At 41.6% G+C, this 144179-nt stretch overlaps 2 protein-coding genes across 11 annotated transcripts; one reads left to right on the forward strand and one right to left on the reverse strand.

Moving 5' to 3' along the window:
* Nucleotides 1–16189: 16189 nt before the first annotated feature.
* GPR12 (G protein-coupled receptor 12) lies at nucleotides 16190–18530 on the forward strand. Of its 6 annotated transcripts, none has more exons than XM_065675863.1 (3): nucleotides 16190–16345; nucleotides 16645–16683; nucleotides 16888–18530. In XM_065675863.1, exon 3 carries the CDS (start codon nucleotides 16900–16902, stop codon nucleotides 17902–17904), a length of 1005 nt encoding a protein of 334 aa, XP_065531935.1. In that variant the 5' UTR covers nucleotides 16190–16345; nucleotides 16645–16683; nucleotides 16888–16899; the 3' UTR covers nucleotides 17905–18530. The 6 variants fall into 6 exon arrangements, with proteins under 6 accessions (XP_065531935.1, XP_065531932.1, XP_065531933.1 ...); XM_065675860.1 differs by having other exon boundaries at nucleotides 16190–16316; XM_065675861.1 differs by lacking the exon at nucleotides 16645–16683.
* Nucleotides 18531–46615: 28085 nt separating this feature from the next.
* WASF3 (WASP family member 3) lies at nucleotides 46616–112717 on the reverse strand. Of its 5 annotated transcripts, none has more exons than XM_065678491.1 (11): nucleotides 112682–112717; nucleotides 89270–89362; nucleotides 88485–88555; nucleotides 70797–70939; nucleotides 63594–63728; nucleotides 61529–61682; nucleotides 60627–60744; nucleotides 52997–53163; nucleotides 51859–52122; nucleotides 49857–50230; nucleotides 46616–49191 (listed from the first exon to the last, which is right to left on the reverse strand). In XM_065678491.1, exons 4-11 carry the CDS (start codon nucleotides 70927–70929, stop codon nucleotides 49034–49036), a joined length of 1503 nt encoding a protein of 500 aa, XP_065534563.1. In that variant the 5' UTR covers nucleotides 70930–70939; nucleotides 88485–88555; nucleotides 89270–89362; nucleotides 112682–112717; the 3' UTR covers nucleotides 46616–49033. The 5 variants fall into 5 exon arrangements, with proteins under 5 accessions (XP_065534563.1, XP_065534558.1, XP_065534559.1 ...); XM_065678486.1 differs by lacking the exon at nucleotides 52997–53163 and adding an exon at nucleotides 54946–55121; XM_065678487.1 differs by lacking the exons at nucleotides 52997–53163; nucleotides 112682–112717 and adding exons at nucleotides 54946–55121; nucleotides 105427–105529.
* Between the last annotated feature and the right edge of the window lie 31462 nt (nucleotides 112718–144179).

Genomic DNA, 144179 nt, shown 5'->3' on the forward strand with positions numbered 1-144179 from the left:
TTCCATACAGTCTCTACACCAAAAAAAAAAGAAGAGATACCATATAAACTTTGGAAAGTTTTCTGGAGTACCTCCCCCAGTCTAACACATATTTTGATTATGTATCTTCCCATCTTTGTTGCAAGGTGCTATGAGGTCACCATGATCCATTCAAGCTGGTTGTGTTTTACAACATTCCCTGATGGAAATGGCAATCCAGAATGCAGATTCCCTTTGAAGTCCACAGTCAAGAACAAAACCTCTGTAACATATTTAGCAAGTCTCAAGTCCCTTTTGCTCTGGCCTATTATACTGGGAGTTTTCACAGGGATGGTTGTAAAACAGATTGCTGAATATTTTTTTTAGGTGCATTAACACAATTTAAGGGCCTGTCCTTTCTTTAGAAGTCTCAGTAAAATACATAACATTACACTTTGGTTTTTAAATAAGCCTGTAAAAATCTTTCCTATATATATATATGGGATACTTCCCATATTCTGTATGCAAAAACCTTTCTAAAATCAGATTGTAGAAAGCATATCTTCGGTAAAAGAAAAGTACAAGGAAGTCTTAACTGGACAGAGATCGAAGCACTCCTTTTTCCATAAGATAAATCATAGAATCATAGAATAATTAGGGTTGGAAAGGACCTTAAGATCATCTAGTTCCAACCACCCCGCCGTGGACAGCGTCATCTCACAGTAAACCATACCATCAGAGGCTTCGTCCAACCTGGCTTTGAACACTGCCAGGGATGGAGCACTCACAACCTCCCTGGGCAACCCATTCCAGTGCCTCACCACCCTAACAATAAACAATTTCTTCCTTATATCCAATTTAAACTTCCCCTGTTTAAGTTTTACCCCGTTACCCCTTGTCCTGTCACTACAGTCCCTGATGAAGAGTCCCTCCCCAGCATCCCTATAGGCCCCCTTCAGATACTGGAAGGCTGCTATGAGGTCTCCACGCAGCCTTCTCTTCTCCAGGCTGAACAGCCCCAACGTTCTCAGCCTGTCTTCATACGGGAGGTGCTCAAGTCCCCTGATCATCCTCGTGGCCCTCCTCTGGACTTGCTCCAACAGTTCCATGTCCTTTTTATGTTGAGGACACCAGAACTGCACACAATACTCCAGGTGAGGTCCCACAAGAGCAGAGTAGAGGGGCAGGATCATCTCCTTCGACCTGCTGGTCACGCTCCTTTTGATGCAGCCCAGGATACGGTTGGCTTTCTGGGCTGCAAGCACATACTGAAGCCGGCTCATGTTCAGTTTCTCATCAACCAACACCCCCAAGTCCTTCTCCGCAGGGCTGCTCTGAATCTCTCCTCTGCCCAACCTGTAGCTGTGCCTGGGATTGCTCCAACCCAGGTGTAGGACCTTGCACTTGCCATGGTTAAACTTCATAATGTTGGCATCAGCCCACCTCACAAGCATGTCAAGGTCCCTCTGGATGGCATCCCTTCCCTCCAGCGTATCAACCGGACCACACAGCTTGGTGTCATTGGCAAACTTGCTGAGGGTGCACTCAATCCCACTGTCCACGTCAGCAACACAGATGTTGAACAAGACCGGTCCCAACACCGATCCCTGAGGGACACCACTCGTTACTGGTCTCCAGCCGGACATTGAGCCATTGATCACAACTCTTTGTGTGTGGCCATCCAGCCAGTTCTTTATGCACCAAGTGGTCCATTCATCAAATTGATGTCTCTCCAATTTAGAGAGAAGGATGTCGTATGGGACAGTGTCGAACGCTTTGCACAAGTCCAGGTAGATGACATCAGCTGCTCTACCCCTGTCCGTCAGTCCCGTAGCCCCATCATAGAAGGCCACCAAATTGGTCAGGCAGGATTTCCCTTTAGTGAAGCCATGCTGGCTGTCACCAAGCACCTTGTTGTTTTCCATGTGCCTTAGCATGCCTTCCAGGAGAATCTGCTTCACGATTTTGCCAGGCACAGAGGTGAGACTGACTGGTCTGTAATTTCCAGGGTCATCCATTTTCCCCTTCTTGAAAATGGGGGTTATATTTCCCTTTTTCCAGTCATCTGAAATTTCACCCGACTGCCATGATTTTTCAAATATGATGACCAGTGGCTTAGCAACTTCATTCGCCAGCTCCTTCCAGACCTGCGGATGGATTCCATCAGGTCCCATGGACTTCTGCACGTTCAGGTTTTTAAGACGGTCTCAAACCAGATCCTCTCCTACAGTGGGCCCAAGGTCTTAATTCTCACAGTCCCTGTGTCCACCTTCCAAGACTTGGTTGATGTGGTCAGAGCCTTTGCCAGTGAAGACCGAGGCAAAGAAGTCATTCAGAACCTCAGCCTTCTCCAAATCCTGTGTAGCCAGTTCTCCCGAGAGCTTCCTCAGGGGGCCTACATTGTACCGAGTCTGTTTTTTTATTCGCTACATACCTGTAGAATCCCTTCCTGTTATCCCTAACGTCCCTAGCCAAGTTTAATTCTAACTGGGCCTTAGCCTTCCTAACCTGGTCCCTAGCTTCCCAGACAACATCCCTGTACTCTTCCCAGGGCGTCTGTCCTTGCTTCTACCTTTCACAAGCCTCTTTTTAAAAAAATAATTATATTCATATAACTTCTATTATGATTCATTAATATCTCCTAATTAACAACCTTGTGGCACCTTCCTGAGGCATGGTAATGCTGTTGTGTCCACTTTAGAGAGGAGGAGCCAAAACACCGAAAGGCTAAGGTTCGCCTCATTAGACTTTAAATCACTTTGTCTAAAAGAATATCCTGGGCTCCATTCACTCTGAAGAGAAAGAGAAGCAAGGACATCCAAAAGGTGACTGGTCCTTCCTAAAATAAGTAAATTGAAATTATTCTCAGGGATTATCTAATCCTAAACTAGATAAAGAGAGAAGCTGGATGGCTAGAGAATACAAGGCACTAACTTTGCTCCCAGGTGGGGTCTCATGAGAATGGAGTAGAGGGAGAAAATTATCTTGTATTTCTCAAATGCCAAGCCCACATTTTAACTACTGAGTAACCTAAAATAATGGGAAAGACACTAAAATAAATGTTTGCTAAAAATCTTTTTCAATGGACTAATTCAATAAGGAAATTATGAAATTAGTTTAATCTATTGTTAATTCTATAACACAGCTGTTAGAGATGCAGACCAAAGTGGCTTCTTTGAAAGTATTTTATAGGTACAATGACATGTGAGAATATTATTGCATATAAAAATGGTAAAACTAGTGACAAAGTTGAATACTAGAAACAACTATTCAAACATGCATGCAGCAAGTCACCAAACAGACAGGTCATGCAGCTCTTGAATCCACCAGAATAGAAAATGAAAAGGTAAGGTCAAAAAGCCTGGATTTTTTGATAAAAATGTACTAATCGACTCATAATGTGGATTTAAGGAATCATCTGCTTTGTTTGTGAAACAAAATTTTTCTTATTTTCCTTTACTTTGCTTCTATTTCTTTAAAATATTCCCCTGTCACAAATGTTTCCTGAAGCTCCTACATGGAATATGGCAGCTTTTAAGTAACACAAAGGCAGAAGAAAGTGAGCTTGCATCCCAAGAGAAAGGAGAGAATGAAGCTACAAGTGCATAGTTGGGTTTTAAGTGTATTAGAGTCATCCGAGAAAATTCCTATCAGTTTTGTTAGTTATACTGTAATTTTTCCATAACATTTTTTTCCAGAAGAAATGAAGTGTGATACCATGAACTATGTTCAAAACCAACTGCTATAGCTGATTTCAGTGGAGTCATTTGGAGGGCAGAGCTAGTGCAGTACTGCTAACTGAAAACAGGTGTTTAGAACAGACAGAAATGGGATGGCCAAACCATAGGTCTATACAAACTAGCATTAAATGCATTCCACATTTTGGAAAACAAGTTGCAGCCAAAGTGGTTTGGGTTTAACATAGTGAGCAGGTTTCTGTATTTCACTCTTGCAACAGTTCGACAACACCCAAGGTAAGCAATCATGAATTTCAGATAGAGTTCTGGTTTCTGCAGGACTTGTTTTTGTATGCTGTGGTATAGCTGAGAAATCTGTGAGGAACATTCTTTTCTTTTCCAAACCTGGCTGGTTTTCAACATTTGTAAACTCAGATTGACTCATTTCTAATTAGCAAGCTCATATATATCTACTAACTCAAAGAGGAACTGAAATGCTTTAAAATAAATGTATTCCAAACATTGTTTAACTCTGGCAACCATAGTTTATATACTGCACAGGCAGTGAAATGTCAAAGCACTGAAAAACAGACCAAAGAAGGCATTGTGCAGAATTGATACACAACTACACCACAGCAGCTACTGAGCAAAATATAGCAGAGTGATCCTATGGTTTACAGGAGTAGTTCCAGGCAGCTTCTCAATACACTGTCCACACAATCTCTTGCACTTGTTTTTACAAGATGGGAAGCTGTGCAAGGATATTTAGGTCAAATAAATAATATATATCTCATAAATAGTACAAGTCAGTGGGTGTGTCCTTGGAGGTTTCTCTTTAATGGACAATAGGGATGCTGGGGAGGGACTCTTTGTCAGGGACTGTAGTGACAGGATAAGGGGTAATGGGTTAAAACTTAAACAGGGGAAGTTCAGATTGGATATAAGGAGGAAATCCTTTCCTGTTAGGGTGGTGAGACACTGGAATGGGCTGCCCAGGGAGGTTGTGAGTGCCCCATCCCTGGCAGTGTTCAAGGCCAGGTTGGATGAAGCCTTGAGTGGGACAGTTTAGTGTGAGGTTTCCCTGCCTATGGCAGGGGGGTTGGAACTAGATGATCTTGAGGTCCTTTACAACCCTAACTGTTCTGTGATTCTGTGAATATTTGTATCCTGAATATAGATGCAAGTGTGTTTTAGCCATTTATGTCAAGATGTGCTGGTTTTGGCTGTTGTAAAATTGATTTTCTTCGTAGTAGCTGGTATGGGGGTGTGTTCTGGATATGTGCTGGAAACTGCTGATAATTCAGGGATGTTTTAGTTGTTGCTGAGCAGTGCACACAGAGCCAAGGCCTTTTCTGCTCCTCACACCACCCCTCCAGTGGGTGGGCTGCAGGTACAAAAGGAGTTGGGAGGGGACATAGCCAGGACAGCTGATCCCAGCTGACCAAAGGGATATTCCAATGCTTTATGACATCATGCTCAACATATAAGCTAGAGGGAAAGTTGACCGGAGGGACACCACTTGGGGACTGGGTGGGCACCTGTCATTTGGTGGTGAGTACCTGTTTTTCCTCTGCATCACTCGTCTTTCTTGGGTTTTATTTCTCTCTCCCTTCTTTGTTATTTTCCTTTTGATTATAATAATAATAATTGTTGTTGTTATTATTAGCAGTATTAGTATTGTTTCAATTATTAAACTGTTCTTATCTCAACCCACAAGTTTTATCACTTTTACCCTTCCAATTCTTTCCCTCCCATCCTGCTGGGGGGAGCGAGCAAGTGGCTGTGTTGTGCTTAGTTGCCACTGGGGTTAAACCATGACACACGAATATTAATGAATTGTATCATGTTCCTGTTATTTTCTCTACATATCCAGAAGGATGCACTTAGCAAAACAAACAAACAAAAACACTGGAAAAATAAAAATTAGGGGAACACATTCCAGGCATAAATGAAAATATCCTGGGTCAGTTACTGGTTGTTAGATCTCCTCTCATAAGCAGGACTCTTACTCACTCTTGTCTAGTTACTTAGTGGTGCAGAATTTTCTTCTTTCACTAGCCACAGATCCAAATTCATCCCGAAACAAGGACTAAACTTAAGACCAGGTTCATCACTTAAAGAAGAACACTCAAAAAGCATGGCAATCAAAATGCAGACAGAGAGGTGGAACCATCCTGAGTACAATGACTGCACATTCCAGCTCCCGTTGTATATTTATTTATGGCTTCATTACATCATATTAATTTTTTTTACATTCCTATTCACTGTCAGCCACCTACTATCAGGGATGATCACGTGTTCTCTAACTTACTGCTGCTCACAACTTGTCCTGCTAAGCACACAAGGGAATAATACAAAAACAGGCTGGTCTCAAGCTGACAATAAATATCCACAGAATTGCTCAAAAACATCTAGGAGGAAGAAGTACTTAAGCTTGAATGCCTACAGTTCATGGCTTTGAGCATTTCTGCTACAGGACTGTTACAGTTGCAAGGACATAAGCAAAGGTACATTTACTTTTTCTCATACAATAGACTCCATATGGGAATTCAGAAACTTCTCATGTTGCAGTAGGTCAGCACTGTACTTCGTCTGACTATTTAGCTCTCTTCTGTCCTGTTTTGTGTGCTATAAACCATCGCTGTGCCACAGAAGTTTTGAAAAAGAAAAATGGAAAGAAGAAATGTATCAGTCATTGCATTCACAAAGGAGGATGGAGGATTATTACAGCTTCTGTTCAGGCCATCTTTAGGGTGGTTATTGGCACATATAGCAGCTTTCCTGGGATGAGCTGAAACCTAACAGGTTGCAGCAGCCTTTGTAGCAAGACTGCTAAAAGCAGAGCTAGAGGAAGTGACAAAGATACACAAAGCAAGGCTGGGTTCTGCAGTGCTGTGAACAAGTTCATTACAGTATGTTAAGCTATCTCTCAGTATGGGCTAATTTTACACAAAAGCACTAGAACAGCATTACTCTAGATTCAGAAGTGGTGCTTTCCCCTGGGAAAGCTCCCAGGAGAGCCATTTCCGATGGCTTTTGTCCCACCCCCTTCCCTCTCAACCCAGGGAAGGAGTGCTATATTTCCACCTCTGCCAGAGAGAGAAAAATGAGAGGAAAATCATTCTACTGGGCTTGAAATCCCCAAATGCTCTTAGTGGTTGTGATTTTCCCAGTGAGCAATTTATAACAGAATGAGCAGATAAAATTACACTGCAAGCCATCAAACTGAAGGATAGAACCTTCATCATAATCAAGCATCATTCTCACAACCGTTTCATCTCTGAATATTCATCTTGAATATTCACTCTTAAAGCAAGGGACAGAGAATGCTAAAGGACTCTACATTCACACTGTATGCAAGAACTCTGTCTATGCTTATTGTGATGAAAAACACTGTATGTATTTACTGGGCACGTATTTACTGTTCCATCAGGATAAGCCAAGGCCGCTCAGTATTCTCAGTGACATGTGTACAGCAGCTGTACAGTTGTGCTGTTTACACAATTGCTGCATCAGCCCTGAGTTCCCTACCAGAACTGTGGGATAATTAAATATCAGTCAGACACTGAACCCAAAAATGTAGAAGTGACATTGAGCAGTTACAGATTTACAGTCGTGTAAATGAAATCATGATGAACCACCAGCTCTGCTCATCACCCTTTTCCTCCTGAACCTGAATCCTTCTCCCTAGTGCTATTTTATTCACATGGCTGCTGTGAGTAACGACCTCTCTTATAAATCTTCACAGGTTCAGATACTTAATCACACATCTCCTGCATCCATGACCAGGGTAGCAGCCTTACAGACTTGACTTTTTAAGGCCAGCTTTCAATTACCAGCTCTATGAGTGCATATTTTACCATTCCTCTTTCCTTCACAGTTTCTAAATGTCAGATGTATAAAGCATTTGACATTTAGGGATATGCCAGCATTATAACAACTCCCCCAAGTTATGACCATGCACTAATTTTCAGACAACACATGCTAATAAGCACATAATTTTCAAGCCTTAATTTCAACCCTAATATAGATAATTTTAAATTATCAATTTAAAGCATTTTAAAATTTAAATGAGAACTGTTGCTAGTATAAAAATAACAAACTGTAAGTATGATCACTGAAACAAAAATATGAGTGAGCATCTAATTAGCATGTGTGCATATAAATGACACAGTAAGAACTGACACTGGTTACAAATAATTGGTTTGTGACTAGATATGTTCTCTGTGAACTTCAGAAATCTGTGACTCAAAATAACTCTCATTACAGAGACTGGCCATCTTAGCCAAAAATATTCCTATAGATGAATAAGCCATGAAAATTAATCACTTTTAAGGCCACAGAAAGAGGTTGTTCTGGGTCACTGCCCAGATAGTAAAATGTTGGAAGCCTGTGATCTAGTTTATTATTCATCATAGCCTATAGTTAGTCCTACAGACATTAAAAATAATTTTCTGTCTCTTCCTGAAACAGAAATTGCTCTTGAGACCTCTGTGGCTCATGAAGCTTGAATGCAGAGTCCAATAATTTGATTAATACTTGTCTGTAAAATAGCAAATTTATTAATAAATTGTTTATTAGTATTTGAGATGGGCATCCCAAAACAAAACACATCTACAAACCTAGCTCTTGAAACTTCAGTATTGCTGCAATCACATGGAAATCCAGAAGTTAATCATTATCAGTATGATTTACAGTACAATTATTCTGAAATGCTTGAGCCCAGCAGTTCTTCAGCAAACCTCAGTAGATGCTTTGATAGTGCAGGAAGGCCAAAGTTAATGTGTAAAAGAGAAGGGCAGAAATTAGCATATAAACCAAAATCAAATCATATGACTATTAAAAAATGTGCTCATAACAGGCTTGCTCCCAGAGGCATGAAAAGACAAATGAATGCCAAATAGTATATGCAATAATTTCCTCATATAAATTAAAATTTCACTGACATTTAACACATAAAAATATGTTAACTAGGGAGATAAAAGTTTACTGTCTTTACTTCTAAGTACAGGGCACACATTAAGCAAACTTCATTATGAATACATCTCTTATCACAGCATTTCTTGGCCTGTGTTAAAGGTATTATGTGAAGATTTCTCCATGATTTTGAACAAGCCCCAAATTATTTCCTTCTCAACCCCAGAAAGTTATTATCAGTACTTTATGTTTTTTATCACTTGGAACAATAGCAAAAAATATTTTTAAGCACCAAAAGAAACCTAGCAACGTTTACTTCTTTACCATGCTAAAAAATCAATGCAGTATTGCCCATTACAAAGTCTTATTGATTTTTATTATGTTGCTTTCAATATTTAACTTTGGTGAAATTTATACAGTTTATACATTTGTTGCCTAGAGAGCTATTGGAATCTCCATCTCTGGAGATACTCAAACTGGACATGGCCCTGGGTAACCAGCTGTATCAGGGGACCTGCTTCCTGCTAGGGTTTAGTCTACAGCACTTCTCAGTACTACATGTAACATTTCCTGAAGGGTTTTTGAGGAGAAAATCAGCTTCTTGCATTTGAAGCTTGCAAGGCAAGGATCAGTGGAGGTTTATTAATAGAGGATTAAAATGTTGAAAGCACTGCTCTAGGAAAGTGACCTCTGCAAGCAGCATTCTGGAATGATACCAGCTGGAGAAGGCTGCATCTGTTGAGCTTGGATAGAATTATGCTACAATAATGAGAGACTAGGCAAGACCTATCATCATGCAGGTGGTCAAGAAAGGCAGTATCATAATCTAAAGGGCATAGATCGAGTCTGAATGCGGGGAAACAAACAGGTCTGAGTTGGAGAACAATCTCTGAAAAACAGGTAGGATGGTGATTAGTGTCCAAGTCAGGAAGTAACTAGGAAAGCGAAGAAAGGAGTGGAGACTAGCATTGTCAATCTAGGGCAGATTTAAATGTGCTCCCTTTCAACAAAGTGGACTGAAAATCTTCTGCTCCTGTCCAGAATTCTTTCCTTCACTCATGCAACCCCTAATAAATATATACACATGTATGTATATATATATATATTTCCATCTTTTCAAGATGACAGGTGGAACAAAGCACAAATTTTAACTTGTGTTTGTCATCATGTCTTGACAGAAAACTTAAAACCAGTTCTGCTATTGCTGTTCTATAAGCATGGTCATATATGGCACCCAGAGCTGGTATGGCAGTAAAATTATTAACATTTAAGATTTGAGAGGTCTGGCTAAGAAGTTTATTCTATCTAAAAGAACATTCCTTTCATGTAAAAGCTAACAGTGATTATTTCTAACTCTCTGCATCATTAACTATGATCACTGTTAATAAAGCTTCTGCATGAGGAGTGCATCATGTTGGACAACCCCTCACCCAACCTCTGCACATTGCTAACATTTTCCATGGCATGCGCTGAAGTACATTTCACCTGGATAATTTTTTAGATGACATTTGTGAGTTTACAGTTTCAGGGATGCCATGCTTTCTTTTGCGACTTGATCAGCACAGGGGTTTGTTAAGACACTGGAAGCATTGCCTGCAACAGTTGCTAGTTCCTGCATTCAAATGTGGCAACATTATCTTTAAGCATTGTTACCACAGTTTCCACCAAGGTACAAGCATAAACATTTAAATCACCCTCTGTATGTCACGGCAATATAGCGCTTGCCCTTCTGTCAGAGAAGTTGATTGTCTCATCTATTATAACTGAACACACTTTTCAGAAATGTTCTCGTAAATATTCCCCATGCTCTTAAGAGCCATGATGCCCATTAACTCATTTAAAATAACTAGAATTACCAACATACCTCAAATCATTTTCAACTGTGGGTTATTACTCTGGCGGCAAGCAGAGCAAGCCAATACAGCTGCAAGCCATCCTCTCCACTTCAACACAGTCAGGATAACGGTGTATAGTACAAACTTTTCCCAGGATAACACACACCTTTTAGTATTTTTGTTATGCTTGTCTGGTATGCTAAGAACCCCATGAAATGAGCACACCGCTCATGTCCTCTGTGGTCTTTTGAAGAACTTCAAGTACTTTGTGGTGGCCTAAAGGAGCTCAGTGCCTCTTGTATTCGTCTTACTTTTTGTTCCCAATAAGCAAATGAAGACTGTCAGGAAAGCACTTTTTGTGGATGTAATAGCCAAAAGCTGCACACGAAAGTAGAAACAAAGTGCATTGTCCTCAGCTCCAGAAAAATCCAGCCATGATAAGTCATCCAAAAACAGAAGAGAAAAGGTTATTTAAAGTACATATGCAGAAGAAGTAAATCAGTAGGTTGTGTTAAAGGAAGCAGGAAAGAGTCACAGTAGCTACCAAAAAAAGCATGAGATGTACATGCAGGGAAACAGATTATTGTGAAAACACTGAATATTGAGCTGTTTATCAGACAGGAAAGAAAGGAGCCCACTAGCAGAAGACAACCCAGAGTAGCCTTGGATGCTGAGAGCATTTGGCACCCAAGGGAAAAGGTTTCCAGATACTCTTTTCTGTTAAATTCAAGAGCCATGCAAAACTCTTGTGAAAATACACTGTAATCCAGTCATCTCTTGATCTTCTTTTAAACTCACTGGAGAGAGTAACTTCTATAAATCCTTCACCAAGAGATATTTTCTAAGGTAATCAGTATAATTTCTGTGGTTTTTTTTTTTCCACTTTGTCTCTCATTTCTCAGTAGCTTTTTAAAACAGGCTGACCTGAGCTGCACTCAGCTTTCAAACACTGATCTCGTTAGTTCCCTATCCAGAAACAATATTACCTCCCTGTGTCTGTTAATGATTCTTCTTATATCACAGCAGCCCTCTCTGTCACAGCTCTGCACAGGGAACTTGTATACAACCAACTACCTCCTGTGCAATGTTTTCTAGTGCTTGAATCCCCATGATGTAGTTACAACTACATCACCTCTTCTTAGATACAGTTATGCATTTAGCTAAATGTATTAAAAAGCAAGTTGTCTGACCAAGCTGTGCGCCCCAAAGCCTCCCTTTCAGTGCACTGCCTTTCTCTTCACATCCCACTATATCCATCTTTGTAACATGTCCATTCTTTTTCAGTGGTCCTGTAGGTTATTGAGTAATTGTGAGGCTGGCACAGGCTCTGCTGGAAGCTAGTGCTGCAAGAGGTTGTAGCAAAACAGGTATTAACCCCCTGCACAAGTATTTTAATGAAAATTGGTACTTGTGTTATAATGACATGTGATAAGACAAGTGCCTTTCAAAAATCTGTTGCATCTGCGGAGGAACAAAATATATCTTCCCATTGTAATAACATCATGTCTGTGTGACAAGACTTATTTTCTATTATACTGATATAGATTGGGAAGTGTTCTTTTATTCTCCATTTTCTTTCTTTCCTTCCAAAATGGACAAAGGACTGATTTAAGATAAGGGAATAAACCCAAAGGCATAACCCTACCTTTAGTTATACTCAGAACTATTTTCAGCTTGCTTAGCAGTTCAGAAAATATAAGTGAAGGCTTCAACACTCGGTTCACCAGTGGCAGGTAAAATGTGCTGTGCCGTGCTCAGGGTGTTCCATTTCGAAGATTCTGAAAGGTCAGTAATAACTGCACAATTTTGTGCATGGGCAGAGTTTGGCTCATTACATGGTCTGAGTGTCTAAATGACACTCATGTAACACTGAAGAGTAAATCGAAGTGAAGCTAGCTCCGTGTCAAAATAACAAGAAATGGCAAAGAGGAATTAAAAAGAAGTGACAAGCAGAGTTACAGAACCTCAAGTCACTTCTCACTTTGCAGGAGAGTATCCTTAAGGCAATTAAAGGCAAGCCCAAGCTAGGGAGAGAGCATTCATAAAGAAGATGGGTGCACATTTGAAAGCAAAACTTGCCCATATTTATATTGCTATCTGAAATGTTTGATGCTCAGCGAAAGAGGAATTGCAGAGAAAAGCTCAGGAACACAGTAGCTGAGCTGTAAGTACTTTAATACTGCCTCAGTGTGACAGAAAAAAACATTATAACAACTCTTTATACATACGCCTATGGAATACTATATGTTACCTTGCTGCTTTACTGGATGTTTGTTTTTCAACAAATTTTGTGCTTAATAAGTTAATTGTTCAAAGCTTTAATGTGTTTCTGATATTTAAAATTCCTATTTCATACCACTGGGGAACTTAAAGATTTTAAATCTCCTGAAAGAAAATTCTAACTAAAACAATTTCTAAAATGCACGCAGGCTGCTGTCATATATTTGGGCTCTTCACACTTCCTTTATAGAGCTCACCATTACTACATGCATGAGTTGTTACTAGAATATGAACTTTACTAATTTTATTTTTTTTTTAAGATACTATGAGACTGTGTATGGGGAAAAATCTGAAGGAAAAATAACTCCAGGTAAGAGTGTACTGAGGACCGTCACTTGACCAGGTGCTCCTTGAGGGTGGTTTTGGCTGCTATATGGATTAAAATCTAGGAGCCTATAAAAAGGGATTAAGAATGATGGGTTTTAGGAAGGAATAAGAGAAGTCTGTTGGATTTGCTGAAGGAAGGCCTGATAGCTGGTAAGGCTCCTGGTGAAGAGCATACCAATGTTACTTTGGGATAACATTTTCATCTTTGAATGGTGCTGTCTGGTTTCTATGGACAGCTCTATACTCCCTCATTGCATTCCAAAGCCTGATGCTCATACTGTTCAGATCAGGAAGTCACTGGACCAGGTGAGGTTTTTCATCTCTCGGCTGTATGAGCAGGCTTCCCATCCACGGTACACAGGATCCTGGAAACAGACTTGCCTCTCAGGAGGACATGGCTGGGGCACTGCCCTGAAGGAGCAGTTTCCATATACTGCCAGTCACAGCTACCCAAAGTGAAGAAGTGCATGTGCCTGAACTCATCCAGACTTCCTGGACATGACAGACCACAGACTGCCTAAAGAGTAACTTCCAAAGTATGCCCTGAGATAGATAACAGCAGTACACCTCATGGCTGATGCCTCATGATATTGCAGTATTATGCAAAGTTGTATTGTGTTACCCAAGATAGGCAGGAGTGCCTCTGTGCATCACCATGCAGTCACAGTATCAGGCAGGGATCCTAGCTCCAGCCCAAAAGCCAGCACAGTCTGACCTCTGTTTCCTGTTCCAGCACCAAGCTGTTCTGCGTTAGCTAGGTTAGCAAACATCTGTAATCAGCACGCCCAAGAGCAACAGACAAGAATCAGTAGCAAGGCAGTGGTGCAAGAGCTCTTTAATGACAACCCATCACTAGTTTTTGCATCTGTTAATCTTTACAATGCCTAAAAAGAGATTTTCCTCAAAATTACAACTGTTCTGTAGTGCTACAGGGTGAAATCCATGCCTGTGCCATCTGCCCTAATGACGACAGTCCCCTATCTCACTAAAAAGAGACAAAGTGGCAATACAGTATACAAGCATTAGCTTGTTTATAACGTGCTGTAATTGGAATGGAAATCATCCGCAAATTAACTAAGTGAATAAACACAGCTCTCCAAAGTTATAAATTAAAATATTTAATTGAAATGCTGGTCTTCTCCATTTGTGAAACAAATGTTAAAACAGGATGAAGCGAAGCTTTTACATTTTTAATGCCACCATTCTAAATGCAAGAATGCCAGTGCTGAAACACACCAAATATACTCACTATAGAGCAGAAGAAAGCTTTTGTTACACTATCACACATAAGGAATCAGTGGATAAATCAGGAAGACACCGATCAGCAGCAAGGTAATATCCATTTTTAATCCATGTTATAAAGCAGATGGGTCACAAGAAATATGAATGAATCATTGGGAATCGCCCAGCGAGGTATCACAACGGCTGAGGTAGACCTGAATGGAGGATGTACACATGCTGATCCTGTTACTCAGCAAGGGAGAAGGAATACTTCTCTTCAGATTCCAGTCACTCACCAGGGCCAGATTCTCCAAAATGATTTAGATACATGGTGGTGTAAACGAGGACAAAGCACGTTTTCTTAAAATGGCCTAGGCTCTTCTAAAGACCAACCCATCCCCCTATTCTGTTGTGTCCTAAAGGACACGCTTCTCTCCACTGACATGTAGTGGACCCCGGGAGACTATCTTGTGCATGCAAACATGATCTGGTGTCTGAAGCTCTTCGGTGTTCCTCTGACCCAGTTGCTTCTTTGCAAGTTCAGCCTCTAACACACTCAAGTCCCATTGGGTTGCCTGCACTATCCAATATGTAACAGCTCTGCAAATCTGGCCATGTGTCCCTAACGTCACCTTCTGAAGACAGCAGGCATCCCCATGCCCAGGCTTCCTCACCAGGCTCTCTGCATGCTGGTAGGTGCTACCTGCTCTAGACCTTGTACTGTGCATCCCTCCTTTAAATCTCTTACACTTATATTGTCATTTTCATATGAACCACAGCATCACAGAACGGTTGAGGCTTTCAGGTGCCTCTGGAGATGGTCTGGTCCATTCTGGTTCTCAAAGCATGGTCAGTCAGGAACATGCCATCAGGTTTTGAGTATCCCCCAGTTTCCTCAGCTGCTCCTCATAGGACCTGCTCTCCAGACCCTTCACCAGCTTTGTTGCCCTTTTCTGGACCCGCTCCAGCACCTTTATGCCCCTCTTGTAGTGAGGGGCCCAGAACTGAGCACAGGATCCAAGGTGCAGCCTCACCAGTGTTGAGTACAAGGGGACGATCACTGCCCTGGCCCTCCTGGCCACACTATGTCTGATACAGGGCAGGATGCCATTTGCCTCCTTGGCTGCCTGGGCACAAGCTGGCTCATGTTGAGCGGCTCTCAGTCAGCACCCTCAGGTCCTTTTCCACTGAGCAGCCACTATTCCCCAAGTCTGTAGCATTCATAGGGTTGTTTCTTTCACGTGCCTACTAAGAGTGCAAAGACTACGATAGCCTTATAGTGTTCAGAGCCACTTGATTTCACCTCCATGTACTCAGAACACCTAACAAGTGACTTATGAGGAAAAGAGGCTCAGGGGGGACCTTATTGCTCTTACAACTGCCTGTAATGAGGACGGAGTGAGAAGGTGGCCGGACTCCTCTCCCAAGTAACAAGAGATAGGACAGGAGGCAATGGCTTCAAGCTGCAGCAGGGGAGCTCCAGATAGGATATTAGGAAAAACGTGTTCATTGAAAGGGTGATCAGGTATGGAACAGGCTGCCCAGGGCAGCGGTGGAATCCCCGTCCCTGGAAGCGTTCAAAACCCGTGCAGATGAATCCCTTAGTGACATGCTTTAGTGGTGGTCTTGGCACTGCTGGGGGTCGACGCTCTTAAAGGTCCTTTCCAAGCTAAATGATGCCATGATCGTAACTTCTGCGGGCAGCGCGGACGGTACAAGCCCCCCTCCGCCTCAGGGCGGTCGCGGCGGTACCTCGGGGGTAGGGCGGGGGGGGGGGGGGAGAGGGGCGGGGAAGAGCGGGGGGAGGCGCTCGCCCCCCCCTCCCCGCTCCTCTCTCCACCCGGTCTTCCCCCCCCCGCAACCCCGCGCACGCGGCTCGGCGGGAAGCACCTGCGCAGGCGCGCGCGCAGGGGCGGGGGGCGCGCACCTGCGCTGCGCCCTCGGCCTCGCGCCGCGCCGTGCGGGCGGCGGGTCGCGCTGCCGCCTCGGAGGGACCGCGGCAGCCCTCTGTTGTTGTTGTTCTTCCTCCTCCTCCCTCCTTCTTCCTCCTCCTCTTCCTCCTCCTTCATTCCTTCCTCCGACCCGCCGGGGGAGAGCCCAGGTGACCGCCGCCGGGGGGTGTGTGCTGGGGTATGTGGTGGTGTGTGTGTGTGTGTGTGTGTGGGTTTCGCGTAGAGTTTGTAAGTTCTCCCCGTCGTCAGCCCGGGCGGGGTTTCCTCACAGGGGGTCGGTGAAGGATGTATCCCCCCCCCCCCCCCGACCCCGACCGCTCCCTCCGTGACTGAAAGAACCCCACTTAGAAATGGTGGCTGCTGAATAACGGGGTTTACAGCGCCCCGCAGCCGGTCCCCACCCCAAATTGCAGCGCTTGGGCGGGGGTTTGCTGTTCTATGGGCTCCTTCCCATGGCTGTGCCTTCTGTCTATGCAGGTGAAGGGAATTGCCGTTAGGAGCGCTCAGCCTGTGTGTGTGAGTCCTTTTAGCGGATAATCTCGGGCAGTTTAAAATACCCCTCTCTGTTTTGTTTGTTTTCTATTGTCACGTTTATGTAACAAGTGCCTGCCTGCACATTTAGGCTGGTGGTGTTGTTTGTCTAGGGCATTGCATGCTCTGGGGGTGCTGTGTCCGGTGCTGTGTCTGAACATTAAAAACCATGTCTTTCTGTTGGAGAAGACAGGGGTTAAAATGAATGAAGATCTGAAGGTTAATTTGAGCTGGCTGCCTCAGGATCATGTAGAAGCCAGCTCTACCGAGAATGCCTCAGCCACAGGCTCCTCCCTGGTTCCTGTCGTAGACCCAGAGCCAGAGCTTCTGGTAAACCCCTGGGACATTGTCTTGTGTACTTCAGGGACCCTTATCTCCTGCGAAAATGCCGTTGTGGTTCTTATAATTTTCCATAACCCCAGTCTTCGTGCCCCCATGTTCCTCCTGATAGGCAGCCTGGCGCTGGCAGATCTCTTAGCAGGCATTGGACTGATCATCAATTTCGTTTTTGCATACCTTCTGCAATCAGAAGCTACAAAACTGGTTACGATTGGACTGATCGTTGCCTCTTTCTCAGCATCTGTTGGTAGCTTGCTGGCTATTACTGTTGACCGTTATCTCTCATTGTATTACGCTTTGACTTACAATTCGGAGAGGACTGTCACTTTTACCTATGTCATGCTTATATTGCTCTGGGGAGCATCTATCTGTGTTGGACTGCTGCCTGTAATGGGATGGAACTGCCTCAGAGATGAATCCACCTGCAGTGTTATCAGACCACTCACTAAAAATAATGCAGCTGTTCTTTCGGTCTCTTTCTTGCTTATGTTTGCCCTCATGCTGCAGCTCTACATTCAGATCTGTAAAATCGTGATGCGCCATGCCCATCAGATTGCCTTGCAACACCATTTCCTGGCCACTTCCCACTATGTGACCACCCGAAAAGGAGTGTCTACTTTGGCCATTATTTTGGGGACTTTTGCTGCTTGCTGGATGCCTTTTACGCTCTATTCTTTAATAGCAGATTACACCTACCCTTCTATATACACCTATGCCACCCTCCTGCCAGCTACCTACAATTCCATCATCAATCCTGTAATATATGCTTTTAGAAACCAGGAGATACAGAAAGCACTTTGGCTCATCTGTTGTGGCTGTATTCCTTCTAACCTGTCTCAGAGAGCAAGATCACCCAGTGATGTCTGATTGGCAGCTAGGAGGACGCTCCTTAACGTGTTACTTTCCAGGCATTCTCGCGATGCTGTCGTTGGTTTAGGTGTATTCATTAAATGGTGTGTGATGGGTTCATATCAAAACCACAGGATGCACTGACCTTTTTATAAACAGAAAACCCCAGTGACCAAAATGAATCGAATGGTTTAAGGAAGATTTCCAAAATCAAAATCATCAGTGTTCTCACAGATTTATAATGTTGCTCAGGGTCTTTTTGTTATCTTACCCAGAATTTGTCATGTTTGCCATGATTTTATGTTCAGTTTGTTAATTAAAGGTAGATTGAAACAGCATACCTCCTTTGAAATTTTTGTGTGGTTAGGTTTAGTCATACTACATGTTACAGCCTATTGTCAGCGTATTTTTCCCCCTCTAATTCTTTTTAAAACAGGAGAAAAAAAAAAGAAACCCCAAGTCCTGTTATCACATTTGTGTATTATCAAAATACTCTTCAAAATAATGGCCAATTGTACTGATTCATATGGTATTTATTGTCATAATCTCAGTGCAACAAATTTGCTCTGAGGAACTAACTGTATAGCTTTTTCTTTTACATCTTTGTGTGAATTAGTTTGATAATTGTTTTAAAGGGTTACCTGTTATCTCCTGAGTTCTGCTGGGTGTTAAAACAGAAGCTATGCTTTGCTTTCCCTTTCAAAAGTCAGTCTTATATTTTCACTTGGGTAGGCAACATTAGAGCTCATACGATTAATTTTAAAAGGAATTTAGGGGGGATCTTCTAAATTTATGAAACAATATGGTCTCTCCTCAGACAAGTTTGTATGTTTAGAAGCAAATAAGAAAATATCTAATAAAGCAACCCACAAATTCTTGCAGTGCGTATTTAGCATCTACCCTAAATGGTTCCCGTTAAGTTTATCAAGTCAAAACTATTGCTATGTGTTTTCATTGTTCTTCTATGTAATTTAAAATACTGGTATTTATAAATTCTCAGTGCATATCTGGTTCATAACTGTGTGCAACCAGAACTGCCATGCTAAACTTTTTTCTCCTTTTCTGTTAGTTTCATCCATTACAGATTGTAATTCTTCACACTGTACATAATGTCAGTTCATTTCATCGTAGGATGATAGTTCTGGTTTAAAAAGCAGAACTTCCACTCATGAATGGTTAAATTTCAAACCACTTCTAACCTTTTTTTACTGAAGCCACATTAGAATGCGCCAGAAACAATATTTTATTTTCTGATTTGAAAACTTAATTGTCAGAGAGAAAAATCTTCCTGACAGATGTTTTTGTGAAGCTCCAAGTGTACCCTAGTGTCAGTCAGTGCATGGGAGTTCATAGTGCCATTTCCACTAGTGCTGATGGGAGCTCAATGTGTTAATACCCTGCCATCAGCAGGAGGTTATATTCTTTCAAATGTCAAAGTCAGCATACTGTATTGTTGCTTCAGTATCTTCCATTACAGTTTAGATAAAACCAACAAACTCAAGTGTAAAAATAGCAATATTTACAGTTTGATGAAAAAATATACCTGTATAGTATAGATAGTAGAAACAACTGTGTTGCTGGTCTGGACTTTTCCAAATGAAATCTGTCCTTTTCACATGGGCATTTGGATGACTGTAGCTTTTTGTGGCAAAGTTTCTGTGATGTTAAGAACCATATGCTATACACAAAGCTGAATCTCAAATGTGAATGAGTTGTCTGTGAACAAGGCTCTGTAGAGGTTTTTATGAGCAATAATTAATTTTAGTTGCAATGCTGGGCTCAAATTCCATTATTTACTTGGTTGAACCTTCATGATATTTGGTTCTTACTTTGTAATCTGATTAGTTTAATAATTGCATGGCATGGTCCAGTAGAGCTGTGAACTTGCAGCTCCCTTGTCTTCACTGTGATTTACAGATGCTCAGCACAGTTAGGCTGTGACCCCTGTTCAGTGTAGGATATTGATGTTCTTTATCTATTTCTGACTGCTAATGAAATTCTAGTGATTGCTTTTTGGCACAAATTTTTTGTATAAGAAACAGCCACTTCATAAATAATCCATGCTATGTATGCAGGCAATTTTGCAAGTATGCAAAGTGTTGAAAACAAGTGGCAGTAAAAAAGTCATGAGCTGAATATTATAGAGAAGCTGAATAATATAGAGAAGCTGAATAATGTAGAGTGGTACTTTTAAAGGCAAAAAAATAAGTTAGTCATGCACAGTTTAGCCCCCCTCATCCTTTTTCCCCCCCAGTTGTTCTTCTGTATCATATCACTAAGAAGTGCAATGAAGATGAGCAGCTACAACTGTGGCCAAAATTCAGTCCTGAGGGCAACTGTTGTTTTGCTTATGCAGACCTGCCCTCATCCTTTGTATAAACTCACAAGCACCAGTATTTTTCTTTCCAAAATATATGAGGGGTGGGAAAGCCAGGAAAAAAAAAAAAACAACAACCCAGCACAGAGGGAGATAATGTCATCCACTTTTCTCATGCTGGTTCACCTAGTGTCCTTGTCATCTTCCTCACTCCACAGGCTGCTCAGATCCATAGAGGCTTTCCAGAGCACTGAGGGAGCCGACCTTTTCCTTGTGCCAGAGCAGAGATATTTGTAATTGGAAGCTCCTCCCCTGAGGAGCAGCATGAGTCAAATGGAGGAAAGAAGGATTAATTATAGAAGTCCCACAAAGCTAACTCATAGGGATGTGATTTGCCCTCATTTAAGGAGTAGCACATAGTTACCTTTCACCATATGATTATGCCTCCCATATGCCTCCCAAGCTACTGCTGAGACCACCAGCAAGGATGTTGTCTCTTCCAGAAATACATTCTTAAATTGAAACTGTGCAGCACAGGCCAAAAAAGCCTACTGGAAGTCAGTGACATAGGTTTGCCTGTGTCAGACCAAACTTTAACCTGGCTTGCAGTGCTGCACAGAGGTTGCATAACACACCTGTGAATGAGCTCTTGGGAGTACAATGCTGCCTACCTCACTTGCGTAAAATAAATGCCTGACAGACAGCTGCTTTTCAGACCCTGCAGAATTAAGCAATTCTCTGCTATCACTTCAGAATTACAGTGTAGGCGCTGGCTCTGTATGATGAGGTGCCACTGTCCATCCAAGATCCCTCTGAAACTGGCAGAAATCCAGCTTACAGGAATCTGTCTGTTGTCCCATCAACCGACACCTGTGCTTAAGATCAGGGGTGTTAGAAACACCCTTCTATGTACAGTGAAGTATCTTTCATATCAATGGCAAAAGACTTCTTAGTGTTATTTCAAGAACTGAAGTTATTTTTTATTTATTAACAAACTTGACTCAAAGTTACTAACAGGTTGTATCTTGATGGGCAAAATTTACTGTATTCATGTATTCACTCTCAAAGCTGGGGGGAGGATTTTTTTTTTTTCTTAACCATTTCTCCTAACAGCAAGACTTCAGCAATAAGGGGAAATATGTTTTTAGCACAAGAGCAATAAAATCCTCCATGTTGCGTAAACTGCTGAGTAAGCTCTGAGCAATAGAGAGGAAGCAATATGTTATTTAGACAAAAAACAGTAGCTTCCATAAAGACTTTTAAGTAAGCAGAAGTCTTCCTTTGTTAAGCGGTTGCTATCAGACTGCTGTGGGACGTTATTTCTGGTTGGTTTGTGTTACAGTTATTGTTCCTGAATAGAATTACTCAGCAATAACCTTTTACCTTTTTTCCACAAATTTCCCAAATTTGTGCTGTTTGCAGGAGAGAATTCTGTCCTGCAGTAGGGGTATTTCTTTTTTGCATGGTTTATCATTTAGTTGCACAGCATTCTATGCATAAATTCATTGTGTTCAGGATTTCCAGTTGTAATTTAACACTGAAAATACTCTCCACCAAACAGAAACCTAGAATACCAGAATTTATCATGCACATCAAGATGGATATGATAAATGGTGCTAGCCCATTCTTAGGGAAGCTTGGCTTTTAAAAGAATGAGATTATGGTATCATTGAAGAAAACCCCTACAAATACCCAAGGTATTTGGAAGCAAGCTGAAAGGCCTGCTGTCATGCTTATCTTCTGCCATGGATGCTCAGTGACATAAGCAGCTGCATCCATTCTTTGTTTACAAGGGCCAGCCTTAAGGCATCTTGGAGTCACTAAACCCCCTCCACAGACAGCAGTGAACTTTGGCTTTGACCAGCAGCCGTTCTGTCCCCAAAGAGTTATTTTTTCTGTTACCTCATTTTCTTAGGGATTGTTTAGCTTTTAAAAATAAGATACTTGTGGATTAATTTCTCAAAAAGAGATAAGCAATCTGCTGTGTGACTGGAAGGTGGGATAAAACAGCATTGCTGCAAATCAAGCCTTTTGAAACATAGATACACGTTCATTACTTTTTTAAAAAATGGCTTCTATAACATTCAGAATCACATTTTTAAGATGTTTGCCCTGACTTTCATAGACAGCAAGTGTGTATGGTGTGGGGTTTGTGCATACAATAAAGAAAGAAAAGTAAGAATTGGACAGAGTGGCCAGTATTAAAAGAACCCAGCAGCTGTTCTGTCAGTTTGTCTGAGATACTGAATGGTTCTTAGACCTTGAAACAGAAAGCAGCTCTGGCAGCTCGTCAGGAAATCCTGGATACCCGCAAATCAGTGTAAAAGCTCTGTAGCAAAAATAGGAGGACTAGTGTGATTGCTAGTGCAAAACAAGTAGATGTAACAGCTCTGTTGTGAGTAGAACTAAGAGCAGTATACCTGCACAGTAGCTGTAGACAGATCAAGTCCTGGCTGTATAGGAATAGCACCAGAAATGGGTGAACAGCGTTTCTTTCCATTGTACTTTTCAGGAAGACACTGTGAGATAGACTCTCAATGGATATGGATGCAGTGTTGTAAGAATTCAAGAATATTTTAAAGTGCTACTGGCCAGCTTCAAGAAAAGGCATTATGGTGGTGTACTTCTTGAGGGGCATCAAGAGTGCAGCTTGATCTGTGAAAGAAGTAATTAAGTATGATGTTAAATATCTGCATGTAGACTCATTACATCTCTTTGGCAGAAAGCTTGAGGATCATTTTGAGGTTTTATTGGGCTGCTTTCCTGGAGCACCTGATTCTAGAACAAGAGGTTGCTCCAGTGCATACACTAAATGCAGTAAATAATCTGTGCTTCCTTACGTGTTTATCAAAAGGAACAAATAGTTATTTGCAGTCGGGATTGTTGTTTGCAGCTAGACAACATCTTTGAATAATACCGCAGGGAACCACTTTATGAAAAGAGTTTGATAACTTTAGTGACAAACTTGGAAAACCAGATTTCCATGTACTTAGTGTGTTGCACACTTAGCCTACTGCACATTAGCAAGAAACCCTGTAACGTGATTGGTATTAGGCATCAGGGCTAGTGGAAAGCATGTGAAATTTGGTGCTTAACTAAATAAAAGGCCAGTGTAGATAACAATGCATTGCTGTCATTGAGAAGCACAATTTAAAATTATATTAACATTTTCTGATTATTGGTTTTATGGAATTTTTTACTTTTTTTTTTTTTTTTTGGCATTATATAAAGTAGGAGTTTATCCTAGCTTTCAGTGCCACATTTACTTTGGCTGAGTGGTAGTCCAGAGATGTGCGATGGCGGAAAAACAAATCTCCTCATCTCTACTTATAGAGAGGGGACTAAAAGGAAGGGGCATGATTTATATGTCATGAATAAACAATAGTACAAATAAGATAAATTAGGCAGGCATATCTCCCCCATCTGTCAGTAAAAGAATGATGAGACTCCCAGTAAACTTGAAAGGTCTCATCTCTGGAAGTACTTTTTCGATACAAAAGGAAATTGCCCCATAAAACTGGGTGTTACTTCTTCAGGCCAAGAATTTGCAATTTCTTTTAATGGATGAACTGGAAGGCTATCTACTTTCATATTAGGTGGGTGCTGAAAGACAAGAGGATGGAACTCTTCATAGCTTGGTAACTCAGCCAGGTACTCGGTGCTTGAGCTTGGATGGGGAGGATGCTTGAATAATTCATCCTCTATGGAAAGGTTATTTTGAACTGTCCGTTTTGAACCTTATCCGATGTACACAGAGCATCTGAGAGGGGCCCTGGGGCTGCCATTGTCCTGGGGTGTAGTGCAGCAGCCCCATGTCCTTGAGGCTGGCAGTGTTGCTGTTCCTGGTGAATGGTGTCCAGAGAATAGAGAGGAGGAAATATGATCAGAAGTGAGATGAAAACATGACCTCATATGTTTTATTCAGATTAGTAAGGGCTTTTAATAGAGTACTCTATTTGTCTTGTTAGCACAGTCTTACCTGGCTCCACCTGAAATTAGTAGTAAGGTTTTGGGGAAAAATGTTGGAAGTATAAAAGTAGAACCAACAGATTACAGTAAGTCATTGTGTATTTCTGTTTCTTTTGAGGAGCAGATGAGTCTGTAACTTTGCAGTAACTGTTTCTTTGAAAACAATATGTCTTTGCACTAAAAGGAAACATTAAAAAAATCCACACTGCTGTTTATTCACAAAATTCTTGTGATCTTATATACTCGACAAGAAGAAGAAACAGTTGTTTGTGGAAGAATTTGTGGAAGAGAAGGGAAAATCCCAAACCTGAATGTAGGTTCGATGAAATCATTTTGCAATTAACTACTACATCGCTGCTGTGATGCAGACTAATTCAGTGCCATTGAAAGGATAAGGGGAGATTTTCCAGTGGAGGTTCTTTGTGAATGGGTTGAGAGAGTAAAACTTTTTTTAAAAGAAAGGTTGGTTAAACTTGCCATCCCAAACTCTTTGAATTGTCTTTAAGGAAATTGTCCTCACCTCTCAAACCTTGTGTTTTACACTCTCAAGCCATTTGGTCCTAATCACGTGATCTACCATGATGTCTGAGTACAGGCTTAGTCCCAGTTTCCCAAAGAAAAAGCAAGTCAATGCTGACTGCACATGCTGAAGATTGCATCCTGCAAGGATTTACCTTATAAAATGGAGGGGCCTTCCACTTTTAAGAAATAGATGCCAACAAAATAGATTGGGTGTTTTTTGTAGGAAGTATGAACTAATTCTTAAAAGGAAATACCTATGTACCTTAAAGAATTAGAGTATTTTGGTATGCTATTAGTTAAGTATTATGAGCTTTTATACTTAAATAGCATAATTACATATGTAAATATATATACACATAATAGTTTAATTTACTTTTTATACGTATGACATACTAGATAGGTACTTCAGTGTTGTCATGGTCAAAGTGTAACCTCTTCATGGAGGCAGTTTCATATGAATAAAGAAAAACATTGCCAAACTTGTATGAATGTTGCAAGCACTGAAAGATTCAGTGATAGGTCTTGATATTTCAACAAAGACAACCCAGAGGTGTTGGAAGGGAGGAGAGTTCTTATGTCTTCAATTTGGACAGCTCCCACTGCGGGCGTTGGGTTTACAGGAATGTGTTAAATGGCCGTGTATGGGATGGAATACAAGAAGGATATTGATTGCTAACATGAGCCTCTATAGAGGCAGTCATATGTTCCTGCACACGCAGTTGGCTGTTCTCTCAGTCTGTCTTTTGATAGGTGCTTTGATAACAGGACTGCACAGATCATGGATCTGATCAGCAGTCCATGCAGTCATGTGAGAGTGCACATTTTGCACTGGCTCTTGCTAAGATAGGGAATATTACAGTACCTAAAACTTCTTATACATTTGGTTTTGAAGGGTACATATGCTTCAGGAGCATTCTAGGAAAAAGGGACTAGGACATGTAAGGTTTAGGACCAAGGTGTGGAGCTCTTAATACTCCACACCTTGATTAATACTTAATACTCCACAAATTGATTAATTATGATCCGCATAGAATTTTCCTCTTACTTCAGTGTTTGCTAAGATTAAATCCATCAAAATAAACAGGAACTCAGCTTCTGCTGCTTTCCAGGAAGAGATGCTTTATAGAATGCAAATGAAAGCAGCATGGCGTGGCTCTTCAAAAATTGAGATACCCACATCCTGAAAGGGATGTACTGTTGCGTCCTCACAGAGCTTGGGGAGTTTTGCCCCATCCATGGATTTGTTTTGTGCTGCACTTTGGGTGATCTCTGATGGTGTACCCCCTCAATATATGAGCAAAACTCAGCGTACCTTACGGTGCCCCTCCCCCAGAGGGCTCATAACAAAAGAGCTTTTTTACAGTGTTGATAGCAGGGTCAAAGTATACTTGGTTTGGAAGCGAGCTCTGCTCTCAAGAGAGAGCTTTCTGAAAGCATGATAGAAAATAGCGAGCCTTCTTCAGTGACATTCCACCTAAATTTGGGCTCCTTTCTTTTGTTTTCTTCTGTCAGTGTAAGCAGAGACTTCCCTTCATCTAGGAGGAGGACAATAGCTCATTGCTTGGAGCTAGCGCACTCCACCATGCAGCATTTTACGCAACAGCTATCCCAGAGCAGAGTGGCTGAATGTACAGTAGTCTGCTCCTGAGCTCAGGCTGGTCCCACAGGTTAAAATGCTTAGCAGGAAAATGCAGTTTTCCAGAATGTGGAAACAGTGTATGTGATTTGCCAAAAGTGTGGAATAGATATTGCAGCTGAAGAGGAAGGTGATTTGCCTAGATTATATATACAGCAAAATAGTCAGGCGATCTCTAGGGTTACTTGCCTATGCTCAAATTTATTTACTGTTGGAGCCAATAGCAGACCCATGTATGTATGGAGGAGGAAAAGAATATGGGCTTTTCTGCTGAGCCACAGCCAGAGCCCACCAAAGGAAGTAGGTATTCTTATTTTTGTCATTCTTTCTATAAAGAGCCACAATAGATCTCTAACCATCTTGTATGTCAACATCTTTTTACTCTCTGGGGCTAAAATCTACAGTCATGTCATTTTTTGTTTGGTCTTAGCTTTACCATTACAGCCTACAAAAGTTGATTGTAAATGTGTTTACAAATAAAAAGAAATTTCATGGGATAAAATGTTATAACTGTGCCTCTGAAATAAAGCTGTAAAACCGTATTTAACTTCAGGCCATAAAATTTGAAATAGCCTGGGCTAATAGAACCACTTGTAACTTACTAACTAGACCCCTACATTTTTTATTGCCAAATGCAATTAAAAATAACCTGTGGTTTACCACACTCATCTCATGAACTTCTCAGAGAACTTTTCCTAGGAGGCATTGTACGATTCGTGTAAACTGATACTACTGACTGCAGTGTGGTTCCATGCTGGATTCTAGCAGCTTTAGCAAAAGCAGCTGCATGGGGGCTAGTTCTCATGCTACACGCCTTGGTAGGAGCCCAATGGCTTTAAACCAGTCATTTAAATTCTGCATGTTGCGCTTTTCAGATGAGAACCAGTTACTGGTTTAGTATATAAAGGCCTGTGGTTATTTCTTATACTAATTTAGGGTTGTTTTGTTTTATCTTTTTTATTTAACTGTGGTTGAAGTTTTAACCATAGCTTGACAGTATATGAAGTAATTTTAAAAGGAAGTGAAACATATTTGCCTCAGTTTCCCTTAAGCTTAAAGCTTTGAATTGCAACTACAGAGCTTCTTGTTGTCTACAAGATAGTCATTTAATGCACTTTATTTAAAAAAAGGCACAAATTATTTTGTTTATAAAATGTTACAATTGCACTATGCTGTAAGGATCAGTTACTAAATATAAACTGTACAGTTTTGTAGTCAACATTGTAAGTGTTTAGTCATAAATGATTGAAACAATTACATGTTTCAGTTAAATGTTAATTTTATATGTGGTATATGTAACCATAAATAAATCTTCCTTTCTAAAAAAAAATAATAAAAAAGTCTGTTTCATTTTATTGAATTTCGCATCATATTTCAAATACCAAAACAATATTCTTTCTAAAAATGTGAAGTTAAATATGTTCCAGTACAAAGAGGTGGCAGATGACAGTAACTTGGGGGATTAAATTCAGATGTGCAAACTTCAGTTGAACTTCTGTAGATCCCCTGCATCCACTAACACTGCAGGAGGAAATACCAAGCACTACAGCTGTACATGAAGTTTGAAAGAAGAGTTAACAGGGATTCTAGAATGTAGAGTTGTAAATGAAAGCTGGGGTGCCTTCCCAAGGCTACTGTTCTTATCCTTTCTTAGCCACCTTTTAGTTCAGTGACACTTCTCTTCTGACCCACTGCCATTTGTTATCATTGTATATGCTCGGTTTTGTGGAATAAATTTACTACAGATGCACAAGATAGTCTGCATTGGGTCTTGCTAAATGGATGTAAATACCTAATATTTGAGTTACTGATCATTAACTGGGGGAGGTCAGATTTGAAAGAAACTGTGTTAACCTGGATTTATTTTTTATTAGAAGTTTGGTCCTGATCCTCCGGTTAAGTAACTCAATGTCAGATGCATGGTCAGAGTTCTGTTCTTCCAATTGACTGTTACAGACAGGCAAAAAAAAAAAAAAAAAAAATGCTGGATTGTATCATTGTCCACTTTTTTCAATTTATATTTTAATTCTTCTGAATGGTTTTCTTGAATACCCAACTTATTTTCCAGGCATATGAGCTGATGGAATGAGCTACATCTCAGACTGTAAACCTGACTATTACATACCACAGCCACTGAAAATATGAGTTCTGAAAAAAGTTGACCAGTGCCTGACAGATACCCAGGTAAGTAAGGGAGAGTGAAGGCTGAAGTCCTGCAGCTCACGTGTATCCTGGAGGAAACCTTAGCAATGGTTACTTCTGCCAGACCCAGCAGAGGTCCTTCCCACCTCTCACATCAGACACTCGGTCACCAGCTACTTTATCTGGAGAAGAAGGTTTGTGTCTGCATTTTCCCAGTTTGTCCCTCTGCAGTTAAACTACAGCCAAAAGGACTACAGCATAATGGTAATCGGGATGTATTTGATAAGTGACTTCTGTTTAACTAAACATGAACTACAGTTACACAGTATAGACCCTTAGGAGCTATCAGTCATGCAGTCTACCAAACTGGAAAATGAATAAAACTTGAATGGGGAAAAACTAGAGAGAGAGAGGAAAATAAATGTTTCACCTAATGGAGAAGCCAATATTGAAATCATATAGCCAGGGCTGTTTGGGAATCTCTTTGTATTTAATTGTTGAAGCCTAAATTAGGACAATAAACTGAACCTGTTCTGGCTGTATGATTCATGTTTAACCCACTTCTGCGGTAAGGAAGACCAGGAATGAGCTGGGAACAGCAGGGATGGATGGTTCAAGCATCTTGGTGTTGCTGTGTTGGTGCCCCTTCCACACCTGACAATGTCAGCACCAGCCTGACGTCTTCTGATAAGTCTCATGGAAATACCATTAAGAGGGCAAAATGGCTGACCAGATCAATAAATAGAATAATAAAAAGCTGTGAAAACTTAATGGTACTCAGCCAGAACTAAAGGAATTCCTATTAAAATTATAGAATGGTTAGGGTAGGAAAGTCTTGGCCACAGTGTTCCAGGTGCACATGCCTGCTCTTACGTTCTTCTCTTGAGTCTCTGAAGGTCACATCAGAGATGAGCTGCTGGGTGAGGTGGACATTTGGACACAGTGCAGCAGTGTATCGTACCTTCTTACTAAGTTCTTATAAATCATCCTATTTATAGCAGGGTGTCAAAAAGTGTCTACAACCTTATGTCTTACACCATGAATCTTTGACATCTATGCAAAGTGTGAGGCCTGTGCAGTTATGTTATTTTACGTACATCACTGAAAACTGTATAGGAAATACAATCAGTCCTGCATGAGTGAGAAAGTTCCGTTTGTAGGTACTCAGGCTTTGGAAAAAAACCCCACAAATTCTTGTATACCTTTTAAAGTTATTTTGAATATCGAATCATAGAATAGTTAGGGTTGGAAAGGACCTTAAGATCATCTAGCTCCAACCCCCCTGCCGTGGGCAAGGACACCTCACACTAAACCATCCCACCCAAGGCTTCATCCAACCTGGCCTTGAACACTGCCAGGGATAAGATCATATGGACCCACATATATTTTCTAGCAGCTCAAATCTAATTTGGTTGGTTGGTTGGTTTGGGGGATTTTAATTGAAATGTCATCCTCATAACAGGAATGCTCCCCTGGGTTGTTAATCTTTGCATTTCTCTGACTTGGATGTGAGCTGAGCAAACCCAGTGCTGTACAGCATGTTACAACCAGCACTTATTACAGCAAATCAGCTCTTCCCTCAGTATCTCCCACCTGTGGATTTTATTGGGATTTTGTTCTTTCATACTTGCCAGAGTGTTTCATGCCGTTATTTTGTGCTGACTGTAAAGGTGGTGCCCTTTCAATGCAGCGCAGTCTTTAATTGACAACAAAAGGTATTTTAATGTACCATACACTGTTGTCCTACCAGGGGCTTAGCAGAGCTGGTTTCATTTTCACTTTTTATCATGATGGATGGGGTTTAAATGTGCTTGACAGGGAGCCTATACACATTTGTTTTTAAGATGCATTGAGCTTGCCATCATCATCATTTTGAGCTGTCGAACTCCAAAGCATCCCCATATGATTTCCAGAACAAGGATCATCACAACGCAAATCATTCAGCTTACAAGCGAAATGCAGAGGATGTGGCAAGCTAAGGTGGGAGAGAGCCTGTATAACCCCAGTTTCAGGTGTTAGGTCTAATGGGGAGCCAGAGGATTACAAAATCTCAAACTAACCTCAGGATTCCCTTCACTCCCGTGGATAACCTTACTGTTTCACCTTTGCAAGAGGGGTGACAAAAAGGGGGCTGGTGTTCAGGAAGCCTCCCTGTTTCCCCCTTCTCTTACATGCCATGCATTGCTGTAGCCTCCAGTTCCTGTTTTGCTTTTACCAAGAGGAGAAGGCCTTTCTCAGTGGCTCTACTGGCAGTACAGTGCAAAGGCATCCATGGAAATTACTGTTAGCCAAACCGTGCATCTCCAAAGGTATCGGGCAGGAGAAAGAAGCACTCACTACTTGCCAGTTTAACCCAGCAGAAAAAGACTTCCTGACGTCCCAGCAGATCAGATAGACCCAGTGCTCTTGAGAGAAGCAAGGGCAAGCTTCCACTGCTCCCACTGACCAAGAGGCAGGGACTATTGGAGTGAGAAGCTGGTCCCTGCACAGCCTGCACACTCTCCCTTAGCTCTCTTAACTCTGTAGAGATGGTCAAGTTCACTGCCTGGCAAGGCAGCGTGTGCTGAGCCAGGGCTGTGCAGCAGCAGCTCATCAATCCCTTGACGCTTTGACTCATTCTGCAGCCTAGTTTCGTGTTGAAATGGACTCCAGGATTTACTGTCAATGCTGGCTTCCCAATCCCTTCAGATAGCTGTGAGAACTAATAAAGCAGATCTGGGTTTTGTCGGTGGTTTTTAATTAAGCATCCTATTTTATGGTCCCTAGATTTCTCTGTGCTGAGATTGGTTTTGATTTGGGGTTTTTTTCCCTCCTTCTAGGATGAAGTCACAGGAAAATGTCATGCTTGGTCCATTTCATCCATCATGCTCTTTCTGGACAGTGTTTGTTTGTCTTCTATCCAGCCACAGCTTGTGCACAGCCTTTACACAAACACGGTCAGCCTTGCCAATAGCTGCATCTGGTCTTAGATCTGCAAACCCTTGTGTCTGCCATCACAGGGTAGTACAGGCTGGCTCAGTTTCAGCAGCTGCATGTCAGCTCTGGGTCTGCTCTCACAAGCTGCCCACTTCCCCAGGAGCAGCAGGAACCCTCCTCAAATAGCAACAGAACCCTGCAGAGCATTTGCTAAACTTGGCCATTTCTGCTGTCAGAGGGGAGAACAAGAGAGCGTTCCTGGGGTGCTGGTTGCTGCTGCTGGGGTCACCACATCCTTGGGGCCTGAGTGGCACACAGCAACAGGCACTGGTCAGGGAGGCTAATTTTTTTGTGATACCAGGTTGTGAGGAGGTGCAGGAATAGACATTTACCTGTCCAGGATGTGGTTGCTGCTCAGACATCCTTGCTGCACCTCCTAGAGGGAAGAGCCACCAGGCTTAGCTGGGTGTGTGTCATAAGCCAGACTTGTCCCATGGATGTGCAGCTAGGCTGTGTTGGTAGGAGTATGTACACAGCAGACCTGCAGCTGCTTTCTCGATTCCATGCATATCACTTCAGTGTGTTCTTTGCATTTACACTTCATTTGTCTTACCGAGAAATGGTGTATTCTTCTTCAGTGATGAGATAAAGCATTCGTCAAAGCCTGGTAGTTTCCCTTATTCTCTTTAGTGTTTTTCTGCTTCTACTTGATTCTATTAGAGGCTGTTTTAATGAGCACTCATTAAACGCACACATCTCTCTCCAGAGATCTAAGCAGTGGAATTTCCATCATTTCCGCTGCTTCACAAAATGATGCAGTGCTTTGTTTCAGTCAAGTTGAAAAGAGAACAAAATGCTGCTCTCTGTCCTTTTCAGTCATCTCGCCCTCAGCAGTCATTTGCAAAAAGACTGTTGCTTTTTCCTCTGCTTAGAAGTTATTTTTTTTTTTACACCATTTAAATGACAGCTTAATCATATGATAAAGGACTTCCCCAGGCACAGGTCTTTCCCATGTGTCAAAATATCAGAAGATTCCATATTAAACATCAGACACAGCTGTGCTGCAGCCGTCGGTGAAGTTTCCCCTGTGAATAGCTTCCGTGATGCTGTATCACTGTACAAAGCGCTTCCATTTGGAAGGCTGTTCTTGAGACAAAAGCCAGCAGGGCTGTCACACAGCAGCAATAATCCTGAACAGCAGCCAAGTGCCTGTAAAGGTGCCCGTATATGGGGAAAGGTAGGACCATGTGTAGAATAATTCAAGCCATTTATGATAACGTAGTGTTGTTTTCAAAGCTACAGAAGCTTTGGCAAGCACATGTGAAGTGCTTCACAGCAGATGGCAACATAAGAGGTCATATCAAGCATGCAGCACATACAAATATGTGCTTTTCTTCCTTCTTGCTTCTCCCCAAGTGCTTGCTGTAAGGATGCAGCAGATAGATGGATGGATAAGACTAGTGCTCTCTGTCACTGTGCATTTGTGGGGTTAATGCCTAAAATAAATTATTACAGTGATTTTAACATCTACCTTTAAGCTTTGAACAATTCCTACTCCTGCAATAAACCCCTTTTTAAGTTCCATCGTATTAACTGTATGTCTCCCTCTCAGTAGCTTATATCATCTGTAAGAGCACACCACCACATAGCAGCTGTAAAGCTTTACATAAAATTACCATGTTGTCAAGCTTACAAAGTAAAACAGGCTGGCTCAGCATTCTAGTGTTGCAGAAGCAAACAGCAGTTTAAAACAGTCAGTAACTTGAAAGGCTTCCAGTAATAGAAGAAAGGTATGGATGCTTCATGGATCCTGTGCAGCTTTGGGCACTGTGCGCCACCTCCTCTTGCCGCTGTAGACATGGCTCCAGTCTGAACCAGTGACAGTGCAAGAGGAGACAGCAACTGGGAGTTCCCAGTTAGTGGATCAGGTTGAAGGTGTATAAGAAGCTGAAGGTTTACTTGACCCACTAAAGGTTACAAAAAGCCTCGTCTCCAAGAGAGTTTTACCAGATGCTTGCTAATGCAGGTGAAGAATGGCTTCATTTTTTCCTGGGGAAGACAGAGCCCAGGAGATTCTTGCAGCCAGCATCCATCGGTTCAACTGCAGCAAAAGTACTGTTTATTTCCTGCAGAAAGGTCACAGGCCATTTGCAGCTTTTTAAGTCAAAACCAATCCTTACAACTCCAGCTAAAAGCCACCCAGCAGCTGTGTGAGGCACTGTGATTGTCCCTGGGTTCCAGCAGTGTGAGGACCAAAGCTAGAAACAAAATCCTGCCCAGGAGAGTTTGCAGGTTTGTTTCTGATGGTAAAACCAGAGCGAATGTGTAAGTAGAAGAGCAGGACTGTACTTTGTGCCTGCAGACCGTGGCTAGGATATGGTGTTTCAGAAATAAATGGGGCAATGAGCTGGTGCATTATTATGTGAGAGCTTGTCCTCTTTCCAGTGAACATTGTGAAAGAATCCAGGAAGCAAGGCGAAAACCTCTGCATACCTCTTCTTTCCTTCTGGCTCCCATTAGGAGAAAGAGGTCTGAGGGGCTGGTAAGGTGTGGAGAGGACACTGGAGATGACTGCGAGACAAGAAACTGTGAAGCCAACCCGGCAGCCTGCAGGAAAAGGTTTGAATCTTATGCCTGAGCTTTGAGCTGGAGGGAGGCAGTGAGAGGAGAGCACAGCCCTGGAGGTACCAGTAGCCCAAGACAACATCTTACCAGTGTATGGAATTAGATTTAGCAGATGAGATGAATAGAGAGGAACTGATGGGAAGCTTTGACATTTGTATAAGATGTACAGCCATCTGTGCTTTATCCTACAAAGGCTTTATAATAGCCAAATTGTGATGAATATGACCAAACTGCACAACAAATCAACATTACCTTGTGCTGCGCTTTGATGGTAAGGGCTTTGTTTTGTTAACACCCCCCATGTGGGAAGGTAACAGTGTAGGTAAGTCAGAGGTGGTTCCACCACAGCCTGTGAGGGGACAGTGGGAAGCTCGCCTCATTCAGCCTGGTGATGAGATAGCTTTGTGGGGACCTAACAGTGCCTGCAGGGAGGTTATCGAGGTAATGCGTCCAGCATCTCCATGGTGGTGCATGATGAGACAGCAGGCATAAGTGAAACAAGTGAGGTTGAGGGTGGGTATAAGGAGAAACTATTTCCCCATCAGGGTTGTCAGGCAAAGCACAGGTTGCCTGGAAAGGTTGTGCAGTCTCTCTTGGAGGTTTTCAAGACTCCACTGGATAAAGCTCTGAGCAACCTGGTCGGACCCTGCTCCGAGCCAGAGGTTGGACTAGAGACCTCCTTCCAACCTGAATTACCCTCTGGTCCTCATGGAGAATGAGGCACACCTGTGGGTGTCGAGCATCTTACCCATCGCTCCATGAAAGGCAGACTGAGGTGAAAAACAAGAGGGGGGTTGGTTTTGGTTGGGGGTCAGTTGCTTGGTTGTTTTTCCAGAGTTTGATCCAAGCTGTCCCACAGTGTCCTAGTAATCTCGAGTCAGAGACCCATGCTGTGGTGCCAAAGGCTTAGACCTTGGCAGAGCAGAAACTCGTAACAAGGAGGCTTAGTACTGGTGTTCCCACAGGTGGTGTCTATGCAACCAAATGAAGTACAGCTTACACATGCCTGGCTGAGCTGCGTGCACACTGGCAGGGTGTAGCCTGCCTGCCTTTGTGTAGCATGAAGTCTCGCATGAGCTGATTCACCCTGCCAAGAAACCGATCTTAGGATGCACCAGAGCATGTTCTCACTTGAAAGACAAAGAAACTGAAAGGAACTGAAGGAAGATTTGTCTTTACGAGTACAGCTCCCAGGACAGCAGGGCTTTTCCTCAGCTCTACAGCAGCAATGGAAAGGAATTACAGAAACTGTATTACTAAAATTATCTTAGGTGCACACATATTCCTGCAAGAATTAGGGATGTATTAAAACCAGAGCGGCGAGGAACAGCGCTATCTCAGCTGGAAGACTTGCCTGCTGGTGGGAGACAGACACTGCATGTGGAGCTCTCTTGAGGAGAAGCCAAGCACCAGGGGCTCCTGCTAGCAGCTCCTGGCAGAGGTGCCCTGACCAAAGCCTGGGGGGCTTTGCTGGACAAACTGCGGTGCCACCTCCCTTCTTGCCCCGGTTTTCTCTTCTCCTCCCCATCCTGGCAGGTATCTTCTTCACCCTTGTATCTGCGTCCTCTCTGCCTCCTGCTAAAGTAGTTCAGGAATCAGCAGGGAATGGGTTTTGGCCTCCTTGTCATTACATTTAATTAGAGTACACCCTCATCGGCTTTCCTTTTGCTCTCCTGCCTGGCAGAGTCATTTGCATTTCACAGGTGATCCTCAGGTCTTGTTGAACAACATCTGTGTCATGAGCAGCAGGGGAGTTGGGCTGACCGGCTTGGCAGCGGCAGCTGAGGCACAGCCAGAGCCAGCAGAAGGAAGAACAGACCTGGAAGGTCTACAGGATAGCTAAAAGTCAGTGAAAAAGGGAAAATGCTGAACCTCTGCAGGGCCTGGGCTATCCAAGTCAGTGCAGACACAGCGAGCATCACGCTCAGAACAAACCGAAGCCCTGAACCCTTCTCCAACATAGAGTGACAAGAAACGCCACTCACACCATCTACACCCTTTGCTCCTAGGTATGCATGAGCTTGAAATACCTCACAATGGAGAGCATGGTTCTTGAATCCCCCTTTTGAACAGGCAGTGGTGAGGCAGCGCTTCAGCTTCCACACTCCTTCGTCCCCGAGCTTTGGCAGTGCTGCTGCTAGAGCCATAACTCACACTGGGTCCCTTGCTCAGTCACTGTTTTGGCTTTGTTGCATATCTGCATCAATATCATAACGCATCATCTGCTTTCAGAGCCCAGATAGCTTTGCAGTGCCATGCCCCTTAGCAGTGAGCTAATAACACAGCAGCTGTTAGGTGCTCAGATGATCACAAGCACTTCCATAATGTATGAAATAAATCAGGTTTTTCAGGAACAGTTATGTTCTCAGTGGATGCTGAATGCCAAGAGCTTTTCAGGTCTCTGCTATAATAGTACGGATTATGTTGTACCATTTCAGACTGTTCTTGAATTCACTTCTATCCACACCTATTCTTAAGCCACGCTTCCATGGCTGAAAGCTCTAACCATCCATGGTTACAAGTGACATTTCCAACTTCTGATGCACGCAAACTATTTCTTCAAGTCCACTCTTAAACTGATCCCAAATGATTAGAATTACCAGTGGCCAGGAAGAATCAGCACATCCCCATGGATGTGTCAAACACACCCTTTGCAGCAGGCGTGCGCGTATGGTCACCTGGGTTCTGGTCAGAGAAACTGGGCATTCACTAGGAATGACTGAAAATGAAGCACAGCACATACAGAGACATCAGATCCTCAAAGAGACTCGTCGCCGAGGATGTAATCTAGGAACGGAACGATGAAAACAAGGCTGGCTGCTGCATTTTGGTGCCACCTGCTCACATGGGGGGGTTTAGTGGAGTTCACTTCAAGAAACTGCAGTCATCTGGCAGAGCCGAAATGCAAATACGAATTACAATGTCAGCCCTGGAGTTTGTTTTGGCTGGAGATGTACCGCGATGGGAAGTTACGGTAATCGTACAGCGTGCAGACTGCCGGTGCCTCGACGGAATTCTCTCTGGATAAAATGAAGTCAATTGCCTTGAAAGAAATAATCCATTGAAATAACTAATTAAATGGGCTGAGTCTTAAAAGAAAAGTGCTGTCAGAATCTGCTCTCTTTTGTGTAAAACATCAGCCTGTTTAATGGGATTTGCAGTATCTAAAGAGTTCTTCCATATTTTATTTGCCTACCTAGGGCACAACCAAAGAAATCAAGTGACAGCCCCACGATGGCATGAGAAATAAGGAATACACGGTAGATGAAGGCTTTAAATGCTGCAGCAGACACAGTTTTACAGAAGTAGCCTGCCTGGACATGTATCTGCTGCGCACACAGAGGCTGCATTGCAGACGGTCATTAACCAAGCTGGCTCAGCCGTAGCAGCGCTCTGGGGCTCCGTTTCAAGGCATGGAAATGGTTTGTCTGGGAGGCACAGACACCCCTGCCCATTTCCCTCACACTTCACCTGCCTTCTCCAAACCACGCTTGCCCCACTTGCTTGTGTGAGTTGCCCTTCAGGTGACTGTTCGTACCAGGTTTCTCTGGTTTTGGTACCAATGATCCCAGCTCCATTCATTCAAACTCCCCAGGCCCCTCCATTCCCCCTAGAGCCTCCTTACCTGGCTGTTCCCCATCCCTTCTCGGGCAGCTAACCCTAATCCCATCATATCATGCACCTATTTTCCTTCAACTCCCACATTTTGTCATCCTCCTCCTCCTACTTCCGTCCTCTCACACCTGCTGGTCCTTCCTGCTCTTTGCAAGTATAGCAGGTTCAAACAGACCTAACTGGGTTCTGCGAAGCTGATTAAAACCAGAGAAGGAAAATGTGATGTAAAGAGTCCAAAGAAAGTTAATCTTGGACTAACGGCTGTGTTCATCACACAGAAGTGAGAGCATCAGGGAGCAGGAGCAGAAACAACACCACAGCTTGGACTTGCAGAAGCTGTAGAGATCCAGCTGGGAAGCATCAATACTCCGGCGCATCATGTTCACCGAGCTCTGCTACTGTGAATCACCATGAACTGCACAGCATAAGGTTTTATGTATCAACTGTGGGCACTCAGTCAATTTCAGTTGTATTTCCTGTTGTGACAAGCCTTTGGAAAGAGGCATTGTGCTGATGGAAATGTTTTCTTTCTTCATCACCTTTCCCATTTATTCAAGATCAAAGCAAGTTGTGGAAAAACAGAGCCTGTAGAACAGAACGGCTGAAGCAGATTGTTACTGCTGCTGTCAGCTCGGAGGAAAGAACACCACAATCCAGTGCCATCAATGCCTTCCCAACACGGTGCAGATGGATGTTGGGGTTACCCCATGGGCAGACCCAGACCAGAAGCAGGCTGGACTGGGGACCGCACCATGGGCTGTAGGAACACTCTGGCAGCATGGTCTTTGCTGAGGTGCTGGGTTTAATCTGGATCCACTCCCTACTTGGTATCATCACAGCATTACACTGAGAACAGTTTGGTCAATGTCATATCTCTCTGCTCATGGGTGGGCTTTGAATTAAGAAAGACCCACAGCTCCTGTTCAGGCAACGCAGCTGCCCATCAACCCCTTGGATTTTGGGTAAGCTGCAGGGATCCCCTTCCTTTCTGTGCTTACACCCCACCTGCATTGCCAGCTTCCTGCCAGAACCTCGAACACCAGTAACACAGTTCTCATTTTGAAAGAACCAAAAACCCACCTGAACACTGCAGCTCTATGGACTTCATTAACACAGGATGAAATGATCCTTTTTATGCTATTAGGACTATTGTCTTGTAATCTCTTGGTGCAGTTTAGACGTTACAGAGTTTCAGATCTAATATTCCACGCAGAGGATGATATAAAAGCCACTATTGATTTCCACTCCCTGTAAGCAGGCTTCATCTCTATGTAAATTAAAGATTCTATAATATATTTCACAATATAGATTAGTTGTCATTCAAGCATTGATTTGTTCTCATACCAACAGGCTGACTTACTGGCAAGTTCCAGACATTTACTCACCTAATGAAATCTGGTGGGGCCTCTGCACAGTGACACCTGCATCGACAGACACACCATCAAACACCCCAAGGAAAATTTGGGATGGGTTTCTTCTGAGAGGAGTGGTATAAAGCATCACTCGCTGTCATTGTCCCAGGGGAAGGACTGTCCCCTTTCATTTCACCAGCGGAGCGCAGGGGAAGATGCCAACATCTTCCATCTGCCAACCATTCACATCCTTCAAACCCTGGGAGAAGTCCAGGAGACAGAAGGAGGGAAAGGGAAGGTGAATCAGCAGCAGGCTCCCCCTAAACATGAGGAACCCTGTGACGGTGACTGAGCACTGGCACAGGCACCCAGCCCTGGGTGGCCCTGCAGGGGGCTGGACCAGTTGGCTTCCAGAACTTCCCACCCCAACCCCTCAGTGAGTGTGTGAGCTGAGAGCTTAAACCATCCAACACAGAGCTGCTGCAGTCCAGCCCCCGCTCCCCACCTCCCCAGAGGCCTCCACTTCATCCGTGCAAAGTCACATCACCCCACAACTAGGGCAGGCTCAGAGGACGTGTGAGGACACTCACAGGCAGAAGCTCAGCAGCGGCGCAGCAGCTTCCTCAGTGTCGGATCTTGTCCATTCACTGCTTTTAGCTTCTTGGCAGGTTTCCATTGCAGAGCATCTCCGCCTTGTTCCCGCTTCACCAGGGACAAGGGGACCGTCCGCCTCCAGCAGTCACCACAGCTGCACGTGCACAGGGGTCCTGCTGTGCACCGGCTTCACTGCAGCCCCGCTCATAGAGAGGGACCAACAGCTGACAGAGCTGCAGAGAGCACTTCACAGGGTCTTTGTCCTCCTGGAGCTACCAGATCAGCAGAGCGGAGCTCACATTAGATGATGCCCTATTATCATCTAATAATAGCTGGGTTTCTCTTATTGCAGAATAGAATCTGCGCAGGGCACTCCGTGGAAAATGAGCTCCTCGGGGGGAAAGAAAGATGTTGCTTGACGATGATGATCAGCAGTTTTTAAAGACACCGAGGTACATAGGAGTACCTGCTCTGTGGATGTGTAGTCAAATAAAGGCATCGCGAGTTTGGGGAATAGCAAAGTGCATGAATCTCTGTATCTTGAACTTCGCCTCTTGTCTGGGTTCTCATACAGCTGTTTTAATTAGAATAAAATCTTATGATTGCCCTATTTGTCCACTGGAGGTCAGTGTCTTGCTACACAAACACAGTCCCTCCTACCTGGCAGGGTCAGAACTCTTACAGCAACACCGCATTTTCCTGTCAGCCTTGTATTGTACCCAGCTTCGGGTAGAAGGTGAAGACAGAAGCCTAGCAAGGTCCTTTGCTGCCAGAGGAAGCCCTCTCCTCGCATGTGCCTTCACAGTCAAGCTAACGTTTTAATAAGGTGACACAGAAAAACGAAGTAACCTCCAGTTCATTGTTTCCCCAGCTATTAGGCAGACCTGACCAGGGCAAAAGCCACTGGGGCCCTCCTGCAGTTCCCCTGCCACTGCTGCAGCTCTGTAGGAGCCAAACACCCAGCTCTCCACCCAGGTAAAGCGGCATCTACCTGGGCAGGGAGTAAACGTGCTCAAGCACCCTCACGCTTCCTGCGCCATCTGGCCTCGTATTCCCATCAAGCACTACAGCGTAGCTGCCAGCCCATGGCTCTGTACTATCTGGTTACTCCTGCTTGGCTCGTTCGCAGGCTGAGCTCCCAGGAAGGCGCCTGTTTGTGCTGCTGCATAGGCTGCGTAGGAGATGCTGCACCACACTGCTTCCAGGCATCCCCTCATTAGCGCTGCTCCTCCAGCAGCAGCCAGCTCCATGCCAGACACTCAGCGCACCAGACGCGGGTGTTTGCCTCCCCCAGGCCGAGCTACACATGATGCTGTAGGATGACAGCAGTAGTGGACAGGAGTGTGGTGGGGAAGGCAAACGGCCATGAAACAGAGCTGTGGGGCAGTCACACATCGCTCAGTTTAGGCACTGCCTGCACCAGTATCTCAGCTTGGATCAGAAGCAGATCTGCTCATTCCCACCAGCCATGCTTTAGCTCCCATCACAGAGCAGTGAACGGATCGGATTCCTTCCAGGCACAGCCAAGTGCAAGCCCCGCTCCCCCTGCAGCAACAGGCAGTTGAGCTCACACAGAGCACAGCTCTTGAAACCTGGCAGTGCTGACCAGCACAGCGTCGCTCCCTTTGAGGCCCACTTCTGAGTACCATGGGCATGGTCTGAACAACCAGTCGACATTGTGGCTGTTTAGGATGCAGTAGAGCACCCGTCATCTGTGAAAGTCAAGGCAATTCTAGTGGAAAGAAAGGCACACTGCCAGGGATGCTCCTTGCCTTCATCTCTCCAGTTTGGGCACCAAACAGAAAACATGAGGTACTAAGTCTGATGAGTCCCATGCCGTGTATCTCAAGACCTGAAACTTTCAAGTTCTATGTTATTTCGTTTACCTTCTGTGCTAATAAACTCATGGTATCTTCAAGTTCCATCCTGCCAATACCATTGATGTTCTTCAAAGGAAACTGCTCCTTCAATCCCACTACCTCTCCATTCCATCCCACATAGGCCTCCTGTGCCAATAATTTTTCCCACATCTTTTCTGTGGCAGTAAGAGCCCTGTTGCCATTCGAACAGATGGGTGAGGATAAATGGTTGTTGCCCAAAACCCACCGAGAAGCAATACGCTGCAGCAGGCTGGTAACCACAGCAATTGTGCAAAGCTCACACCTGGAGGGCTTAAAATAGAGCTGCAGTTTAGAAAGATGCTTTACCCCCATACTCCTTAAATAACCCACCCTGAATATTCATGTTTGGCTTTCTGAGCAGAAAACATTCCCAGCTCACCAGACGCCTTTAATAATTCCTGTACTCATGAATTTTAAAGGAGACCTATTTACTATTTTAATGTCAACTTCAGTCTATCCATCCTGATCAGGTATCGAGGCCAGCACTGCCAGTGCTGCTTGTACTCTCATGTCTCATCTGATCAGCAAAGGAAATCAAAGCTGGAGCAGGCAGATGGCTGAATCGAAGAGAAAGGTCATTACATACTGCAGCTGGTAAGGTGAAGAGATAGGGAAGGTGATCTACAGGGAGAAGGTTTAAACTTAGCCTCAACATTCAGAGTGTATGGAGATAAAAAGTAACATCAATTACTCACCAAAACATCTCCCATTGTTTAGCACAGGCCTTTCTCTTCTTCCCCATCTCTGTCCTAAAAATCCCAGTTTTCCTGCCTCCCATTTAAGGGACAGAAGAATACCACAGATCTGTGGTGTTATCCCCACTTCAGTGAGGCATCCAGTACTTAAATGCTTTTTCTCTGGTAATACAGTACAAAAGAAGCCACGTTAGAGTGAGACAACCCCTGTGTCTCTCATCTCAAGTAAATCCTAGTTGTTAGCCGCTGCCTCACAATTTGGTGTATTTTAACTAGGTTTGAAAATCCCTAAAGTGAGGATTTACGATGTCTTTTGGCAAAGTAGGAGGTCAATCCATCACGCCATATAAATAATTCATATACATTCTAGAAACACAGCAAAGAATATAGGTCAGGAGGGGCACCACAGGAGAGGGATGGAGCATCCTTCACTTCAAGCATGTGGTAGGCCTAAATTCTGCTTCCTTCTGCTGACAGACTGAGTCAACTTAGGAAGTGAAGATGCTCTCACAGAATTCAAAAAGCAAAGGGTGGTTTGACAGTCACTGGGGGTTGAAGAGAACACAAAGGGTTCTGAATTGAATGAATTTAGAGGATTAGTGGGTCTCAGATAATGATCGGTCTGATGGAAGTCAGTTGGGCACACAGCACCCAACTTGCTCATCTTACAGCATCAATGATGCATCACAATGGTGGTTTTCAGTAGTTACAGCAAATCAGTGACTGGTTACTGAGGAGCAATGAGCCAGCAGAACACAGAGTAAATTCGAAACACCCCTAGGCACCACTGGCATGTGAATAATCAAGATCCAGATGTATGTCAGTATCTCAATACACACATCACAACCCAGGGCTGCACACTGCATACCCCGAGGTTCTCTTGTCACAGGCGAATTAAACATTTCGATGAACCTATAGAAGATTTCTTCACAGCAATCCCAAAGGTTCACCAACTGCTGTAAGCAAGATTTGTAACCCTTTGTTAGAGCAAAACGTGCCATAAACAGAAATCGAGCAGAAATAAACTTAGGGGGAAACTTCAGAAGTCTAGAAAGCATTACTTGGGTCATCATGGAGAATATGGAACGCACACAAAGAAAAACCTTCTTCCTCAAATACAGAAATACTATTTACCACGTAATGGCAACCAGAGGCAGCTTAGTCAGCTGTGTGAAGACACCCTAAGCAAAAGAGTTGTAGGAAGTACACTAAATTTGGAAGGAAACCAAACAGAACAGGAAAAGAAACCAATGCAGGTGGAGCTGAAAACATCACAAAACCAGATGTCACCAAATGAGTTGTTTAGGATCAAAGAATGACAGAGGTATTATTAGCAAGAGCAGGTTTAATATGATTTTAGACAGGTATGAATTAATAGAATTCAATGGCAAGGTTCACTCTATTACTTATTACATGGATGAAGCATGCAAAAGAAAATCAAAATGGTTGATAGAGAGCCCAAAGGTACAAAGGGTGAGGGAAACCCTCCCGTTGAGTCACAAGGTTCAGAACAGACCCCCTTGCTTTCTGAACCCCTGACAGAGCCTAGATGCAGCTGAATCTAGCCTTAGTCTTGGACTTGGACAATGGTTTGTGTCTAATGGACAATAAAAGAAATTTGAGCTAGAATCAAGCCCTGTGGCAGCAGGGAATGGGAAGGTCCTTGGCTGGCAACACAAACTCTACCTATCAGTAACCAGAAGGAAGAGATTCGAGAGAGCAGGATGCACAGGGACAGGCTGCAGGTGATAACACTGGGCCAACTGCCTTCAGGACAGCAAAGGCATTTCTGCAATGGCTGGGGAAAACATCCAGTTGTGAAGGGTGACCAGCAGTGGTCACAAGGCCATTCGGCAAGTCAGAGAAAGGCACCTGATTAGGGACTGGAAAGTTAAGCTCGCTTGAGAAGTAAAACATTCACCGCAGGATTACCCAGAAACCTGAACAAGGAACTCATAGAATCATAGAATCATAGAATAGTTAGGGTTGGAAAGGACCTCAAGATCATCTAGTTCCAACCCCCCTGCCATGGGCAGGGACACCTCACACTAAACCATCCCACCCATCAGCACTGGCAGGTATCAGGAGAACCTGATTTTCAAGAACAGATTGAACAGAAGTTAGGTGAGCTCCACCATCCCCTCCAGTACTGTTGGTAGGACTCCTGGTTTAAAGGTGCTGTCAAGGACAGATAGGACAGACTGCCCAGTATTAACTGGCATTATGGTACCTGCCGGATTCCCAGCCCTCTCCTCCTCTGACCTACACTGCATTGGCAACGTGAGCGATTACTGAACAGGGTAGATAGTTTTCATGGGGTAGGACAGCGTGTGAGTGACTTGCAAAGGCAACACATCTAAGGCAAGCTGCTGAGGCACTTCAGAAACAGCTGCCCTCAGCCCTAATCTCCAAAGCTCTCTGCATATGTCCCCTCATCACAAGAAAAGGAAGTACTCCCTGCTCTGGCTAATCAGATAAGAATTTCTGTCTGCAGCAGTAAGAATTAAGCTCTGAAGAGACTACTATATTTAGCTAAGATTTCTTAGGGCCTACTCTTTCTTACGTAGCTGAAGAAGAGCCCAGTCCAGCACACGTGTAGCAGCGCACACCTACGTCACCCACAGATGAGAACACATTTCTCCAGGGAAAGCTACAGGCATTTAACAGCACATGAAAAAAACATTCTTTGCTTCTACTTAGCAGTAGAGAAAGCAAAACATGAAATTCCTTCTCCCTGTTTTGTAGTTAAAGGACATCTTCTCAGTGTTCTCATTCTTTCTCTTCATCTCTTTAAAGATGACTGTCAACTGGACATCCCCAATCCCTTCAGTTCCCATACTTCCTTTACGTCCAAGGGAACTGGGAAGGGTGTTCGGTGACAAGCTCAGTGACTATTCTGTGTCAGACACCAGGGGCCTGAGGGATACTAGCAGGGACCACAACTTTCATTCCCTTGTGTAACACTGAGCACACCGACAATGTGTAAGCATCTGAATATGGAGCTGCTTCAATATGATGACAATCCTTGGGGTACGTACAAGTGCGTGTATGTACACATTCATATCAGGAATGCCTTAAAATCAGAATTAACCATTCAGACTGGCTCCCCCCACAGGACAAGGACCTTTCCCAGAGCAGACTATAGCAGGGTGGATTTCTGTTTATTTGGCCTTTCAGGAAGAACAGAACCGGAAAGTCACCTTAAAAAACCCATCACTGCCAAAGCCATCTCTGGATAAGCTGTCCCAATATTTACTTTATTCTGCTGCTAGGAAATAGCACCTCAGCTCAAGACTGAACTCATACAACTTCAGCTTCCAGCCACAAGATTCTAATGAGATTTTCATTATCAGCAGGTTTATACCCAGTACAGTTCTACAGTGAGATTTTAAACATGTTTAGATCTTACACGTTTGCTGTATCCTCAGGAATGTTGTTTCAAGTGGAAGGGAACACCTCTTCATTATTAAAACAATGCCCAGCGCAGCTCATCTTAGTGAAGAGGAAACCGAAGTACCCAAAAACCCAACTGACGGCAGTTCAGCTACATGGAATGATTTCTTAGCACACAAAAAGACAACCATAAAAGCTGCAGAGGCATTACACTAAGCAGCCGACAGTCCTAACTCCAACCCCAACTGATAAATGGGCAGTTATAAAGGCTTTACTAAGGCAGCCTTTGAATCAAAATCGCAAACTCGTATGTTCAGTTTCTATCTGGAATTGGGATCTTTGCTCTCAATTATTTGCAGTAAGTTCAAAGCAAAGATGGAAAATCTCAGCAGAGGGACTGGAATTTCCAGCTGAACAGAATAAAGATGAATTTATTTTCCCAGGAAATAACGAAGTCTAAGATGCATCAATAAATTGTTCAATCTACGATTAGCCTACTATAGTATATAATTGGTTTATGTAAGCTCCTCCCAGTATGATGAAAAACCTCTCCTGTTCCATACCAGCTTTTAACCTGACTACAACTAAAAAGATTAAAGATATTTTTCTAGTAGGCAGATATGGGTTTGCACTTTACAATATTGCGTTTAGTGTCATTGACCTAAAAAGACTCTTCCTTATTCAAAGAAGCGGGGAAGGGGACTTGCTAATGTAACTCATACATTCTGCGCTGCTCCTTCTGGAAGCAAAGCTGCTGCTTAATGCATTTCACTGAAAAATGATAAAAAATAAAGCTCCCTGCAGGGAAATTACACCAGCCAAGAACTTTAACTTGGAGCTTCAATGGAGGCTGCAAAAGAACAAAGTAGTATCCATGTTAGGAGCAGCAGTACCTTAAAGGAGTATGGTTTTGTAGACTCCAGACCAAGAAAACCATGTTCCTGGGATCACAGATAGCTTTTGGAAGCCTTACATTTTCATTTCTGTTATTTATTGATTAGGGATAAAGATTAACAGCAAAATCTTACTAATCCAAGGAAAGACAAACAGGCTCAAAAGTGAGATTTTATTCACATTTGTTACTTATTCACAACTCAAAGTATGATAAAACCTATAAAACCAGCCTAGAATAATGTTAGTTTACATCACTAAATTCAATTCACGTTTTATTAATAAAATACTGAAAGGAAAATGACAACATTGCAGGTTCAGAAAGACAGGTTGGCTACCACGACTGAAAACCCTATACTATTTTTACTGGTCACAAATGGGTGCTTGTTTAATGCTTATTATTTAAAATTAACACAAGTTACAAAATTTCAGTCACACCCAACTTCTGTGCTCATAAAATATACCTTCTGTCATATCAAATTCCAGTCGACTGGAAAGAATTTCCTGCTGAGCTATTTCATTTCAGCATGTATTAAAAGAATACCTCGAGTATTCGCCCTCCATACACAACCATGTAGCACTGCAGTCCCAGGTGCACTTTGAGCCTTCCTGGCGGAAGAACTATCTCACCAGTCACTGTGCAAGCACACCATAAGAAGAACAAATCATCTCTCACACAGTGGTGAGAACCATCACCAGGATACAGCCTCACTTCTATCCTCTGTGGTGCATCTACAGACCTCAGACTCCAGGACACAAAATAAAGCAGCTTTCAGCTCTGGATTTTAAGGCAAAGACAAACCCACCTCCATCTAAAAGGGAGATGAGTACCTTGAGCTGCCACCAATTACCAAGAGCTGTAGTTACTCACCATTATGCAGAGATTGGTCATACTTTCCGTGATAGGTTTTAACACCAACATTGCGGCAGCATGTAAACCACCCTACCACAAAGACAACCACCACTGATTGAAAAGTCATACGCAGATTAAACAGCAATGCAGTAGCCAATAGTTTGCATGCAAACATTGTGTTGGACTGTTACAATCTCAGGACTAAAACTGTTAATTGTGTAAACAGAGGTTAGATAACGATCTTCTGTTTCTCTTTTTATTTTACATCCTTTTTGTTAACGACAGATGGGGCCTCACAGAAGAAAGGAGCTTTACCAAATGGTAGACCTGGAATGACACAGACTTCAGTTACAAAGATTAAAACTAATCTGGTAAGGAAAGAACTCTTCCCCTGCTATGAGTTTTTAAAAGCCTCATTAGGCAAAGCAGCCGCCTGACTCTCAGTCCTGAAGAGGAAAACCAAAACAACATTTTAATACTGCACTGCAGAAAACAAGAAAAGGAATTCCTAAAGAATACAGAGACAGCCACAGCAGACCGTATGGCAGCAACTGTTCCTAGGAAAGGGGAAAAGGGTGTGTATATATATGGCATAGTACCTAAACAGCCATTAAAACTGCTTTAACTGCCAATGTTTTATCAATGAGAGGTACTGGGAAAGAAATACATTCAAAAGAAATAGTTGTTGAGTAAACATGCTACAGGAAACAGAAAAGGATCTGTCATGACTATACATGTAGAAATCATCTACAACAAAACTTATTTACAAGCACTTCTACCTACAGACATAAAGACCGAGTTTAATACTTGTGAAATGTATCTGATTGCTAGATCTGGACTGTTCCGATCTTTAGGAATAGCTGAGTAATATTTTACACTGCAATAACCATATGGTTTCAGTCGGGTCTATCCTCAAGTCTTTGCATCTTGGTTGATCTGTAGCATAAAGCTGAAAACTTCCATTTGTAACAGGGACATACAGCTGCTACCTGAGACCCCCCCCCCCAGCACGCTACCCAGCAAGCAGCCAGGAACCTAGAGCTGGCATTGTTACTAGCTTAGCCAGTCTGCTCACAAAGTATTAATTTTGGATCAAGTGGATTTGTTCTTCAAAGCATAGATTTCATCATCTGCTACATTTTTCATGATAAAAAGAAACATTATATAAAATTCTGTATGCAAAAAACCCTAAGCCCAGTATGATTAAAAATAGACTAAGGTGGGCATAATTAGTAACTAATAAAAAAGCTAAGAGTCATATTTATGGAACTCAACATTTAGTCATATAGTAAACTGCCCTCAAAGCCTAACAGCCAGACCAATTCACAAGTATCTACAGTTGCTTACATAATTAAAAGAATAAAATGTGAAGTCAAAAAAATAGATTTTATCCCTTCAAGATCAGGAAATAAAATAAAATGCTGGTTCTGTAACAGTGCAACAACTGCAGCGTATTTCGCACGCAGCACATCATTTGCTACATTTAGTGGCACTTAAGTATTATGCGGTAAATACTGAAAGTAAGACAAGTTTCTGATCTGCATAAGCATAATCACATCATTATCACCAGAGTTGCTAAGCTACAGCATTCTGAATAATACCAACTCAATTTTAGCACTTCGATCACTAGCCTTAATAGATGTCAATGTCCTGCTTTACATCTTGCTAAGAAAGCAATCACTGAAGCCAAGTATTTAATGAACTTGCTACGAGGCTTGGGCCAGGTTCAGTCTGACCAGTCGTTCTCATCAAACTCTGAATCATCATCAGAATCACTGTATTCCACAGCAATGCGTCTCGAAAGGATGGTTGCCACATCATTTCCAACAGGCTCGCGCTTTGCTTCTTGCTCACGTTGCTCCTGCACCTTTTTCAGCTGAATTCCTGTAGAGACAATTATTCTCAAAGTTTTCTCCACAAGAGAGTTTAAATTTCCTATTGTTATTGGTGAGGCTTTTGTATTCTAACAATACAGTCACGAAGAAGGGGAAAAAGAGAAGCCATTTACTTACAGCCTCCCTGAGCCAGGAAGAGAGACAAAAAGGGAGATTGGAATCCATTCTCAGAGACTGAATACTTATAGACTTCTAAAACTTCTATGTTAAAACTAAATATTCAAGACTCTACAGGTTCTTTTGATCTGAAGTTATTAATAACTGTATCCTGAAATACCATTATACCTACAGCTGCATATTGTAAGCCCAGTCAGGAGCAGCCACTAGTCACTGGTTAAAAATCACTGGGCTGGTGTTGGATAACCCTGTTCTTCTGAAAAATCCATGAAGATCTAATGGCTATTTTACATAATGAACACAGGTTCCATTTGATCATGCCCACAGAAGCCCTAGAACGTATTTGATAAAGCTGTACATCTTTAGGCATTAGGAAGAGATCCAAAGTCAGGGCTGACAAGTATTAGTGTGTGGTACCTGAGGTTACCTAGTCTCTCAGTGACATTCTGCCCAGCTGGGAACAGAAGCCATGAACTCAGTTCACTGGAAAACAGTGCTTTCATTGAAATAAAGAACTAAAAGTCAGTGTCCACTTACCCATTCGAATGGCAGCAAGAAGGTCACTCCGTGCATCACTTATTGGTGGCTGCGTGGGTTCATGACGTTTTGCCTCCATAGCTGGAGGAGCATGCATTGGGGAGGAAGAGAGGGACGAACCTGTAACAGGGGGGCCTGGAGGGGGAGGAGGTGGGCCGGGAGGAGGAGGAGCAGTGACAATAAGCCCACTAGAAGGAGGAGGATGAGTCGCTGCATATGCAGAGCCAGTCACCGGTCCAGAATGGGAAGGTGGCACAGGAAGTTGAAGGGGACTAACAAATGCAGTTTGTGCGGAAGGAATCATAGGAGGAGGAGGAGGAGGAGGGGGAGGACCTGTAGGATTGTAATAATCCACCATCTGAGCTGGAAGCATCCTATGTAAAACAAAACAAAAACATTTAATGAATTAAAAGTTGGGACTTACAGAATGATCACCCCTTAAACTGCTCTCATCCAACCTCAGCTAAAACAAAAATCAAAAGGAATTTAAACTGGTGAGTTAAATATGCAAGTTATATGCAACATATAAATTGACAAATCTTGATAATGTATTGAGATTTAAGGCAAACGAAGTTAAAGACAATGTGCTTTCAGCACTCCACAAGGTAAGATTTTTCTACTAATACTCCTGCTAATTAAGTATAAAGCTAAATACTTAATTTATACCTCTACCCTCTGAGAATGTTAAGTACAGTGCCTATGATGAAGAAGGGACCAAGGCAACTGTGGACTACATATTTCACTTCCATAGAGGACTAAGCATTAGTACAGATGGTTAAAGACACAGGAATGGAGGACAATGAAAAGTATGAATGGAATGATTTACCCAAAGGTATATCATGCATCTCATGTGCTGCTTTAGTCAAATTCATCAATTTAAATATTATGTAATTAAATTGATACATTTGATAGATACTTCAAAAAGGAGGAACAGGGAAGAGCTGATTTCTTTGTTAAAATGTCATTAAAAGAATTCTTAAGCAGAAAAAAATGGTGATTAATGTAAAAGTTAAGAAGCAGGTAAAAAACTAGATATAGGAGACAGGATTTGAAGGGAAGTTACTGATGACATTCAGTGATACATGTCAATGTATGACATCTGTGATACACTGACAGTGGTCATGTACCTGGGGGACTAAGCACAAGTATTTCTGCTATAAACTGGAAATAACAGAGAACATGCAGGTTGGAGCAGTCAATCATGGCATAACTGAGTCATCTACAGTATGATACTATCATGAAGCAAGCAAATGCTATCCCAGGGTGCAGCAAGTGAGGCTGAAAAAACCTTGGTTCTCTTAGCCTTGCGCTACAGGCAGGAATAATTACAGCTTTCCTGGGGTTACAATTCTTAAGCTTAAGCTGTTTAAGCACAAGAAGACATAGGCACAGAGTGGTTCAAAAGCAGATGTTTGCTTGCTATCAGAGAGCCGGTACTCTGGCACAAGCCTTCCTTCAAAATGCTTCATATTTTGTCTATGTAGCAGACAAAACAGCTACACAAGAGTTAGATAAATTCATATCTTGAATTATGGAGGTGTCTGTGGGCAGTAGAGAGCTTGATTCTGTGTCTGAGAAGATGCCTTCCAATTCTGTCATAAGCTCCTTCAGAAAGCTGTTTCAGGGATGCAGCACAGACTGACGTGTAGAAAAAGCGTTGCTGAATGTAACATTTCCTGAAGTTTAGAATATTATTCAAATTATGCTGTAATTATTTTCCTGCTTAAAGGAAAATTAACCACTTTTCAATGTTATGTTAGGAACCCTTAATATTTTATAAGTATATTGATTTCACCACATTCAATACACAGTTCATTATTTCTGCTTTCACTATTCCTTCACATAAATTCTTACATAGAAATTACACTGTTTTTTTCCTGTCCTCTTCAGGGAGGTAAACTAATGTATGTTGTGTGTATGCATTATATATTATGGTGGCCGTGAAAAACATGCATCCCTCTAGTCTTGTCAAGAATCCACCGGAATAAATCAGGATTTTTACCCATATTCTGCTGGTACCACAGGTACTGAGCTATGCTGGCCATCAGAAGGCTGGGGTGGAGGTGGAGGTGGTTGCTGAGGTCTGTTTAAAGTAGCATGTCGTACAGTGGTGGAAGGTGGTCTGTATTCATGCTCATGGCTTTGGGATGCTGCCATGTACTGTGGACCATCTCCCGTTCCATATGAAGGCATTGCTATCTGCTGATGGAGGGAATGATTCGGAGTAGCAGGATAAGAATAATCTGTAACATCAGATGCATGGGACCTAAAATTGAAGTAAATGGATGCAGAAGAACAGATTATGTGAGGGTAACAGGGTTATTACCTAAAACAGCTCACAAGAAAAGCTAAAAAGAATGCAATCAGAACTACTTTTCTTGCACCAGGACTCCCTGGTTATCAAGCACCATTTCCCTCGTAAGAACACAGAAAGCACAAGAACAAATGCAACAACCACCAGAAAAAAATCATGTTTAGCTTAACATGAGTTGAAAATAAATTAGTCTGACAAGTCAGTACAAGAGGACTGAAATTGAATGTTTGGACTACTTCAGCATACTGCTGCCTGCAGCATGTCCTCTTCTAATGCAGACTTTAAAAAAGGCAATAAAAATTTAGAGCTTTCTCCAGATTTTAGAATTCTTTCACAGCCATAAGGAGGCACACTGGGTTTGTCAATGATTGTGACAGTCCATTCGTTTAACATGCTAATACTTACCAGGCCTGCCTGAAGTTAACAATGGCAACAGAAAAGGAAAGCCATACTGCAAGCACTCACAATTATGCAGAAGAATACATATTACCAAAGCAGCAAAAACCAATTTCAAAAGTTAGAAAATGCTTTTTATGTTGTTTGCACAATTAATTTTACTGGAAAGGCTTAGAGAAACTGAGAAATGTAAATATTAGTTGAGCAGAGAGTTCATAAAGATACAAAGTCTAGGATGTTCTGTCAAACAAGCCCAAGAGAGGGAGCAAAAGGATCTCTTCATCCCATTACTGCGAATAGCTGTTTTAGTAATGAGCAATCGTGCAGCCTGGCTTTTAGTGTACACAGTAAACTGATGCACTTATCTGTAAGACTGGAAGCAAGGTAAGCAACAAAAAGCCAGGGCTTTGAGTAAAGCAAAATGACAAACCCTTTTGGCATTTTGTCCTCTTTCATGCTTCCTGCCTGCTCCATTTTCTTTGCGTCACTCATGAACTCAATGCCCATTTTCCTTCTCTCCCACTCTTCTTTTCTTGTTCTTACTTTTCTCACATTAATTTGCTGGTTTCTGTTTGGGTTCAGCTTGTGTTTCTCTCTCTAAAGCACAGTAAGTATAACAAATGCATTGTAAATCACTACAGTCTGGACACTTGGATGTCAATGTTTAATGCACAAGTCTTCAAATCAGCAAACGAGAAGGAACATGAGCTTTCTTACTTTAGCATTAAAAAAAAGACTCACAATATAGCACGCACACTTCTTCATGACCTTATTTATAAAGCACTGCTCATGTAGTACTTGTCAGCATAAAAACATCTCCTAAAACGGTACTTACTTCTATCTGTATGGGGCTTTAATAGCTTAACTCCTACAGCTAAGAGTACCCCAAGATAAAAAAATGGAAAGCCTTCTCTCCACCTCAATACCATTTACAAAATCAACCCTTCATGAATGTAAAACAGATTTCAGGATTCATTCGATTCACTGAAATTTAATGCTCTCCATACATCATAAAATTTGAAAGGAACAAGGTATCTGTTACATCACGACATCTATATCAGACAATGATGCATCCAACAATTTTTGCTTAAAAACATCCTACAGATTGCAAACATTATGGGTATCTGAAAACTGTCAAATACAAGTTGACTCTGCAGGGAGAGAGAAACAAATTGTTTCAATATGCTCATCTAAACGCAAGAATCCTGGAAGCAGGGTGTGAAGGCTAGAAAACGCCTTAACATGTGAAATGCAGAACTCAATGAAAAAATCTCCATCTTGCACTTGACAGCTGAACATCAATGTCATCTTACCAGATCAACCTATGGAAAGCACTTCCAATTTGCAATGTTTCATTAAGACTAACAAGAGACAACATTTTGCATTAGAAACTGTAAAAAACCTAATTGGCGATTGAAGGATTTTAGACAGAGAGGTCTGAGAATATCATTGAAACAGCAGCAGCAATTTTCTTCTTTTTTGTTGCAATTACAAGATGATTGCTCTTCACAAAGAACATACAAAGTTCTGAGCAGATTTTGTTGTTGTTAACTGATCTCCAGTGGTCAGTGGACTAAAGGTTTCAGTCTACACTTTTGCTGCTGTGGTGTCTGCTCCCTCAACCTAGCCCTTCAACAATTTGAATGCTAAAATGCCACACACTTTTCCTATATATTTCCTATATTTCCACACAGAGGAAATGAAATAGGTAGGAATATCCTCTAGTGAAACCAGCTTAGTGAAAAACCTCAGACTTCCATGCACACCAGGAGAAAGTAACTCCCACTGAGCTCAAAGGGACTCTCAGTCAATGAAGATGAATTCTGCTTGCTGTGTGTCTCTAAGCAGAGATTTCTGCTATTTCAAGCAATAATGTTGCATCTAGCTTTGTAGCTTGCTTTTTAGACAAATGGAACATTGATAGAGCTGAACTATTCCCCCATTAAAGCATTGTTAGAGGCGAAAATATGCTCAACTGAGTAGATCACAGAAAAATACTTAAGCTATGCGCAGCATAACATACAACAAACCAGACACAAAGGAAGAGGTACTGACATTATCTGGTAGAAGCAGACTTAAATGCCTTTGTAACTACAAAAAACCCCTACAACTACTCAAGATCAAATACAAAGCATGCAGGAAACACTTCTTTCACTACAGCACATAACATTACAATGACAAAATAGTCATCTAAAGCTGAGGAAGAAAAAATTTGTTACAGAATGTTATTTATGCTTTAAAATAATTTTGAGAGGAACTTTAAAACATGCATTTGTTTCGTTTATTCTAACTACTCCCAACCTGTAAAAACACCTCATTCTACTCAGCATTTCTGCACATACAACTGCAGTATAACAAACAGCTTTGCTGTAAACAGACCTAGTATCTGGGGACAGTGATCCCTCGGAAGATGCTCCATGGTACACACTTTGAGACAACCTGTTGTCAGGTCTAAGCTCTTTGTCATATGCCATCATATTCCACTCCTGGCGTCTGTTCCTGGCTTTTCTAACCTTTTTCACCTCACGGGTGGTGCCATCTATACGTTTTTGCTCCTAATGTTCAAACAAAAGAAATAAAGCATGCAAAGAGAGAAAAAAGGAAAGGAAAAAAAAGCTGGTTAAAATGCAATTAGTGCATGAAAATAAGACCAGATTTACAGATGAAGCCAAGTCTTCACAAAATTTCTCTGCACTGAAAATGAGTATCTCCTTATACTGTGAACCTCATTAGTAGTAAGACTTCTGCTTTGCCCTTCTGTAGGATGCATATGCTACAGAACGGCATGTGTGATACCGACCTACTGTTTTTCCCAATACCGAAACATGACTGATTTTAAAAGCCAACAAGTTTAACTTCTTCTGACATCATATGCCATTGATTTAGACTGCCTTGAAGCCCTTGTAATTTCTTTCTCCTGCAAACCAATCTTATGAGAACATGTTAAATATGGCTAGGGTTATTTTGGATATTTGCTAGTGTTGCAATCACCCGAGGCCTTGGGGATGTGTGGAAAAATTAGAAATTTGCTTATTTCATTTTCTATGTGAAACTATTTTTGTTTAAATTCCTCTCCTTTCTCAGATCTGACTGACTACTGAAATTCCTTCTGCTTTTTCCTTATTGTCTCACACTAGCTTGTAGAAAAACGAATGATACTAATCCTCACTGCAATATGTCAGTACCATTCAGGCCAGTGATCTATTATAGCTTGGTAGCTTTGTGACTGATCAGTCTGTTTAGTTTTTTTATCTTTCTATATAATTTCAGGCTCAATGAATGTCAGTGTTTACCTACCAGCAAGATTTCCTAATAGTGGGACTCAACACTTTCACACCTCTGAAATGTCGTCCTCACCTACTTCTGGCTACCCAGTATGAATAGAAAAGCCATGTTGGTGCTTCAGTAGAAAAATAAACAAGTCTGCTCAATCCAACCTGAGAAGGGTATTTATGGGCTATTTTTTTCTCAATATTTATGAGGGTGTTTAATATTCTTTTTAATCAGCCTGCATTTTAGAACACTAACTCATAGATAGGTTAATCATGTTTTATCTGTTAATAAGTCAGGATTAGACTTTTGGCTGCTAGAAAAATAGTTTATCAGCAAAGAATTATATTGATATTCTGCGAACAGAGTCATATTCAACTCTATTTAGAGAAGAGTTTGGCAAAACGCTGATACAGAAGCATTTTATTGTGGGATCTCTACCTTCAAAGTAAGGATAATAGCCGGACAAAAAAGAAAGTAGTACACCACAGATGGATATAGGCATTTTACTCCAACTGTCAAACAGCACTGAGTAAATAATGCTGAAATAATGTGGCATCATATATCACAAAAATCTATCAAATTGCTTGCTTGACTTTGTTTTGGATTTCTTGCTTTTCCGTGTCATGTCCATCTGAGGGACCTGATGGTCCACATCTGCTAACATTAAGAATGACAGAGAAAAGTCTTTTTGAAGTTCACCAGCCAAATGCTCTGACAGCATTTGTTCATTTCTGGCCCCTGCAGTGAGCAGGTTTTTGATGTGATTCATGTTCAGTAAAGATCATCATCTCGGTTCTTAATTACTTCTGAGAAAATCTTTTTCCTCCCCAAACTTTTTAGAATTACAGCCCTTTTTATCCAGGTTATGCAAAGCTTGACATCACCCTTTAATACTGCTTCTTCATACTAAAATTTCCTAATACAGGAAGAATTGGAGCAGAAGGGAGACAGATTCAGTCATGCTTCATTTTAAATGCATCGAGTTTTGCTAATCACCATGGTTGAGTATATGCTTGTTAAAGGCTCGACATCTGCCTTTTTGAATTGATTGCTGAAAAATTTGTTTAATTTATGACTTTTATCCTGTTGCATTTATTAAGATTTTGTTACTAGATCATGCTAGATTTGAGACAAAAGTACAAGTAACCCTTTTGGTTAACTGCAAATAAACTTCAGGTTTCTCACAGAACAATAACTCCACCCTTCAAGGGTCACAACCACATATTTCTTGCCAGTTTCTAGATTAAGTAAATATCCATCTTTCGACCAATGTCTGATAGATACTGCTTGGAAGAAAATCATTTAGATACAATTCCTGTACAATCAGCAGTGCTAACATGACTGCTTATATATAATCACCTATTTAAAAGGTTGTTTTTAAAGAGATTAGTATGATTTTAATGAAAAAGGTAAATACATATCCATGTATAAACAAACAAAATAACCACAAAGCTTAGTTTATTTGGATCAGATTTCAGTTGTTCCAGACCAGCACCTGTAAGTGTGCTAATACAATAATAAATACCCTGGAACATTTTTAACTCAAAGCAGTACTAAACCCTACTTGTATTTATTTTATACTAAACATTCCATAATCATATCTCCAAAATATTTAATCCCTTCCAAAACAGTGGGGCAGGCCAATTACTAGCAGCTGACAAAACTACATATACATCTATTTGAGTAGCTTTAAGTTGTTCCAGTAACACTTTCATTACTTAACAACTGACAACTGTAGCTTTAGTACCTAGGACAATGCCAAGAGCTCCAGGGGAGCTGAAGACTTTCAAATTAGCTACAGTTAGAAATACTTCTTAGGAAGGTTAAGCAATATTAAGAAGAGTTACTTCCTTTAACTGAGTGTAATAAAAGCTGTGGCAGACAAGCGGATGCTGCAGGTAAAGCCAGAAAGCAGGTACATCATTCAGCTGCTGTCAGGAAGCAATTTCAGCAAATAAAATAAGCATATCAGAGCCTTCAAACAGGGTTAAGGTAATTTGAAGTTTGATATTTGCATCAAGAGTTAGCAAATGATATTTCAAGTATCTTAATAAGGAATTAGAGGTAGTAACACAAAGGAGCCTCAGCAAGTATTTGCAATACTTGCAAAAAAACTGGAAGTATACTCCTGACTTCACAAATTCACAAGACCCTATCAATCCCAAGTCATCAAGAAATATTTTTAAGGTACAAGTCCTCCAAATTTAAAAGATTCCTACTTATTTAAATAAGCAATCATTCCTCAGAAAATATGGGGAACAATAAAACACCAAGTAGAACAACTTTCCTTTGGTTGACCAATGCTTAACAACTGGTCTACTGTGGTCATTCAGAATATTACCAGCGTCTGCGAAAGTCCAAACTAACTTCATTGAACTCTGAGGCACTGATCTACTGAGAGTCTGACACTAAAGACAAACCAACCAACCAACCGAGACTACACTGCAAATTTGAACTTAAACAAAATTGCAGTTTTCTTCAGACAAAATGTTCACCTAAAAGAGCCAAACTGGAGGAAGCCTGTGCCAGGTTTCTTCAGCTGAAAACAAACAATAAATACAATATTTGAAGGCAAGAAAAGGAAGCTCACAAACCTTTTGCTGCAATAACTCAAGCATTTCAGGCAAGTTACCAAAATAATACTGGAAAACTGATGTTCTGGTGCAAGAGTACTCTTAGGCTTCACTGACCACCTATCTGTATTTGGTCAGCTGGGTAGGTTTGCATTTGGATGTTTAGTTTGTAATTTGCTACACAATACACCTCTACTTCACCTGCACAGCTTCTCAAGAACTTTCATACGCTGTGCTTCTGTCGAGTACAGACTGCGTAAGTGTTGCCTAAAACACAGTCTAAAGGAAAGTTTTTATATAAAAAGTAGTTTTCTAAAAATCTCTCTAATGGTATAAAAAAACTCCAACTCTCAGTGCTTCTAGTTTGTATTTTTTCTTTTTTTAGTATTAAAACAGAATAAAAATAAATAAAAAAAAAAAGCAGCAGCTGGCAATTTCTTTTTATCCCTCTGTAATGAAAATATCTAAGTTTGAAGGAAAAAAAGGTGGAAGGAAGAAACCCAAAGGGTGCAATTATCCCGGTATATTTTTCATAAAGAAATACTGACTGAAATCTAAGAAACCCCACCTAAACTAGAGAATGAAAACCGCTTTTATTTCCAGTCTTTTAATCAGCTCAGTGCCTTATCATACCGAGAATATAGTGGGAGTATTACCTTGCTTATACATTTGTATTAAATTATGCAAAATAACCAAGTAACTATTTTCCAATACTGTGCTTTAGACAGTAACTTTTACTGAAAGTATTTACTTAGCTTTTTCAGCCCTATTTAATACGCCAATACTGAGATACCTGTCAAAACAGACGTTTCTGACTCATACGCCTAACAGGATGACCTGATTTATTTCTTCCAGAGCTCTTATTATCATTAAATCACAACATTTTAGTTAAAGCGCATCTTCATGTTTTGTTTAACAATGTTGCAGTCAAAGTTTTGTCTGGCAACAGGAACAAGGAATTAATATACTTTCATAAAAACAGAACAGTAAAACTTCCCAACCATGCTCTACAATTTGATTTCCAAGCAGGTATCATATATATTTGCATATATATACATACACATATGTATTATACACATGATATATATACACAAATACACATTGGCACATATTCACATATTGGGCAATGTATATACACATGTATATATATGATATATTCTGATAACTGCTTATATATATGCATTTATAGGTATGCCAATATATATATGCACATATACACAGGTATGTGTATATACATGTGTATGTGTACTGAAAATTAAGCAGCTTCCTTCTATTTCTCCTGAGCAAGCTGTGCATCCTACCCAGACTTTTATTTAAGATGCCTTATCTCTCACTGAACCTATCTAAAAGGGCACTTGCTGTCAGGTAGAATAGGAACCATTGCTTCAAACTTTCCTCCTTCACTTGCTAGAATTATCTTGAACAATCTTTAAGCCCTCAGATTTGACTAAAAAAAAAACTGACTGCAAAAAGGCTGTAGAAGTAGCAACCGATTTCTTTATTCAAAACTGAAATCCATTTAGAAAATCCCAATTGTATCAGAATACACATCTTGGATCAAACTGCTCAAGATATTCCAGAAGGACTTAGGAGACTTTTCTCTGACTAAGCCCTTTTTTTGTCAGTCTTAAACTTGGAGGAAACAAAACACATTGCTCCTAAAATTCATCTTCTCTTCTTGCTGAACCACAGAATTATTTTGAGGTGTATTATCATCATCTGACTTACCTGTAACAGGTATAGAAAAGTGAAGAGTGTGATCAAGGAATAAAAAAAAAAAAACCCTGAATAAAATAAGCTCATGTTTTGCTACAGGAGTTGATGTTGCTAGATAAAGAACTATGAAAATAAAGGAAACCATAACTCCAATTCCTTTCTCCAGCCCCCCCCCGCCCCCAAAATCACAGTATCTTTTTCCAACGCACAACAGGGCCATTTTGCTGAGTACTAATAAGCAGATGCTGGCAAATGATTAAAGAAATACGCTGGAAAATAACTATAGTACTCTTAAAATTCAATTTGCAACTCCCTGAAATAGACAGGAGAAGCTATAAAAAAAAAAAAAAAAAAAAACACAACTGAACCTACAGCCACATCTAAACAGGAATAGTCTTTCCATGCACACAAACTAAGTATGACCTAGCAATTTTTATGCCTGGACAACCATACACAAAACTGCAATACATACATTTGCTATTAGGTGTCTGCTTTTACCTTTTGTCTCCTCTTTTCTTTTCGCTTATCTTCAGTATCTTGTAACATTTTTTCTTTCCAAAGATCAAAAAAATAGGAAGGATCAGTATAGAACTTCAATCCATCTTTCTTATCATCCCTGGAAATACAGGACAAGAAAAACTAAGAAAACATGAATTAGTAATTTTCAAACCAACAAAACTCACCTTTGGCAGTCATCCAAGATCCATCTTCTTTTCGTGACAGGATGCCAAGTGCATTTAATGCCACTCTTGGTAGTTACAGCTTACAATTGATTTGACTCATGCCAAGAATTTCAGAAGGGGTGGAATACACAGCCTTTTGGGCAGCATGCTCAGCCGCCTCATCAGAGCTCAGCAGGAGCTCCTACATCAGCCAGCTCACAGAAGTGAAACTCACTAGTGCTGGAGGAGGATCAATGCCAAGACAGGATGTGGAGGGGACAGAGGAGCATAAGAATGGAACTCACTTGTCTCAAAAAAAATCTGGAAAGGAATATTTGACTCAATCCAGACAGGTCTTACGATCTGAATTTAGGAACAAGGTAGGTCTGAGTACCTTTGCCTGTATGACAGGAAGCACAAGACAGTTGCTGTTCTCAGTGCGACTCTTCTGACTAGGGGAAGGATTAGGAAAGGAGTGGCAACTCAAAGCTTGAATCCTACCAGACTATTCTAGGAGGAGTTGAAACAGAGTTGACCTAGGCTTGCCAGCAGCAGCAGCTGTGGACACCCAGAATAAGCCACCACAATAAAAGGTATGCTATCAAATTAAAAAAAAAAACAAAAAACCACTATCTCAGTAACCAATATATCTTTTACCTTCTGCTGTAATTATTCTCTGCATACAACTAGGAGATAAAGGGCAAAGAACAAGAACACAAACAATGAATATTTCCGTACCTATAAGGTGAAAGAATATTCAGAGGTGGTGGTTTGTCACTCTGATTATAGATATCAGCCACTGGGTTAGGAATGCTGTTCTTTGAAACTACCTGCTGATCTTGAATTGTTGAGCTCTTGAATGCTTTTTTCATGTTGATATCCTGCAATGATACTGTTTGAAACAAAAATACATTTATCAGAGGTCTGTGACTAATATAAGTGGATAAACAAAGTCTGGTTTATACCAGCTATGTAAAATATTTTCAGATAAATACAGAACCAGAAAGATTTTTCTTTAATGAATAACTGTTTTAAGCACAAAGGCATATAAGAATTACCATAATAAACCAGATTTAAGTCCCACTTGGTCCAGAACCTCACTTAAAACAATGAGAACACCATGGACTGTCTTGGAAGATGATGAAAGAATCCTGTCACATACAGATGTCCAATTATTTCCCCTTTTTGAGGTTTAACCTGGACTTCTAATAGCAGAAAGACTGCCTTTAAGCCTGAACACAAGATCCAGTATTCCTCTGGCACAACATGGTTTATAATTACACGTGATATCCATACCCATTCAACCCTTTTCTAAGTTTATTTCAATTATGGCCCCCACAACCTCCTGTGAGAGTGAGTTCTACATCTTTTACCATCTTTCAACTCCAGAAATCTTTCCATGTAATTGAACATCACTTGATCTTTAGCTTTTCTCATCTCTCTATAGAAATACCTTCTTTAGACAGTCCAGTAACATACTTCATCGTTTCATGTACACAATTCTGGAGGGAACAAGACCAGCCTTTTAGTTCTTTCTTTGTAAATTAAAGATTTAAGTCACTTTAATTAAATTAAGCTTTCAATCACTTTTAGCAAGACTTTCTTTCATTCTTAATCTAAGTTTTCCTAATGTGCAGCAAACACTGAAAAAGATCCAGATAATGCCAATCACAACTTGAAAGCAGCAGTAAGCTTTCCACATTATCTTCCATTCTTAGGCAGCCTGAAATACACGTTTCTGACTGCAGCTCAACAGAGCACTTCACTGCCTTGTCTACAATGACACCATTTCTTGAATTGGTCTAACTGTTTTACAACAGTTTAAGCTATAGGAGTAGTGCCAACAAAATGCACTGGCTTGTTTTCGTTTAACTCCCATTAACATTTCATCTAATATTTCTTGCCCATTTATGTAATTTAGAGAGTCTTGAGAATAAACTGAGAATTGCACATGATAACTGAACAGTATTGGGCAAAAAATTAATGTATTGATGACCTGCAGAACCAGAAAGTCATAAGGATTGATACAGACCCTGTAAGGTACGGCTTGTAGAGCTCGGCAGAGAAACATGTTATACTTACCCAAGTAAGTGCTTTTGAACAAATTACACATTTCTAGTGGAAGTTACTTATATGCTTTTGAAAACAATCTCAACTAGTTTAAAATGTTTTTTCAACTGTAGTTGAACAGTATAATGATGTTACTTAAATCCTTTGTTTTTACTGTGTGTTTATGAAGTGAATGACCAAACATGTAAGCAAGTGAGGATGTAATGGCATTTTAAAGGAAATACTGTTTCTAGTGACTAGAACCCCCTACAGAACTTCACTTAACTGAAGCAAACACACAGTGCCCCTTTTAGGTGAAGAATGTTATAAGATCTTAGACTACTGCAGAACAGATGCTACTAATATAGTGTGTGACCACCCTGCCTTGAAACAGATTTACCACCACAAATTTTTTCCAGTATTCTGACTCATTTCCAGTGAAGCCTGGATTTATTCAATTCTGATTTATTACACTCAAAACCTAGAAGTTTTCCCTGTGAAAAAGGCAGCTTAATGGCTCCATTACTACAGGGGCTTCTTGAAATAACACTAAGTCAAAGACGAAGATAGTTATATGATTCCAGAATATTTTTTACCACTCTGCTAACATGATTTTTCTCAGCTTGCCTTACTGAGACAGCAAGAAGAAATATCAGTTGAGGATTACTTTGAAAAGACAGAGATCGTTGTGTAATTAAATACTGTGATTTTGTCAACATCACTTCTGGCTCAACGCTTTCATGCAATTACCTACCCTCTTCTACTGTTGAATCCAGCTGTGTAACTTTGACAGCAAGGCGATCAATTCTGTCTTGAAGGGAATTTGCTCTGATGTAGAAGCTGTTCGCTTCATTAAACAATTCACCAAATATATCTTCAGCATGTTTGCCTGTGTAAGAAAATAGACAAGGAAATCCCTTTCCTGAAGGCTTACAAAACACAAGACAAATGGCTTCAATATCATGAAGTTATAATAAAACACAGTAGCTGTAGGATTATGACAGCACAGTTTGTCATACAGAAAATTTTGCGCACAGACTTGTACAAAAATCTCAAAATATACCATAAATTCTGTCTGAAGTCTGTTCTGGATGTGCTGGTTAGGCTTCCACATAAAAACAGGGAAGCTTTCAAATTTTAATCCTTCTGTAGCTGAAACTACTGCCAAGTGACACACAACTGATCATTAAAACCTGCCTCTGTCATGACAATAAAGGCCTGAAGTTACAGCTGTCTATAAAAGCTTCTGAAGTCAATTTTGAAGTCTAAAATCTTTCAACCCATAGTGATTAAGATTTAATTATAAGTATGAGCATAAGCATTAAGGCAGACTGAAACAGATAAAACCCAAAATCCTCATGCAAGGCAGCCCACTTACCTTTACCAATGCTCACTGCATACGTGTTACTGTCACTGGAGTCATTCAAGGGACTAAGAGTGCACTGACCATATTTACCCATGGCCAGCCTGACTTGATATACCACAGAAGGGGAGCCTACAGCCTTTTCAGCCACTGTATTATCTCAATCACTGTGAGTAGATAGTCCAGATCAAAACTGCAGCCTCAGGCCCTGGCCTTAAAGGGGACAGAAGAGCTACGTGATAAACTCAACTCCCTCTTGATTACAGATCCCTGTGCTTGCCTAATCCCTTCCCAGATGTCCCACCTCCCACATTACTAGGCACCCTCATCAATAGTTGGACTCTTCTTCTGCCCCAGTATTCTCTGGTTCAGAATCCCCAGTTTAACACCTCTCCTGCCCCAGAACTTCTCCTACAAATTTCAGATTACAAGCAGATTCATTGCTCCTGCTCATTCAACGGACAGCACCACACATACTTGTGTCTTTGTCCCTCCTATCCAGATACTGCTGCTTCAACTAAGACCTCCCCTTCCACAATTTCTACAGCCAACAGCCCTCTCAAGACAAACACACTCCATTAATTCTCCATGCAAAAAGGAAAATTCTGCCTCCTGCATTTAACCACACTTTTTAGGCAGAAATATATTTTAAAACCCCACTTCTGAATTAAACTCCTCTTGTTATGACCTATATCAAGAGGAGTCTGAAGAGCAGAAATGGAGGGGAGGGGAAAATAAAACTCTTGTCTAATAGTTGGAACAATATGGAATATGCATTAAGCTTCTAAATGACAGCGACTTCCAAGAGAACAGTGATTATGGACATTTTAAATTAGGCCCTATAACCAACCTTAATAGTCTACAAATGAAAGTACAGATGTAATGAAACTTTCAGCCAAGATCCCATCCTGTGAACATCTGGAGACCATGATTCAAAGTAAAAAATAGGCACAGTTAGGAAGTAAACAGTATCCACCCCTTTCTTTGATCATTTACTTGGGGGGAAGAGAACACCAACACTACCACCAAAACAGTATCTGAAAGCACTGTTTGTGAATTATAAATTATATATATATATATATATATATATATTCATTTGATTACCGTGCTTTGAACTGAGGACTTCACCAGCAATAAATTTCTCCACTAAACATAAAATCACCCAATATCTAACCCAAAAGTTAGATATTTTGGTGTATCCAAGCTACATATGTGGAAGGTATTGGATGGCAAGGTGTGCTCCCTACCTGCTCCTAATCTGCTGCCCCTCCCCAAAACAGAAGTCTCACAACCACAGAACAGTTAGGGTTGAAAATCGTCTAACCTAATTCCCTGACCAAAGCATGGTCAGAGTAGGTTGCACAGGACTGTGCCCAGCTGTGTTCTCAGTACTTCCAAGGACAGAGGCTCCACAACTCTTCTGGGCAACCACTGCCAGCATCCAATCACCTTCCCACTAAAAGTATTCTCTAAGTGCTTCCCAGTAGCTGGCTGAGATTCAGTTATAATCCCCATTTGATTTAGTTGCTGCAAATTAAAAGGTTATCACAAGCTATGGAATAATTGAGCTTTTAAATTCTTCAGCTAAATAAAGCAGGTATTACATTTTACAGCCACCACTATTTAGACTTCAAAACATCAACATTTTAATGGATGTTAGTTCATGTTAATATATTGAAATCAGCCTGCTGACGGAGGACTACTGCATTCTAGGATTAATCCTAGAATTAATCCTAGAAGAAAACATCACCTCTTGATAAGTCAAGCAGACAGGTGCTTGTCAGTTATCTTTCAGGAAGCAAAATAAGTCATAAAGTTGATTTGTGGGAACATGCTACTTCTGGTATTGAATTCTCTTTCAAAAAAACCAAAACCAAAGCCACTTGCTACTCTAAACCAAGTAAAAGACAGGTTGTCAATCTCCTGTCAGTAAAAACAGTGACATGGTAAAGCAATATTGGACACACTGGATTAACAGGATGCACTAGGTTTCAGAAAGAAAGTAGTAATTCTCTAGTGTTTCCTATCTTTACCACCTTTTAAACTGGATTTTTAACAAGACAAAAACAAGCAAATACGAGCATGTACCTTCCAATTTAAGAGTTGAATTGTAAGACTATAATGACTGTACTATCAGACAGTCATTCAAAAACATGAGGTGTTTCCCCAATATATGGGCAACCTAAATACTAATTTAAAAAGCCCTTAAAGGAATTATGCAGTCTTTCCTTCTAAGGCTCCCTCCAACCACAGAAGCAGTTCAGGGGAAATACAGTCAAACACTGCCTCACCAAATCTCCACTCTTAATAGGTTTTAATGTCAATTAATACAAGTGCCCCTTTCTAGCACTTTCACAGTTCATCTTCGTAAGGCTGTATAGATTATATATATATGTCTATAAATATATTAGATTGCTCACAAAATAAATTTCCAAGCACTGTGAGATGTTTCTGGAGATCAGCATTTCACAAATAATTGAAATAATACCTCTACCCAAGTTCTACAGTAATTACATGAAGCATCATCTTGCCACAACAGTTGATAACACCTTTAGTGAAGTCTAGACGCCGCATGAATTAATTACAGTTGATTTTCACATACTGCATAAAAAGGTGTGCATTAACACGATGAATACATTACCCCAAAGGTATCTCCTGTCAGCCATCAAAATGCTCAGTGCTAGAACAGAAGACCAAGTCAAACAATGCTGTTGGCTTGTCTGAAGACCAGAAACTGAACTGCGTTGATCACTTTGGCTAGTTTCCTTTCACATAGTTGAGTCTAGAAGGTACAGCTTTCTTTTGCATTCCTTGTGCCACAGCACAAGTACATGGAAGAGCACAGTCAAGTTAATAGAAAGATTTACAATGCATTAAAAGGGTTACAATTTTTCACACCATGAAGATGTGTTGCCAAAGAAAAAAAGCAGAACAGTGTTATCATACAGCATTCAGTTGTTAGTTCTACAGGACACTGGAAGAAAGATGACACTAGGACCACACCAAAGGGAACCAGTCCTAGGTGAGGCCTGAAACATCCACAGAACTAGCTGGTGTTTTGTAAATTGAAATTCATCCAGAACTTTACTATTTCATCACAACATGGAGCAGAAAACAGATCCTACCCACCTATTTGTAGCTGGATTAATTCCACACTTCCCCCACACCCCTTTCTTTTAAATAAGCAAAAGCAGTAGGTTGTTACTGACCACGTCTCGATTCTTACCTGACGCCTCATAGTATCTCCCTCCAGCACCATACCTAATGTCACAAAAGCTAACTTCCCAACTCAGTCTGATTTACCAGGGGTAAAGAGCAGAGTGACGCAAAGCTGGATGCAGTATGCTCAAGCCTACATGCAAACTAGTGAAACTGAGCCAACAGCCCGTCCACTCAAGAAAACATTAGGAGGCCAGTTTGTGGACATCGCTTTGTGTGAAGGAAAGTCTCCCAAGACCCCACGGATTACAACTCCTCCGTTTTATATTGCGCAGCAAAAATGTTTGCTATCACTTGCACATGGGACAAAGAAAGTAGCTCTGCACCCATGTACAGGTGGTTTATATCTGCAGAAGTAAGATTTCAGCCTGACAGGTGGTATCTGAATGAATGGAGAAGCTATATATACAAAACACAAAATATTTGAAGACTCACAGAAAGGAAAGAAGTGGTAATGCAACTTGAAACACAGTATGTTAATGTACAAACTGAAATCTAATTAAGAAAAGTTCAATAAAGGAGTTCTTAAATACTTCATTTTCAATGACAACCAGATGTAATTTATTATTTCTTTCCCATATATACACACATGAAAAACTCAGGAAGAAAACCATAGTACAACAGATCCCTGTTGTAGAGAGCAGCTTTTTTTCCACACTGTCTGGTGTCCCGCAGCCATCAGACCAAAATCCACTGCCAAAAGGAAGGGAGAATTTGTGGAAGCATTCTTCAAAACCTTTACTCCATGAATGTATTTACTGAGCAAAGCATCATGGCACTCACAGGTATGAGCTGAAAATGCTCCCAGCGTGTCCCTCCCCCCACCCCCCAGTAGATTATGTCCTCCCAAGTAGAGGTGAATCCCCTAGTCGGGCTTTTGCCTTATATAAAGTGCACAGTTTCATACCGAATGCTGCTCACTCTGCCTGTGCTCCAAGCCAGCTGGCTACAAACAAACCTGAATCTGAAGACATAATAGAAAAAAGCTCCACTGAGAGCACATTCCCTTTGGATAGGAACTTGTTCACATCTTCTGAAAAGAGCAGAGGCAGAAGCAAGCCAAATCTGTACACAACAGCACAGACCTGCCAGCGCTACAATCCACACTGAGCAAACAGCACAACATTAAAAACCAGCGTGACTGCAAGACAGACCTGTACTTGCTCTCTCTGTGCTTCAAGCTGTGGGAACACCAACAGGCTCTGATGCTGTCAGCAGGACATGCCATGTTAGCTCCAGCACAGCATTTTTCTATGATCATTTCATTGCTCCCAGTTGGCTTGAAACACAGGCAAAACAAATGGTGTCTGCAGAAGAAAACCCTCTGCAAACATGACATTCCAGACTGTGGATGAGCCTGGTGGTAGACTTCACTCATTAAATACCATATATTCATCTGTTAAAACAAAGCACACATCATTTATTTACACAGATCTTTAACTTGACACCAATGAAGTACTTCAGGGCTGTCTACAGAGACTTCTGATGACCAGAGAAATCCACAAAAGGAAAATTTCAGGATATGGATTGCACAAGCAGCCAGTTCCTTAGCAACAATCCTAAGAGGATCTGAATATGCAATGTAACAGGCAGATTAGGCCCAAGACCAAACCTGGAGAAATGAAAGCTAGACATTCCTCGCAAGTCAGACAAGTGAAAAGTGAATTATCCACACTTTGGCAGTCATTGTACAAAACCAAAATGCGGTCTTATCAGACACCCTTGAACGTAACTAGGGCATTAGCCATTCTTCTCAATTTTCTGAAGCTTAAGGATATCAGTATTGAGCAACTGCCTGATAGAACTGTAAATGAAACTCAATGACAATACAAACACAAATTAGCTATAAATTAACTTTGGACGCATAATTGGCAGCTACTGCGCAAGAAAGATCAGAGAATCACTTGGAAACTTCTCTGAAAATATCAACTCAATGTTTAGTAGCAACCAGAACTTTTTAAATTCTTAGTGAGCTAATGACAAAACACAAGTCCGTTTTGATTATGAACCGAAGTCCTCAACACTCCAGCTAGAAACCCCCCCAACATACTCTCACTTATATATCCAAAGCAGAAACAACAACGATCAGAAATACAAAATAGTTTCTATTCAAAAAGATATTAACAGATCAGGACACTCCAACCTGGAAAGGATATCACTCAGAGAACATGATAAAGATGTAATAAAATCACAAATGATGATGGCAATACATGAGATGAAATCACCTGTCATTTTTCATAATTCAAGAACCAGAAGATACTAAAAGGAAGAAACAGATGAACTGCTGTTGTGGGATATTCTTGCAAGGGGTCATGGGGATTGCACTTTTTCCTGACCAGTCTGAACCCATCTAAGCAATTCTACAGATGATAGGTTCACAAATGCTCATTACATAGGATGACTGAGGTGGACCTCCAGCTCAGAAATCCTACATCGCTGTCTGCTGGAATGGGGAACATGCTGTGTTTTTTGTGCTCTAAACATAGGCTATTTCCTATTACCACAAACTGAAGACTGAACTTCGTGGGACCCATAGCCCAAGCTCCATGCAGCCTTTCTTACATTCTTAAACCATTTCCATTTAAAAAGCAAAGGAAACTGATGAAGCAATAATTTCTTTTTTAGGACCAGAATTATCAGCACAAACAACAGCAGCTGATTATTAAACAGGCTCTGAAGAAATCTCTTTTTCATTCATTAAGAAATATTATTCCTCTTGCAAACACTCCAGGCATTCTAGAATGGCTGGTTGTGGCGTCAACTGCCAGGTGTGCTGTGTAGGCTACTCCATATGGAGCTGACATAGTCTGCCTCAACAGTAGCCTATAGGTTTGTTCAGTCAATGTCACTCTTTTGATGTATGTGCTTAATTTAATTTATGTGATGTGATCACACACATATATACAGAAAAGGCTTCAGAAGTTCCAGCACATTAAGACAAACTGAAATCTCAGTCAAATGTGTCATTTGATGCCAAGAGGCAGAAGAGTTTGCTTATTTCATCCTGTACAACTGAAAGCCAAAAATAACTCAAGTGTCAGTCCCATTTCTTGTACCGATTCCTCTCACATTAGAAAAATTCCTGGTTTTCTATGCCATAGTCCTTTTGTTGTTTGCTTTTTTGTTGTTGGTCATGGGGTGGGGAAAAGAAGTGTTCGAGGGTTTTTTTAAACTTATAAATCTTACAGGCTCTTGTATAAAGCCATAAAATAGAAGAGCATAAAAGAAATGCACTAGCAGTATATTGTATTATATCATATAAGTGGCAGTGCCCTGTATCATAATTTTGTATTTAGAACAAGCCATCTTAAAGCTTTTAATTTATTCAGGTTTTCAGCAGGAGTCAAATACTTGCAGGAAGTTCCAGATACTTACTTAAGCTGCTAAGCTGGCGTATGATAGCAGCAAGGGTGCTATTCGTTACACATTCCAGTTCACTAGTGATTCCCTCTGGCAGAGCTCCTCGGCAGAGATGCCGCGGTTCAATGTTCCTTTTCACCAAAGGCATGGCTCACAACCTAGAATTCAAAGAAAACTAGGTATTATATTTACAAAAATGAACTATGAATCTGTGTAGCACACACTCAGGGTTTTTTCCTACAAAATATACTTCATCTTTCTTCTTTTAAAGCTCTTGCTTCAGCCTTCCTGCTGTAAAATACTGTACAATTCCTACTGAGGCACTGGAGTCATGCACTCAAACCAGAACATAAGAACAATGCAGATAAGCAGAGGATGAAGGACATGTAGATAACAAACACTTTTTTCCTTAGATTTGGTGTAAGATTTACTGTATACACAGACTGTGCTTCAGTACTGGAATCAATGGACTTGAGTGCACATTTGCATTCACAAGAACCTGGCAGCGCCCGCAGGAGTGGCAGGAGAGATCACTGGCTGGAGCAAGCTGGCTTGCTGCCTTGGTAATCAGGCCACTGATGGACTGTCCATGTGTACAGCCCCTGACTACATTAGACACTGACCTACCCTTGCTCTAACAGTTTTCAGTCAAAATGATAAACTCATCTAACAAATAAGGAGAAGAGCCTTGCAGAAATAGGCTGGGTAAGAATAAGGAAGAAGCTGACTTGTGAGGAAGAAGATTGTTACTCAGCACCACCTGTGGAAAACTATCTGAACAAGGTAAAAGCATGTATTGAACAGATTTTGGGAACATGCCAGATGTGGGAAGACACTGATCTGAGAAAACAAAGGTTATCAGAACTGGTTTTCTTGGGGAAATAAAACCAATTAGGATGGGGTGACAACAAATACCAAAAGAGATCTCAAAGCATCACAAAAGGCACAATGGCACAGAAAACACTATCCTGCAGAAAGGAGCTTTGAGAGCAAAGATGACCTTCGTCAGTGCATCCAACTTTTCCCCACCACCTCACACGATGCACTGGGGTTAGTCGGAAGCTGGCTGCACGCTGCCCAGCTAATTGCCTGCTGCCTCTTGAAAACACCTACCACTTCAGCAGGAACACTAAGTCCCTTTTCCTTCATCATGTTCTTTCTTGCCTATAAAAGCCAATTTGAAGAAAACATACAACTACGGTTTGAGTTTCTCATTTTTTCATCAATGCATTATGAAATGATCCAATGTGTTTCAAAGCTAGCAAGGGAGAGACAGACCAAGACATCTCATTTCTTTAAAGACCAGGTTAAAACACAACAGTGCTGAGGGCAGAAGAAAAGCAACTTTCATTTTTGAATGCATTATTTAAATTAGCCTCATTTCAGCACAAAGTTTAATTCCAAAAGGTAAACTGAGCACTGATGAGTAAATACATGCAACAGCTTAAGCAATGCATTAACTGCTCCTGATCAGAGGAAGAAAAAAAAAAAGAAACAAAAAATAGGCCTACAATTTCAAGTCTGCTCTAATTTAAAACCTTGAACTATCTGAATCAAACACTAAACAGACCTATTCAGCTACTAACCCATTCGTAAGTAAAAAAAGCTCTTTACTATGTGTTCTTGCCATTAAAGCACAGCCACCCTTCTAGCCACCACACACAACAATTAGATGAACTTAATCTTTCTTAAAGAAAATTCATGAGAAGTTACATGGATTTTGGAAAAAAAAATTCACCTAGCAGAAGGTTAAACAAGACGTAATAAGCCTCTGAATTACAGGGGCTTCATCAGACTCTAACAGGCTTGGGGTAGTACGTTATCAGGTACAAAAAGGAGTTGGCAAAAACAGTTCCAAGGCCTTCCACATTCATCTTCCACTTGAAGTCACACTTCAGCCCTGTTTACTAGAAGAAATATGCACTGTGATATTCTGTCACATATTAAGCATATTGGCATTTGGTAAATCCTATTAAATTTTACAACATAGAGGGTAAATAACTTTCCTTCCACCCCAAAATGAATGGAAAACAGGGCAAGGAAGTTATTTTCAAAAACTGTATTGGTTCAGAAGATTGGGACCAATCATAGCTGATTATTTTCTTATACATTTTACCCCAGCTAGGCATGCAGCACAATCATCTGTAGGATAAATAGGTCCAGCTGTGCTCCCTGCAGAGAGCCATCTATGCCCAACATAACGGGCCTTAAACCACCAGCTGCATCTGGCACAAGGATCTAGAAAGATGCTATACTACACATATATATAACTGGTTGTACTACAAATGTATGAGACATTCTCATCAGGCCAGCAAAATGGGAGCAGGAGTCAAAGGGGAAAGAAGAACACTAAGAGGGCAAGATGTCATCACTTAACATCTCACTAAATCCATGCGTGCCTCATTGGACGTAGATCAGACACAACATCTGGCTGGACTGAACTCTGACCGGAGCACAAATGGACACTGCTCAAGCCCTACAGAAATCAGCAACCGCACAGCTAGCCCAACTCAATTTCCACATACATCCTGAAAGGACAGGACATCAGAAGTTTGAATTAACTTAGATCAGACCATTAAAAATTCACATTAGGCATGCTCCCTCAGTGTTCTCATCTCCCTTTTTCTTCCATTTCTTCCCCCATCATAACAAGTTGTGTAACTGCCTTTTGTTTTAAAATTAGAAGGCACTTATTCCAGTAGCTATTGCCACAGAGGCAAGCGGGGCACAGAAACAGATAATAGATGCATTTCTGCTTTTCTTTCCGTAATTCCCCTGCAGTTGTGAGAGTAGCTCTCCATGTCAGCTCAGACCACCATCTTCTGGACAACAGCTGTTAAACTGCATGTAAGAAGTTGAGACATTGGCAAGTCAGATTTGAAAACACAACAAAAAAGCCAAGTAGAAAGCAGATGTACAGTCACAAACATGAAAGAAGACAAACACAATGTAAGATCTTCCCAAACAACAGCGGAGCATGGCTATTATAAGAGGCAAGTCGGGTTTTCAAGTATTTGAGCAACTGGCAAAACCTCAAAGCACCAGCTGTTCCCCAAACCTGCATTTTGCCCTTTCACATCTCCAAAAAGGCACTGTAATTTACACTGGCACTAAAAATATGAACCCAAATTTCATGGTTAAGTTCTTTATATATTCACTAATACCACAAAACAAATGCCTCTATAGTTGTGAATATTTCCTTACTACATTTTCTCAAAGACGCTGTTCAATCCTTTCTTTAAACTCTTAAGAGGTTTCTTCTCATATCCTCTAGTAAAATATAACAAAGCTGACAATTTTTACCATGAAAAAGAGCTTTTCATGCATCCAACCTAAATTCTCCTTGAACATACTCTATTATTTTCACAGAGCTTTATCAGTTTTCATTGATGAATCCCACAGACCCAAACTACTGTAATTCTCTTTCTATGGAGAATTAAAAACAAGAGACAGACAGAATATGCAGCTTATCATAAGAAATGTACCATGTGGGATTCCACCCAAAATTAAACACCTAAATTTGTATGATCACATATGTGAGCTCCATGTCCATGTCTCCCTTGAGAGCTCAGCAGAAACAGCACCTAAATCACTGTATTTATTGCCAAACAGAAACAAGAATGATACTATGAGCTCAAATATGCAACGCACTCTGCTATGCAACCCACCAAAATTTAGGTGTTTGAACCTAGAACTGAATTTCACCTCCTCAAAACTAGAGAAATACTATCAGTTACAGCACCTCTAACCCCACAATCAAGTTACACTACTTCCTACTCACACCCTCTCCATGCCTAGGGCATTTTGACGTTTCAGATATTTGCAGACAGTTACATTTTTCCATACCTCATGTCCTAACAGTTCAAATTTTCATCTCTGAATGGCCCCCAATTTGGTAATACCGCACATTTTCCTATTCTAGAATTGTAAGTACAGACAGTCTGCAAACACCCCACCTTCAAAATGTATGTATGTGCTAGACAGGAAGAGAAAGGAAAGTGGGAAGATGAAAGATCCCAAATACTGATTCGGAGATGCTCTCCATCCCCATTTTTTTTCCAGGGAATCAGTACAATCAGATTTCCCTGTTCTCCAAAGGGCCCTCATCCTTCACTACAAGACACACAAAAAGACTACATGGTTCTTTAATATTAAAGTTACTTATATATTCACTAATATCAGAAATGCAAATTCATTATACAGCCTCAAAAGGCTGGATCTTTTTGGACATATGGAAGACTGGCTGGGGACAAGTAGGTCCATAAAATACATTTAGACTGTAAATAAACAAAACCAAACAACAACCCATCCCCTGTTGTCCTTTCTCTTGTCATTGATTAATGTCTTGATTTCCTTACCTCAAAGAAAGGACAGGAATACACATGCCTTTAATGCACATTCCTTTCTGTTTTTTCTTTGTCCTAAATGACAAAGATTCACAGACCTGATGTCTGTGAACCTTTCTTACTTATCATCTGTCAATGTCATTTACTACTTTATCAGCAATGACAAGTTAAAAACATGAACTGAAACTAGCATATGTAACCTGGAAATCATTATTTTAGGTTCATGATTCATCTAATGTCATTCATCTGTACTTTTTAAAGCTCGGGGTTTTTTAAACTGGTTTCATTCAAACTAAATCAAAGTTCTGTATACTGCAAAAGAATATAAAATATTCAGCCATCAGTTACTGCATAACACTGCTCCAATGCCCCAGGATTATTTGATATTTCACAGAATCATAGAATAGTTAGGGTTGGAAAGGACATTAAGACCATCGAGTTCCAACCCCACTGCCATGGGCAGGGACACCTCACACTAAACCATCCCACACAAGGCTCTGTCCAACCTGGCCTTGAACACTGCCAGGGACGGAGCATTCACAGCTTCCCTGGGCAACCCATTCCAGTGCCTCACCACCCTTACAAAAAAGAATTTCTTTCTTCCTTATATCCAATCTAAACTTCCCCTGTTTAAGTTTTAACCCATTACCCCTTGTCCTGTCACTACAGTCCCTAATGAATAGTCCCTCCCCAGCATCCCTATAGGCCCCCTTCAGATACTGGAAGGCTGCTATGAGGTCTCCACGCAGCCTTCTCTTCTCCAGGCTGAACAGCCCCAACTTTCTCAGCCTGACTTCATACGGGAGGTGCTCCAGTCCCCTGATCATCCTCGCGGCCCTCCTCTGGACTTGTTCCAACAGTTCCATGTTGAAGTCCAACAGTTTTCATGTTGAGGACACCAGAACTGCACACAATACTCCAGGCGAGGTCTCACAAGAGCAGAGCAGAGGGGCAGGATCACCTCCTTCGACCTGCTGGTCATGCTCCTTTTGATGCAGCCCAGGATATGGTTGGCTTTCTGGGCTGCGAGCGTACACTGAACCTGACTCATGCTCATTTTGTCATTGACCAGCACTCCCAAGTCCTTCTCTGCAGGGCTGCTCTGAATCTCTTCTCCGCCCAACCTGTAGCTGTGCCTGGGATTATCCTGACCCAGGTGTAGGACCTTACAGTTGTCATGGTTAAACTTCATAAGGTTGGCATCAGCCCACCTTACAAGCGTGTCAAGGTCCCTCTTGATGGCATTCCTTCCCTCCAGTGCATCAACCAAAAATTTATCAAAAAGCATCTAAACAAGACTAATTTTTAATAGCATTTTCTATTTATTCTGCTTCTATCAAGGATGCAATTCCTCTCTCAGCCACATTGCTATGGACCCAATATCAAAACAAAAGAAAGCTTTACTAAACATCAGAATTACATTTTAAGTATTAAATACTTCACTTCTATTAGCACTATCCCAATCTATGGGACAGTGTGCAAATAGTTAATATACAGGTTTTTCATATTTCCCCTAGTTTTTTAATTCAACTCTTTCCATTTTGTTACTGACTTTGCTGAAGCAAGGGCAGACATTTCTTAGAAGCATGCACAAAGTCCAACAGAACTCTATTCCTTAAGGATACCTAAAAATCACAAGCATTGTTTTCTTATCTGCAGCAAATCACATCTTCCAACAAGACCACACATGTAAAGTGAAATGCCTAGAAAACATCCACCTCACAGGAGTAGCTAAAATTTAATGGATAGCCAACTCTATCAATATTGTTTCCACTGATCTTCCTTCCTGATTGCCAGAGCTACAGGAAAGCCATGACAGTCAAGGCTGGAATAAAACCAGGTTTTTATTTCTTAGCACCTGACCACCACTTCTGATCTTCCTCTTCTATCTTACCAACTTAAGTATTAGCAAGAATGAATTGGCACTGAAATCCCTAAAGCAATTATCTTTCTTTATTAGAGAGAGTTCTCATTTTATTGTCTGTTGCAATGAGCTATTTCTGGAGGTTCACCAACTTGGAGGCTGTTTTCTGAGGGTTTTTTAATTTGGCTGTGGTTTTATCTATGCAGAGCTCTTCAGGGCAGATTTTATGGTCCAGTGATATTATGAAGGAAACCAAGACATTAAGCGATGACAAGAGAAAGGACAACAGGGGAGGGAATGGTGGTTGGTTTTCTTTATTTACAACCTAAATATGTTTTATGGACCTACGTGTCCCCAGCCAACCCTCCACATCTTCAAAAGCTCCATAAGCGCAGCAAGAATGTTGAGTGGGTAGTTACCTCTGCTAACACAGTGGGCCTTCAACACAAAAAGTTTACAGAATTTTAAAAGGTGAACATATTAATTCAGTAATTTCCTCTAAAAAGTTGGGAGAGAAGAAAATGGATCTCCATAGCACCGAACACTTGCAGTTGCCTTAAATTTAGCTCTTATCAGAAATCCACACTAACTCTAAACAAGCATACACAAGATGATATTCATGAATACAGGAAGGAAAAGTCCTGAAAATGATTTAACCTGAAATTAAGTAGCTATTGTTTCCATGACTCTATTAAGTAGCTTTTGTTTCCATGCGGACTCTACTACAAAAGAGGTTTTAAAATACCATCAGCAATTATAAAGACAAGTCAGAAACCTGTCTTCTGCTCACTAAAGACTGCTATGACTTTTTTTTTTTTACCTTTGTTCTACAGCCCCATCTTTGCAATACCTCTTGACAGCGGTTCAAGAAGCAGTGTATCTGCCATGTTCTAACAGTGTTAAATGTCTCATTTGACTTAAGTACTTGTGTCTACAGTTCACCACCTAATACACATGCCTCTATGAACAAGACCGAGCGATCACTTTAAAGCTATTGCTTTAATCTTTTTCTTCCCAATAGAAATTAAATAGTCTAAAACTACAATCCCCACACTAACTCATCATCACAATATTTTTCCCCACAATTTCTAAGGAAATAAGAACTTATCATTATGAAGTAGAGACACATCATGATAAATTTTCATAAGCTCCAAAATAAAGAGCGTATACACGTCATCCAACTAAATGACTTCACCATTGTCAAAGGAAGAAATAGGTATCTCTTGTTCTCTGCTAAGGAAGCAAGCGTCCAATCAGAGGCCCAACTGAGGTTACTGCATTGTTTCATCTCCATTTCCAGGGATACAACTACAGTTCTTTTCAGGCCCATCTAAAACATATCTATAGAATATATATATATATTCCCCCCTCTGTTAAGTTTTTTCATCATCCTAATTAACAGATTTTGCAGTTTATGTTCACTTTTTATATATTCACTTATTTTGCAGTTTATATTCACAGCATTTTGTCACAATGCCCCCTATGCAAAAAACCTTGCTAGTCAATTAGTTTGGCTATTTTACCACTCTGTCACTCAAATCTTTATACTTTCTAGAGATGCCTTATGATTTTTAGAAAAATACAGGAAATTATATACAAACTGCACTTGTCAAATTGAAGTATTTTTTAAACACACTAATATTTAATTTCATCACAGAATTTCTTCACCAAATAAATCTTCCCCAGAACACCTGTGAATAACCCTCAGCTACCTGTAACCTCTCCTTTTTCTCATACTTTTCTTTCCTCTGAAAGCCAAGATCTTTGGTTGTATCACTTTCTTCTCACTCACCTTCTCAATTAGACTAGCTTACTGCACTTCAGTCATAATAGTTTCAGTCTTTAAGCATCTCATTCTCAAAAGTAACCTTCTTGAATTTAATGTCAGATTTCCATTCCTTAAAATTCTTTTCATTGAAAGAAACACAAAATAATGGAAGAAAAACACTGTTGTTCAACTGAAGCTATTTTAAGCTTTAAAATGTTATTTCTTCCTGACTGACACATTTTAATCTTCCTTGGTGTATTTAATGTTCCTGAGATATTTAAGAACAGATTTCTTACCTGAAATCTAACACAGGTTTACAGATTGTACAACATAATAACTTGCTGCCCTGAATGCAATCATCCTGCCAGCACTGGATCCACCCATCCTTTTCTGATCATTCTCAAGTAGATCAGATGATCATCTACAGATGATCCAGGACACCTTCACACAGGACTAGATTATCTCATTTATAGCTCATAATCTGTCCTTTCTCTAACAAAAATTTTGTTCAATATGGCAAAACACTAGTCACACTTTCTCTCAAAAGAAATAGGGCTAAAGGGTACTAAAGAAATCCCACTGATTAAACTGGATGACATCCACATGTGGTATACCTGTCACTCTAAAAAAAAAAAAAAACAAGTACATGAAGAGCATGAACTGAAAAACTTGCATACAGAAGCTTTTACACAAATAAGTAAATTTAAGTCTGGTTTAACAGAACAATATTACCTAACTCTGTTTAAGGGTAAAAGGTGACTAATCACATCAGAGCATGTTGAATAGCGAAAAAAGTTGATTTGTTGATTTGTGTTGGTTCTAATTCAGACTGACCACCATTAAATGTATTAATTGTGCTATATAAATCACATTTTCATTTTCCTCCCACATCCATGCAGATAATGTAACCACGCACGCAGTAAATAGGAAGTTTCACGTTAACATCAGGAAGAACTTCTTTACTGTAAGAGTGACAGAGCACTGGAACAGGTTGCCCAGGGGGGTTGTGCAGTCTCCTACACTGGAGATATTCAAGGCCCGCCTGGACAAGTTCCTGTGTGATGTACTGTAGGTTACCCTGCTCTTGCAGGGGGGTTGGACTAGATGATCTTTTTAGGTCCCTTCCAACCCTTGGGATTCTGTGATTCTGTGACAACTCACATTGTTGCTTTCTGCTGAATGAACAGAGGCTGGTTTAAAGTATCAACAAAAGATGCCGACACGTTAATCTTGTTCTTAGTGTGATGGCTGCTCATCCTGCTCATAGTCCCTTCCAGATGGCTCAGTGTGAAAGGGATGGCGGGATGGGGAAGGAGGAATATTCCACGCTGTTCTGAACATCTGTTCTACTGTGTTTATACATTAAAAACAACAACAGAAACCTTACTGCCACTCTCTATTTTACTATTTCTATCCAACACTAAAGGCTAACACCAAGTACAGTGTAAATGTTATACATGTACATGAAAAAGGAAAAATATCTTTTCATGGGGTATAACAGCATTTGATCAATTTTTGCTGTCTTAGGAATGGACTTCTTTCAATAAGGAAGTACTTATGCTGCACTGAACACACATTTTTCTTTCATATGACCTTTCTTGAAATATGTTTTGTACTCCAAGAATTTATTATCATCCCTCTCCTATTCAAACAAACATAACAGAACTGAGTTACCCTTTGTTTCTCTTTAGGTTTATTTTCTTTTCTGTAAAGATACACACTATGCATTTGTTGCAGCTTGTTTAAATCCTATTTGAACAGTTTCGGACAGCAACTCAAAATAGTTTCATTGTGCATATACAGAAACAGTGGTAGCTTCTGGGGTTTTTTAAACAGAGTTGAAAGAAAGAAATAAGAAGATGAATATCTTAAAGTATACCGTCTACTTCTCAGTTAACAATTACCCTTTAAAAATACCATCTTTTGAAAAGAAGCAGTTAGCCAGAACAAAGAGAAGGAACTTGGTAATGAGCTAAGAAACAGGAAGAAGCAGCGCTTTGTCCTATAGCACAGAAAAAAAAAAAAAAGGACTTGGATCCATCATCCCCCCCTTTTGTATTATCTTGACATGTGCAAACCATACGGCTGCTGAATTATTCAGCTCTTTCTACTTTGAATAACCAATGATCACACATATGAAAGTTTAGAAGCGCTGAAAGAGACTGGGAAAGTGGAATCCTGTAAAATCTAATTTTGCTTTAACCTTTAGGACCCAAACAGCAACATTCAGTCAAGAGCACAAACTGGAGGAGGTCAAAAGGAATACCACCACAAAGCAGCAGAGCACTGGCTAGAACGCCAAGCTAACTGGGCCAGGTCAAAGTGCTAGAAGGTCTAAGTGTTCCCAGTTGTCTTCAAGCTTGTATCTTAATCAGGTATGAGCACAGAGTTGGTTGTGTAGACAGAGCCATACAGTTCTCTCTCCATGGCCAAACTCAGCATCCCAGACACCTGACAAAACATCTACAGGCCATTCTTTTAACAACCAGAAGTATTTCCAAGATTAATCTAGCCAAGATGAATCTAGCCAAGATGAATCTAGCCTTAGAGTAAATCATGTTTCAAACATCTTCCTGTGCACTTCTAAAACTAGTGATTCTCACCAGTTTAGCACCTCTTATTTTTTTCCTAGCTATTTTATGCTACTTTAGACAATTTGGTGCTGGAACAACTTGCAACAAAATATTAGAAGTCTACCAACTATAAACAAGCCTTTTCTTAATATTTAGACTACAATAACGCACAAACAGATCCTGGAAACCATTCAGCGTGCACCTGTCCCAGACTTCCTCCTTCACAAACGGTAGGTGTTACCAGCCACAAATGCCTGGATTATTTTAAAGAAAGCCAAAGTTGCAGCTAGGCCTTGCTGACTTACCCTGATCCCATTTAAGAGAGCCTTACCGGATTTAAAGTGCTCGAAATAACCGTCTGGGTCACAGCCCATGTGACAAAGGCCCTGGGTAAGGCCTCAGGAGCCCGCCTGCAGTGAGAACATGCTGTTTAGATCCTCAAATGACCTCAAACTAAACCAGTAGCAAATTTAGTCATTTGTTTCTCAGAACTCAAATTAACCTGAAATCTGAAGGCAAAGACAAAAAAGGGATGAAAGGTGCACTTCATGTCCAAGAGTATCCATTTTGTGGCAATAAGCGTTACCTACTTCCCTCGTCCAGTATTTAACATTAAAATCCTTTCAGAACAGCATTTTTAGAAAGCAAAAAACCCTGTTCTTCAACTCTTTTCCCCACAGCAGTTGATCTAAAATGTCACAAGGAAGTGTTAAGTTTTCTCACAGTTCAGTTAATCCAGACCCTAAAATGTCAGAGAAGTGTTTTCTTATACTTTTCCATATCAAAAAACCCTCCAAAAATCATACATACACAAGTACAGTTTGTGTACATAGATGATATATACACACACACAGAGATCTTTACACATTTATTATACATGAGACTGCAATGATGGAAGAGAGCAACAACACAGGTCAAACAGAGAAAGAAAAAACACCTTGTAGCAGGACAATTCAGCATTAATCGTTGCCGGCCTTGACTCCTAATGTTCCTCCTGCACTCCCAGTTCTCACCAGCCAGGAGATACTTTCTGACTGGGAATAAAACACAATGGTGATGCTTTATCAGGCTATCCTTAAAATATTTTGCAGTTCAACAGCTTCAGTGTCCACCTGAACAACCAAGTTCTTGGAGACAGCAGCAGCAATTTTCTGGCATGCATCAGGAAACACAAAATAAATCCACATCCCTAAAATTCCTCAAGGTGGAGCTTCCCACCCACCAAGGCAATAGAATTTAAGCAATAAACTTGGGATTTCCCCAATTCTCCTGATTATGACACTCCTACCAACATTTCACTTCCCCTTAGAAAGCTGTAAATGGCAGTTAGTCTATGCAGGAGGGTGGGAGGACACACACAGATTTAGCTTGGGTAGGTTTTAAGGAAAAACTGAACAAAACATTTTGTGTTTGGATCCAACAGCTGAGCCTATGTGAAGTGACAAAAAAATTCCCAACTATTTTTACCCTGAGCCAAGCATGCCATCTGTTCCCATGAAGTCCATCTTCTGGTGGCTACCGTACTACAGTGTTATCACGAAGCACTATGTGACTGAAGACTGGTGCATGAATCAAAATAGATACTATGGGTGATAAAGTGTCAACACCCGAGACAAGAAAACCAACAACCCATCACCAACAAAACCCACAAAACACAAGCAGCCTTATTAAGGCTCAGGATTAACGCAGCCAGCTATCCTGCTGCTTTGTGTGTTGTGGTTATCTTGTTCTGGTGCCTGAGGAGGGCTGAGCTCTGTGATTAGAGATTTTTCCCAGGGTGGGGATGCTTTTTCTACCTTTCCTATGCGTTATCTGCCTGTGTACGGTAACTTGAGCAATAATGATGAGATTTCTCTGTACCAGGTAATGTTCCCCTCCCTTCCACATGGTTAACATCCTCAAGTTAATCACAGAAAGCACTCATGCTTAATGAACAAGAAATTAGCAATTTGTAATTTTGTAGTTCATAAAGTAAAATAGATGACCACAGCAGAACATTCAGTTATCAGAAGTACAGGAGCTCCATATGTCCCAATGACCAAATCACAAGCAAGTAACATTGGGTCCAACACATATCAAGATGGATCATGCCCCTTATACTAGCCTTACCAATACTGAAGAAATCTTTAAAAATTGAGCTACATGGACAGATATTCATTTGTAATTTTCAGCAAGAACAGAATGCCAGGAGAAATAGAATTTCAGTAAAAAACTAAATCTTACTAGATTTGATGTATCTGTTATTAACATACTAAATACATCAAGACTGAAAGCAACTACACCTTCCCAAATATAAAACATTATCTTCCCTTGATGTTTCTGGCTCATTTGTGACAGATCCTTCCTTTTACTACCATCCCAAATGCAGATGTTAAAGTTCTGCCCAGGACTAACTTCTTAGTAATTCGGTGCATAATCCTTGTCTCTTGTTTTGGTTTGGTTTTTTACCCTTTTTTTCTTCTTTTTTTTTTTTGGGGGGGGGGGGGTAGGGAAGTGGTGTATATATAAAGCCTAAAAATCAGTGTCAGGCTTTAGTAAAAGTATCATGTTTTGATAGAGTAATGTTGGCTTACAAAGCTTTATTTGCAGCATTGAAGAGATTTTCTCCTTACACATATAGTAACTCTCACTATGAGACAAATAAGCTACTGCAAAACCACAGTGAGTCTCAGACCAAACAGAGCAGTTAAGTCTTACCTAAAAATCCCTTTTGCAAGACCTAAATGCTGAAAACTTGTCTTCCATGAAATATGGCATTGTATCACAGATCTCCTTGGAACTAGCAGGGTAGAAGTGCTCCAGAAACCAGCTTCAAGGCAGAAAAACAGCATTCTTACCACATATAATCAATCACCAAAGAGAAACTTAGGAGACTTCTTTTTCCACAGCTAAAATCATCAAATCATAGCTAAGATTACTGGGGATGCAGAGATTAAAAATTATTTAGTATTACCATTGGCAAACTCTGCTTTCTTCCTGCATTTCAAATCAGTGCATTTAAATATCCTGTGTGAAACCTTTTGCAAAGACAAGTCCTTCTGTCTTTCTTCAAGACACATATGTATATGTATGTCTCAAAATATAAATGTAGCTTTTTAAGAGCCTATGATATTTCAGAACTTAACACTGAATGTTTGGAAGTATCTTACTGATTTACAGCTATCACTCTCTTTTAGTCAATGCCAAGTGTAGGCGAGTTGAAAAGAAAAATAGTGTAAGAGTACTACATAGTATAATAAAAGCAGAACAGAGCAAAATATGTGGAGTCCATGAGAAAGACAGCAGCACCATCCATTGGAGGTTTTCTACTTGTGGCCCCCTGGGGATGTTCAAAGACCTCAAAAGAAGTTAGGAAAACAGCAACTAAGCTTAAGAACTGCGTTACAAAGTTGTGTGGTACAACTGGAGGAGAGGCCTGCAGAGCAGAATAGTTGGTTCTGATGATCTTGTGTCTTAGACACATTTCTTTTCTTGGTAGGGAAACAGGGTTATTTGTTCTAAACTAGCTCTTGCCTGGACTCATGGGCCATTAGATAACAAATACCATCAGATATGCTCCTGAAGAGCACCTTTTGGTTTTAGAGTCATTGGAAAGGAAAAGAGTTCTACTCCACAACTGGGGAATTTGCATCATAAATATCCTCCAGGATCCAAACCAAACCGATAGTATAATGCACTTGAAAATGCCTGTTGTTTCAACATATTTTAATAATTCATTACATAAAGGTTGAAACATAGTTGTATTTTGTTTTAATTTTGTCAGGACAAGGTGAAAGAAAAGAGGTAAATACTGGTTGGAAGAACCCAGCCATCTTAAGGCTGAAAACTTGTCACACAGTGTTTTTTAATTATGGCTCACTCCAGTATTTATGAGTGGAGGCTCCATGAAAAAGAGGGGAACACTATGCACAAGAGCAGCTTTACCTATCCTATCCCTCTCTATAAAGCAATCCAACACCTGGGGAAGGATTCCATCTCCACATAACAAATTCCTGGCAATACAGGCAACTAAACCCCAGCAAGACAGGAAGAGTTTGCCTAAATCTAGTAAGGTCACAACTACAAAGCAGCTTCAGAAAACCTGTTACAGTGAGGTTACATATTACCTGTGTTACTATAATGTATGTACACCTAGACATTAAATTTACTCTCCAAACTTGAGAATGGCAAGAAGCAGCATTTCAGCATTTTAGTTACACAGCTGAGAGGCACAAAGCTGCCTGATGGTGCTGGCCAGCACACAAGGCCCATAGAAGGACTGGAAATTGGACCTAGATCACACCAACACTTAGCGACAAATGGTTCAACCACAAGATGAGTTATGCTCCCTTCTCAGAAGCAAAACTCAGTTATTGCCTTAGGATCCACTCCACTTCAAGTTGTGCTTCTAAAGACAGATGTAAGCCAGCCACTCCTTCATTTAATTAAATGGATTCCTTTCCTCATTCTCCGTTTCAACATTTCTATTACAGCTGCTGCTCCTGGCTACTTCCAGGGCTGGAATCAGACTGGAAGTGAGAAGAAACTAAATCCAGAGGAAAGAAGTCAAAGTAGTTTATGGACTTGCTGCCCTTATGGCTGAGGCCACTCAAGTGACGGTGAGAACAGCCAACCTGCACAATGGAAAAAAAGTAACTAACAATTCAAGCTAACTTCCCATTTCATACTGAAACAGAACAGAGGCATTCAAAAGACTGGTTATGTTTAGTTGCCTAGGTGAATAGCAAGCTAAAGCACAAGCAACTACCTAAAGCACGGTAACTAAACCTGAAAGATTAGTAACTGCTTTCTGCAAGAAATGGCATCAATATTGTAATAGAAAGAGCATTTAAGTCTTATAGAATGACAGAATACCCTGAGTTGGAAGGGACCCAGGAGGATCAAGTCCAACTCCTGACGCCACAAACGGCAGCTTAAAAGTTAAAGCACATACCTTCAAGTGTTGTCCAAACACTTCTCAACCCCTACTGGCTTAGGGCCACAACCACTTGCTTGCAAAGCTTGTTTTAGTGCTTGACCATCACTCTTGGCAAAGAATATTTTTCTGCTATCCAATCTGAACTTCCCTATTGCAGCTTTAAGTCAATCCTTCATGTCCTGTCACTGGGGACACCAGAGAGACAAGATCAGCACGGCCCTTTTTGCTACCCCTCATGAGGAAGTTGCCAACAACGATGAAGTTACCCCTCAGTACCCTCTTCTCCAAGCTTAAACCTAGTATCCTCAGCTGCTCCTCATAAGTCATTCCATATGACTTAAGTCCATCTTATCAGCAGGAATAAACACCTATGCCATCAAAGAGATCAGAGCTAAAGCAATTTTCTTTCACCCTCTACTGCCACGTTCCCCAAATCACATAGAGGTCCCAGCAAACTCTGAGAAGTCCAGTGAAAATCTTATTGAAGAAAATAGACATTTCTTATATATTCTTCAGGCTCACAGAGGCATGTGTCATGTCCAAAGGACCATATTACATGACCTCTCACATATGTATTACAAATTGTGTTAGCAACACAAGAAGTTTGTCTGCTTCATATCCATCTTTTTCATAAAAAGATGGTTTTGGTGAATGCTAACATGGTATACAGTGATTTTTGTGGTTTACAAAAAGAAAAAAATACACCTGTAAATATTTAAGATCAATTTAAAAGTATAAAGTATGAAAGGATTTTTTTTTTTTTTATTATAAATATACAGTACTCTGAAAGAGAATGGTGGATAGAAACTGTGCAGAGAATTGGTTTCTTTTTCTCAGGAAGAAGTTACCAGTCTCATTAAAGATACTATCACATCTCAAGAAAGGAGTTGCTCTCAGGTGCTGGTAAATTGTGACAGTCCCTTTTTTCTTTTCCAAGAGGGTAAGATGGAATAAAGGAAAAACTTCTTTGATTCTCAACCATTAATAAAAAAGGGAATCTATTCTCTATATGTTTTGGATCTAAAAAATCTTGCAATTCATACAAATAAATGTTCTACTCTCTTTCCTCTCTTTTTCTGACTCTCAGAGTCATTTAAAGTTAGCTATGATTTACGTGGATCTTTCTCCATACACCCCACCAAATTACATAACAAACCTGTCAATACTTACATTGCTCTTAACTACCCTTAATAGTCAATGTAATCTACTGGGTCTGCTAGCTGCACGTATGGGAAAAAAAGGTCAAGCCATTAGAGACTAATCTACACACAGTACAAGAAGCAATTGAACTACATGAGTTAAATTTAGAAACTGATTTAGTTAATCATAGTGCAGTCAACCAAGATTTAAACCTCATCTTCAAGCAGGTCTCTATGCACTAACTGCATAATTCAGAACGGAAGTTATTATGATGCCAGCCAGAAAAAGTTCAGAGAAGAGGCCAATGACTGCATTTATTTGCAGTATTGAAGTAGCACTGAATTTCCCACAGTCTCAGACAGTGATAATGAAGAATATTTTTGAATGCGTTCATATCACTATCTTGAAAACATGCTAAAGCTCTCACAGCACAGATGCCAGTTTTACCGTATTACTCCTCCTTGTGTATTAACATCAAATCCATTTTGCCAGGCTGCAATTTAAAAATTTAAAGTCCTTCAATTCCATGCAGTCAAGTCCAAAACATAACCTAGTTACGTTAAACATGTTATATTTATCAATCAATGGCTTGATTTAAAATGAAAATGCCTTACTGTGCATGCAAACCTTAAACACCAGACTATTAAACACAAGATACATTTCAATTAAACTCTACATGAAAGTTGTGCTTAACCTGCATAAAGAAGCAGGTTAGAACTCCTTAGTTTTTCCTAACACAGTGCAATCGTTTTCAGAACATACATGTTGCTAAGCATCTTCAAGATCATCAAGCATATAATCAGAAGTCAAAATTAAAATAAGCAGACATGAATTTCAGCTGAAAGAACTAACTGTGCCAAAGGATCATAGCCAGGGCTATAGCCAGAGTCAGCTCCAGGACATCAGGAAAGTCAAGAGTATCCTAAAACACTGCTGCATACTTTGCTTTTTTCAGAGACCTTGAAGCTAGGCTGGCTGCACTTTCTGCTGAAGGCAGCACTGTGGTGTGCAATGCAGGAAGAAAGCAGGCTCTCCTGTGAGTAGCTAATACTACTTTTAACCTCCTCATCTTCTCAGAAGGAAGACCAACAAACCTTCTCTCCAGCTTCTTTCCTGCTCAAAAGGTTTCTCTTTCCCACTGCAGAAGCAGACAAGCTGCAGCCCCCTAAAAGAACAAAAAAAGTTATACTAATCAGCTTCACATATTCTAACAAAATTGTCTGCACTTCAACAGTAGTCCTTCACTAGCACTGCCCAGTGCGGCCCACATCTTATGTCACACAGGAAAAGAAGCGCTACACAGCTACTTTCAGACTCTTCCACCAACACAACAGATACTCCTCATCTAAATGCCTGTGGTGTGTGTCACAGCTGAGACTGATTGGGGGGTAGGGGATTTTTTCCCCCCAAACCTAGTTTAATATCAGTAAATTTAAGTCTTCTATTATCCAGTGCACTTTGAGGCAAACAGTCAAACATTTAACCTCAGCAGATTTAGTTTAAATCTAAGATGACATATCAGCAAAGTACAGATTATACAGGTAAAAGTAGTTAACAGATGCAAATTCCAGTAGATATGAACAACCACAAATAAAGTAAATTTACTTCTGTTTTCTACACAATCAGATTAGTGCATAAGCGATTCTAGTCTCCTAGGCTAGTGGTGCTTTTGACATTTAGTTCAGGGCCTAACACAGCATAGCTTCATCACCACAAAAATATAAACCTCCTTCTCAATGCTAACTCAAAACCTTCTGGAGTGTTCCTATCATTGGTCTTCAGCTCAAAGACTTACCACTACTTTCAAAGCTACTCATTTGCACTCAAATGCAAAGTAAGTGACAAGCTATGCTCAGTAAGTGCTCCTTGAATAACTTACCATTTAAAAAAGGGAGTAGGGAATATCCTCTCTGTTTACACCTTTGAGAAGACAGCTGTTCTGTACCTTGCTAGCACATTCAGGTGGCTTTCTCTACAAACAAAGACAAACTTCAGCTTAGTTTTTCAATACTCGAATAAAGATACGCATTAAAGAATCACGTGATCAGTCAAAAAAAAAAACCTTACCAAAATATGTGTGAATAGAATCTAGACATACTTTTAAAGTTTTGAGCTAAGTATTATTTCAGGTTACAACTTATTTTTTCAAGGTAAGAAAATAGCTTATGTTATTTTATCATCAATTCCTTTTTTTTTTTTTTTTAACTGGGAACAACTGCAGAGAAGGTAACACTAACCCACTTAGAGACTGTGGTGATGGAAAAATGTGAGATAATGGCCTTATGAAAGCATAATAAAATATCAGGTTTGAGTCCCTCTGCAATACTCCATGGTAAACTCCAAGCATTACTACATGTAAACACACTAAAACAAAACAAACATACCAAAAAAAACAAAAAACCAATATGATCTTGCAAAACATGAGATGTTTCCATGAAAATATTACAGATGCCAGCAGTGAGAGATTATAGATGAACACTTAGTCTAAATTTTTGTAAATTAAGTTTTGTGGTTGAGACACAGCTGCCCTTTCTGGAAGGGCTATACAAAGATGACCTCTAAACTAGATCATTTGATCATAAGAGACTAATATTACAGTCATTTTAAAATGCTACTCCTATACACTCCTTGATGGAATTTCATTAGACATTTTTAACAAAAACTTACAAGAGAAATAACAAAAACTTCCCTATTTCAAGAACACAATTATAAAACAGGATTTATAGCAAAGTCAAAGCATCTAGAAGAGCAAGACACTGAAAGTCACCACACAGATTTTTCTAAAAAAAAAAAAAAAACAAAAACAAAAAACCAAAAAACAAACAAAAAAATCAGTGCCCTAGACAAAACACCTGTTTTTTGCCATCACCACTCTAACTTTCCTTCATCCTCCCTCAAAATACCTGAGCTTTAACCTCTTTTTTCAAGGTCCTACACCTGGGTCAGGACAATCCCAGGCACAGCTACAGGTTGGACAGAGAAGAGATTCAGAGCAGCCCTGTGGAGAAGGACTTGGGGGTGTTGGTTGATGAGAAAATGAACATGAGCCGGCTTCAGTGTGCGCTCACAGCCCAGAAAGCCAACCGTATCCTGGGCTGCATCAAAAGGAGCGTGACCAGCAGGTCGAAGGAGGTGATCCTGCCCCCTCTACTCTGCTCTCGTGAGACCTCACTTGGAGTATTGTGTGCAGTTCTGGTGTCCTCAAACCAAACGCAGCTTCACTAACCTGACTTAAAATTATGCCAGACAGGATCCTATGAACCTAAGTGACATGATTTAGTGGTGGACTTGGCAGTCCTTTGGTAAAGGGAGGACTTGACGGTCTTAAAGGTCTTGTCCGACCTAGTTGATCCTATGAACCTAAGTGATTTGAACCAACAGTGATTTATTCAAGTATACCTGTGGTTCAACAAACAGTAAACCTGCTTTAGAGCAATTCACACTAGATTTAAAACCACTACAGAACAGATGTCATACAGCACTAGCGTACTACCAAGTGGCTGGAACTCCATATGCTATTCAAACCCTCTAATACTATCAAGGTGGATGAGGATATATTTACACAAAGGCACTTTATGAGGTTCTCAGTTTTCCACATTAGCTACTCATTCCTCTCCATGCACTGCAGTTCACTGCTTCCATCATTTACATCAACCCAACGCCTGCAGTACTGCACTACACAAACGGAATCACTGAACCCATCCTGTGCTGAAAGAAGTCTCCACTCACATTACCAGTATGACACACCTATACAGGGATGGGCAGAAAGCCAAGAAATTCTACGTGAACCATAGGAACAAAACTTATGAACAGCTTTTACAATGAAATGGAATCAACTCTCCTGACATATATTCCAGGGGTTACTATAAAGCCCTATGTGGTGAAATAAAGACATTAAGACATGGCCAGTGTGAAGCAGTTTGTTTGCTTGGTTTTTTTTTTAAATCAGGTTTTTCTGATTTCTAAGTACAAAATTAAAAAAGACCCAGAGAAGAAGCCAGAGAAGAAGTGCTGGACTCTCTCACTACAAGTTCTACATTTAATATACATAGTTATGATGAAAAACAAGTATTTTCCATGCATGTAACATCAGACACTAAAAAGAACATATATTTGAGTACATTAACGGTCCAGCAATATCTACCCAATAGCATAAGTGAATATACACACTCCCTTTTCAATGGATCCTTTCTTTCCCATAAAATCTTCAAGAGGAAAGAAATCCTAGCAAAAGCCATTATGAAAAGATTCTTACTCATCACCAAGTACATCACTGAGTCCTCTGCCCAGCGCCCCATTTGACTCATTCACTGACTGAATTACAGAAAATACCAACCAGTTTCAACAGGGTAAGATTTGAGACATGCAGAATGTATAACACTGACTTCTGGTTAGTAACATATATCCGGCTGAATTTTGTTTAAAACTGATGTTTTAAAGCTTTCTAAACAGGACTCCTATAACTGAGCAGCTAGTATGCAAGCAATTTGAAGAACAAACTATATGGCACACAGAGGATTACGTCAGGAATCCACAGGGGACGATAAAATGGATTTAATGCAAGACAACTTTTATACTGATTGAGGATTAAAAGTATCCAAATGATAGGTCATCATCAAAATGGTGAAAAAGGCTTTATTTTATTTTAAAGTCTGCTGGGGGGGGGGGGGGGGAATGGGGGGATTTTCAAATGTAGTTATATATATGAAGATCCAAAGCTTACTATTGTAATTTGAATTACTAAGTAACTGTTTCATCAATGCATACACACAAAAAAGGAAGTGGTTTAAATCTTCATTACTGACCTGCCTTGTCAACTTCCTCCGTGTATTCAATCTTAGATGCATGAAACTACAATCTTGGAAAGTACTGTAACTACAGCAGACATCTGGAAAACCCAGGCAGTTTCTGGAGTGTTCAAAGAGCAGAACCACACATAAGTTACTGGTTAGGTCCCACTTGGTCTTAAATATTTCTACAGTGTGGAAGGGTGTTGCTCCTGTAAAAGAGCCATACAATCAGTTACCTGAACCAAGGGGCCTCTTGGTGGCCCACCCTAAGCAGCTTTCATGAAACTGACCAAGAGAACTAGGAAGTTTCAGGTCTTTAAACTAGGCTTGATCCAGATTACAGGCAGAAACTTGGGCACATAACAGGAGCAACAAAAAGGAAGACAGAGCAGCACATGTTTTCCAAGTGGTCTTTAATTTCAGATTCAACTGCTGTTGTCTAGCCCAAACTCTGAGCCTCCAGAGACATGCAAAAAAAGCAGACTTGGTCGGGACACATGCTGTCCTTGTGAGTGTGGAGAGCAATCTGCCTCTGCCAAGCCCTCAAGGGACAATCCTCCACTCTGAATCTTTCACGAGAACTGCTTTGATGGTCAGGCTTGGTCCCAGCACCCAGTGTATCCTCTGTCCGATTCCTTCCAAACAAGTTCAAGCTCTTGGAGTATTTCCTTAAAGCACAGGAAGATAACCAAGTAAAAATATCCAACCTGTTGTGCAACATCTGGTGTCTCTTTCACTCATTTTCAGTGAGTATACTAACTAAGTATAGCTGTCCTTCACTACTGAACAGAAGAGATTTACCTAAACAATAGGCTGGCAAAATCCTCAACATCCTGTGGAATTTATGTGAAGTTAAACACTTGATGTGTTCACCAATCTACGAAAGACAGCCTGACAAGCCTATCAGCCAGCCAGTAACAGCACTGGTTTGTCAGACATTCTTGGCTGATAAGAAGTACGCTAGCATTGACCAGCCCTCACATATCTCACCTCTTTGTACCTCAAATATAAAAGGCTTGTCCAGGTCAACACTCTCTTCCATAATGGCTAGCACCGGTTCTTTACTGCAAGTGAAGCCAATTGTAAAGGTAAGGGCATACCACAAATGACTAGTACCAACTGCAACAGACAGGAACTCTTTCACACTTTAGCCTTCAATCCAAAAAGACTTCCATCACTGCAAAAAATTAAGTCTAGTATCTCTGAGAAAGAAAAAATTTCAGCTGAGATGTCAATATTACAATGTTTTCAAACACTTGAAAACATTTACTGACAGCATTTACCATCTCTACATCTTCACAGGTAACAATCCTCAACTCACAGTACAAGTCATCTGTACCACCAGCCTGCTCATTCTCCCAATACAGCCCCACACTTCTGCAGCAGTTTGGTGTATATATATGTTTACAGAAAGGCCAAAAGCTCCCTCCTAGCTCCACTCCCAGTGCCAAGAGATGTCTCCCTGATGCTCTACATAAAGGAATGCTGCTGGCTTTGCACTGAAGTGGAGATCCACTTGAGTAACAGCACTAAAAATGGGCCTTTCCCAGCCAACAGAGCCTCTGCAGTTTCAGTTGTTGCCTACCCAGCCCCAGGTAGGCTGAGGTGATCCTGCCCCTCTACTCTGCTCTTGTGAGACCTCACCTGGAGTATTGTGTGCAGTTCTGGTGTCCTCAACATAAAAAGGACATGAAACTGTTGGAACAAGTCCAGAGGAGGACCACGAGGATGACCAGGGGACTGGAGCACCTCCCGTATGAAGACAAGCTGAGGAAGTTGGAGCTGTTCAGCCTGGAGAAGAGATGGCTGCATGGAGACCTCATAGCAGCCTTCCAGTATCTGAAGGGGGCCTATAGGGATGCTGGGGGAGGGACTCTTCATCAGGGGCTGTAGTGACAGGACAAGGGGTAATGGGTTAAAACTTAAACAGGGGAAGTTTAGATTGGATATAAGGAAGAAACTCTTTCCTGTTAGGGTGGTGAGACACTGGAATGGGTTGCCCAGGGAGGTTGTGAGTGCTCCATCCCTGGCAGTGTTCAAGGCCAGGTTGGATGAAGCCTTGGGTGACATGGTTTAGTGTGAGGTGTCCCTGCCCATGGCAGGGGGGTTGGAACTAGATGATCTTGGGGTCCTTTCCAACCCTAACTATTCTATGATTCTATGATTCTATGATATGGCATAGTTTATCAGTTAACAAAATTTAATAACATGCTTCTTAAAAAAGTCCCTTAAATTCTACTTTCTGGAGCATTCAACCTCAGTTCTTGTGATCAGCAGACACTGACACACAGCATGAACATCTAGATATATGCTGTGTATAAGTAAGTACATCCCCCCGCACAGAAAGAGGGCCTGTGGGATTAGCCCAAGGATAGATGATGGGAAAGGCAGAGGTACAGCCTTTCAAGTTAAATGTTTTGTTAAGAAAAGTGAGTATGGTGACAGGAGCAATACAACAGTATTGCCAGATAGCTAACAGTCAGCATTCAAGGCAAATAGTGGACTTCACCTTGTCCTGAGCAACACTTCAGATTTTCTTTAGCTCAGACTTCTTCAGAAGTGGTAGAGGGTCACGTAGTTTGTACCCTACTGTTTCACAGCATTAGAGAGAAGTGGCAGAACAAGGGAAGCATGAAACAACAAGGACACAACTCCACTGGAAAATTAGTCAAAAATATCACATGTACACGTATATACCCATAAGACAAGAGAGCAAAGTACTAAGATCGATAAATGAAATTTAATAGGCTTCAGAATGCCTAAGGAAAAAAAAAACAAATTAAACAGAAATTATGCACTTTTTAAAAAGGGAAAAAACATCTCATCTGTAAAAAAGTGCAACAGGGAAGAAAGCAGCAGCAAGGTCATATTTAGTGACTTGGCACTGTCACAGCTGATAGCCAGCTTCAATTCCATGGAATCAGAATTATGTAGTTGGTCACAGGCTGGATCAAGAAAGTAGCTGCTCTCCCTAGAATACAGCATCCAGGGGCAACACATTTACATCTGGATCTAGCAGAAAGTAACCACTCACATCACTCTATGGCTAATTCCTCTACAGTGGAAGAGAAACGGAAAAAACAGAAGAGCACTTGGATTCAGTGTTCAGTGGCACATCCTTCACCCTAGCAGACAGAAGGATGCTTTGTGGTATAGACCTGAGCTCTAGGGGACGTTTAGACTTGACATTAGGAAGGTCCATTAGGTGGTCAAACACTGGAACAGACTTCCAGCCTGTCAGTGTTTAAGAGGCATTTGGACAATGCCCTTAATAACACGCTTTAACTTTTGGTCAGCCCCAAAGTGCTCAGGCAATTGGACTGGATGATCATTGTAGGTCCCATCCAACTGAAATATTCTATTCTTTTAACAGTCCTCTCACATGTACATACTTAGGTATGCACGTATATTTTTATATACACATATATATATATATCAATAGAGTGTATAACTACTGCTCTCACTTTTTATAAAGCCTTTTATGTCTATAGATGTATCAACAGATACATAGCTCTCTATATACACAAAAACATTTATAAAGGTTCAGTAGGACCCAGACTGGCAGATATTTGTCAAAAGTATGGGGGTTTCCACAATACAAAAGTCTTAAAAAGCATTCGTATTGTTTTTTTAGACAGATGTAGGTAGCACACAGATTAGTTATTAATGAGCCACCATTTTTAAATTAAAACTCAATGGAATTAAAAGGTTAGTGACTCCTTACCATTGACCTACAGGGTTCAATTAAAGACATTACTATGCAAAGAAGTAAGAAGGGAGAGAAGGTAGGGAGAGAAATGAAAATATTTAACAGGTGAAATATGTCTTTAATGATTACATTTTACACCCCAGCTGTAGCTATTCTTGAAAGAGATTAGCATAGACCAGTATTAACTACATGGTGCAAGTTTATCCCCATTTCTGAAGGTTTGGGGTTTTTTCACCCTCTTCCTCCTATTTTTAAAGGGCCAGATGAGACAGGCAGTTTTGTTTATTTCTTTTAGGTCTTTTTTCTTATTGGCATTTTTACTTTTAAGCCACTTAAACTAAATCAGTTTTGCATGGAACCTCAAATCTCATTCAGTGTAGAAGAGCTTAGGAGTTTAGGAAGATCAAACAAAACAGACATCCAGAAGTATGTGAAATTGAAGTCCACTTTCTCTTTCAAAAAGAAAGCTGAAGTGGCTTAAAGCCTTCATGCCTGCTGTTACCATGATTTTTTATGTTTTTAATTAAGACCTATTTTTATAAAAGGAAATGTTAAAACTAATAACACTTCACATCGTTTAATATGGGTAAGGAAAAGTAGGAACTTCATAACCCTAATCACATAACTTGTCCAGGTTATCTACTACTTTACCATTACACTCAACACCAAGTAGTTAATACTAACTCAGGAGATCAGATTTGCCTGCTCCCACTAGATATTCTCATAAGTTAAATAAATAATATTCTTCAGATTACTTCATGATCATTTTCACAGCCATGTTTAGTATTTTCTTGGGGGGGGGGGGGGGGGGGGGGGAAGCAGTCAGCTGCCACAAATGCAGCATCTTACAAAAGTAATTTCCATTAAGAGATTTTGAAACAATAAAAAGATCTTTATCTGATAGCTAACTCTAAGAAAACCTAAATTTCTCAATACATCCGACACTGTATTGATATACATCCCAAATCTCTCTTAACAGTTCATAATAATGGGATTGCAGGTATGCCATCCTATTCTCTTTGCTTCTTACCTGTGTCCCTTCAGCCTCCCAACAACCATAAAATATCCATTTCAACTACATTTTCAAGTCCTGCTCCCTTTGCCTTCCTCTACTGCAGATTCTGAAAACTACAAATAATGTAAATTATTCTCAGGAATTAAATACAGATTTACATGATGTAAGATGCAAAATATCTTGACTATGTAAAAGCAGATTTTATTATTTTCATTTGCAGAGCAAAAGCTATTCTCTTTAACACTAGGTAGACAGGAGGCACAGAACAAATTACAGGAAAGAAAGCATGCCATGTGCCAGGGCAACACCATGCATGCCCAGGCAGCAGCTGACAGCTCCAGAGCAATGTGTGGCTTACATTCAGGAATGGAAGCAAGTAGATATTTTGGTTATTACTGACCACTCTGCTCTGGTATGGAAAGAAAGAGAGAAGGGACAGCAGGGGATCTGGCACAGCTTCAAATCCATCTCTTCCCACCTCCATATAGGAAAGCAGAAACCACATAACACTTCAGGGGTCCAGCTCCACATCCCAGAGGACAGAGCAAGAGCTGTACAGCTGTGACACACTGCTTCCTCTTTCCCTCTTCATTTGACAGCTGCTTTGTGCTGGCAAAAGAGCAGTAGAGGAACAAACTATTACCAGAAAGGGCACTTTAATTAAAAGTCTGAGAAATACTGATGATATTCAGCATGTCAAGCTCAAAGAACACAAGCACATGCATTGCAAATGCATGGAAAGAGCAAGTAAAGCCACACCAAACTGAACTTGATGCCTTATCTTTACTCTTCTACCACAAGCAGCTTTGGTTTGAAGTGCTCACGTAGCTCTTCATAGGCGACCTCTACGACCAACATGCGGTGAGGTGGTATAAGCACCACAACCCTCTGAACTGACCACTCACGTTATTACAGGTTAGAAAAAATTCCTGGCAAATTCTGCACCAAGTAGAACGAAGTGAAACAGATCATCCAAGAAGGCAGAACCTTGTTTGGTTGGGGGTTAGGGTGGTTTTGTTGTTGGGTTTGGGGTTTTTTTCCAAAGCCTCCTTTATGAGGAACCACTCTAAAAGTATCACCTGATCCCACATACTGTATTTTCTCTTTCAGCACAGATGCATATTGGGTTTCTTCTTTTAGCAACTCTTGTTGCAGATTACCATGGGAATCACTTTTATTAAGAGGTTACTGCCCCCAGCACTTTCCAGGTCCTACGTTTTCACAACTTACTGGCTGCAGAAATAAGAGGATTTTCCATTAACTAGCAGCATACAATAGCATTTCCAGAAACTACTGCAACACACCTCCTGTCTCACTAATTTTACTCTTGCCACGCAGGTCTACTTTAGAAAAAAACAAAATATTCCAAGACACACAGGGAATATCCAATCTCAGAATTTCATATGCTCGTAAGTTTTTACTTTCTTACCTTTACACATTTAGGACATTCAAATCAACTGAAATGTAAAACTGGCATTTAGATGTCCTTGATGTCTTTTTCTGTTTTTCTTAAAGACATCCAGAAAGCATGATTTAGCCATGCTACTGACACACACAGAAGAAACCCAAAGGGAGCAAACTCTTCCGCCTACCTTTTTTTCAAGCATGGCAATAGTACAGAGATGCCCTGACCTTGAGAAAGGCTTTGGGTTTGGAGAAGACTATTACCAGGTTAACATGTAGTGAACAATGTTCTGCACCAAAACTACTACTTTAAAAGGTTATCTTGCAAGTTTAAAGTGGGCAACTTAAGCTGTTATTAAGACAAGCCCATATTCCAGTGCTTAAAACAAATGATGAGTCATAAGGACCAGGCACTCACTCATGGGGAAAGGGCATTTCCCAATAAAAAGTCACAGTAACAATTACCAGTATCTACAGTGGGATCTTTGCCTTCACACAACCCACTGAAAGACTGACGTTTAAGACTTTATAACTTGGATCAAGACAGCTTTCTACACATACTCTTACTCCTACAAAGATAGCCATGTTCTCCCCTAAACATAAAGCAAATCAAAGAAAAGTAGAATGAAAAAGATCCAGCCATGCACCAGCACCTGCCTTCACTGGTAGTGCTCTGCTGCATTTTTCAAGGAAATAGATCATTGGGGTTGTGAGGAGCAGGGGAAAAAAAAAAAAAAAATCACTTGATTATACAACTAAGTGTAATTTTAATCTCAAAACCCTTCCTCCATTGGACTCCCAGAACCTGCCCACTTCAGCTCAATAACTCCTTTTCAGCTTTTATTCAAGTAATGAACAACTAGTAATCATAGAGTGGTTTGCATTGGAAGGGCCCTTAAAGCTCATCTAGTTCCAGCTTCCCTGACACTAGACCAGGTTGCTCCAAGCTCTGTCCAACCTGGCCTCTAACACTGCCAGCAATGGGGCAGCTACAGCTGCTCTGGGGCAACTTGTGTCAGTGTCTCACCAGCCTCACAGTAAAGAATTTCTTCCTAATGTCTAATCTAAATCTACTCACTGACGATTTAAAGCCATTCCCCCTTGTACTTACGATTTCTTGTAGGCCCCCTTTAGGTACCTTTATGTACCCCCTAATCATTCGATTAAGAGCAAAGAGTACCACAAGACTGCATAAAAGTTTGGACTACAGGTCAATGGGATGTCAGGTATCAGCAGAACTCTTTTCTACCCCTACCACCTTTCTGCTCTCTGAAAAATTAACTTGCCCAAAGGAGAGTTAGAACTTGGTCTTGGGAAATATAAACCCGGAGTATAAGAGAGTGCTACCGCACCAGCAATGGGAACACACACAATGCCTACTCCAACAAATAAATAGACCTCTCTTCCCTAGCACAACCTTCCTTTTCCTCTAAAGGGATTTTGAAAAGTGGTTAAACCAAGCCCGGTAAACTAAAAGACAATTAACTACGCCTCAACTCAACTCCAAGTTCTTGCACAGTTACAATACTGCTCATAAGCACGAATGTAGTAGAGAAATACTTACTAAATAGGAAACAGACTTACGAGAAAAAAAGGTCAATATTAAATCTGGTACCAGCTGCACTTCTGAAGAAATAAGCAAAATAAGTGGGATTAGCCAGAATTCAAACTAAAGCACACGGGAACACACAAGAGGCATGTTTTCAGCTTTCATGCCCCTTTACAACTTACATTCTTTGCCAACTCTTTCTGCACAACAGAAGAACACTGATTTAATGCCTGGAACTGATATTGTACTATTGACAATATTTTCATCCCCAGGCACAACCAGCTTTAAAGTGATGTAGCTGTGTGTTTGGAACAAAAGGTACCAAAACTAAACAATAAGTGAAAAGTATCATTAGATCCATTGAGTGACTCGTAAAGACTCTCCTTGGCTACCAAAAAATCTATCTGGCAGGGACTACTCATTAATAAGGAAGAGAACTTCACTTTCTCCAAAGTCTTTAGAGTATCAGTATCTGCTCCTGTAAATCCCAATCTTACATAAAAGAGTTCACAACTAACATTCTGTGTTTGAGGAGGAAGGGAAGGACAGGGCATCTGCAGTTTCTGCATTCTTATGAGGCAGCTGTTCTATGGGTCATGTTCTTTTCTACTCAGAATCACCAAGAGTTCTTTCGAGCCTACAAAAAAACCTAACGCTCAAAACTTCCCATTTTAGCCAAGTTTGGGGTTTTTTTAACACCCAGTAAGAATCGGATTTCAATCAGCAAATCCTGCATGCTTTGAACCAGAAGCGAGGCTCAACACTTCATTACACACGTGCAGAAATGAGAAAAAAAATAAGCACGGAAGGCATATTTTAAAGAAGACTGCTAATATCATGCAAATTAACTAATCCACAGTGGAATTTAATTATTTCTACAGCCTTAGCTTTCCTACAGTTACTTTTATTTTAGTATTTTGTTCAAAGTGGATTTAAAAGACTCAAAAATACACTTCTGACAAAAGAGCACTTGTCCTTCAAGCTTTCTATTTCAGACAAGCTTTTGTTTCAGTTTCCTCCATATATTTTCAGTTCTAAAATATCAGGTCAGACATCTTAAAGCAAATGTAACAATTTTCAATAACCCTCAATTACATTCACTGGTTTTACCTCTCTAGATTCAACACTCCTACTCCCTAACCTCACAGTTAAATCTCCTTGATGTTCCCCACTCAGTGCTAAAGCACATTATTCTTCTCCATTCTTAGCCTATCCCTGTAATTGAATGAACCTCAACCAACTTCTCTGGGTAACTGGGACTGTTCTATGCTGTATTTATTGTTCAGTAATGAGGCATAAAGAAAGTTATCTTTGACCAATAAATCAAAGCTGTTCATTGTTTAGACTGTCACCCCTTAGGTTCACAAAACTTACTTCAATGTATTATCTAATGTTTCATATTCAAAGGCATTGACAGCCATAATTCTACCAAGATGAACAAGAGTAGGGATACTCTGACACGGATTTATAGCCATGAGTCTCACAGTTACCACAAGCATAAAATGAAGCCTTACTTATTTATACCTGAACCTCAACATTTAAGTTTAGCTTTGAAAAACTTCAAAAAATTACTACAGGCTGCCTGTGTACGTCTCTGGAGCCCAGCAACTTGGCAGAGGAAAACTCTTGCCAAGCTATGATAAGCATTTAGCAGCTTAAGGGCTAACTATGCTTGTTGCTTCAACCTTGACAACCAACTGTAAGGACACAATATTAAATTTAAGCTTCCAAAAGCATTTAATATTTGCTTCTGCTGAAAATACAGTTTCACTACATGTTTTGAAAATAAAATCACTTTCTCCTCTTTTACAGATCCATGATGATGCCAGACATATGCTTGTTTTCCAAACAACAACTGTTTAAAAGAAAGAATACTCTTTCTGAAGTTCCTGCCAAAAATAACATTCTGTGGCTTAAAGAAATCTGATAGTAGGCAGTTCACTCAGTTGAGGGAAGAAGGGTTTACATTTGGCAAGGGTTTACATTTCATGTCTTGCATCTACTTCCCTCCATTTTAAATTTCTTTGGAGATGAACGTGGCAATAGGGAACTTTTGTTGTGGTTTGTTTGGGTTGGGTTTTTTGGGTGGTTTTTTTTTTGTTGTTGTTGTTTTGTTTGTTGTTTTTTTTTTTTTTTTTTTTTTTTTACATCTCCAAGCATTTTGCTCTCTACAAAAAAGGCATCTGTGGGTTTTACCCGAAATGACACAAAGCAGAAGTTTATCACAACGCATTTCTTTCTTAGAGGGAACACTAGGATATAAAAGAGATTTTGAAAGGGAAGTAGAATAAGACTTCAGAAGAAATGCATAGGAAAGTTTGCAGCAGGAGAAAGAGGAACAGAAAATTCAAATGGAGAAGTAGCACACAGAACATCAACGGCTTCATTTTAAAACATAGGACAGGACAAGGAGATGGACTTGGGATTTTAGCTGCTGCTGCCACAGGGAGCAATAACTCTACCTGACCAATGAATATTGTTACTTCACTGGTGCCTCAAGATTTCAGATTACGATAGTTTCAGATTAAGAGACAGAAGAGGTAATAGGAACATGCCAATTGGACTATGTAATGCATAAGACTTATTTCTGTACATTTCAGAAAGCCACAATTTTTAAGACAAAGGTTCAATCTGCTCAAATATTTGACTTGTACTTCATTCATTAATAACTCACAGAAATAGTAACTGGACCAGTTTGCTAAGTAACAAAAATATTTAGTTGACTTAAAGCATCTAAGACAACAGAAATTGGAATTTTCCCTAATCATGGAGTTTTACTTGCTGCTCCCCAACACTTTTTCCAAATAGGGTTATAAACCCCATCGAACAGAACCTTGCCATCACTCTCCAAGGTACAGAAGTTCCTGAAGGCTGCTAAACCTGCTCCAACATCAAGCCATCTAGGCAGACAACACTTCCGTCAGGCAAGTGACCAAGCAGAATGTAATCTACATGACAACAAGCTGCAGGTCCATGCAAACTTAGAAGCCTTCTGAATTGCTAGTATGGCAACCAGAACAAGTACATACCTTCTGCAGAACAATAGCAAGTATTTTCAGAAAATAAGGTCAGAATCCCAATGACCTTACATTAGTATTTCAGATGCAGCTATTTCAGGCTAATAAAAATCCTTAAGGTTAAAAACCAAACAGCTTATAATGTTGATCAGCAACATGGAAGTTTTTCCTGTCATTAGAAGTGCAAATCCAGCACAGAAATTCAGCAACTAAACATGAATGTCTTTGCAGCATTATTAGCTTGAGCTATGACTAAGTGTTGCTCCTAATCTTATCTATGTGCTTGCATAGAATTACCCACCCTGAATCAAAGGATGCTTGAAATTTCAAGATGGTCTACAAGGGTATGAGCAGTGTTTGATGACAGAGGCAAATGTTACAACAGCTACATTTCATTTGAGGGCTGGAAGACCATAGCTCCTGCATTCTTAGACACTCCTCTTGAAGGCATTTGAACCACATTCACTTCAACATTCAGTATTCCAACACTTGCCATGCACAATCTACAACCCTTTACTTGCTACAAAGTGATTGCTGCAGTGAAGATGTGCAAGACCTGTAGGATTTGAAAAACAGAGGGCTTCAAGAGAAGTAAGCCAACCAAGCTGAAGGACACAGGATCCCCTCTATCTTGAAAAAAAAAAAAAAAAAGAAGCTGCCCAAATACTACTTCCTGGTTCTTCCTGGAAAAAGAAGGGCGTAGAGAAATCACGTGCTTTGCACATCCGCTTCTCTAGTATAGCCTGGCATATAGCCTTCTTCTATTACACAGTTTGATAATCTGAAACTGTAACCGAACAGCTTGTAAATAAGACAGAGTTAACTGCAGCTCCTGAGGTGGCATGCAGAGGTTATAAGGAACTTCAATGTTCAAACTGTGTGCAAAATAACCCAGTAATACCTGTATGAAAGCACCTTCAAATTCAAACGAAAGCTTCATTTGAAATGATACGTTATCTCCTCCATGTTTGCAGCTGTTTAAGCATTCAGAGCAGCAGCCAAGCTTTAAAAAGAAAAACAGTACTTTGCCAGGAAATAACTCTACAATAAACCTGTGTTGATATGAGTTCCAGAGAATTTCAACATTCTATAGAAAATTCAGCAGCACGCTCTAACTGCTGTAGAAGAAAGAACTCAAAAACCACATTTTCACTAAAGCCCCCCTTCTAATTCAGAAGTTCAAACTTAATTTCTTCATTCACATGTAATGAGGCAAAAAAACTTCTAAAAGAAGTGTTTCCAAAGGCTGTTTGAAGTTTCAAAGTAAAACAAGCTTCCCAGGCCTTGTATTGCAGCACACTGGTCTTCAAAGCTGTTGTTGCTTTCTTAAGACAAAACCAAGTCTACAGCAGATCAGTGGTTTTCCTCAGCGTCATACAATACTGACCTTTTCCACTACGGGATTTCAAAACAAACATCAAGAAATCGATTCCAACATTTGCTGAAATACTGTTAGCATGATGTGATACATTATGCCCACCACCCATTACATACTCAAGCTAACTACTACTTGTAACAAGAAAAGTGGCTGTCACTATGAAGATGTACAAGAAACTTGGGATCCATCAGCTGAAGAACAAAAGTCACTAGTTATGAGGAAATACGTGCCTTAATGCCATTTAATTGTCCAAGTCACAGGAATCACAGAATCATAGAACAGTTAAGGTTGGAATGCAGAAGAGAATCTGTTTACACCTTTACCAAACCTTTTAATGAAGTGAGTTATGGATCCAATTGTTATATATGTTCATTTGCTCTAACTGGCCTCTCCACTCAGGCACACAACAGTGACCCAAACACCACTGTCCTTCCCTTGCAGGACACCAAAACAGAAAGAAGAGACAACTTAGCCCTTTCTAACCTTTAAAGGAAGGAATTACAAGAACAGCATGCTGGGCCTCAAGAAAAAGCTACTGGAGGAGTAGGCAACAGCTGCCTACATCAGCTATGACTGCATACAATAACTATAAACCCTCAAATACGGGAATACTTGACCTCCGATGGCCATTACAGTCATCAGTACTGGAACAAATTGCACCCACTGATTCAGTTTGAACCCCAGCCCCTACTAAGCACCCTGTCAACAGTTTCTCACTCTGCAGCAACTGACAAACACGTAACTGGTTAACCAGCCTATGGAAGAAAGTCACAGCAATCATATTTTATATACCTACAAAAACCAGCAGAGCTCCAGTAATTCCCAACTTACACTCACTGTCCCTTACACAAAACATTACGTTCTCTCTGCCCTGGCAACCAAACTTGAATAAAGCACTTTCTTAAGATTATACATGCTTTTCAGTCTTCACTGATGAGGTGCTTTGTTCACCTTTAGTTTCTATCAATATATCAACAATAAAAGGAAGTATTTTTGCACGTTATCTTCTAAACAGTCAGTGAAATTCTAGTCCTCTAAGACCTCTAAACCATTAATACATTATACCATTCATGTTATCATAAAATAATACAATATCCTGAGTTGGAAGGGACCCAGGAGGATCAAGTCCAACTCCTAACTCCATCCATGGCAGCCTAAAAGTTAAACGAGATACCTGAATGTTGTCCAAACACTTCTTGAACCCTGACTTGCTTGAGGCCTCAACCACTTCCCTGCAGAGCTTGTTCCAGTGCTTGACCACCACTCTTGGCAAAGAATGTTTTCCTACTATCCAATGTGAATTTCCTTGATGCAGCTTTAAGTCAATCCCTTGTGTCACAGGACACCAGAGAGACACGATCAGCAAAAAAAGTCTCTTTTTGCTCCCCCTCAGGAGGAAGTTGTAGAAAGCAATGAGTCACCCCTCAGTACCCTCTTCTCCAAAATGAACAAACCTAGCATCCTCAGCCACTCCTCATAAATCATGCCCTCTAGTCCCTTCACCATCTTTGTTGCCCTCCTTTTGAGCACACTCTAGTATTTTTGTACCCTTATACTGTGGAACCCAAAACTGATGGTATATTTCATTCCATGAATTCTCTCTGCCTTCACAATCTAGCAATAGGTTAAGAATATTAAATAAGCTTTGTAAATCATGAAGCACAGTAATCCAGACTATTACGGCATGCTACAATCCGACTAATGACCCAGCAAGCTAGATGACGCAAAAAAGCACAGACAAACACGGGCAGAAGTAGCAAATTACAGCATTCCAAGAAAAATACAGCATCACCCCAATTCCCAAGAAGACAATACAAGTGCTTCCTGAATGAGGGATCTGTAACACATTAATCCTAAAACAGTAAGTGATCAATATTAAAAGACAAGCCCATAAAAACTGGGGGTTCCATTCAGGTAACCCAACAGGAAAATACATGCAGCAGCCTTTGAGTGTGGCCATCCAAACAGAGCACTTCAACTCAACAAGATGCAGGAGCCTCTACATCCTTCTAGCACAGGCTGAACCCAAACACCACCCGGTTTTAATACTTAACTGTTCAGCAAACAGCTTCAATATACATAAAAGTTACATGTGCTGCAAGCATGACATTACCTTAGAAAGACTGAAGAAGCCAATTTCAAGAAAACCTCAAAGAAAACAGTTAGAAAAGCTGAATGATAGTAAAGTATCTCAATATTCTTTATCTAATGAAAAGTATCAAATAACAGCCTTACGCAAAATGTCAAGTTGTAACTGCTAGCAGCATTTGCTACAAAGTTGAAGATTTTTTTTATGTATCCATTTCATTTAGATCATGCATTAAACAGCATTTTCAGTATTTATAATTTAAATTTTCCTTCCTGGTTTTGAAGTTCCATTGCCAAGCAACACAAGGCTGACAGAGGACTTGAGAACCATCATATAATATGGAGAACTCTAAAGCAAGTGCATTTCCAGGTACCAAAAAAAAAAATCCATCCCAAAACCACCCTAATGCATAATTACAACAGTCAAACAAACATTATGCTTTTTACACCAGCACAGGAGAGAGGTGAATCTCCTCTCTACTCCACCCTTGTGAGACCCCGCCTGGTGTACCTGTGCTCAGCTCTGGCGGCAACAACAAAAGAGGGACATGGACATGATTGAGCCAATCCAGCAGAGGGCCATAAAAATGATCAGAGGGCTGAGTACCTCTCCTAAAGAGACAGGCTGAGAGAGTTGGACTTGTTCAGCCTGGAGAAAAGAAGGCTCTGGGGAGACCTTAAAGCAGCTTCCAGTGCCTAAAGGGGCTCCAAGAAATCTGAAGGAGGACTTTTTACAAGGGCACAGAGTGACAGGACAAGGGGGAATGGTTTTAAACTGACAGAGGGGAGATTTAGATTAGTTATTAGAAAGAAGCTCCTCACTGTGATGGTGATGAGACACTGGCACAGGCTGCCCAGAGAAGCTGTGGCTATCCCATCCTTGGCAGTGTTCAAGGCCAGATTGGACGGAGCTTGGAACAACCTGGTCTAGTGGAAGGTGTCCCTGCCCATGGCAGGGGCTTGGAACTGGATGAACTTCAAGGTCCCTTCCAACCCAAACCAATCCATGACTCTATGATAACCACTGGGTAAGGCTCCAAAAAGTCTGTCTTACTTGAACCTAATGGTGATAAATATTTTTTGTCAATATAAATTTATCTGTGTGTACTGCTGTGCAAACGAACAATGCTTGATAGAATTTTACCACCAGAAATTAGTCTATAGTTTCGTACTGGGCAGATTTCCACAGCAGAGATGTGCAATAAAAGGCTTGTGCCAAAGAAACAGTAAAATAGAGGTTTGATTTATAGAACTAGAAAGAAAACAAGCCAGGCTGTAATTCTGTGCACAACATTTTCAAATCTCATTTTTACTTGTCCTGAAAAAGAATACATTTAAGTCAACCTAAAATTCTGGTTTGACAGATTAATGGAAGTTATGACTGCCTGAGCATAGGCTACTTCTATTTATATCAATTATGATGACTGTAAAATATTAACTCCAAACAGATTCAGATTACCACTGATATCTATGCACACTTTATCTGTGTCACCAACATTTTGAAGGTTGCATCATATTCTGAAGACTATTATGAAACCTGAATATCTACAGAATGCAAGACTAATACAAAAAACTACAGCAAAAATATCTGCATGCCAGCCACATCCAAGATTTAGTTATGTTATATTCACTAGCGTTTAGCCAACTCTCTAACTCAGCACTCTATAGTCTGCGTCAGTTCTTTCCAACACTTACTACCAAAGCCCTATTACAAGGAGGTTTGCAGTTATGAATGATAAGAAGAAAGCCTACACAAAGTATAATCTGCTTCACAGTATACAGATGAATGGGAAATACTTTTCTTTTTGGTTTAGGCTGACATCAGCATTAAAACCAAACACAAACACCAATCAAGTTCACCCTGAGTAAAGCAGTTTTTCTGCTTCTAAAATATGCATTTTAAAATACAAAAGATTATTAACTCAGGGACAAGGCATGCAAATGGCACAAGTATCATGAATATCCACAAATAAAGTACATAAATTTGGCATAAGATGTTCTACACTTAGAGACTCATATTGTCTCCTATCACTGCATTTGGCTACCAAATCTCTAAGAATAAAGAGATATCTGTAACCGACAGGAGGAAGCTCCAACAATCTTGAAAAAGAGTAACAAAAATTCTGCTAAATTGAAAGGTCCACCAAAAAAAACCCCAAACACATACAGTGATCAAATCTAGACACAGGAAACACAATTAGTTTAATGGCAGAATATTTCAGTATGTGAAAGAAAAACTAAATCATAATGTGTTGAAATACAGAATACTTATAAATCCCTAACACAAACAAATTTAGGGTTAAAAAAAAGAAAACAAAACAAGGAAATCCAACAAATGCTTACCATACTAACAATACTAAGAAGCCTTCAAAAAAAATTTCTCCAGCTATTTTACCTGCCAAAGATACAGGAATGAAACAAGAATAACTCCTAATCTACAGCCTAAATGAGCGCAAACACTTCCATTTTGATCTCCAGCTGTTTCAACACACAAATTTCTTAATTTCTTCCCAAATGTTTTGCTTCCCTTTTGGCAGTGGAGAGCGAAATGACATCTACCAGCAGCTAAAAATACTTCAGAGTTTTTAAAAGAGGGATGAAATACAACTGTGCTTTTCCAGTTTAAAAAAACACCCCAGTGCCACATTTCAACAGCTTTTCTAACAGGCTGGCTTCTGAACAGTTAGATCTAAATAACAGCAAGTGTGAAGTAAAGCACTCGCAGGTTAAAGTTGAACAAGCAGGTCTGGTGTAGCTTCAGGTTATTTTCATTATGACCTCTAAAGGCAGACTAAGTTCCCAGGAGGGAATATAAGTGCTATAGCAGTTCTGCTACAGAGCTAAGGCTCAATTTAACTCTTAGTTGAGCCACTGATTTTCTTATATTACAGGCATTCTGTATGTGAATCTTTCACATGGAGAAGTTAATACTCACCCTCTACCTCTATTTGTGCTTTTAGGAGAATAAGCAGATACAATCTGTGATCTGTAGTACTCCTTGTATAGGAAGCTGCTGAAGTCAACGTACAGTTGTATATAATACTGGGAGACATGTATTTGTAATCTGATCCTATTAATGATCTTCATATTCTGAATGGCTTTAAGATTAGAAAACTAGAATGCACCTGACAAAAACAACTTCTCCTCACCTGTACTGTAAGTTAGTACCTTTCTGCTATTGCGGTAATTAACAAAACTTACTAGCGTAACACACTGGACACACAGAGTGTGGTTAGTAACTCATGCTAGTAGCGCAATTCACCTGATAAAGATGCTGTAACTCAGTATCCTATGCAATGAATAAAATAAAAAGAAGTTGAAGTAATACCACACATCCAAAAATTTTAATTGGAGCCACGCACGAATCGGGAAGGAATCAATACATCACCTCTGAATTAAAAACACCAAGAAGTGCTGTACTATACAACCTGTATCAGATTCAAGCTCACTTACAGGACAGTGTCAAGTACACACCAACTAAAGACAGGCCTGAAAGAACAGACTGCAACACTTCCTGCTCCTTCTTCGCTGAAAGCAGTTAAGAAAGCTCTGGAAGAGAGTGCTATGGGAGGGCTCAAAAGAACAAAGAGTACACCAAGATGTAACTGTCCATGCAGGAAGTTAAATCAAAAGGGAAAGACTTGCAAAGACGTAAGAGCTAATTCACTGTCCAGATGACACTGACAGAGTGATTTAAACACTCAGCTGCCATCAGCTCTTCTGGGATTCTTCACCAAAGTATCTGCCCTAGTTTGGTTTGGTTTTCAGAAATCACATCGTGCTGACCACTGTATATAAGAAACTTCAAAATAATATTCTTATAATCAGTCACACAATGGCTTGTCTTCCTCTTTCCTCCATACAGGAATATTGTCTGCAGGCACTGTTATGTTTGTTTTAGACAAATATATGGCATGTAGCTTCTCACTGAAGAATAAAGTAAATAAACCTGAACTGAAGTAGTCACTCCAAAGAGCAGCTGATCTGCAAGAAGTTTATATTGCTATTCCCAAAATCATAATCATTTGAGACGTGTTGTACAGACAAGGAACATACTGAAAAAGAAAGCAGGTTTATGCTGCAAGTAACTATGAAATGCCTTATGTGTTGTACCATATAAATCAAACATGAAGCCTCAATAACTTATTCCTGCTATGAAAATCCCTTGTTAAAGCACAATTCTATTTCTGACATGTAAAGTCATCTTTTATTACTTCCACAGAAAATAGGAGGATTAGTAAAGACCATTCAATTTCAGTAACGGAAACAATAGTCTTGATTATACACAATAGTATCTGATTAAAAAATGCTTTCTGATTTTTCTTTATTTGAAAAAAATAGCCACAGAAAAGAAGAAGAACTGGCTCAATTATATATTACTTCATGTGCAACAAAACCCCTGTGTCCACCAGCTAATAACTACATTCACAGCGCCACAAGCAATACAAACACAAAACTAATTTTCCAGCAGGCAACAGGAAAAGTTTGCTTTGCACAACTCGTCCCCAAAATTCAGCTGGCAGTAAATCAAGCTTCCACATGGCTCAAGGGGAACACGGTCTGGTCCTGGTGGCAACCGAAGAGATAAACCATCCTTCTTACAGGACTTACAGAAAGCGCATTCTCACTGAGTAAGAACAGCTTAGGGTGTTTATTTTTGTGTAGGCAGATAACTGTCCTTCCATCGTAGAGCATTTTCTTCTAGTGAGAACTTAAAGACAAAAGTAAGCTGTAACTGGACATAACACTTCAGAAAGCTCAGTTCCACAGCTCAAATACAGGGTTTAATCTTGAATCTTTAAGTTTGCAACCATTTTAACTTTTAACTTTAATCTAACAGATTTCCAACTTGAGTATTACTCTACATAATTATTCCATATCACGTCAACCTCCAGATGTTAGATCACACAACTCAGCATCTGAGCCACAGATCACTGTCATGTACAGCATGCTGGAGAGTAAGAAATGCAGCCTTAATCCATTACTTCATTCCCTTCTTTAAGCACGCATGCTACTAGCTACTACGGAAAACACTGTATCAGGCAAAGTCAAAACAACAGCCTTCCTCCTCTAAACATAATACTTTCTGAATACTCTATGTAAAGCTTTAAAAAGGCAAAGGAAAAAAAAAAAAAGGCCAGTCTTGCATGATAGGCAAAGCGAAACAACCACCTCCTCTTCATCCTCAGATCTGAAACCTCTTGAAGTTCCTGTCTGCTTTTGTAATTTGCCCCCATCTTTTTCTAATAGGCACACTTTCCCCTCATTCCCGGCAGTTTACAAAAGATGCACAAAGAACCACAGCTAGACAGCTTTTTCCTGTTCTAACAGCACACAAACTGAACCATTTGTGCTTTGAAGTATTTTCTATCAAGGAATCTCACAACTGCATCCAATAATCCATCACTCAAGCACTGGCCCCACTTCACAGATTGTTGTTCAGCCTAAAACTACCAGCCCTTCTTCTGTTAGTTATCTGCAGTGGTTACTGAAGTGTATCAGAAACAGGAAGAAAAGGTATTCAATAAATACAACACTTCTTAGCTGCTTTTCAGCTCGCATTAGACATTCAGCAGCGGCAACAAATCCCTGTCTTCACATGCCTGCACTCACTCAGACTCCAAGCTTCTCCTCAGCAACAAATTCACTTAAGAAATAAACGGAAAAAGAAAAATTAATCCACAAACGAGAGGAAAATAGAAAGCTTTAAAAGTTCCCGAGCAGTTAAGGGCTCCCTACACCCTTCAAAGCCAAAGACTATTATTATTAAGTACTTGGAGACCGCTGGACACCCTAAGACATGCCGCTGTCACGCCGCGGTGCTGCTGCAGGAGCCACTCATGGAGGGGGAGAAACACGAGCGGAGAACAGATCCCCCGAACCTGAGGGTCCCGGGGATGAGCACCGCTTTCCCCGCAGCCCAATCGCGGCACGCGGCACCCGCGACCCTCAAGTTCGAGAGCGTGGTCTCGGACCCCAAACGTGGGGGGCTCAGCAACCCCCACCAGAGACCGAGCGGGGGAAGGGGAAGGCACCCCGCGGCTCCGGGGACAGACGAGGGGCCGAGGCCGGCAGGAGGGCTAGGAACAAAGCTTCCCCCCCGGCTCAGGCGAGAGGGCCCCAGGACGGGAGGCTCAGCCCGGGCCGGCGGACAGGAGCGCACCGCCGCTACCCTCACCGCGGCGGTGAGGAGAAAGGCACAGCCGCGCCGAGGGGGCTCCCGCAGCGGGATTATCCCCGCGGCGACACATCGCTAACGAGCGGCTGCTCCCCTCAGCGCCCCTCCCGGCGGGAAGCGGACCCCGCGGACCGCCGCCCCTGCACCGCGGCCGCGCACCCACCTGAGGCCGCGCTCCGTCCCGTCCCACCCCGCACCGCCACCGCCACCGCCACCGCCACCGCCGCTCGCCCGCTACAGCCGCCGCCGAGCGCCTCCGCGGGCTAAGCCTCCGCGCCCATCACCGCCGCCCCGCCCCTTCGGCCTTTAGCCCCGCCCCTCGCTCCCTTCTCCTCCGTGCCAAGAGGGGCGGGGCGGCGGTGAGGAGACAGCCAATGGGAGCCGGGGTTCTGGGCATACACTGCTGATTGGCGTGAGCAGTAGCCAATGAGCATGCGAGAGGCGGGGCAGCTGTCAATCAGCGGCCTCTACCTGCTGTTCGCGAGCTGCCGGCCGCGGGGGAGGGCAGTTTCTTCGCGCTGACCGGCTGCGCCGGGCCTCCCGCTGCCTCCCCTCTGGCGGAGCGGCCTTAGGGGCTCCGGTTGCCTGGCCGGCGTGGGGCAGTCTCCCCCTCGTTCCCCAGTATCTGCGTGCTTCTCAGGGGCAGCCGCCTCTTGCCCCCCCACGGGGCTGGCCTCACTGCGCTCCCCCAAAAGCTGTTCAGCAGCCGGGCCCCTTTGGTCGGCAGCGCGTATGGGCGCGTTTTACCTCAGGGCCGCGCTCCCCCGTCGCACGCAGAGGCGGAGCGCGGGCCGTTGTGGCCCAGCGGCCGGCCCCGGGGAGCACATGGTCTGTGTTCCAGCCACGACTGCCGTCTGGCAGCTCCCCGCCCTGCCGTGCGGCCCGCGCTCTCACCCACCCTCCACCACCCTTTTTCTGCCCGCGAGAGGCCTCCGCCGCGCCTCTGCCCTCATTCCGGGCTGCCACACGCGTCCTCCTCCACCACCGCCACCCCTGCCCTTTGCCTGCCTTTGCGACCCACTTCCTACCGAATCCAGCTGCTGGTCACTCCTGCCTAAAAAGATGTATATTTACAGAACCTAACGCTGGCAGGTCTGAGCGGCTTGGTTCTGGGACGGCGGCGGAGCCTTCACCCAGAGTGCATTGTGAGGGCCACAGCTGCTGAGCCAGCCCGAACAATGTACCCTTTCCCGCACTGTCCGAGTCTTCATCCTTTATGGTTATCCCTATAGTGGGGCCTTTTGTTGCTTGCTGCAAAGCCTTTAGAAAAAATAAGTCGGACTTTATCATAAGAATGAGGTTGGGGGGGGCGCCGGCGGGGTAGAACAATCGGCAAAGGAACTTCAATGGCTCAGGGTGCTTCCACAGTCACACTGAAAGTACAGGTTACAGAATGCAGTCCTGAGTCTGTTGTCTTTGGCGATAGAAAGTTTACTGAACTCAAACCCAATTGTACCGCTGCCTCCAGTCATCCGCACTTTGCCTTACAGCAAAGACGCGCGCTCCTCCTTTCCACAAGAAGCAATACACAGTATTAATATAAGAAAACAAAATCGTATTCAAGTTACCAATACTGTTCATGCTGAGAAGCAGCAGCTGAGAACCACTGCTGGATTCACTCTGGGTTACACCGCAAAAAGCAACAAGCCAGCTTTGAAGTGCAGATGGTGACAGTTTTATGATAGCTCGCAAAGCAAACAGGGAAGTCACTAAACAACATAACCCCAAAAGAAGGGGGCAGCGGCCTTTTTACTCCACATAAGACACACTAAGACAAAATTCATAAGAGGAAAATAATATCTTGAGAAAAAGGCATTCTCTATTAAAAAGAGAGTATTTTCCCTAAAACATGCATGCAGTAAGGAAGAGGAAACTCCTGAGAGACTCTAAGATAAAATGGAGGGAAAACGACCTGACATTGTTAAAATGCAGCTGCATTCATGCTTACTCAGTGATACTTTTTGCATGCTGAAAATGGGATCTTGAGGATTGAAAAATATTAATTTCAAACAGACCTATCACTGCCAGTAATTTTTTTGCTGCTCCATCAATACAAGTCAGTAGTCTGCATGATGCAAGGTATTAATTAACATTTATTTTGTTCCAGCTGCTTTCCAGGTTCTTGGATTCGTTCTCAGATCTCTTTTTATTCTCTTTATTCACAGCATTTCTATGCTATATTTAAAAATATCTACATCTTGTAAAAAAGGAACTCAGGCAGAGCTTTATTACTGGTGTTTTGACCTGGCTTTTGAATTTGCAAGTAAGGCAAATTTGCCAAACAATTTGAGTTTAATCCATACCGAGTTTTCATTAAGAGACAATAAAAAGGTGGTTGAATTACCGGCAAGGAATAATCGAATCAGTTTTTGTCTGAACCAGAATTATTTTTCAGAAAAGCTACAGGAAAGTTGTTCGAGGGCAGTAGGTACAGGTTGGACTGACACACCCAAGACATGTCCAGGATTGATCTTTCTTGTATTAGTTTCACTTGTAGGCAGAATGAGGTTTCAGAGTGTAATGAAAAGGGAGGGGTTATTGGATGCTGAATCCAAGATGGAATTCCAAGTGGAATTGAGTGTGACATTTTCTTAATATCTGCTTATAATATCACTGACTTAGATCAGATTTCGAAGGATCTCCTTTTCTTGAATAGTTAATTTCACAACACAAAAAGTATAGCATAAGAAGAAATGATATTTTTAAAGTCTGTTATACTGCTTGTTGCTTCCTGCTGCAGAGCATATTTCATGATACAGAAATCTTTTTGTCTTTCAGGAGACACAAAGTTGCTGAATAATGTTAAAATAAGTAATGTTACACCCATGATTTACAACGCCACTGATAATCATTACAGCATCTCTGATTATTAGTGGGACATTGACAGGCCCTTGAGGAGTTTCTTGCTGAATCAGCTTTTGAAATAAATCGCTTTCCCTCCAGCCACAGCAGCACTCCAGAGAAAGGGGAACCGTGTCTTGGCTGAGGTAATTGATTTAGGATAGCTGGCGGATACAGGCAATGCACAACATAAGATGCTTTATGAATTACTACATCTCTGTTAATGGAGTGTATTTTCCATTAACACAAAACCACTTAGCCTTGATAAGGCTGTGTATGTATTTCTAATACTATTAATACTTTCAATATTATGGGTATTTCCATACTATTAATATTTTTCAGAAATACTTTCGTGAGACTATTAACTACTTTTCTCCTTTTTTTGTTTTAATTTGTTTTCCTTTTCATATCCCTATATTGCTGGAATACTGAAAGACTGGCAAAGTACATGAAACCAAGATGTAAGTAGATCCTCAAAGGAAACATTCAATATAAGTTCAAAGAGGCACTGTGTGATCAATCTTGAGAAAAAAATGCAGGGAGACAAGAACAAAAGGAAGCCTAATAACTTTTCAAGACAGCTACTTTCATCAACTAAACAGGAGTTGTAATTCTGCCAATTAATAGTAAGGTCCATTAACTGTAAGTCATAAAAACTATTTGCTATGCAAAGCACTCATTTTTCTTTGCTGGCCCTGACACTTTGGTAGGGTAGCAGGATATCCTATGAAAGAGGGACTGGTGATCTGTAGCAGGAGTAGACATAATGTATTAATGTTTTTATGGCATTGTCAGTTTATGAAAATAAACATATGGAAGACATGATTTGAAGTTCCTGGAGAGATTAAAAAATGATCTACAGAAAGCTGTAGCTAGTAATAGACTGTTGATTTAGCAGCTGTACAATGCAGGGCATTGCTAGGCCTAATGGGATGAAGCTAAAAACAAGAACCATAGGGTAAATATCTAATCCAAAAGAAGAAAAGGAGAGCTCACAAAGGTAGCTGGCTTTCTGCAGATGGGGCTTTGTGAAATGTTTCAACCTGTGCTGTATCAAATACTTTCCCATCAGCTAAGGATGAGCTAAATCTTCTGGCTGGATTCATTATAGCCAGATGATTTTTACAGACCCAGCAGCCCTTTCCTAAACTTCTAAGCCTTGTTGTATTACGACCACCAATCATAACAGAGTTAAAGTGTCGGGGGGGGGGGGGGAAGTCTTTTACTACGTAAAAATAGACTCTTCTGGATAAAAATAAAAGGGCAGGGGACAGCAACATGTTGCTCAGTGTCAGAGGATTTATATAGCTGAGTTCTGTCCCAAGCTGCTGCTCACTCTACTGAGCCCATAAATAGACATGGATATTGAAAGATTCATGGTAACTGTTTGATTGTTCCAAGACTGATGTCCAGTAGTTATTGGCAGACTCACTCCGTCTGATTTGTCGTCTCTCTTGTGGTAGCATGGGCAAAGTTTACTAGCATTACTAGCACAGACTGAAATCTTCCACTTCCCACTGGCTTTCAGCAAGAGGGAGATCTCTCTTCTTGTCCATAGAAGCACATAGAAGAGTGAGTGCATCAGTGCTGTATTCCACTATCATATTTGACTTTAAGTCAGGGGGGACAGTTGGACGCAACCAGAGCATGAAGATGAGATATCTGATCATCATGTGGCTTTAGCCACTTTCTTAGAAGCCCTAAGACAAATGTGCTATTATATCCTGTTGTATGGTAGGAAAGTGACACAAGGCCAGTGAGAATATCTTTCCTTCCAGCGTTTTGCCAAGAGTCATGTTTTCCCCTCTCCAGCTCCTTGACCCCAACTGCTAGACACAGCTGGATCACAAGTTAGGCTTACCCAGTGGGCTTGGAATTTAGTGTCCCAGAGTGGAAGAAGCTGAGAAGTAAATGACTTGGAAGTAAATGACTGAGGTAAAGGTAGGAAAAGAAGAAAATTAAATGCATGAATCTCATATAGTTTGGATGAAGTGAGACAGATTTTTATTGAGACCACCTTTCAAATATATATGTAAATTAACTGCAAATAGAAAAGTTCACACTAAAATTAAATAAGGAGAGTAGTGATAGAGAGAGAGAAAATGGGGCCAAAATGACATCAAGAAATCTTAATGCACCCTCCTCTGCCAAGGCTGATTAAATGAGAGAGATATGGTTATGGACTGACCTATGTTTGATTATTTTAGGTGTTTAATCTAAAGCAGAGAATTCTACAATTTCCTCCTGCATTCTTGCACAGTGCTTATTGTCAGAGAGTTTTTACTAATATCTAATGTAACTCTTCCATAAAGTAATTGTAGCACATTCTTTTCTCATGCTATCCACAATGGATGTGGAGAACAGATGACAACCTGTGATTAATCGAAAGCTTCTCACGTCACTCCAGTCATTCATTCAACAAAATAAACCCCTAGCTCTTTCGTTCTTGCCTCACAGGACATGTTTTTTAATTCTCTGGTCATTTTCCTTTCTTTTGGATTGCCTCCACATTTGCTGAAGTTCACTGCACAGAGCTAGACACGCAGTACTCAATAGCAAAGCCGCATGTTTGCTTTTACTGTAATAGTATGACATTGTTGATACATATTCCACTTGTGAGTCACTGTAACCTCAACATCTTTTTCAGCAAAACTTCTGCCTAGTCAGCTGTTTCCCATCCTGTGTTAATGCGCTTGATTTTTCCAGATTAAGTGCAGACCTTGCATTCTCCTTTTTGAAGTTCATCCTGCTTTTTTGGACCAGCTGCCCCATTTGTCAGGATCCTTTTGATTGGTGCTCCATCAGGTTTGTGACATCTGCAGATGTGCTAAACATACTTTCTACTTCTGCATACCAGGTCACTGAATGCAAAACATTACCAAACTCAGGACACATCCCTGGAGAATTTCAGCCAGCAGTTTTCTGTAGTAACAGTGAACCTTTGATAACTATTCTCTGATTGCCGCTTTCCAGACAATCTTCCCCAGCTCCTAAAAAGAATGGCATTCAGACTTGTCACACAGCAATGTAAAACGACTCTATCTATACCAACATTTTCAAGGGAGCTAAAGTTAAACATTTCCTTAAAAATCATGTTTTTATTAAAGTTGATTACTTATCTATTGATTCTATTATAGAACACTTATATTTGCACTAGAGACACAAAATGATGTTTTAGAATTCTCAGTGAAAGACAGGCATTTTGGACACCAGGCAGGCCAGAGCTGGATTTTCACACATACAAGGTACTTAGATTTTGAGCATCAGTAAGTGATTCATACTGAAATGTTTGCTCACATGACCGAGGGTCAACATCGTTTTTAATCTTGAAAACAACAATCTTTCTTTGTAATGAAGTTTGGAAGTGCTGTATTTATTGGATTTCTTTTGTGAAGTATAATCTTTAATTGTCCTTAGCAACATAGTTTCAGCATGAGAACTCTCTAGCTTTTGTTCTTCTTTTTGGCTGAAGCTAATATGATTTAGGTATATCTTACATTCGAAAGCAATGTAACACATTGCACATTTCATCATGCAAAGGCAAAGAGCAATCACCACGTTAGGTTTCCATCTTACACATTATATCTTCAGCTTCCTGTTGTCTCAAATTATGCTTGGGTACCCACAAAGAATGAAGTATGAGTCTCTTCAGGTATCAGTCATGAGTTCAGTCCTCCTGACTGCAAAGCTCCCTCACCCTTGATTTATCATAGGACCTTTTGGTTGAGCTACATGGGGGTTTCAAAATTCCACCCCTGCTTTCTGGGTCAGTACACACATTTCTTTGCAGGATGAAACCTTATATGAAAAGAGCATGAAAAGTATCATTTTCTGTGGGTCTTAAGTTTGTCTGAAAGCTGCATAAATGCCTACAGTCTTAAGGGAAGATGCCTACAGTCTCCATTCATATACAATTCATATACAAGTGCCCTAATGCACAAGCAAAGCTTATCCATGTGCATGCAAACTGGGATAGGCAAGAGGCACTGCACTGCACTCTGAATGCTCATGTGTCAAAAGGAACAGGAGTGCACACTCCCAGTGGTAACTAAGCCTTGCTGGGAAATCAAGCATGTGTCATATGGAATAGGCTGTCTCCTCTGTTTTCCTTCACTCCCCCCCCCCCCTCAACTGCATTTTGGGTAGAAAGGAATCAAAAACTGGAATGAGGGGGAGATTTGAAGTAACTCAACAGCAGCTTTTCAGTTGTCAGAAAATCTGTTGTTTGGATAACAGCATTAGAGGAGGAATTTTTAAATGATACAGGAGGGAAATAAAAGCAACCACAGCAAGACAGAACAAAACCCTGGCATAATAAAGAAATCGTAGTCAGCCCACAGAAAGGGTGGTTGGGAGGCTCTGCGGGAGAGAGTGACAGTTCCCTTATGCAATGTGGATGCTCAGAGAGGCAAGGCAGAAGGGAGAAATAGAGGCTATTTACTCACTCGGTTTTAGCTGGAATGGGAGATGGCTGTCTTTCCTACCATACATCAAACTGAGCTCCGGAACGCCAGAACAAAAACAGTTCAATACAGCCTGTCTGCAGCTATGTCTTTCTGATTCTCCTTTTTCAACCAGTGCCTCATCAGAAACGACACCCCCTCAAAAAAAAAAAAAAAGAAAAGAAAAAAAGTCAGTTTATAAACAACTGTCATTACACAGCATATTTTCCTCATTATAAGGCACTTAAAGAACAAGAAAAAGCCATCTGCTGTAGCTTGGCTGCCCTTTCCATTTTAGGTTAATCCACATTTCTGGCTTTTTCATCATCATTCCCAATTAAATCCTTCTCCAAAACAAATTTAGATGGGTTTACAATTTTTATTTAAACCTTCTCACTCAATTCCAGTCCTTTTGGCAGAGCATCTGACAAAATCACCGTATCTTATATGAAATATTTCTGACTAAACTTTGCACCCATAACTGAAATTCCATTTTTAGATTGATCCCTGGGGAAGAAGAATGCGAACTCCCCTGTGACTAATAGCCCCAGTTTTGTTCTGAATGCTGAAGTACAATGCCATCATAACATACCTTGAATTTTAAATACTCTCTTGCACGGAGTTCTTGTGTGGAGCTTTCTGTTCACTTCCACTTGACATTTCTAGGAGGCTACTAGAAGAAGCTCTTGTATTGTGCTTCATACAGTCAGGGAATTGTACCGTGTCCTGTCTCTTGGGGAGACATTTGATTTTTGTTCTGCCTAGTTCTATCTATTGTGCCTTAATCTAATACAAAAGTATCTGTGTGGAGAGCAGAATGATGGGAAATGCTTGCCCCAGAGTTCTGACACTGCCTTTCCTATTTCAGTCTTGTTAATGAAAAGCAAAACAAAACTATAAGCTAGCAAGTCTGAGCTTCTCTTAGATATCACAGGAGGCACATGGAATGGCTTCTCCCAAGCATAGTGATAGCTCTTACCACATTCATAGTACTCTAATAAATGCCGCTTGGAGCTGCTCCAGGCAATTGTAATTAATTCTCAGTGGGATGCTTATAGTGGCCACCCTGGATCAGAAAGGTCAGGAGTTTGTCTGTGCCTTTACAACATCAGTAAAAATTAAATACCCACTTTCCCCAAAGGTCATCGCAAGCTGAATGCACGAAACAATCAGTCTCAATCAGTTTCCTATTCTCTGCTGCTTCTCATTATTTGTGCAGTTATCCTAAAAATTAAAAGTAAGCACATAAACAAATCAAAGCAGATGCCGGTTTTAGTGTTGATATAATCCTCTCTCCTGTGCAAGCAACTGATGAAGATGCAAAGAGGAAAAAGTGAGAGAGCCCCCTAAACACATGGAGAGCCATTCACCTACGGCGACTCTGCCTTTAATTAATCACCCTGCCTTCTTAGGGTGGCTAAAAGAGGAAAATCCAGGCTGGCAAACATCTGTTGCGCCGCGTATACAGTCGTAATTCAAGGTAAAAGCCCACGGAACCTGAAGAGAAGTGTTTCAGCTGCTCACGACTGGGCCTGGCGTCGGCGGAGGGTGAGGGGCGCTGTCGCCGCTCAGCACCATGGACAGGGCGCGCCTCAACCCCGCCGCCGAGGAGGGGATAGCCGCGGGGGACACGGGGACAACCCGGGAGGAGGCTGCCGCACCTCCGCCCCCCTCTCCGCGGGACCCCGGTCCCTGCCGCTCGCTCCCATCCCTCCGGGCAGCCGGCCGGAAGGGGCAGCAGGCTTGACGAGACGCGTCGTTATGTATTGCATGCGTTTCAAAGTCTGGGCTCGGCTTTGTTTTCCGTAACTCGTCATGCCCTTTGGAAAGGGCAATGTGGAACTGGCTGTGAGATCTCTTTCTGTTGTTTTTCCTTTTTTTTTTTTTTTTTTTTAGTTAATGCTGCATGTCTTGAGGCCTGTCACTTCTGCAGAGGAGGAGGAGGGAGGAGACCAAACACAAGACGAGAGCAAAAATAAGGAAGAGAAATGGAGCAGTGTGCACTCAGCTGAAGTTATGCACAAAATAATACTGGTTCTGGTTCTGGACCATTCTAACCACTGAGTTACTTAAAACTACGGTCTTCCTGATGGGGAGAACATCAGTCAAATTTTTCTTAGTGACACAGTTGTAAATCCAGGTGCCTTTTTCAATATTGTTGGATTCTCTTCTCAGCGCAAGAAAGGTCAAATTTGTGATTTTATTAAAAAAAAAAAAATAAAAAGAGTTTTACTGGAAATTTTTTCCTGCATCTTCAGCCATGTGTTTCCTTTATCTGACAAATCATAGTTTTTTTCTTTGGCCTGGTGTAAATCCTGAACATGACATCGCTTCTTTCAGAAACTGTGTAATTTTGCTTTTAAATGTCAAATCCTGTTGTTCAGCATGGGAAGTGCCAGCCTCAGGTCCAAGGCAGACAGGTTGGCTTAAACAAGTGCAAGAAAGAGTCTTCAAAGACAATTGGACCCTGCGTGTCATTACACTGCTGATTTCCCTGGGGATACTCTCCATCTCTGCTCATAGGCTTCTTGCAAACCACTGCAAAGTCTTCCCAGCCTCCCTCTCCTTACATCAATCTCTGCCTCCCTCTCCTCCACCTTATCCCCACTTATGTGCATCATCTCACTCACTTTGGTTTTCTGTTTAGCCATTGTGCACCTCCATTAAAACAGCCAAGAAGCAGAAAATGTTCAAGCCTCACTGCCTTTTCTCAATGCCCTACTTCCCTCAAAAAGCCAGAGAGCCAAACTAAGGTGGATACTGTCACATTCCCTGATGTTCTCAGGAGCATCTCTCATATATTTTACTTATCTTGTCTGCAACTCGTTGGGCAGTCAGACTCTGAACAGTACAATCTCAGAAGATCTTTGGCTGCTGCTGAAGTACAAATGAGAAGAAATTATCTGTCCTCAACTTGTACAAGGGATAATTTAATTTTCCACCAAACAGTGGTCTTGTAAGAGACGCAGACAGATGATGGAGTCTGCCTGGTGTTTATTATATGAAGTGCAACAACGGCTACGATGCAGCCCTACCTCTTTGCTCTGTCTATTGATTCCCATCACATAATTAAATTGTGAACTCTGAAAGGGAAAGCTGTCTTTCATTTCAAGTACTGATCAGCATCTAGCCCACCAAGGCTCTGAGCCATTATTAGATCTCTGGTAATACTGCAATGCAAATAGTGAGGGAGCTGCATCTGCCTGCTCACTAGCCCCAAGACTTCATGCTTGCCTAATGCAGAGGATCTTATATACCTAATAACACAATAGCTGGAGTGACAGATCATTACAGTCCTATTGTGCTGGAAGTGTTGTTATGAGTATAAAGGGTTGAGCTGGTTATTAATCATCTCAAAGTATTTTACTTGGGCACAAACATAAATCACAGTACTGCATCCGGTTGGGTAATTGTTTTCTGCCAAGATAAATTCCTTCTAAAATTTCTACCAATAATAGTATTTTTCACTTCCACTCCTAAAATTTGTGCTTTGTTGCTTTACACCACTAAATAGCTGATGTATTTCTCTTCTGGGGCAATCAGTTGCCTTCTGTGGAAATTCAGATGTACACAGAGCTGCACTATATTCTTTATGTAGCCATCAGAAAACTCTATAAAGCCCTTTCTTCATACTAAATTATTCATATATATGCAGTTTTCTTACGCTAAAGAAAATATACTAATGATGTTTAGCAGCAGAGCTCTTTTGGCAGCCTTTTTGAATGCCAAAACGCTACACATTGACTCCTAAATCATATTTATCCCATGATGTCATCAAATCCAAAAGCAGACAGGAAAGAGAGAAAATACTCTAATCTCCTCCTAATGCACCTTTTAAAATCTCCACAGAATTTGGACAGTTCTGAATATAAAATAGAAATGTCATGTGCAAGTGGCTATTTATTATTTAGTATACAGGGATATATCACTCTGCATTCCTTTATAATACATGAAGGGAGTTTTCAGTTAGTAAGACAGGGAAGATTTGGCCCTTTAAACAGCCACACTTGAGGACACTTGGAAAACCTCAATGAACCATAGTTTCTGGAGACTTGTGCTGCTATTCGTATCTACCACTTAGGATTTGTTCCTCGGACAGAGCAATTCCCCCTGACCACAGTAAAATGTTGGTGTCCAACTGAAAATAACATATTGGAGGATGCCATGCCGGTGGCAGTGCGGGTCATTTCCTTTATTAAAAAATAAGAATAATAAAAATCATTTGCTGGTTTCCTTACGTAAGCCCTGCTGTACTGCTTAAATCAGCTTCCAAAGAGGATAAATGGACCATCTTTTCAGAACAACGTCTTGAAATGATGTGCAACATCTGATACCATCAGTTTTACACTATCTTTGGAAGCTTCTCTGGCTTAGCAGCAAACTAAAGAGATAAGCAAACACATACTAGGATCTGCATCGTTGCTTGGAAACAATCAGTTTGGGAATGGCATAATCCTATTAGTCTAAAGAAGACCAAAATTTTAATAGACTTCATGCCATTCAGATGCAAACTCTTCCTCTTGAATCAAATTTTACGACAGATATATAACAGCTTTTCCTCTTCTCTTTTTTTTTCCTCCCTACTAAAGGGCATACCTAAATGCCTCATGGCATTGCAACAATGAATAATGATGTGCTAAGTCTTTATTGATTTGCCTGGCATTCTCATAGACTCCCCACTCCCAAAACATGTGCACTGAATTACACACTCATGTTTGCAGTATAAAAAATACATTGCCTTCAAAAGAGGAGGTTGAAGAGCTTAAAGGACTCCTAATGGGATATAGAGGTCTGGATTACTCAAGCTGGGCTTGGATAAAGAGCACATCTGGGAGCACCGAGGGATGCTCATACCACAATTTTAGGCAACTCCATTAGTTATTGTGTCTGATTAGAGCCCTGCTATTGGGAATGGATGAACACAAACATCTCAGGGGACTGAGCCAGGGGATGGTCTAACTTACTGTCCTACTCCTTCTCTGTTGAATACAGAAGGAACCTGCTACTTAAAAAGATCACTGATGTTGAGCAGAGCATCGTCAGGCCTACTCTGATGGACTTTCAGCTGTCTCAGGAGTCACGCTGACACCCTGGACTGCTGCAGCGTGGGGAAGCCCTGTGCTCATGCCACAGTGTCAACCTGGAGGGTGCTGGGGCATGACACAGTTCCTTAGCTCTAACATGTAGATAGTTCTAGTGATGACTCATGAAGACAACTTTCCAAATTAAAAGTGGATCAGGGCATCAAGAAAGAAAAAATAGAGGATGAAGCCTGTAGTCTTCCATGGCTAGAATGCCAGTTTTGGAAGTGCCAAACTATACACTGAAATCCATCTCATTGAGAGAAGCTCTCATTTACACACTGAACTCCCATTCACTTCAGTGGAGCAGAAACTTGTGTGAGGTGTACATACATTCTGGTGCTAGTGAGAAGGCCTCCTGTGTTGTGGTCATGGCTGCTGCCTTCAACCCAGCCAAGAACGATATTCACCTAACCTTACTGTGTCAGTGTGAAATTCGCATATTGGCCATTGGCAGCTTCTACTGAGCATATATCAGGATCAGAGCTACAATGAAAACACAGATTCATTTCATACCTGGTCAGCAGCAAGGCAAAGGACAGGAACAGCCTTATGAACAGACCTGCTTCTTCACCCCAAGACACTTCTCTTTGAGGCAGTGTTGACACATGCAGGTCAGGAATAATGCTGAGGCACCTACTGATGTTGCCTGGTCTGAACTCTGTTCTCTCAGGCTGTCAAGCAAACCTGCACTTTCAATGGGTCTAATATTCCTATTAAAACCAGAAATTGTAAAACTACAACTGGGAGATGATTCTCAAAAGGCATTTCTACAGCCAGCAGAAAGCTTCATGCCAGTTGCTTAAAGAGGCTTTGAAAGTTTTCCAAGACAGCACAACACAGGCCCAGATCACTCCTACCAGCTTAGCTTCATAATTGCCTTCCCTTTCAATACTTATTTTTGTCTTCAGCTGAGTGCCTCCCTCCGCACTGTCCAAGTCCCCTCTCCCTGCCAGCATCCTTCAGAAAGGGCTGAATAGAGCTTCCTTTCCCACCCTGCTGTGCCACATATCACCATGGGCAGAAGCACAAAGTGCACTTATCCAGCTGTGCCCAAAAATATTTCCAACATTCCCAGCATGAAGTGTTAGAAAGTCCATCCCTCAAGGACAGCACAGCTGACTGCCAGCTCCTGAAACCTGGAGTGATCCCACAGGCTTGGGCAGTTTCTGCTTTGCCAGCACAGCTCTCGCAAGGCTCAACCTTTTCTGTCACCAAGAATTACATGAGCAGCTGAGAAGAGGCAATATTTGTGTTTCAGCCTCTGAGGGTTGGGGTTTACTGAGGCAGGTTTCCACAAGTAACTTCAATAAAAGATCATACTCTGAGCAATAGCACAAGTTCCAGGAGTTTCCAGGAAGCCTATTTTCACCTATATAATGTCTGTCCTCAGCCAGTGCTGAAGATCCCATGAATTTTTAAATGCTGTATTTAGCTTAGAATTTTTCTAACCTCCTTTTCTGCAATTTCTGTACATGTTGCAGAAGAGCCAGTCTGACCTGAGCTCTCTGAGACTGTCCTTTATTAACTGTTCTGCTGGTGTCTAGACCTCCTGGGCACCTGTATTTCCACTTCAAGATCGCCTGTGGTGCTGTCCTTACTCCTGCATCCAAGCCCTGAGATGTTTTTGAGCTGGCTGCTTCAGAAATGCAAATCAGTGGATGAGAAGATAATAACCTTTCCTCAATTGTGTCCCTTAACTACTTTTTCTGCTAGTTAAAAAATCTTTTCTTTTTTTTTCCTTGTCTTTTCTGTACCTTCAGCACTTGAATGATCATTCTACTTCTTAGTTCTTCCTCTTTGGACTTTTTTTATATATATTGCTAATAACACACTTTTATCCTAAGAAGATTTCTGAGCTTCTTCAGTGGCTAACCATGAGATTATTCTTTATTAATATATTATCATTAGCTGGCTGTTATTATATAGATCTGTGTGGGATACAGCTGTGTGTGCACCTAAACTGGTCCTGATGGTTAGCATTTGCTGTGGAGAGGTCAACACAGTGTGAGAGTGATGATGCTAAAATAGCTCAATGCCCATTTTTATTTTCATTTTTGACTTTTCGTAGGAGTAGAGGGGTCTTTCAGCTCCACGTGTGATCTGAGCTCTTTTCCTTAATTGTCCCTCCAAGGAGCCTAGGGTTGAGATGGCTGTGGGCGCAGTTCACATGGAAATGTCTTCAGTCATCACAGCACACATTCTGGGAGTCTGAGGCCACCACAGGGAGCAGAGGCTGACATCAGCAAGGAGACACAAGTGAGCCAGTGATGTGGAGCCCAGCTAGGTGGAAAGAGGAACAGCCAGGGAAGTGAGCCTGATGTTACCAAGGGAAGAATGGCCTTTCCAGTAAGGCTGGAGGCAGCAGATCGTGACAGAAAGTGAATGTCCATGTGCTCTGGAGGTAAGAACTTGCCTGATTTTCACAAAGCGCAATGAAGCCGAGGATGAAGAATGAGCCACAAGCTCTAATTTTCCCTGAGAGGCTTAAACATTTCAAGTACCAGCACCCATAGCCCATAGCCCTGTAACTACAGCACTGCCACTGCTCGTAACAGGCTGCTATGTGTGGTGCTGAGTTTGGAAGGTATCAGGACTGAGGTTTTTCAGGCTTTTTTTGTCTGAATTTCTATTAATCTGTCTTAAGCCTGCTTAGGTCTATCTGTATTTTTTTTTAATGACCAGGAGGCTATGCGCGATTTGTTTACTTATTTTTGCATGCTATAACCATAATGTTTACATTGACAGTAGCAACAAATAGCTCTTCCATGCAGAATGAAGCCTTCATGCCTAACACAATGAGGTGGTGTAGAGGAAGGCAGGCTGGGCATGATAGCAGAGGCCTTGAACATGAGGACACAGGACATGGCGTACAGGCATGGGATGATAAGAGAAAAGGCAGAGGCTGACATGGCAGAGGCCAAGGCTGTAAGTGAAATGAAGAACCTAAAGAAATTAATATCTGGGAGCTGAATAAAGCATGTTTCAGGGGTAGCAAACAGAGCAAAGAAGAAGTATTTAAGTAAAAGATACCACATATGTAGATTTAGTTGCAATGCAGAGTGGCAAATCAAGGTGTGAACCAAACTAGCAATCTTACAGAAATGATCCCTATTGGCTTCTACAGAGAGAAGGAAGAAACCGTTGAATTCACAAGGGGTTTGGGGGTGCTGATGCTACGTTCAGCCCCCCAGCCTGAAGTCATTAACCTGAGCACCCAGAAGGGCAGTGGAAGGAGTTGCAAAACACTGGGAAAAAGACTAGACAGTAGGACTGGATATAACAATTTTAGCTGTATTATTATAGAAACTTCTTCTATAGTAGTATTCTTTGCTTTTTTATTACTTTCTTTTCCTATATTAACTAGATCTGCATTAATAAGAATTCTTTGATTAGATCATTTAGATTTCAGTTATGCAAACAGCAGATTCTTAGCTCTGCATATGAAGTATGTTTCCTTTTCGTCCATGACAAGGTTTTGAGCTTAACACATTCAATAAGTCCCCTATGCCTTGGGGACTGAAGCAATTTCTGTTTCTCTCTTTGTTAACAGTTACACACACCAGACACCTGAAGGCACTAACATTCTCACCATTCTCCCAGAGCAGTGTGAGTAAGAGTGGGAAAGAGACACTCAGTAGCCACAGAGCATCCATTAGAGCCACTCAGCCAGAGTAGCAGCTTCAGTGAGGCCCTACGTAATCACGCCGGTATAAAGCATTTCTGTTTCCTATGAAAAACCTTACTTTTTCACATGACTCTGCAGTGCACGCAGATAATTCCCACTGACTCGCAGCAGCTCTGTGCTGTGTGGTTTTTATGTGCTCCTGCTTTTCTGAGTATGACAGAATGAGGTCCTGAAAAAAAGGGGGATCATCCCCAGCATCTTTGTTTCGGCATTGTGGTGAAGGGGCTCTAGCACTGTGTTACAACAGTCTTCAGCCAAGCATCACAGAGCGGAAGTAAGCTCGAGCTGATACTGGACATGTGGGATCCATTATACCAGCTTGTTACCCACAGAGGCAGAGTCAGCTCTTAACTATGGTTGGTTTATAGTCATTTTGCCTGAGGAGAGCAATTTAAAGGAGGTGCAGCATCACCAAGAAATGAGGCCAGTGACCTGCAGTTTCAAAAGGATTTCAGCATCTAGGTGGAAGTACAGCCTTGCTGAAACTATTGCACGCTCCTCAGGGTACTTCTTCCTCTACTACTGATTACTTGGAGTTCCTTTTCCTTTGGTTACTTTCAGCACTTCCAACATTTTGCTCAAAAATTTCCAGATCTCCACTAAAATGGATGAATTCAAGAGATGAAATGCCAGCATTTCCTTCTATAACCACTGAGATAATCCACTAAATTTCCAAAGCTGCTGCCTGCAAGTCCCACTCAATAGCAGGAACGCCAGTGGGAATTCAGTGCCTCTGAAAGTCAGGGAAGGGAAAAAACCAACAGGCTATAGAGAAGCTGGAGAGGATATTGGTGAATGAAATAGAAGAGCAAGTCTCTGAGAGATGTGGTATCCCTAGAGAAGGGGATGCCAAATCTGACTGCTCTATAGATTTTTAGGTTGCTTTTGAAAAAAAAAAACGTAATTATGAATATGTACAAAGAAGAAGTTTTCATTGACAGTTGAGCACCTAAATCCTTCATGGAAGAAGTCAATTAAAGAGGAATTTGAGTGAGGAAATGAGAGTTGCTGGGGACAGGAAAGCAATCCTCTATGCACAGTGTACATGTCCTTACAACGTGCATGCCTTCTCCTTGCATTAACTATGTCTCTGCCCTCTAATTTAAGGTTGCATGTTCCTATAGTAAACGTCTCACAGCTGCAGAAAGGAAGTGGCAGACAGCTTGTAATTTACTGCCAAACATCACTCTGAAGAAGTTTGCAATCTGTGATAATGGTATTGTTCCTTCAGTTCTTGTAGCTCATCCTTCATTAGACACAGCGCTTCACAAAGCCGCCTGTGTTTAGCAGCATTAGCCCCTCAAGCAGGAGATTACAGTAAGCATATTTAAAATTTTATTACTGCAGCTACTTGTTTAAGTCCCTCGTGGTGGGTCCCTAGTACAAGGTGTGAGTGGGGAGTGCCCGGAAAAATCATTCCTGTTTGTATCAGGCAACAAATAAACCCCACATGTCTAATACAAATCGACATAATAAACCCTCAGTGCAATTAGCCCGTAGATTAGAAATTTTATAATTCAGCTGTTCAACAGTGACTCAGACCTGTTGTATTCCATCTTTCAAGTAATGCTATGAATAGCTTTAGCAAGCAAACCAGACCTGCAACTTACTGTTTCAAAATGCACTTTTCCGTTCCAGACTTACGATCTTTTTCCTGATAAAGCTGTCTGAGGCTGACTTGGATTAAATGGATGCAGTCTGAGGCTCAGCTAAAAGTGTGTAATCTATGTCAGCACTGAATGGACAGAGTAAGTATACCCTAGCCCAACAACAGGCCATTTCTCTGCTAGAGAATTTACACTTTACCACTTTCCCAGGCAAGATATGCATCATCCCTTACCTCTGAGGAGGAATAGGGGTTTGCATAGAGAATCACTGCGCAGGCAGAATCACACAGGCAGGATTCAAAGCAGACAGATTTGCTGTGTCTTTCAGCTAAAGGCTGAGGTCTGCTTCTAATTATGATACTGGTCAAATCCACATAGGAATGAAATTTGCGAAATCCAAGGGGTTTGTTTGGTTGGGGTTTTTTTTAGTTTGTTTTGATTTGTGATGTTGGTCTTGTTGCAGTTCCCCATCAACGATTCCTTTCAGAAACATTACTTAGTGTCACCAAGCCTCCTGAGGAAGGGGTTTGCTCAGCTCTGTTGCAGAACTGTTACTCACAGACCACAGGTGATTAATCACTTTGGATTTGTGACACTGTACTTGGCACCCAGATTGTTCCTGTACTTCTGGATTGTGTCAGTACCCAATATGTCCTCCACAGTGTTATATTTAATTGGTTAAGGTGTTCCTCTTCTGTGTTCCAATATGCTTATTTTCCCCAACCAGGATACACCTTTCCTCTAGAGAAATAATGTTCAGTCCCTCAAAATTTTCATGTGCTGTGGAAATACACTGCTTCTTTATTGAAAAGTCTCTGTTTTACCCTAAAATATGATTTTACCCTCTGGGTTGATAAAGCCACTTAATACTCCACTGCTCAAACTCCACTGCCTTATGTGCTATGTCTTCCTTCTCACCTTAGTATGATGAGAAAGAGGGAACTGCGCATGCTAGATCACTCTCCTGCTTCATGGTCTTAAACGTGTCCTCTGTGCAGCAGATAGAAGTTTCTCCAACTCTGGTAATACATATCAAAAGGAAATATATATCAAAAGGAACAGGGCTCCTGTAGACTTTGCTTCAGTTGGTAAATCAGAAACAGGAGTACGAATGATCTACCATTTTCATATCAATCATTAGCTGCATTAAATCGAATAGCAGGTCAATAAAGGCTTGTGATTTGAGAAGGTTTTTAAGTGGAATGAACTTAAATAAGGCAGACAAGTTGATTTGGCATTTGTGAATTTGGGTTTATTTTTCAAGAACAATTTTGGTAAGGTTTTGTAAAGCTAACATGACCCCGACCATGTTACACATGTAGAGGTGGTATAATTACAAGGTAGTTCACAGTTAACCAGTATTATAAAATTCTCCAAACGCTTTGGTGGATAGATCATCATATGTAGTTTTAAATAAAAATACAAAGAAGATTGGTTGAGAAGAAATCATCTTTTCAGAGCAATTCTTTGGCTGATTTTTTTCCCCAAATGCCGTCTTGTTCTGCCATGCTGAGAAGTTCAGCTGCACAAAAGGGAGAAACTGCTGCAAGAGCGTGCTTTGTGAGATCTACTAGCACAAAATGCTTGATTTGCTTTCTGAGTTCCTGCTAAAGAATTCTGTCGACTCTGTTGGTAATTTTTGTCGGATCAGTCACGAACAAATCTGGTAGAAAGGTTACCCAAGCTCTATCTCATTGCAGTGTAATAGAAGTGAGAAGTGGTCTCTGTGTGATTTTCTTTTTACTTTTTACTATTAAATTGACATCTTAATTATTTTCATAAATACAATATGCTTTACTGTTCTTCTACCATATCCTGAAATAGAACTTTTGCTTTGGTTTCTTTAGGAAATGATGTCTGTTGTATTCAGGGATTTGTGGCACACATAGATGGGTAGGTATAAGGCATCTTTGGACAGCAAGGTCTGTTCTGGCAGCCCTTATATTTTAGGTTTTACCCAGATTTCCTCACTTAGCAAAGAGCACCATAGCAGCAGGGAACCCTGGAAAGCATCACAGAACCTGTATGAGCAATACATTAAAGACCAGTTGCAAAATAATTACTGTCTTTACTTTCATCTTTGCATGACTGGCTACATGCAGTCTCCTTCTAGTGACCAGCAAGTCGTGACTTCCATCTCCCACATGAATGCAGATTGCATCTTTAGGGGAGAGTTTTCAGAAGATCTTGCTTCACAGGGCTACTGACCTGTGGGAGCATGACAAAGAACATGGCGTGATGTGATTAAATGGGGTGATACTTCAGGTTTGCTATTAACAGTGGGAGACATTTCAGCTACTCATCCCTAGATGTTGCTTCTGCTTGCTGAGGACAGGTTTGAACCAGAACTTGGCATTAAAAGATAACAGCCCTAAGAATAGCCTTTTTCAGATAGTTTGTGAGTCCTTAGGTGCCTGATTGCATCTCAGGGTGAAGGCTCCCTCACATCTCTTTGTTAAGTGTTTCTGGTACCTACAGATCAGCACCTCACGCTCAAGCTCATCAGAGCCCACCTCAAGAGTAAACACCAGCACTGCTGGTAAGACAAAGCTTCATTTGCCCACCAACAGATATGGTCAGGTTTCTGTTAGAAGACTGCAAACTGAATTGCCAGCAAATCATAAATACAGTTTTAATCTCAGCCCTGCAACACAATGTGTCTGTTTGCTTAGATTATCTTACCAAGGACATGTCTCCACTCTAAGAAGAAAGGGTTGAAGGCGCCATCCCACTATCAAGGTATCCCACTATCATCTACTGTTCAGAAGCAGAGACCTAAGGCCTATAAACTACCTTTGCATTGGTTTAGTACTGGAGTCAGAGGTAAAAAGGCAAATGCTGAGGAGAGTATTTAGGAGACAGACTGGAAATTAGGAGCACCTTAAATATCTACAGACCATCTTTCCTCTGGTCTCTAGACAAGATAATGTAATACATTGCTGTTATACATTTTCCTGTAATTGATCACAGAAAATATTTGTGAAGCTCATATGGCTTGCTGTATAGTTGCAGCTCAGATGCATATTTAAATATTCCCTTGTTTCCATCCTTCTCCCTCCAGCAAATGTCACAATCAGCACAGCAGAGCCTCTGAAGGTTTTGTTTTCCTCTGATAGCATGAAGCAGCCCAAATAATATCAATGAGCTGTGGCTAGAAAGCTGCACTAGGGAGAATTAACGCAGCTGGATAAACATGGGTCAGGTTTGGCTAACACCTCAGGGTGAAATCTCCAGGTCACTTTGGCTGAAAATGACAGTATGAAGTGGGTCAGACATCCAGGCCTCAGATCCCCCTGTTTTCTAGGCTCTACAGTCAGTCTTCACAGGCAAAATAAGCAGGGAATGTTTTCCTGCTGACCCAGTGGGGTTAATGGGCTCTGGAAGGGCACAGGGGACTGCTGGGGCTTACAGAAAAGCAGGATGGGGACAACCGTCCTTGGGGAGAACAAGACAGTGGAGAGGAGGCAGAAAGGGAGTATAACACTGCTGCAGTGATGGTGATCTCCTGCAACACCATCCAACTGTGCCCTGGTTCTCTGCACAGCTGATAGAGAGGAATAATCATGTTTTGAAATGGCTGGTTTTAAAAGACGCAATAAATATCCTGACTGACACCTCTCTGGTAAATATGTGTAAATTCCCTTGGATAACATGTCATTCAGGGAATTACAGCTCTGAGTGCCTGGGTAAGTTTTACTGCTTCATTTTCTGTCGGCTGGCTAATGGCTGTGAAATTCCCTTCCAGCTCTTAGTTTGAACACTACATCCGCAGTTTAAAAGCACTCACTTGTTTACCCCTATGCTAGATAAAGAAAGAGGCTACATGGGCTTTATGGTATGTTATCCTTGTCGCAGCTAGAGGGATACCAGAAAGCCCAGTCCATCAGCAAGGCTGTAGCCTTAAGTTGATAAACACACAGAATAGCTTCTCCAGCAAAAAACAGCTTTGAGCACCACGAAGAATAAAGTCCCAATTCTGCAAATATATTAGCAGCAGCCACTGCAGCACCTCTTGTTTCTATTCATAAGCTCCCTCTTGTATCTTTGCCTCTTTTACTTCATCAGTTTCAGGCTACTGAGACATTCCTCAGTTCCCAAATCAGGCTCAAGCTACTGTAACCCCTGGATGAGTTTGAAAGCAACTGATTCTGATTTGGTTTTTGCTCTATTATCTCAAGTTTCCTCCCTTGACCTTTAGAAGAGATACCATTCAAACACTCTGAAAAGAAGCTCTGACTTGCTAGTTACACAAACTTTCAAACAAAAGGCATGCATAATTAGATCACCCAGTTTTGTGCAGTAGCAGAAGCCTTATTAAAAGAAAGCAACCCTACAAAAAGAGCTTTTTCTTAACCAAAGCAAAACTACAGTGCTCTGAGGCTGAAATGCTGAGAAAACTTGGACACTACTTACCTATTGCTGTCTTATAGATGACATAATGCTGCTGATTAATGGACTCCAAACACAACTCTTCTTAGTTGCCTTTGTCTACAAGCACATTTAAATACGAACATTTTTGTCACTGGCCTGAACTCTCTTTTAGGGACCAATTCTCATTGCATTTGCAATGGAAACAAACACCAGTAAAATAGCTGTACGGCAAAATAGGGTCATAGGGAGTTCACTCAGCATGGAGTAACAACTTGGTACTCCTGCCTGTTAGCGATGGCAATATATCACACGTCGGGCAGCACTTGATGTTACACACATTTGCACAAAGCGAAGCTAAAACTCAGGCAATGGTAGTGATGGTCACTTGGTTGTTAGAAAACTGCTGTTACAGCTAAACAAGCAAACATAAACTCCAGGAAGATTATGGCTTCTCCAGACAGGGCTGATGTCCAGTAACTACAAAAGCCTGCAACCTGCTCCTCAGCATAAGGCTAGCCTACTTACTGGGCTACTGGACCATTATAGGTAGCAAACAGCAACTCTTGGTGTTTACCTGGGGACACAGAGCAATTTGTACCTTTATGACTCTCTCCAAAGACACAGCATTAAGAGGAGCTGACAGTGTCCACGGGAGATAGGGACCAAGATGACGTCCAGATCGTAACCACAGTTTGGGGCTGTGAAAACCTCAAACAGCTTCATTTTCCCTCTCTCATGAGAAATGAGGAGAATGGAAACAAGGAGAACTATCCTGCAGAGCGCAGCTCATCTGGAAGGATGCCAGTGGCCTTGCACAGGCACTGCACGGTGTCTTCAGATCACCTGTGAGCAAGGTGCCTGCTCTGCCTTTATAGTTGAGGCAGTCCCAGGCTCTTGGGGACAGTTTTAGTCCTCTTAAAGTAGAGAGTAGCTTAGCTAGGTTGGATGCTTGGCAGTTGCAAAGGATGTGTCTCACTCTCGGTTTGGTTTGGATCATGTGTGAGCTTTGGAAGTGATTCCCCTGATCAGCTCCATGGAGCTTTCCATGGCTCTTGAGAGCAGCCCAAATATTCCTCCCAGCATCCTCCTCCTTATTTTAGGGGAAGCTTCAGGTAATCAAGCCATTGTCAAATTTGAAAGCTTTTCAAAGCAGCTGTTTCACTTCAGAAGGAGGTAACACTTTGTTCTTCCCAAGCAATAGCCCTGAAGTCTGATTATGAAGTGTGACCATGACAACGAAGGAGAACCTGGACCAGGGTGGCAGTGGCAGATGCAGTGTATATGGATTTAAGCCCCTGTGCACCCCATGGCTCTCAAGAAAGTGCAGAGCATCCTCATGGGGATGAGATGAAGGCCAGGGTCACCAGAGCCACAGTCCAGCTGACAGACTATTGACAGCTCCTGTCATTCCTTAACTGGGCCAAGGGCACAGCTGGGAAGGAGAATTCGATTTCAACACTACAGCTTGGTGAGGAGGTATTGACTTCTCATTCCCTTTTATTTCTGGGCAAAATTTGTCACCCTAGCCTGTTTATTGGTGGAAAAAACTTTCCTCTGGGAGTTAAAATGAAGATATTTTAATGAAAAGCAAATTAACTTCTTTGGGCTCAAAGCTTCACTGGAAATGAATCTGCATGTGATAAGAAGTTCAATGTCAAAAGGCAATGGATGTTGAATTTTACTTTCCTTTTATCTATGTGGTTGCTGAGGACATCCTCCTCCTCCCTCTTTCCCAGAGGGAGATGGTGCTGGCACTCTGCCTGTACCAGAGGGTCAGTTACCCTCATTTCCTCCATCAGAATGATTCAACTTTCTGCATGCAAAAAAAGCAGTACCTGACCAAAGCAGGCTCTGCCACCCCTCACTGCAGCTCTGGGCCAGTCCTCTCTGGGGCTGGAGCAGTAAATTCCATCTTGGCCATGTGCCTTGGAAAACAACATGTTTCTGAGAGAAACATGGCACAGCTTCAGCTGCGCAGTAGCCCCAACCATGGCTCATGTCCTCCTGGCTCTTCAGTGACCCCCCTGAACAAACCAATGTGTTGTCACTTCTCACGTGCACTGCTCGCAAACACCTTAGCACAGGGAGCAACTCTTCATTGGATATTCATACAGCACTTAACACGATGAAGTCTGCAGTGGTTTGGTTTGCTTTCCACTTTATTTTTTTCAGAAGGGACCCCAGAAATACAAAAATTAATACAGGCAGAAAGCAGAAGATCATGTTACCCACCAGCTGATCCAAGCTGTTACTGGCATCATAATAGATATGTTATGCTGAAATGTGGATTTTCTCAGCTGGTCATGGAATGCAAATGTGAAGTCAGTATGAGCTAAAGATTTGTAACCAGATCCAGCCAGCTCATGGAGTGCCAAGAAGATTTTTCTAGTCACCTAAATCAAGGAATTGTGAGAGCCACGGGACTAATAAATCCTGATGTTCTGTGTCCTTCTGCATACATCTCTACTGCCTAATGAGGGGACAGTTGCTAGGTTTTCCTTCCAGAAAGGAAGGAAGTTCACTCAAACCACATGAGACCACTTCATCACTGGTTCCTGAGATAACCTGGGAGGGGCAGGACTTGCCATCTGCCCCAGGAGCTCCCCAGGGAGCTAAGGGAAGCCAGAGCACTGACTACAGTAGTACTGGAATACCTCTAAGGAAGTCTGGAAATACCATTTGTGATGTGGAGCTTTTTCCTTCCTTCACTTTGTCTTGCTTAGAGGAACCACCAGCTCTTTGGAAACGCAGTTGTGCTTTTGTGAAGTGTCTAACACAAAGGAGCTCTGACCTAGGCAGGTGCTTACTAGACGAACAGAGTTATCCTACCTTGTGAGAAACTTGCTGGTAGGCTGCTCCCATACTAGAAATGGAGCTGCCTTGGTGATGATGGCTTCTAGTTCTAGAGAACTGCTCACAACATTGTCCTCCTGGCCATAAAGGGAAGGCAAGTCCAGACCTTTCATTTCCCAATTTGTTCCCAGCATGATGAAGCAGACCTACTAAGATTCCTGTGGGGAGATGGCAACCATTTGAAGAGCAATCTGATGAACTGAACAGATTAACAGCATGCTCTGCAAAGGACACGGGAGTGTCCTTTGGAAGTCTTTGAAGGATCCTGCCTAGAATCCCTTTTTTTTTGGCAAAATATAGTTATGGCTCCTGTTCCCTTATTCTGCCTTGAGAAAAAGCCAGGGGAGACTGTCAGTCACCCTCCTGCTCCTCCAGATGTCCCATCCGATGTCCTGCCTTCAGAGTGGTTGTACCCGGAGCTGCTCTGTTCCTGCTCTCGCAGAAGCAAGAGAGATGGAGCAGCACTGGAGAACTGATGCAAAAGTCTCCCTTGACTGAGAAGTCAATGAGTACTGAACTACTCATCTTCTCTGACGGGTCACCACTTTTGACAGCTAAAGAGCTCAGGAAATGCTTGTAGCTGATGGCTCACTCAGAGATTAGACTCGTCTCAATGAGTGGAAAGAGAAAGCTAAGGTCACACTCTCACTGCTGGTTATTTCCATCTGCCCTGCTGCCCCCATCCAGTCAGCCTCATGTGCTGTTGTCCTTCATTATTCCTTTTTAAGATGGAACAGATGAGTTGTGAAGTGCTGTGGGTGACGTCCTGGTGTCTCTGCCCCCCTGCCACTTCCACCGCACCATGTGGGAGCTGCAGGGTCACGTGGGACACCTGGAAGGAATCTCTGAGTTTGTCTTCATCACCCTGAGCAAACTTGATACCAGCTGTGGAGCAGCAATCTCCACTTTGTGCTTCCATGTGGCATCCTCTGAGAGCTGGGAGAAGGCATCCTTCCCTCTCCCACCAGCACTCGGTGTTAAACTGAAGGGCTGCAGCATTATCACTGCTTCATTTCCAGTGTCCAGGACCTGCTGCGCCCTGTGACCTACTGATACAAGTTCCCTTGGGATGGGAACATAGGGGAGACCAAGCCTACTAGAGATCTGCTCCACCTTCTCCTCCCAGTCCCACCCATGAGTGCTTCCCCGCTCCCATCCCTCTAGCTGGAGACCAGTCCACAAGAGACTTCCTTGCTTGGTACCTGCCTGTTGACTTTCCTTAGCATCTTCTGAGTCTCCGTTGCCCTTCTCCCTCCCCCCAGAGGCCTGGCAGCCCTGAACCCTTGCCCAGCAGAGCACAGCATGGTGCTCAGAGGTGCTGAGGGGTTTCCACTGTAGCCTCTCATAGCAGGCTTCTCTCTGCCGTCTTCGTCCTGCCAGGCAGGCAGCAGCAAGCACATAGAAGCTTCTCTGTGGCTGTCTTTGCTGCAAGTGCAGGGGGAGCAGAGCTGGCCACCCTGTGTTGCACACTCCAGTTTGTTCTCAGGCTGTCACAGAAACTTTTGAACTTGGCCAAGTTCAGGCCCTTTCCAGCTTCAAACAGTCTTGGCAAAAACAATGTCTGCAGCTCGGGAGACTGATGTGGACTGGAAGAAAAAGGCAGTTGATGTAATTCTGTTTCTTAACCTCCTGTGACGGGGCTTGGAGAGAAGGGAACAAAAAGGTGTGATGGGGAGAGGAGGAGGTGGGAAATCGCTCGATGCTTTAATGAAGGCTTTTCAAAAAGTCTCACACCTTGTCTCTGGATTCAAATCCTTTCCAGAAATGAACAGTGGGGTACACGGTGCCCTTGTTCGAGGCAGCTGGCTGTGGTAATGCAAGATGCCCACACTGGGACGTACTTTTTGGTTTATCTGGTTTTCCCCTTCTTTTCACAGAATCACAGAATCACAGAATCCCAAGGGTTGGAAGGGACCTAAAAAGATCATCTAGTCCAACCCCCCTGCAAGAGCAGGGTAACCTACAGTACATCACACAGGAACTTGTCCAGGCGGGCCTTGAATATCTCCAGTGTAGGAGACTCCACAACCCCCCTGGGCAACCTGTTCCAGTGCTCTGTCACTCTTACAGTAAAGAAGTTCTTCCTGATGTTAACGTGGAACTTCCTATGTTCCAGTTTACACCCATTGCCCCTTGTCCTATCACTGGATATCACTGAAAAAAGCCTAGCTCCATCATCCTGACACCTACCCTTCACATATTTGTAAACATTGATGAGGTCACCCCTCAGTCTCCTCTTTTGCAAGCTAAAGAGACCCAGCTCCCTCAGCCTGTCCTCATAAGGGAGATGTTCCACTCCCTTAATCATCTTTGTGGCTCTGCGCTGGACTCCTTCAAGCAATTCCCTGTCCTTCTTGAACAGAGGGGCCCAGAACTGGACGCAATATTCCAGATGCGGCCTCACCAAGGCTGAGTAGAGGGGGAGGAGAACCTCTCTTGACCTACTAACCACTCCCTTTCTAATGCACCCTAAGATGCCATTTGCCTTCTTGGCCACAAGAGCACATTGCTGGCTCATGGTCATCCTCCTATCCACCAGGACCCCCAGGTCCCTTTCCCCTTCGCTACTTTCCAGCAGGTCAACCCCCAACCTGTACTGGTACATGGGGTTGTTCTTCCCCAGATGCAAGACTCTACACTTGCCCTTGTTAAATTTCATCAAGTTTCTCCCCGCCCAACTCTCCAGCCTGTCCAGGTCTCGCTGAATGGCAGCACAGCCTTCTGGTGTGTCAGCCACTCCTCCCAGTTTTGTGTCATCAGCAAACTTTTGTAGCAGTTCAAGAGACATGGTTCAGAAGGTGTGAAGTGTGCAGTTCAGGCTTTGGGAACACATCCCTTCCCTTGGAGCAGGAAGGCTCGTTTTGTGACAAAGTTCATTTTTCCTTCTGTGGGGCTTTTAGAAACCGGCTTTACAGAGAATAATATTTAAAATAATTTGGTTGGAAACGATTGCAGCCTTTTTTTGTACTGGAACGCACTGGAATACCTGAAATTCTCCTTCAGGTGCAGCAGCCTTTCCTAGACAACCTCCTGCGGTAAACCCATGGAGAGGACATCACGCTCCTGAGGTGAGGGATCCTGAGATGTCTCCATCTTCTCTCTGCCGGACCTTTAGCCCATGTTTTCCACTGGCGCCCACTACTCACGACAGGTCTACAGCTCCCCCGGAAAATCCACAGGGAATCATCTCCCTCTTATGGTGCGATCCCGTACTACACTTGGGTGCTCCTCTCCGAGTTCCCCATCGTTTGATGCTCCAGCGAGCGCTCGGAAATGCGGAACCAAGAGGTGGCATCTCGCCTGCCTGCGGCAGGTGGCCAGGCAGAAAACAGGTCAGCTAAACCATCTCAGGAATGAGCGGGCCTAGAATGGGGGTAGGCTGGAAATTAGAAGAGGTTTAACTGCTGGGAGAGGAAAATGGGGGTGGGAAGGTGTGACAGGGTTGCTCAGTTTGAGTGAAACCGGAGGAGGGGATGGCCCGCAGCTGCTGGGGGCTGGACCTCGTGAGGCAGAGCTCCCAGCCAGTCCTTTACACACACAGCCAAAAATACCCCTTTGCCCTGGATCTGCGCTGGCTGCGGCTGTGCCGGAGCATGCGGTCCCTCCCTGGGGGAAGGATGCCAGGGATGCGGCACAGGTCTGTTTGCCCATCGCACAGGGAGCACTGACATGGCAGGACTCAGCCCTGGGGCTGGAGGCGTTGCCCTCACCTCTTTGTCTCAGCTCTTACAGATTCTGTACGTCCCTTGTTGGCATCTCTGGTAGAGCTTGGTCTTACAGCAAGAGGGGCTGCAGCTTGGGAGCAGGGCGCTGACAGCCAGGCAGGCTGCCATGCCCACAGCCGCACCTTGCAGCCTGACTACCCTGCACATGATGACCATAGTAGACCTTGTGGATCTTGACTCGATGGCTGTGCAGGGAATAAGATGTCAACCAAACTTGCCAAAACAAACCTTAGAGCTGCAAGAAAAGTGCAGAAGGCTGCAGCAGGGCTGGGGCATGCCCATGGCACCCCATGGAGACCCAACTGCCTGGCTGGGAAGCACTGCAGCTCCCGGCTGAATGGGAAAGCAGCTCTTCCCTGGCAGCACCCAGCTGGGAAGGAAGGTGGCATGTGCCCACATCCTGCCTAGGGCCCCTTGACTGAAAGACAAGGCGGCCAACGTGCTGCCCAGCACTTCCAGCACAGCAGTCCCAGATCAGACTTTGGTCAGAGGCTGACCTTGGTTTTCATCGTCAATCTGAGAAATGGGAAACCTTCATGGAGCAATTTCTGCTATGTCTGTGCATCAGTCTTAAAGAGGAATGCAGGAGCTTCCCTGTGTCCACATGACTGTGTTCACAAAGCTCAGGGCAACTTGGGAGGCCTCACTTCCTTATGAATATTCAGAGAGCAAAGCCAGCCTAGATTGACAAGAATTCCCAGTGACACTGGCTACATTCATTTGAATGGCCAAGCTGTCCCCTTTTTGCTCTTCACACTGTGTGATTTTCACCAGTCTCACAAGTGCTTGAATGATTGCTTTTAAGCTGGACCAGTTGTGTCCAGGTAACACCAGCAGCATCGCAAGAGGAAGTACAAGAAGTGCCTCCCCTTTGCAGATCATGGCAGAGGTGCTACCCCTCCACAGAGCTCCCCTCCACTTCCCACCACCCAACCACCTCTCCTGCAGCTCAGCCCACGTCACAGCCAGTTAAACACACTAACAGCCAGGTGCTTATCCTCTAACATGGACCTCAGAGTTATCCAGGGGTTGCTTCCACTTCCAAGCAGTGCTGCTGGCTGGGGCCAGGCTACATGGGCTGCTCCCATGCCCACTCCTCTTCTGTGAATTCTCTTCCCAGATTAAACCACCTCTATGCACTGCAGCCACAGTGAAGAGGAAGAGCCCAACACAGCTGAGGCTGCGTTTGTATTCTGACCATGCTCATCCCTTCACAATCCCAACCTCGTGAGTGGCTGAGTGCTCTAAGGCTGCTCATGTTGTTGGGTTACATCCTCACAGTGTAAAGGCTTGGAGAAGGAATGAGCTGCCATTCAAGATGGGAGTGCTATTTACACCTTGCAGGGCAAGACACAGGGAACAGGTCAGGAACAACTCACTTCCAAACTGCTCAGGTACCTTCCCCCTAGTGCTGCTAGGAGAACCTGCACATGGCTAGCCGTTCTGCACCAGACATGCTGCTCTCAAGGTGAAAGCCCTTGACCCAAAGACCCATTAATCACCACAAAACTAAGGCAGGAGATGGGAGTTCATAATTCCTGGATTCTCATTTGCAAGGAGTTGTCCAGTTCTACGTCTCCAATTGTAATAATGTTCAAATTATAGCAAAAAGGAGGGAAAAACATCTGAGAATCCGTTTGTTGTTCTGAAATCTCTGACTAATGTTCCCTACAGATGCAATGGCTGAAAACTAAACAGAGATTATGGAACTGAATGGATAGTCATGGTACAGCAAGCAGAGGTAGACATGTCCTGCTGAAGTTGTAATTTAACATGGAAGGTACAGGGGGAAAAAGCTGAAGAGAAGAGTAAGAAGGATACCTACTGTGAGGGAAGGTGGTGATGGAGAGGGAGGAAAAATGCCTGTAGAGACATTTGTGCAAATCACTGAGTGTTTTGTTCACACTCCATGTCCCGTCCATGCTCCCAGTGCACAGATGTCACGGGAGGTCCCTGGCCCACCTGGAGGGAGCATTTGGACCATTAAGATTTCTCTGTGTGATCGCCTCCTCCTAAGCGGGCTTTTGATGGGCTGCAGTGATGGGAGCTGCTTGCGGCTGCCGTTCCCAGGTCCGGGCCGAGGCAGCAGCCACGTGGCGTTGCTCCTGGTCGCTGACCGGGTGACATTTCACTCGCTATAAATTACAAACGTTACAACTGAATGAGCAGTTTGAAATTCATAGAGTCATAAACTGGGAGGCCGGGGGGGGGGGGCATTTACCATCAGCAGCTCTGACCTCTGCATAACACCAGCCATAAAACCACAGCCGGGAGCTCCTATATCCAGCCTGGCAATTCCTGCCCGAGCAGGAGTGAATCTGTGAGAAAGACACTCTGTCTTGATTAAAGTCCTGGTGCGACAGAGAGCTCATATATCCCGGCTGAGGTCTCCTCATTACTCTCACAGAATTCATACCTTGTTCTCCCTTTGGGTTTGCTCCTCTCTACAGGGTTCCGTACCTGCATTGCTCACAAAGCTCCCCTGCAAAAACCAGCTGGATATTCCATGGTACCCAGTGGTATTTAGCTACCTTAGGGACCATTGCTGGGGTCTAGACTCATAAATCACTAGGGGGTTAGTATGGAGGCTGGATCCATAAATCACCCTGAGCAGACAGGGTGGCATGTGATCACCTGCAGGTTTTGGAAACACCAAAATATTCAGGTCATTCATCAAATGTATCTTACACAAATTATTCGCTGAGCCCTCATCTGAAAGGGGTCAGTGGGTGCTTGTGCCCCCAGTAAGGGCATACAGGGAAAAGAGAGACAGAGAGGGTCAGATGGGTAAGAGGATTGCCCCAGGGTGGATGAAGGAGATGAAGGAGATGAGGGAGGCAGTGTGCTGAGCCTCACCAGCAGCTGAGGACTTAAAACACACAAAAAAGAAAAAGGAACATTTTAGGAAGCTTAAATGTTGTGGGAAAGATGCAGGAAAGGAGAAAAAGGGGTTTGGAAGGCAGGTGCCAGTTGGAGGGATGCCTGTGCTGGGTGCGGGCTGGAAGATGCTAAACATGGGAGGGCAGCTAGATTCTCCATGTTCACACCAGCAC

The sequence above is a fragment of the Lathamus discolor genome, chromosome 4 (assembly GCF_037157495.1).
Source record: "Lathamus discolor isolate bLatDis1 chromosome 4, bLatDis1.hap1, whole genome shotgun sequence".
NCBI lineage: Eukaryota > Metazoa > Chordata > Aves > Psittaciformes > Psittacidae > Lathamus > Lathamus discolor.

Coding starts and splice junctions, on each gene's coding strand:
- WASF3 (XM_065678488.1), bottom strand. CDS start 70,929: ATGCCTTTGGTGAAAAGGAACATTGAACCGCGGCATCTCTGCCGAGGA. Junction 60,745..61,528: donor AATATTCTTTCACCTTATAG/GTACGGAAATAT, acceptor CTGTATTTCCAG/GGATGATAAGAAAGATGGAT. Junction 50,231..51,858: donor GTGGTACCAGCAGAATATGG/GTAAAAATCCTG, acceptor TGTTTTACATAG/GATGCTTCCAGCTCAGATGG.
- GPR12 (XM_065675858.1), top strand. CDS start 16,606: ATGGGCTCCTTCCCATGGCTGTGCCTTCTGTCTATGCAGGTGAAGGGA. Junction 16,684..16,887: donor GGAGCGCTCAGCCTGTGTGT/GTGAGTCCTTTT, acceptor CTGTTGGAGAAG/ACAGGGGTTAAAATGAATGA.